This window comes from Lepus europaeus, chromosome 7, assembly GCF_033115175.1.
Source record: "Lepus europaeus isolate LE1 chromosome 7, mLepTim1.pri, whole genome shotgun sequence".
Taxonomy (NCBI): domain Eukaryota; kingdom Metazoa; phylum Chordata; class Mammalia; order Lagomorpha; family Leporidae; genus Lepus; species Lepus europaeus.
The window spans coordinates 66,452,441-66,574,336 of record NC_084833.1 but is presented as its reverse complement, the minus strand read 5'-3'; the positions used below and the strand labels follow the sequence as shown (position 1 = coordinate 66,574,336).

The 121,896-nt window shown below is 41.3% G+C and overlaps 1 protein-coding gene and 3 pseudogenes across 1 annotated transcript; 2 read left to right on the top strand and 2 right to left on the bottom strand.

Moving 5' to 3' along the window:
- The first annotated feature begins 1,132 nt into the window (after positions 1-1,132).
- Positions 1,133-68,728, top strand: LOC133763837 (glycerophosphodiester phosphodiesterase domain-containing protein 4-like). The gene is made up of 17 exons (XM_062197568.1): positions 1,133-1,315; positions 7,031-7,134; positions 12,716-12,809; positions 14,969-15,028; positions 19,628-19,726; positions 19,799-19,892; positions 21,391-21,468; positions 22,239-22,384; positions 22,746-22,828; positions 33,717-33,873; positions 36,808-37,029; positions 37,956-38,110; positions 52,824-52,971; positions 59,218-59,300; positions 60,013-60,065; positions 64,497-64,511; positions 68,337-68,728. The coding sequence occupies exons 1-17, from the start codon at positions 1,133-1,135 to the stop codon at positions 68,726-68,728; spliced, it is 2,166 nt and encodes a 721-aa protein (XP_062053552.1).
- On the top strand, positions 26,296-26,661 carry LOC133764865 (EKC/KEOPS complex subunit GON7-like; annotated as a pseudogene).
- Positions 48,851-50,075, bottom strand: LOC133764864 (large ribosomal subunit protein uL10-like; annotated as a pseudogene).
- A 3,807-nt stretch (positions 68,729-72,535) lies between the features above and the next one.
- On the bottom strand, positions 72,536-72,893 carry LOC133764588 (V-type proton ATPase subunit G 1-like; annotated as a pseudogene).
- Between the last annotated feature and the right edge of the window lie 49,003 nt (positions 72,894-121,896).

The following is a 121,896-nucleotide window of genomic DNA, read 5'->3' as shown; positions in this document are numbered from 1 at the left end:
ACAGAGAGACAGAGAGAAAGGTCTTCCTTTTTCCGTTGGTTCACCCCCAATGGCCGCTGCGGCTGGCGCACCACGCTGACTCGAAGCCAGGAGCCAGGTGCTTCCTCCTGGTCTCCCATGCGGGTGCAGGGCCCAAGCACTTGGGCCATCCTCCACTGCACTCTATAAATCATATCTGAAAACTATTTTTTTATTTCTCCATTTTTTTAGTCACTTAAGGTGGGAAGGTAAGTACAATCCTTGTTGTTCCTTTTGGTTTATTGTGAATGTTCCAATTTAGAGATGAGAAAAGTGAACTTAGAATAGACCAATGGCTGCAGCAGTCAGCAAATTAGCAGGAAGGTAGGAAGAAACACCATTCTTGTTCCCCCAATCCAATATATTATTGATGATTGTAAATGATGTTTAAAAATTTTTTTAATTCATCTATCTTTGATCAGATTTTCTATAGAGACACCAGCATGGTGTCACAGCTAGTTGGGCTGCCACTTGTGCTGCTATTATCCCATATGAGAGTGCTGGCTCGAGTCCTGGCTATTCCGCTGCCAATCCAGCTTCCCGCTCGTGAGCCTGGGAAGGCAGTTGATAATGACCAACTGCTTGGACTCTTCCTCCCACATGACAGACCTAGATGGAATTCCTGGCTCCTGACTTCAACCTAATCAACCTAATTTTTTTTGACAGGCAGAATGGACAGTGAGAGAGAGAGACAGAGAGAAAGGTCTTCCTTTGCCGTTGGTTTACCCTCCAATGGCTGCCGAGGCCGGCGTGCTGTGGCCGGCGCACCGCGCTGATCCGAAGGCAGGAGCCAGGTACTTCTCCTGGTCTCCCATGGGGTGCAGGGCCCAAGCACTTGGGCCATCCTCCACTGCACTCCTGGGCCACAGCAGAGAGCTGGCCTGGAAGAGGAGCAACCGGGACAGAATCTGGCGCCCCAACCGGGACTAGAAACTGGTTTGCCGGTGCCACTAGGTGGAGGATTAGCCTATTGAGCTGCGGTGCCGGCCGAAATAGAAATTTTTAAAAAATTTCTATAGAATACAATAAAGTAGAATGATACAATAGAGTACATTAACAGGAACCATTCTAGATCCTGATTATTTCATTTGTTCTTTCAGCAAAAGGGTGAATCATGCCTAAGAAGGCTAGCAGGATTGAGTCCACAAAAAGAAGAAAATTGGAAAAGGATAGTTCACGGACTGAAAAAATCTTCAACCACAAATCCTATGTCACCTTCCTTACTGGCTGCTACAGTTGCCACTGGAAATTCAGACAGTGGGAAAAAACCAAACTTGGATCGTGTTGCTATTCTCGGGTACAGAGAGATGGGGAGGATCTGTGCCGTGCTTTTTCCAATATTGGGAGCAGAGACGGGTCTTTGGCTCTATGAAGGTTCCTTAGAGTCTCCAGGACTGTAGGTTCTGGGGCTCCAGTTCTTCCATAAAAATACTGCATCAATTCTAGAGCCAAAGTTAAACTTCCTGACATGTAATTGATGTATTCATTTTCTTTTATTCTTTCCTTTTTTCTTACTTTTACATATATGCATTCAGAAAACCTTTTGAAAGGGGTAAGTTTGGGTGCAATTATTTGTTTCTCTGTAGGGATTACAGGAATGCCTGAATCTTTTTTTTTTTTTTAAAGATTTATTTTATTTATTTGAAAGAGTTACAGAGAGAAGTAGAGACACAGAGAGAGGTCTTCCATCCACTGGTTCACTCCCCATATGATCGCAACGGCCAGAGCTTCGCTGACCCGAAGCCAGGAGCCAGGAACTTCCTTCAGGTCTCGCACGTGGGTGCAGAGGCCCGAGGGCTTGGGCCATCTTCTACTGCTGTCCCAGGCCATAGCAGAGAGCTGGATCGGAAGAGGAGCAGCTGGGACTAGAACTGCACCCATATGGGATGCTGGCACTTCAGGCCCAGGCTTTAACCCGCTGCACAGTGCTGGCCCCAATCTTTTTTTTTTTTTTTTTTAAAGATTTATTAATTTTGAAAGAGTCACAAAGAAAGGGGAAGAGAGAGAAAGAGAAAGAGTGATCAATCTTCCATCCACTGTTTTACTCTACAGAGGGCTGTAACAGCTGGAGCTGGGCCAGGCCAAGGCCAGGAGCCAGGAGTTTCTTCCTGGTCTCCCACATGGATGCAGGGGCCCAAGCCTTTGGACCATTTTCCACTGCTTTCCCAGGCACATTAGCAGGGAACTGGATAGGAAGCAGAGCAGCTGGGACTTAAACTGGGGCCAGTATGGGATGTGGGTGTTGCAGTGGCTGTTAACCTTTTACGCTACAGTGACAGTCCTGGATTTCATATTTCTTATGTCTGAAGTGAGAAACCCAAGGAAAAGCTTGGGTAATGGGAGACTGCCCTAGAGTACACAGACATGTTAGACGTGATAGTCTGACCTCATATTTTTCCTGCCCAGATGCTTCTGTCCTATTTGCTGGGGAAAACAAAAGTGTTTCAAGCACAGTTTTTACTCTCAAGAAATTCATAGTCTACAGAGGGAAAAGGCAAGTACAGATAGTCTCAATATAGCAAGAAGCTACAGAATTGTGTGTATGGGCACTTGCTCAGACATAAGAAAGGGGCCAAAGATAATTTTATTTAGGTAAAGAGTGATTAAGAATAGTATAGGTAAAAATAGTGTGGAAGAAATGTTATGAAGAAAGAGTTAAAAGACGTCATAAGTTTATTTTCGATGGAGCAGATGTGAGTACAGAAGTGTTGGGAAATGAAGTTAGAGAGGAAGATGGTCAGATACTGTGTGGTTTTAAGAATTTGATCTCTGCAATAAAGGAAATAAAGAGTCCCTGAAGATTTTTTTTTTTTTTTTTGGCCAGGCTGAGAGTTAGTGAGAGAGAGAGAGATAGAGAGAGAGTTATAGACAGTGAGAGAGAGACAGAGAGAAAGTCTTCCTTCTGTTGGTTCACTCCCCTAATGGCCACCATGGCTGGCGCTGTGCTGATCCGAAACCAGGAGTCAGGTACTTCCTCCCAGTCTCCCATGCGGGTACAGGGACCCAAGCACTTGGGCCATCCTCCTCTGCCCTCCTGGGCCACAGCAGAGAGCTGGAGTCCCTGAAGATTTTAAGATGATATAATATGAGCTCTATTTTGGAATGATATTGTGTGGAGGATATAGTGGAAGGAACAAAACTAATTCAGGGAGATCTCTGCCTTCAAAGAAAAAGCAATAACAGTATTCATGTAAGAGATATTGGTGGCCTGAATTAGAGTAGACAAAGATGGAGACAAGCAGATAGGCTCAATGGATATTTATTATGTAGGGAAGAGATAGTAAGTCACAGGAGAGGTATTAGGACAGGGTATGGGGGGAATAGAGAGACTTCATGGAAAAAAGTGGCATTTGAGCAATGTGTTAAAATAGAACAATTGCTGGACCAGATCCTGGGAATATGGATAGGTCCTAATTCTAGGTCTGCCCTTCTGTCCTTGTTCTGGCTATGTGATAACTCTAAACCTCTCTAAGGTAAGGGATTGAACCAGATAATACTTAAAATCTCTAGGGCCCCTGTCTGCTGAGAGGAAGGAATATAACATATAGTGTAAGTTCTAATAAGATCTTACATCCTGAGGAAAGACAGCCTGGATTCAAATTGTAGCTTCATTACTGTCTCTAAATTTAGAATTCTACCATTGTGGGAACTTGAGTAGGTTACTTAACATCCCAGTGCATCAGATTTTGCATTAAAATAATAGAGATATAATCATTATTGGTGCATAGAGGAGGTAATATATGGGGAACACTTCAAATTGGGCTTGGTACAAGATTAGCACTCAGGTTAGCTGCTGCTGTTAGTTTTTTGAAGTCAGTGTCTTGTGGAAATAACATGTAGAAATGATTGTATAGAGGACTGGCATTGTGGCATAGTGGGCTAAGCCTCTGCCTGCATTGCTGGCATCCCATATGGGCACTAGTTTGTGTCCTGGCTGCTTCTCTTCCGATCCAGCTCTCTGCTATGGACTGGGAAAGCAGTAGAAGATGGTACAAATGCTTGGGCCCCTTTAGCCACGTGAGAAAGCATGGAAGAAGTTCCTGGCTCCTGGCTTTATCAGCCCAGCTCAGAAGTTGCAGCATATGGAGAGTTAACCAGTGGATGGAAGACCTTTATGTCTGTCCCTCTCTTTGTAACTCTACTTCTCAAATAAGAAAAAAAAATGGTATAGGGATTAAGATGATCAGGAGTCCAGACACAGGGAAGCACAGTGATTTGTTATATGAAAAATAAATTTCCAATGTTGAATTTTGGCACAAGTGAATAAATAGTAGAAGTATGATTTGGGAAGAAATACTTTCATCAAATGATAAAGTATCTTTATGTCAAGCTAAAATATTTTAACTTTGTTCTATAAATGAGGAGACTTGAGAAAAATTTTGATTTAAGGTAGCAACAATGAGAATCAGAAAGTAAAAATGAATTTATTTCACAAACATTTTAATGAACACTTTGTATATGCCATGGTAACTGAGACAGCTAAGGCCCCTGGTCCTCCTGCAGCTTACATTTTAGTGTGATGAATTAGGTAATAAATAATAATTGAAGAGAGATGTTTTCAGATAGTAATAAGATCTTTGAAGATAATACTAGAAACTGGATTGGGAGGGTGGTTAGAGACATTTTTGAAAAAGCATTATTTGATGTGTTTCCTTAAGGAAGAGATAGAAACAGTTGTGGATACATCTGGGGTCAGAAGTTTTCCAAGTAGTAGAGCCAGCAAGTACAAAGTTCCTGAGATGGGAACAAATTTGTGTTCTAGAAACAGAGAAAGGCAGTGTGACTGACAGCTAGACGTGTAGTCAGAGTATGGGCCAATCAGGTTGGACCTTGTTTGCCATAAATTTCAATTTGGATAATAATCTACTACAGTAGTAAGCTCCAGGAGGGTTTTGAGCAAGGGAATGACATTATCTGGTGCATCTTTCTAAAAGTCCACAGATGGGTGGGCATTTGGCCTAGCAGGTAAGACACGTCACATAATGGAGTACGTGAGTTCAAGTCCCAGCTCTGCTTCCATCCACCTTCCTGCTAATGTGCATCCATGGAGGTTAGGTCCCTGCCACTCAGGTAGGACCTGGGTTGAGTTCCATGCTCTGGCTTGAGTCTGGTTCCAGTGTTGGATTTTGAGGGCATTTTGGGAGTGAACCAGCAGCTGGAAGATTACTTCCTTCTCTGTCTCTGTCTGTTTCTCTTCATTCTGTACATTTCAAAAAATAATTCCAAAAAAGTCCACACAGATTTTGTGCAGAGAATATGTATGAGGCCTGAGTCAAATCTGAAGCTCTTCATCCTCCTTATACTCCAAGAGTTGTAGTTTAGTTTCTAATACCTGTACCATCTTTCTTTACCTTGTTGAAATGACCTTTCTGTGTTTTACTTTTTTTTATTCTTACTTCTCACAGTAACTTTAGAATTTAGACAGATTTGGTGCCGGCGCCGTGGCTCACTTGGTTAATCCTCTGCTTGCAGCACCGGCATCCCATATCAGTGCCGGGTTCTAGTCCTGGTTGCTCCTCTTCCAGTCTGGCTCTCTGCTGTGGCCCAGGAGGGCAGTGGAGGATGGCCCAAGTCCTTGGGCCCCTGCACTCGCATGGGAGACAAAGAAGAAGCACCTGGCTCCTGGCTTTGGATCAGCGCAGTGCCGGCCGTGGCAGGCATTTGGGGAGTGAACCAATGGAAGAGCTTTCTCTTTGTCTCTCTCTCTCTCACTGTCTATAACTCTACCTGTCAAATAAAAAATAAATAAATAAAAGAATTTAGACAGATTTAACAGATTAAAAACTGTCCCAAAGAGGTAGGATGTCTATTTTTTTTTTTAAAGATTTACTTATTTATTTGAAAGAGTTAAAGAGGAAGGGAGGGAGAGAGGGAAGGAGAGTGAGGGAGAGAAAGAGAGAGAGAGAGAGAGAGAGAGAGAGAGAGAGAGAGAAAGAGAAAGAGAGATCTTCCATCTGCTAGTTCCTTCCCCAAATGGCCACAAGGTCCAGGCTGGTCCAGGCTGAAGCCAGAAGCCAGGAGCTTCATCTGGGGGTCTCCCATGTGGATGCAGGAGCCCAAGTACTTAGACCATCTTCATCTGCTTTCACAGTGCATTAACAGGGAGTTGGATCAGAAGTGGAGCAGCTGGTACTCAAACTGGCTCTCATATGAGATGCCTGCGTTTGCAGGTGACAACTTAACCCAGTATACCACAACACTGTCCTGGAAGGCTTTTAAGGTCCCTCAGATGGCAACCCAAATCTAATTCTGTGGCGTGGCTGTTTTGTGATTTTTCAATGATGAGGATTGCTGTCAAGATTCAGTTTAAATACTTCCTCCATAAAGACCTTCCATCCTGGCTCTGAGCCCTTAGGGATCTGGGTTCTACTTCTGCCCCTGCCACTTTCTGGCTGTGTGATCTGAGCCAATTACTTTACCTCTCCGAGTTTTCTTCTGCAGAAAGAATTAGCAATACCTAACTTACATGGCTCTTACGAGAAATAAATCAACCAAAGTGGCTTGTGAAGTTCCTAGCATTGTACTGGAATAAAATAGATACTAAAAAAAAAGTTTATTCCCTAACTCTGGTTCCTCTTTCCACTAATAATTGTGTAGATAAATGACTAAATGAACTGATGAATGATGAGTGAGTGAATTCATGAATGGAACACCAAACATTTGGTGGATGGCAATTGGGTGGATGTAGCTGATGGTTGTTGAGAGCAAGCTACATTCAAAACACTCTGCTAGATATTGTCAGTATAGAGATTGGCTGTATAAGTTCTTTTTCCTCCAAGTAAAAACAATGTAGTGTCAGATACAAACATGAACAGCTAATTATAGTTCAGTATATTTTAATAAATGGGCATATACAACTTCAGTAGGGGTAAATAAATAGAAAAAGAGTGATCCTACAGTCTGTGGAGGGTAAAGCATGGAGTGTTTCTATCCTGACCTTTGACAGGGTATACAGACATTGCTGAGGTAACATGGATAAATGGAGCTAACATAGAGTTCTTTCTCTTTCCAGACAGAGCAAGTCTTTTTTGTGTTGCTGGTCCTTTCATTTGTCTTATCTGTGATTTTGCTGTTCATGTGGATAGAACTCTCAAATGAATATTTTGGCCTTGACTGGTAAGTTTCTTTTTGTGTTTTCATTTATGTAAGTAAGGACTCTTTGGTCTGATAGCCATGTGAATTTTACCTCAGATTGCAAACTGGTGGCAAGTAGGGAAGGTGGACAACATTGGACTTTTACACAGCTTGTGGGTGAGAGGCTTGACTCGGGCAGAAGCAGAATGCTTAGCACCTTAGCCTGTTTAAACTTTCTCTCTACCTGTGCTTCATCTCACACTTGATCTGTATCACATATAATGACCATTCCTTCTCAGAAAATGATTCTCTGATGTCTGTTCCCTGTCCTGTTTCTCTAATACCTACACCAGTTGGACTTCATGATCTTTGTCCTTGAACTCTGAGTTTTTTGCTTATCTGACAGCCTCTGCTGCTTCCTTCTGTTCTTAGCTGACTTCCTGGCACTCTGAACACAAGGACAGATGTTGTGTCTCAGAACCGTCTCATAGCTGAACTCGTGCTGCTGGACCTTACTGTTTTTCTGACCTCATGCCTTCTAATTTTGCAGCAAATTTTATTCATTATTTGGAATTTGGGGGAGAAGGTTATATTTCAGTATGAGACTTATTATTTTTAAAGATTTATTTATTTCATTTGAAAGGCAGAGTTATAGAGGGAAGGAAGGAGGGGGGAGAGAGGGAGAGAGAGAGATCTTCTGATCTCTGGTTCACTTTCCAAATGACTGCATCTGCCAGAGCAGGGACAGACTGAAGCCAGGAGCTGGGAGCTTCCTCCAGGTCTTCCACATGGTACAGTGGCCCAGCAACTTGAACCATCTCCTCCACTGCCTTCCTAGGTGCATTAGCAGGCAGCTGGATTGGAAGTTGAGCAGCCAGGAATCAAACCAGCACCCATACGGGATGCTGGTGCTGCTGGTGGCAGCTTAACCTGCTACATCACAACGCTGGCCCTGAGACGTATTATTTAAAAAACATTTTTTTTTTTTAAAATTTATTTGAAAGGCAGAGTAACAGAGGAGTGGAGACAGACTGATCAATTTACATCCACTGTTCACTTGCCAAATGGTTGCAACAGCCAAAGCTAGGCCAGGGTGAAGCCAGGAGCCAAGAACTCCATTCAGGTTTCTCAGATAGGTGACAGGATCCCAAGTACTTGAGCCATCCTCTGATTCTTTCCAGGTACATTAGCAGGAAACAGAATCAGAAGCAGAGCAGCAGGTACTGGAATCTTACGTTTCTTTTTCTTTTTTTTTTTTTTTAGTAAAATACAATTGATTTTACCCAATTAGTAAAATTATTGTTATTACAAATGTTAATACCTACTAAGCCACATTTTCAAGTAATAATCAATTGATATATAATTTTCAGCCTCTTTTCTATGTTTTTTTTTTTTTTTTTTTCCTGACAGGCAGAGTTAGTGAGAGAGTGACAGAGAGAAAGGTCTTCCTTGCATTGGTTCACCCCCCAAATGGCCGTCACGGCCAACATGCTGTGCCAATCTGAAGCCAGGAGCCAGGTGCTTCCTCCTGGTCTCCCATGTGGGTGCAGGGCCCAAGCACTTGGGCCATCCTCCACTGCCTTCCCGGGCCACAGCAGAGAGCTAGACTGGAAGAGGAGCAACCGGGACAGAACCGGTGCCCCGACCGGGACTAGAACCCGGAGTACCAGCGCCGCAGGTGGAGGATTAGCCTAGTGAGCCGCGGCACCAGCCTCTATGCTTATTTTATATTATGCTCCTACTACACCTGTTGTTTTGCCTTCCATTTGTACTTAATTATAAACATTTTAAATTATTAAAATTCCTAAAGAACATCATTAAAATGGTTTCAAAATATAACATGAAAATACTATAATACTCTCACTTCGCTATTTTTTTTTAAAGATTGATTTATTTATTTGAAAGTCAGAGTTATACAGAGAGAGAAGGAGAGGCAGAGAAAGAGAGAGGTCTTCCATCCACTAGTTCACTCCCCAGTTAGCTGCAATGGCTGGAGCTGCGCCAATCTGAAGCCAGGAGCCAGGAGCCAGGAGCTTCTTCCTAGTCTCCAATGCAGGTATAGGGACCCAAGTACTTGGGCCATCTTTTACTGCTTTTCCAGACCACAGCAGAGAGCTGGATCAGAAGTGGAGCAGCTAGGAGTCGAACTTGTGTCCATATGAGATGCCAGCACTACAGGCGGCAGCTTTACCGACTACGCCACAGTGCCAGCCCCTCACTTAGCTATTTTTTATTGTTAGACATTACGAGTGCTTCCAGTTTTCTTGCTTTTATAAAATATTCAGAGAAATTTTCGTATTCAAACTAATGTTCTTAGGGTAGATTCCCACAAGTAGCACTGTTGAATCAAGAACAGTGAACACTGTAAAAAGTCATGATGCATATTGCCAAAGTCTTTTCTCTCATCAGTGCTTATGCCATCTTTATCTATGGTCCAGACCTGGGTTATTATAGCACTTGTATTTCAATCCATACAGCCTGTATTTCAAGTTGAAATACAAGATAATATATTTCTTTATAAATTAAAAAATACTTGGCTCTCTAATCTGTACTTGACAAGGTTTGTTTAGATATCTAATATCCAAATTTTTCTGACTCTCCTCATTTGTAAACCCTGGTAATTCCCATAGCACAAATATTGTGGTAGTGCTGAGGAAAACCTCTGGTAATCATTCTACACTGGTCACTTTGTTCATTCTTAACTTCTGTTACAAATGGCCCAGTTAAGCACTGGCCACAAATCCTATTTTGAAATTATTATTCAAGCATACCACAGAAGTGTCTCTTATAGTAGGTTTTTGCATTGATCACAAGCATGGCTCAGGAAATGCTCACCAGTACTTCCAAGAACTGAAATACTGGCCAACTTCTGTAGTTTTCCTTGCAGCACCCTACTTGTGATCCTCCACTTCTGGGCAGTGAACAAGTTGACCACCTGGGTGAGTGACAGTGAAGTCTTCAGTCCTAGTGCAGAATTGCTCTATCTTTTCAAATAACTTACTTTATTCATGTACTTTTACCTTGAAAATAGTAGTTTTATATTAATATTTTCATATTAATTTTGTATGGTGTGTTTTTTTCTGTCTTTAGTATTTTTTTTCTAATCTTTCTGCATCTTATGTTTTAGAGGTTTCTCTTCTAAACAGCATATGGTTGGGTTTTTTGAATGAAGTTTGGTAAATTTGTCATTAAGTCCTAATTAAAAATATCACTCTACTAATGTAACTGTTGATATATTTGAATTTACACACGTAATTTTCCTAATGCTTTTAATAGTTCTGTTAGTTTTATATTCCTTTTTTCCCCTCTTAAGACTTTTTGAAAGATTTATTTATTAAAAAGGCAGAGTGACAGAGGGGAGAGACAGTAAGAGATCTTCGGTCTACTGATTCACTCCCTAAATGGCCCCAAAAGACCGGTCTGGGCCAGGCCAAAACCAGGAGCTAGGAACTCTCCTGATCTCCCATATGAGTGAAAGGGGCCCAAGTACTTGGACCATGTTCTGCCATCTTCCCAGGTGCATTAGCAGGAAGCTAGATGGGAAGAAGACTAGCAGAGTAGCCAGGACTCACTTGGCACTTCAGATATGGAATGCTGGCATCACAAGTGGTGGCTTAACCTGCTGTGCAGCAATGTTGGCCTCTTAAGTACTTTTTATTATTTCATTTTTTGGTTTTAATTTGGAAAGTATACCCATATTTTCTTTATTAAGAATTTATTTTATTTATTTGAAATACAGAGGTACAGAAAGAAAGGGAGAGACTGATAGAGAGGTCTTCCATTTGCTGATTCACTCCCCAAATGGCAGCAATGGCCTGAACTGGGCCAGTCTGAAGCCAGGAGCCAGGAACTTCTCCCTGGACTCTCAAGTGGGTATAGGGGCCCAAGCACTTGGGCCATCCTCTACTGCATTCCAAGCCACATTATTAAGTGAGCTGGATTGGAAGTGGAGCAGCCAGGACTCCAGCTGTGCCCATGTGGGATGCTGGCACTACAGGCAACAGCTTAACCCACTACACTACAATGCTGGCTGCAGTATACCCACATTTTCTTTCTCTCTCTCTTTCTTTTCTCTCTCTCTCTCTTTCTTTCTTTCTTTCTTTCTTTCTTTCTTTCTTTCTTTCTTTCTTTCTTTCTCTCTTTCTCTTTCTCTCTCTCTCTCTTTCTCTCTCTTTCTCTTTCTTTCTCTTTCTCTCTCTTTCTTTCTTTCTCTCTTTCTCTCTTTCTTTTTCTCTTTCTTTCTCTCTTTCTCTCTTTCTTTCTCTCTCTCTTTCTCTCTCTTTCTTTCTTTTTCTTTCTTTCTCTTTCTTTCTCTCTCTTTCTCTCTCTTTCTTTCTTTTTCTTTCTTTCTCTTTCTTTCTCTCTCTTTCTCTCTTTCTCTTTCTTTCTCTCTCTTTCTTTCTTTCTCTCTCTTTCTCTCTTTCTCTCTCTTTCTTTCTTTCTTTCTTTTCTTCCTTTTCTTTTCTTTTCTTCTCTTCTCTTTTCTTTCTTTTCTTTCACAGGCAGAGTTAGACAATGAGAGAGAGAGACAGAGAGAAAGGTCTTCCTTGTGTTGGTTCACCCCCTAAATGGCCGCTGTGGCCAGTGCGCTGCACTGATCCGAAGCCAGGAGCCAGGTGCTTCCTCCTGGTCTCCCATGTGGGTGCAGGGCCCAAGCACCTGGGCCATCCTCCACTGCACTCCCAGGCCACAGCAGAGAGCTGGGCTAGAAGAAGAGCAACCGGGACAGAACCGGCACCCTGACCGGGACTAGAACCCTAGTGCTGGTGCCGCAGACAGAGGATTGGCCTAGTGAGCTGTGGCACCGGCTGTATACCTATATTTTCTATCCTGACCATTCTTGCTGTCTTGTTTTGGTTTGCTCTGGAAATGATAGTATTTAATCTTTATTCTTCAAAGTTTAACATTAGTATTTTATCCTTTTTCTGGATGATACAAGGAATCTTGAAGCACCTTGTCTCTGAAGCTGTATGCCTTTATCATCATATATTTTAATCCTACATAGATTTTCAATCACAGATGACTTTTTTGTATAGATAGTATTTCTTTAGATAGATGTACATATTTGCCTTTTTATTTTTTATAAAGAGTTATTTATTTTGAATGTCAGAATTAGAGAGAGAGAGAGATTTTCCATTTGCTGGTTCATTCCCCAGATGGCTCTCTTCTTATCTCCCTCCATTTTCTTTTCTTTTCTTTTTTAAAGATTTATTTTAATTATTTGAAAGGCAGAGTTAAAAAAAGGGAAAGAGAGACAGAGAGGTCGTTCTTTTGCTTGTTCACTCTCCAAATAACCGCATCGACCAGGGCTGAGCCAGGCTGAAGCCAGGATCCAGGAATGTCTTCCATATCTTAGACATGCGTACAGGGGCCCAAGCATTTGGGCCATCCTCTGCTGCTTTCCCTGGCACATTAGCAAGGGGCTGGATCAGAAGTGGAGCAGCCTGGATGCAGACATGTGTCCATGTGGGATGCTGGCATTGCAAGTGGCGGCTTTACGTACTAGCCACAACACTGGCCCCCCTCCATTTTCTTATGCCTCACCTGTCCTGCTTGTCCCCATCCTAGATGGAGATGCTGCTGATTTCTGCCCTGTTTTAAGGATTGAAACATGTTTTTCCAGGGCCATTTTTCTAGGAACAGGAATCTGGGTCTTCAGTTCCATAATTTTTCTGAGTATACTTGGGACCCTGACTGCCTATACTTCATTGCTGGTGGTGAGTAACACTTCCCATGTGTCTTTCTTGAGTAGCCTCAGGAGGTCCTCCTACTTGGGAATGGTATCTAGTTGGTGTTAGGAAACCTCATGTCCTAAATATCACTCATGTCTAAGCAGTGTTGGGGTTTATGTCAGCTACTTGAATTTTAGGCATAAAGGACTGGGGGTGGGAGGCTAGAGCTATTAGAGGATGTAACTTATAGTTGGGCCCATTGAAAGGGTGGCAGCACATCCCTTCTCCATTCCCCTGTTTCCTAGTCTACTCTGATTCCTCAGAATTGTCATTTTAGACACCCACAGCTTCAAATAAGCAGTCTTTATGGGCCTTATAAATTAGTTTATAAATCCATTCTAATGTACAAATGCTAGTCACCTAGCTCAGAGGCAGAGTATGTTTTGGCAAAAGCCTTTAGGCAATAGTATGACTCTTCCTCTCTTACCTGACATTTATGCCATGTAAGAGAAAGTCTGTGAGAAAAAAATCTCAATAGATGGGTAATGTTGGGCCAAGTTTTTCATTTTTCACCTTTGCTCATACAAAGGAAAGACGTCTTTCTGTGATTTTACAATTCCCTGTCCCCTCTGATACCCAGTATGATGCAGAAGAGCTTGTCCCCCAAATCTATTGGCATTTGCATTTTCAACAGAATTTATTAATGTGAGTATAACATAGTGATAAAGTACTCATTATATAAAAATCAATAAAGCATTCAGTTTCTGTTTTCATGCAGGATATTTTATAGAGATTGGATGAGACAGAAAGTTAAAATTACTGCTTTGATGTTTGGAATTTAGTAATACAAGTAAGTCTATGTCACAGATAGGACATTTTAACTGTCACCAGAGAGACCTAACAAAGTTCTTTTAAAGAGTCTGAGAGAAGAGGTGGCTGCCAACCAAAAGCATTAAAGAAACCTTCTTATTGGAGTGGTATCTGGAAGGAACACTAGATTCAGATAGGGAAATGACAGAGAGGGAACATCATGAAAAAGTCCCCCAAACAGAAAAACATGGAGTTTACTTTGAAGAGGGAAAGGTCAATTCTGTTAACATGTAGGGCATAATGAATAATGGGAGGCACAGCTGAAAAGGAAGGTTTGTGACATATTTTGAAAGGCCAGAAAATAAGAATAAGACATTTGACATAAATTAAGTGTCTGTTTTAGAAAATAATTTTAGAAGTTGGATGTAAAGGGTACTACGGATAGTGAGGACAGTTTGAAACTTTTATTTTTAGTTGGAAAAATGCAAATGCAAATGAAGTATGTGCTCTCAGCCAAAATCTGGTCACTGCATTGTAACACTTTCACCTACAGTCAACTTGAAATGATATTGTTAGCTGATTGAGTGGGGACAAGTGTCCAAGAGAGCAGTACATTTGAACAAATTTTCTATTCTACTCTTTTGGATACAACAGTGAAAAAGGAAGGAAACAGGATTTCTTTTTTTGCAGCTCTGTCATTAGGTGACTGATCTTCAGTTTCTTTTTTTTTCAAATGAGAATGCTGGTAAATTTACTTTATCAGGCTGCAAAAGACCAAATGAAATAATTTTGATAGATAAGTGCCTTACACACATTTGGACCATATCATTAATATTGTAGTCATCTGAGTACTCCTGTTTTCAGTTTCTGTGTCCATGTTGACTTGGTGACTGATTAGATTAATATTCAACTCTAAGATTAATTGAGTATATACCAGTGTTAACAGTTGTAACATCAATGTTGGTTTCTCAAGAAAAAGCTTTTAAATGAATCTTGGAAGGGCTGATTCTTAACTTCTGTTCTCTCAAAAATCCAAGTAATACCAGGTATAAAGTTCATTGCAGGAAAAAGAAATGGACAGAAACTAAAGAAGGGAATCAGTGTGATAAATTGATATAAAATCTCAGAGGAAATAATAATTCTTGTGGGTGCTGGTGAGAGTTACAAATAGAAGGTAATATTTAAACTGGCTTTGCATGGGTAGTGACAAGGAGAGGGATAACTTTTCAGACCAAGAAACAGCATGGTAAACTCCCAGAGGCTGAAAAATAAATGTAGTGCCCAACCATGAAGGAAATTTTGAGCTACAGAACAGTGCTTTGGGCAGCAACTTGGCGATTTCAAAACAATCTCCATTTTTTCTTTTTCTTTCTTTTTTTTTTTTCCTTTTGCAGGTGGTAGGAGTTTTGTTGCTTCGGGAAAGAATCGAACTGTACTTGCACAAGTGTCATAAGGTAGGACATCTGAATCCCCATAGGAGACCTTAGACCAGGACTGACTGTTCCTTGGCACTCAGTTTTGCATACAGAGTCGCCTTTTCTTCTAGTGTTCTTCCAGAGAGAAGATACCTACTGACACAGTTTTAGCTGAATCAGTTACATTTCTAACAGTTGTAATTGACACGCTGAAGGAGATAAACCCAAGCTAAACCCAAAGTTTATTCTTTCTCACTACTCCTTCTGTTAGCCTATTCTTTCCATCCCAATTAAATCTTGGGCAAATTCCTTACTTTGCCAGTACTTTTCAGTTACAAAAACATTCTATTTCAGTTCAGTATAATAAACTAAACTTCACTTTATTGATCTTTAAACTTCCCCCTCCTATATTGGACCTGATCCAAGCCTAGAATCCTGCAGTGGTGGTGAAAACATGATGTATCTTTTACCTCTCCTCCTCCTGAGAGGTAAACAAAGAGAGCAAGTCCCACGAGATGGGATGAGTGGCATCTGGGTTTGATTCCCTCTGGACTAGGTAAATGCACAGTAGTTCCTATCCCCCACTGAGTTTTTCTGTGCAAGTTTTCTGAGACCCTTCTGCTAAAACTTTAATTTCAGCTATGTTAAGTGGAATCAGTGCCTGAATTCCTATACTCGCCTGAAATTTCTCCTTTGAAGCCCCCTGACCCTCCTTTATTTTGGATCTATTTAGAATGACACTATCATGGTTTCTTTCAAAGGGTCTATATCTGATCCCCAGAGAAAGGCAGTTTTGCCATACTATCTGAGTGTATTTCCAGTGTAGCCTCCCTTAATTTTATTCTGCTGTAGACTTGAGCAGTTGAGTGACAGCCTCTTGCTTTTGAATAGACTTTTCAGGCATGGTTTTGATAACATCCTTTGTGTTTTTCCAGATCCAGGAACATGTTAAACAAGTGTAGCCCCCTTGGAACTCTGTTTACTCAAATTGGAAGTACAGACTAGAAATATTAATTTATGAATTCTTAGATTTGAAAATTGAATCAATGAGATCTAGTTATAGAATTCAAAGAAACAAATAGTCTTTATAGATAACACCATTTGTTTTGAAATTGGTGATACCATGATCAATTAATCACTGTGAGAATCTCTATTAGTGAAACTATTCTGATTGCCATACAGGATTGTGCCTGTTACTGAAATCATGTATATGTTGCCTGTTCCAGTTATGTACTGCCTGGCCTGTGCCACAGCAGGATTTCATCATCCCTTTTGAAATCAGCAAGCCTATTTCGGTGGCAGCGTCTCTCAACTTTATGCATGTGTAGAGGATAGTCACTACAGTGCTTTTTAAGGATGCCAACACTTTCCTCACCAGTGTGTTTTTCAATGTCCTTTGAGTACCCCCAAACAACATGATAGGGAGAAGGTTAGCTTACCATTCCACCAACTTTTTTCAATAAATCTCTAGATTATTTGTGCTGTCATCTCAACTTCATTAAGCATAGGCTACCATGGATTATACTTACTATTTGGATTCTAGTATATTGAAACCAGAGTCTCTGATATATATACCTGTATCAAGAAATTTAGCCCGACCTAATGTTATCCTTTCACCTCCTTATCTAGAATTCTTAAGAGATCATTCCCACACATACTCTGTGAAATTTTTGCCAATATAAATTATTTTATAAGTCTTCATCTTTTGAGGAATTCTGGGATCTAGTTATAGTGAGGAGTCTGTATTGGCAATGAAAAGTGATGGAGAGAGAATACGAGAAAAGTTGACATTTCCTGGAAGTGGGCCTTTAGACCAGTAAGGCCCAGGATAATCAGACTCCTGAGGAAAGACTGCTTTCATGGGTTAGGGAGATTCTGTGGGGCTTGGAATTTGTTTTATTTGACTCAGAATAAATCGAGAAAGGAAAAGGTTAGCACTGTACCTATAATCTCTTCCCCTTTTACCTAGGGACGTCCAGAATGATATCACTCAAAATTCCTCATAAACATGTTAATAGCTTGACCTTCTTATAAACACATATAATAATAAATATAATAAAGATAATTATTAGCCAAAGGATAATAGAGTCATAATTTGTGAAAATTTCTAGCAGAATGTGTCTGATTTAGCTAGATTGCTTTATTGTAAATATATATGTTGTGGTAGGAGACATCGCAGGCTACAGTTATATTAATGTAATATAGCATGGGTGATCTGTAACCAGAGTACCTACTACACTTTGCTGACATTCCTCACATTTCAAGTACCAAAACAGATTGGTGCTAATACAGGAAAGGAAAGACTTTTTCATGAATTGCTACATTGGAAGGGTCAGATTTCTCCAGTGGAACATTTTTTCTGCTAGTATCCTTTAAGTCATTCACAGTCTGATGTTGAGTAAGATTTATGATTCATATGATTAGATTTAACAAGTCAACCTTTGTGGTTGTGATGCATTTAATTTACTAATAGTTTATTTAAGATGTTTGCATCTGTCGACATAAGAGAGAGTGGCCTGTGGTTTACTGTTCTTATTGTCCTTGTTGAATTTGGGTAGCTGTGTTCATACGGTGAGTTAGAAAGTATTCATTCTCTCTGTTCTCTGGAAGAGTTTGTGAAAGATTCACAATATCTCTTCCTTAAATATTTGGTAGAATTCACTGTTGAAGCTAGCAAGGAGTTAAGTTGTGAGAGAGTTAGTTGTGTATTCAGTTGCTTTATTTATTTATTTATTTTTAATTTATTTACTTGAAAGTCAGAGTTACACAGAGAGAGGAGAGGCAGAGGCAGAGGCAGAGAGAGAGGTCTTCCATCCTCTGGTTCACTCCCCAATGGGCCACAATGGCCAGAGCTGTGCCAGTCTGAAGCCAGGAGCCAGGAGCTTCCTCCAGGTCTCCCACATGGGTGCAGGGGCCCAAGGTCTTGGGCCATCTTCTACTGCTTTCCCAAGCCATAGCAGAGAGCTGGATTGGAAGTGGAGCAGCTGGGTATCAAACTGGTACCCATATGGGATGCCGGCACTGTAGGCAGTGGCCTAAGCAGGCAGAGTTAGACAGTGAGAGAGAGAGAGACAGAGAGAAAGGTCTTCCTTTTTCCGTTGGTTCATCCACCCAAGTGGCTGCTACACTGGCGCGCTGCGCGGATCCAAAGCCAGGAGCCAGGTGCTTCCTCCTGGTCTCCCATGTGGGTGCAGGGCCCAAGGACCTGGGCCATCCTCCACTGCACTCCCGGGCCACAGCAGAGAGCTAGACTGGAAGAGGAGCAACTGGGACAGAATCCGGCACCCCGACTGGGACTAGAACCCGGGGTGCCGGCGCCTCAGGTGGAGGATTAGCCTAGTGAGCTGCGGCGCCAGCCCCGTCAGTTATTTTAGATATAGAGACTCAGCAAAGGAGTGAACTTTCTACAGAGCAGTATGGATGTAGAAAAACTACATTTGAAAGGGAAGAAGTTAAGAAGGTTATGCCTTATGGTCTCAATGGGTTGTTTTTTTTTTTTTTTAAGTTTTATTTTATTTATTTGAAAGAGTTAGAAAGGTGGAGACAGATAGGTCTTACATCTGCTGATTCCCTCTGCAAATGGCCACAGTGGCCAGAGCTGAGCCGATCTGAAGCCAGGAGCCAGGAGCTTCCTCCAAGTCTCCCACGTGGGTGCAGGGTCCCAAGGACTTTGGCCATCCTCCGCTGCCTTCCCAGGTGCACCAGCAGAGAACCAGACTGGAAGTGGAGCAGCCAGGACTTGAACCTGTGCCCATATGGGATGCCGGTGCTCCAGGCTGGGGCTTTAACCTGCTGCACCACAGCCACAGCCCCTCAGTATTTTTTATACAGTATTGTGACAAGCAGATTTTATTCTTTTATTCAACAGATATTTATCCAACACTTCGTATCAGATATTCTTTAAGGCAGTGATGATACAATCTTAAACAATATAATTATTATATTTACCTTGTGAGATTTACAAGCTGTTACAGAAAAGCTACATGAAAAATGCAGTTGTGGAGCCAGCACTGTGGCATAGTAGGCTGAGCCTCTGCCTGTAGCACGGGCATTCCATGTGGGCACCGGTTTGTGTCCCAGCTGCTCTACTTCCATTCTGGCTCCCTGCTGGTGGACCTGGGAGAGCAGTGGAAGGTGGTCTGGTTCTTGGGCCCCTGTGCCTGCTTGGAGGGCCTAGGGAGGGAGGCTCCTGGCTCCTGGCCTTAGATCACCTCAGCTATGGCTGTTGCAGCTGTCTAGGGAGTGAACCAGCATATGGAAGAACTTTCTCTCTGTCTCTTCCCCTCTCTCTCTGTGACGCTGCCTCTTAAATAAATAAATATAAAAATGCAATTGTAACATATTATTTGCTTACAAATCAAGCCACATGAGGGCTCAGATGTACCTACAGATGATAAATTGGTAATGGCATTAAGACACATAGCTAGATAATTTTCTTCAGCTGTAATGTACAAAAAAGACTTAGGAACAAAGAAGGGAAATAATTGGTTCCATCCTATAATGGGAATTTGCAAAGATGAGTAGATTAAAAGAATTAGATAAGGTCCTTGATATTGTAAAGACACACATGCAATTCCAAAGGGCAGTTCTGATCCAAAATGCATGCCTGGAAGTCAGAAGATCTTTTCTGTTTCTCAGGTCCTGATTGTGCTGGTGATTCTGCTGTACATCTGTTTTATGTTTGTTCTGTTTCAATTCTGGAATGACATGTGGCTCACCTTTGGGCTGTCACTGAAGGTAAACATTCTCCTGTAGCTCTTAGCCTTATCTGTCCAGATTTGTCCAGCCTGACTTTTGGCTTTCTCTTAGATCTTTGCTCCCTACATACACCTGTGCAGCATAACTGTGATGGTTTTCCTTTCCTGGCCTTTGACCTACTATGTTGCCCGTTTGGAAAGAGAAGGTATGTCATGTGGGATGGAAACTTGCCTTTTCCATTCAGCTTTGACTTTAGCTTTCATACTCCACTCAAAAAAGTAGAAGTTTAGTAGCTACCTTCCCATCTTTCTTCGAAATTCATTTAGCTTGTTACTCAGGCATGCTCCTTAAGCTCTCATTCACCACCCAGTGTGGCTTGTCATAGTATTTCCATGACTAAACAGGCCTTCTCCTAAGAGAGATTCTTCTGGAAAAATAAGATGTTTCTCTATATTATTACACGTTTTCTAACTAAGAGTCAATAGGGGGCAGTATAGGCTTTTTTTAAAAGAATATTTATTGGAAAGAGCTATATAAAGAAAGGAAGAGACAGAGAAAGAGAGAGATAGAGAGAGAGAGAGAGAGAGCAAGAGGGAGGTCGGTTGGTCGGTCTTCTATCTGCTGGTTCACTTTCTAGATGGCTCCAATGGCTGGGGATCACCAGACTGAAGCCAGGAGCTTCTTCTGAGTCTCCCATGTGTGTGGCGAGGCCAAGCACTTGAGTCATCCTTCACTGCTTTCCCAGGCCATTAGCAGGGAACTGGATGGGAAATGGAGCAACTGGACATGAACCAAAATTGCAGGCCGTGGCTTTACCAGCTAGGCCACAACACCAGCCCCAGTAGAGGCCACTTTAATTTTTATTTTACTAGAGTGCTGATATAGTTCTTTCAGTTTGTGTTCAAATATTATTTTCAGTTCAATCTAGATCCAGATATGTTTGATTATATGTAATCAACTCAAAGCAGGCTCCTGTGGGTTCCTAGGGACTTACAGCAGAAGCAGAAATATCTGTCTCTGCCATTGGTTTCCTTTCTATTCTTTGTCCTAATATAATGGAAACCAAAGAGATTCAGATCTATACATTAAACTGCTCTGAGAATGGAGTTCTCTCTTATTGTCTTACTGATGAACCAGCAGGGGCTACTTCTCTCTCTCTCTCTCTCTTTTTTTTTTTTTTTTTGACAGGCAGAGTGGATAGTGAGAGAGAGAGACAGAGAGAAAGGTCTTCCTTTTTGCCGTTGGTTTACTCTCCAATGGCCGCTGTGGCCGGCACATCGTGCTGATCTGAAGCCAGGAGCCAGGTGCTTCTCCTGGTCTCCCACGCGGGTACAGGGCCCAAGGACTTGGGCCATCCTCCACTGCCTTCCCAGGCCACAGCAGAGAGCTGGCCTGGAAGAGGGGCAACTGGGACTAGAACCTGATGTGCCGGCGCCGCAAGGCGGAGGATTAGCCTGTTAAGCCACGGCGCCGGCCAAGGGCTACTTCTCTTTGGTCTCAGTCTTTTACAATTGGTTATATAGCAGGTATTTGCATCTTAACTAATGAAGTAATGTAGGTTCAATTAAAGCTGAGAAGATGGTGATGCCCTTGTGTTTTTGCACGTGTGTGTGTTTGTGTGGAGGGTAATTTTTAGAAAATATATCTAGGTTAAGAACTTGCATAGGACAATAATAACTTCTTTTTCACTTTCTTAATTTCAGTTAGAGTAAGAAGATACAGGATGACATACTATGAGAAAGAAAGACTCAAGAGATGTAATATATTCACAAGGTTAAGAGGTTAGAGCTGGAGACCTAGATTTGAAGTCACTGAAGCATAAGTGGTAACTTTAAAATGTACAAATGTGTAAAATCCTCAGAGGTTTAAAATAGTTAATGTGTGGACTGTCCAGTTATAACAGGATTATGGAAAGGCTCTGTATGTAAAAGTGTGGGAAGTGGGGCAGGGGACAGGGAAGGGGGAAAGAGGGAGGGAGCGAAGTAACTGTTATTTATTGAGTGACTATGATAAATCAACACTGTCGTAACAATTCTGTAAAGTTAATGTTAGCAACAAGAGAGCCTCAGAAGAAAATGAAGACCCAGAGAGGTTAAGTCATATCCTTAGGGGTATAATTAGGAAGTAGGAGAACCTAACTGTGAACCCAGATTTCTGTCAGTTAGTGCCCTTCCCACTATACTGTACTAGCCTAAATATAGGAGTATTTTAGGATGATTTTACAGGCTTTCTCAGAAGCAGCCAGGTTCTTCCTCCTGAAAGCATTCCCTTCTTTCTTTCCCTTCCCTTCCCATTCCTTGGTGCTGCTTTGTAAGTTACAGCTCCAATTATCTTGTCATAATAAAGCCTTATATTTGGATAGTCCTGTGCTTTTATATTCAAATTCCTGAACATAGTGGGAATGTGACACCAATAGAAAATAAATTAGCTAAGCCCCTAGAGTTGGTGAAACTCATGGACTGGGATTTACTTCGACCGCTTGTTTGGAATAATTAGTTGTTTGGAATGGTTCTCTTTATTTACACCTACTTCCTTCTCCTAACTTTGTCAGCTCTACAGATGGCTGCCGGATTGCCTTTTCTTCTTATCCTTGTATGTCTTTATTTGATGCCTCTGGGGATTTATTCTCCCTGCATTCAGAAAAAGGAGGATTTGGGACCCAAACCAGTCTTCTTTGCACATAGAGGTGCACCCATGGTAGGTCTGAGCATGATGAAATAGGGTGAGTACAAGTATGTATGGATGAGAAAAGAGGGCCTTGGAACCATAGGAGTCCCTGGAAAGGAAAAAGAATTGTTTTTATAGGAATAAAAAGGTAATATAGAGGATGGGCATGAACCCAAGTCACCTAACTCCCAGTGCATTTCTCTTTATCAAGCCCAGTGACATTGCCTCAAGTGAGCAGAGTCCCAGAATTCTATTGAACAGAGGGGAACACAGACTCTATGGAAAGAGAGCTAACAGAGCTCTTTTATTGTGTAACTCTGTTGCTATTATAAAAGGTATGGTTGGGAGGAAAGATTCTGAGACATGGGGCTGATATATTTTTCTTCCATAGCATGGGCCAGAGAATACCATGATGGCCTTTGAGAAAGCTGTTGAATTTGGGGCCTATGGGCTGGAGACTGATGTGCACTTAAGGTAAGAAAGCAGAGACTGGAGAAGGAGGCAGAAAAGAAGGTCCATGGAAGAGAACCAGTCTGGTCCAAAGGAATTTCTTTGTGTGTACATGCCACACATGTGAGCCACATCTCCCTTACAAACCTCTACATTCTTAATTATAGACTCTGAAAAACAGTCTCCACATGTAATTCAAATTTGTTCCTATTGAAAACCATGTTTACAATTAAACCCTATGTTCTGCCTTAGTAGTTTATTTAGCTAACATTTCCTTGGGATTAAAGACTTAAATCTACGACCCGAAACCATCAAATTATTAGAGAGCATTGGAGAAACCCTGCAAGATATAGGCACAGGCAAAGACTTCCTGGAAAATACTCCAACAGCACAGGCAGTCAAAACCAAAATTAACATTTGGGATTGCATCAAATTGAGAAGTTTCTGTACTTCAAAAGAAACAGTCAGGAAAGTGAAGAGGCAACCAACAGAATGGGAAAAAATATTTGCAAACTATACTACAGATAAAGGATTGATAACCAGAATCTACAAAGAAATCAAGAAAATCCACAACAACAAAACAAACAACCCACTAAAGAGATGGGCCAAAGACCTCAATAGACATTTTTCGAAAGAGGAAATACAAATGGCCAACAGACACATGAAAAAATGTTCAAGATCACTAGCAATCAGAGAAATGCAAATCAAAACCACAATGAGGTTCCATCTCACCCCGGTGAGAATGGCTCACATTCAGAAATCTACCAACAACAGATGCTGGAGAGGATGTGGGGAAAAAGGGACACTAACCCACTGTTGGTGGGAATGCAAACTGGTTAAGCCACTATGGAAGTCTGTCTGGAGATTCCTCAGAAACCTGAACATAACCCTACCATACAACCCAGCCATCCCACTCCTTGGAATTTACCCAAAGGAAATTAATTTGGCTAATAAAAAAGCCATCTGCACGTTAATGTTTATTGCAGCTCAATTCACAATAGCTAAGACCTGGAACCAACCCAAATGCCCATCAACAGTAGACTGGATAAAGAAATTATGGGACATGTACTCCATAGAATACTATACAGCAGTAAGAAACAACGAAACCCAGTCATTTGCAACAAGATGGAGCAATCTGGAAAACATCATGCTGAGTGAATTAAGCCAGACCCAAAGAGAAAAATATCATTTGTTTTCCCTGATCGGTGACAACTGAGCACCAAAGGGGAAACCTGTTAAGTGAAACGGACACTATAAGCAACAATGAACTGATCAGCTCCTGTCCTGACTTTAGATGTACAATGTAATACTTTATCCATTTTAGTATTTGTTGTTATTGTTGTTGTTCTAGTACTATTGGTGGAACCTCATATATTCCAGGCCTCCTTCTGAGTGCTGGAGAGATGCAAACAAGTAAGAAATAGTCCTGCTTAAGAGATATTTCCAGCTAGTGAAGGAGACATAGCATGTTTACTAATAACCACAAAATAAAATTGTCAGATGCAGTGTAACCTCAGGGGAGGAAAAGGCCATCTCCTGATATGTGAAAAGAAGAAAAAAAAAGTATGGTTAAAGTTGTGTTTGTATTGAACCTTGAAAGAAAATACTATTTTACCAAGCACAGATGAGAGAAAGAGCATTCCAAGCAGAGACTAGAGCATATTCAATAGCTTGTTCATTTATACCTAAATGGGAAATAACAAATTTATATATTAGAGAGTAACCTGTTTAGATGCCAAAAGTGTAATGATTTGGTGACAGGGGAGGGCTATTTGAGGAAGAGGTATAGATTGTAAGGCTGATTGAGGTTGGATCATGGAGATGCCTAAATGTGTAAGGAGCAGCTATGATAAGTTTTAGAGGGCAGATTGCCTCATTTTTATAGAAAGATGTGTTTTAGACTCATCTATCAGTCTATGATGAAAAAATTATCAGGGATAGGGGCTGGCGCTGTGAGTTAAAGTCCTGGCCTGAAACGCCAGTGTCCCATATGGGTGTCGGTTCTAGTCCCGGCTGCTCCTCTTTCCATCCAGCCCTGTGCTGTGGCCTGGGAAAGCAGTAGAAGATGGCCCAAATCCTTGGGCTTCTGCACCCATGTGGGAGACCTGGAAGAGGCTCCTGGCTCTAGGCTTCAGATCGGCACAGCTCTGGCCATTGTGGCCATCTGGGGAGTGAACCAGCAGATGGAAGACCTCTTTCTCTGTCTCTACCTCTCGCTGTAACTCTGTCTTTAAAATAAATAAATAAATCTTTAAAAAAATTATCAGGGAGATGGGTAGCAGACAGAAAATAAGACTTGGATCAGAGCAAAATCAGGGACAAAAAGACACACTTTTGCTATAGCATCTGTGTCAGTGTGTGGCTGAGGAAATAGAAAGGCTTCCTCTCTGATGGGTGTTTAAGTGTATGTGATGTGATGTGTACAAGTTCCTTTTGCAGTTTTTCTGGGAGGAAAACAGAAAAGAAAGAGAACATTCTGTTTCATAGAGTTGCCTAGTTTGAATCTGAATTCAAAGCAGGGAAATGTATTGATCAGGTCAGAAGGCTAAAATGTAGATGATAAAGTCAAGATTAGAACTATATTTCCTGACCCCAGCCTGGGATTCTGAATGTTACTCAGCAGTGACAGTGGTGCCAAATAGAATATTTTGAATTGGGATTGAAACTGGTTGTTCTAATAGAGCTCATAGAATCTCTTCATGGAAGTGCCTAGGGATCCTGGGTATACTGTGATAAAAGTATTTAGATACTGCACTCCCAGCATATGATCCTGCACTCCTTGTCCTTTTCTGTTATTTTTGTGACTTCAACCTTGATGTAGATAATCCTTCCAACTCCTTAATTTCTCTTTTAAGTTTGATGTAGTTTCACTTGCCTATTTTTTGCCTTTGTTGGCTGTGCTTTTGGTGATATATCTGAAATTATTATCAAATCTGATGTCATGAAGCTTTTCCCCTATATTTTCCTTTGGAAATGTTGTAGTCTCAGCTCTTATATTTAGGCTTTTGGTATATTTTGAATTGATTTTTTTGTATTGTGTAATGTAAGGTTCCAGCTTTTTTTTTGTCTCTGGATATCCAGTTTTCCCAATACTGTTGGCTGAAGAGAATTTCTTATCTTCATTGAGTGGTCTTGGCACCCTTCTCAAGGATCATCTGACCGTAAACACAAGGGTTTATTTCTCAGACCTGTATTCCATTGATCTGTTTTTGTCCTAACAGTACTACATTGTTTTGATTAATGTATCTTTGAAATTAATAAATGTGAACCTTCCAAGTTGGTTTTCTTTTTAAAAAATTGTTTTGGTTGTTTAAGATTCTTTGATTTCATATGAATAGGGTATCAGTTTTTCTATCAAAAATACTGTAAGCATTTTGATAAACACTATTAAATCTATAGATTTCTCTGGCAAGCATGGATATGCTAACAATCCATGAACACAAGACGTCTTTGCAGACCCTGTGTTGTGGTATTGAAGCTCAGTGACTGCCATGGAGTTACTGGGAGAGTGTGTCAGCAGGAAGGGAAGCCACCCAAGCTGACTTTGGTTGACTCTGACCCTCTCCAAGGCGTGCTGTCAGGTGTGGCCCAGATGTGGGAGCTGGTAACTGAGCTCTGGCCTGCTGGTATAATAGAATGTGCAGGACTGGGTGGTGGTAGCTTGAGACGAGGCTTCGGACAGTGATGATGAAGACAATATAAAAGATGAAAATTACATTGATAGCAGAGCTAGTTCAGGTGGACCATCTGCAAAATTGTCAAATCATCATCTTAACAGTAGCTCTTATGAAATTTTAAAAAAACTGCTATTCCATTCTCATTATTATTTACATTTAAGGAAGACTTTGTGCTCTTAATTCAGAAAGGCATTAATTTTGTTTCCCAGGTCAGTTTTGCCAAAGAGAAAACTGTTTCTACTGAAGAAAGATAAAATAAGTGTTTAGAAATTAAGTTTGATTTCTCAAGTAATAAATAAAATTCAAGCCATGAAAATAAAATAGAATACTTAGTAATGTACAAAATCCTCTAAGTTGGTAACTGAATTTTTATTTTCTCTTTTTAAAATAACCATTAACTTGTGTTATCTAAATATTTTGGCTTCTGCTTCTGTTATGAAAAGTACTTGTCATGATTCATGGGCAGTAACATTTCAAGGAACTGACATGAGTTTTTAGAGTTAGATATCAATGAATTTACCCATCGTAAAGACATCCAGAGATGACAGCACTCAATGAATGTAGACTAATGTTCTGATGCATATTGTATGTTAAGAGAGCCAGACAACATTTTTTTTTTTTTTTGTGCTATGGTCTGTTATATGTACACGTACAAATACAAGGCCTTAAGTAAACAATCTACATTGATGATAACTGGATATTTCTTCTCCTCCTCCTCTCGTCATATTTTGTTTTCACTTAAGAAAGGATTATTGAATCCTTTTAAAAATATATATTATCCCCCCCCCACCCAGTATAGATGTCATTCTATTTATTTTCATAGTGTTTCCTCAGTGTAGAGGTTTTTTCATTTTCTTGGTTAGGTATAATCCTAAGCATTACTCTCTTTTATGCTATTATAAATGGGAGTGTTTTCTTAATTTTCTTTCAGATTGCTCCTTATTAGGATACAGAAGTGAAACTTACTTCACATGTTGATTTTGTATTCTGCAACTTTATTGAATTTGTTTGACAGTTTCTCTGGGGGGAATTTTGAAGTGTTCTACATATAAGATCACTTCATTTGCAAACAGAGATGATTTTACTTACTATTTGCAGATTTGGATTTCTTTTATTTCTGTTTCTTAATTCCACTGACTAGATCTTCAGTACTGTGTTGAACAGAAATGACAAGAGCAGAAATTCTTGCCTTGTTCTTTACCTTAGAGGAAAGACTTTGAGGATTTCACCACTGAGTGTGATGTTAGCTGGGGGGTTTCAAACCTTCCTTTTCTAGATCGAATAATACTCTCAGATTTTGTTTATCCAGTCATCTATTGATGGACATTTGGGTTGCATCTACCATTATCCAGCCTGATAATGCTGCTATGAACATAGGTGTACAAATATCTTTTTGAGTCCCTGCTTTCAATTGTTTTGGCCATATACCCAGAAGAGGAATTGCTGAGTAATAAAGTGATTTATTGTTTAATTATTTGAGGGATGGTCATGATCGACTAATGGAGTTTTAAAACCTTTATGTACAGTCCTTGGCACACTTTTGAATAACTTATACATGAAACCAATGAGAAATACCATAGTGGATTACTTGAACATTGCTTTGGAACATCATCCAGGTTGTATTTTTTTTTTTAAAGATTTATTTATTTGAAAGGCAGAGCTACAGAGAGGCAGAGGCAGAGAGAGAGAATGCTTCACTCCCCAGGTGGCCACAACGCTGGGAGCTGCACCCATCAGAAGCCAGGAGCCAGGAACTTCCTCCAGGTCTCCCATGCAGGTGCAGGGGCCCAAGGACTTGGGCCATCTTCCAGTGCTTTGCCAGGCCACAGCAGAGAGCTGGATGGGAAGTGGAGCAGCCAGGACTAGAACCAGCGTCCAGATGGGATGCTGGCACCACGGGCAGCATTTCTACCCACCATGCCACAGCTCCAACCCAGTTTATAGACTGGTTTCTGGGTAGCACACATGTGGAAAAGACCAGAAGAGCATTGTAGAAAAATAGAAAACTAAATTGGCATTTGAACCCCAGCCCAAAACGTTTACTAAGACATGTTCTGAACCTAAAGTTTTTGACTGTCTGCCATAAATAGAGTTAAATAAGAACCATTGTGGCTGGTGTTGTGGTGTAGCAAGTAAAGCCTCTGCCTTCAATGTCAGCATCTTATATGGGCACCATTTTGAGTCCCGGCTGCTCCACTTCTGATCTGGCTCCCAGCTAATGTACCTGGGAAAGCAGTGGAGGGTGGCCTAAATATTTGGACCCCTATACCCAGAAGAAGTTCCTGTCTCCTAGCTTTGGACCAGTCCACCTCTGGCCATTGTTACCATTTGGGAAGTGAACCAAGCCAATGGAAAATCTCTTTCTCTGTCTTTTCCTCTCTCTCTCTCTCTCTCTCTCTCTGTGTCTGTCTGTCTCTCTGTAACTCTGTGTTTCAAATGAATAAATAAATCTAAAAAAAGAATGATACATCTATATTGCCAAAAATCCTCAGTACACAATCCAAAACCTATGGAAATCATGGAAATCTTTTTTTTTTTTTTTGGATAGGCAGAGTGGATAGAGAGAGAGAGAAAAGTCTTCCTCTTTGCCGCTGGTTCACCCTCCAATGGCTGCTGCGGCCGGCGCATCTTGCTGATCTGAAGCCAGGAGCCAGGTGCTTCTCCTGGTCTCCCATGCGGGTACAGGGCCCAAGGACTTGGGCCATCCTCCACTGCCTTCCCGGGCCATAGCAGAGAGCTAGCCTGGAAGAGGGGCAACCGGGATAGAATCCAGCGCCCCAACCGGGACTAGAACCTGGTGTGCCGGCGCCGCAAGGGGGAGGATTAGCCTGTTAAGCCACGGCGCTGGCCAAACCTATGGAAATCTTAATTTGAATGAGAAAAGATAATTGATAAATGTCAACACCAAGAGAAATAGGTGTTGTAATCATGTGGGAAAGATTTAAAAATAGCTGCCATAAAGTAGCTCCAAAAAGCAATTAAGAAAGCTTATGAAATAAATAAAAAGTAGATAATCTTAGCAAAGGAATAAAGAAGAACTAAATGGAAAGGGAAGTTCTTCAGACAAAATAAATAATGATTGCAAAAATAAACTTTGTACATCATGAAAAAAGAATAAGCAACACAGAGGATAACATAAGTAAACAAAATAGTTCTCAGCACTTAAAAATTGTGACATTATCTGATGTGTATCTCAATATGTTTTGAGATAGGTGTGGTAAAGGAACCTAAAGAGTGTTTATGTTTCTACATTCAACTTGAAGTGGCAGATTGGTAGACTGATAAGTTTGTGTGCAGATGTGGGTATATGTGGACTTCAAAAAGTTCATGGATAAATGGAATTAAAAGATAGTACACATTTTCCATGAAATTTTGAATCCTCTTGGGTGTGTTTTATAATTTCTAGAGCAAGTAAAGCCAACAATTATTCAAAGAGATACATTAAAAAGAAACACACAGGTTAAAAAAAGTTTATGAAGACTAACAAGAAGGTTAGAAAGGAGAAACAGGAATAACATCAAAAGGAGCAAAAATAAAGCTAGTATTAAAATGGCAGATTTAGATCCTAATTTACCAACAAACATATTCAATATAGAAGATGTAATTAAGCAAATTAAAAAACAGACTGGTAGAATTAATTTTAAAACTATGAGCAATCTGTATACTGTCTATAAGAAATACATTTTAAATGATATAGGTAAATTAAAAGAATACAAAGTATATTTTGCAAATACTAATCAAAGAAAGCTTGGAATGTCTATGTTCACATCAGGCAAGATAGACTTGAGAACAAAGGAAATTACCAGTGAAGAAGAGGGGCATTACATAATGATTTTTAGTTTTTAAATGGATAAAGATTTTTTTAAAAGATTTATTTATTTACTTGAAAGTCAGAGTTACACAGAGAGAGACTGAGAGGCTGAGAGGCAGAGAGGCAGAGAGAGAGAGAGTTTCCATCTACTAGTTCATTCTCCAAATGGCGACAATGGCTGGAGCTGGGCTGATTGGAGACCAGGAGCTGGGGGCTTCTTCTGGGTCTCCCAGGTAGCTGAACCAGCATCCATATGGGATGCAGGCACTGCAGGTGGTGTCTTTATCCACTATGCCATAGTGCTGGCCCTATACATAATGATTTTTAGAAAGTTAATTTGTTAAGGAGACACAACAGTTTCAATTTATGAGCCCAATAATAGAGTTTCAAAATAAATGAAGAAAAAATAGATCTGAAAGAAGAAATAGACAAATCCACAACTATAGTTGAGTGCTGTAACATCCCTATCTTAGTGATTGATGTAACCATTAATAGAAATCATCAAAGATAGAGCTGAATAGCATCAGCTATTAAACAGAAAACCATCAAAATAGAGAAGAGCTGAACAACATCAACCAACAGGCTCTAAGTGACATTTCTACAATACCCAACCCATGAACAGCAGAGGACACATTCTTTTCAAGTGTTCACAGAACATATACCAACATAGACTATATGCTGGGCCATAAAACAAACCTTAGCAAATTTAAAAGAATTTAGGTCATACAGAGGAGTTCTGTGCTCACAATGGAATCAAATTAGAAATTAGTGTTAAAGTTAACAAGAAGATATCTAGACATTTGGACAGATGTACTTCTAAATAATCCATGAGTTAAAGAGGAATTTTGTTTTATTCAATATATAATTTGGAAATATTTTCCCATTTAGTAGTTTATCTTCTCATTTTTTGATGCCAGCTGATTTTTGAAAAAATGCAAAGCAGTTAAATGAACTTTATCTCACATCATACACAAAATGTAACTCAAAATCGATCAGTTATCTTAGTATAATTGCTAAAACTAAAACTCTTAGGAGAAAACATAGTCTCATATTTGATAATGAATTCTCAGGTAGGACATCAAATCACAAGCAACAGAAGAAAAAAAAATTGAACTTTTCAAAATTAGATACTTTTGGGACCGGCGCTGTGGCGCAGAGGGTTAAAGCCCTGGCCTGAAGTGCCAGCATCCCATATGGGCGCTGGTTCTAGTCTTTGCTGTTCCATTTCTGACCCAGCTCTCTGCGATGGCCTGGAAGATGGCCCAAGTCCTTGAGCCTCTGTACCCACATGGGAAGCTTGGAAGAAGTTCCTGGCTCTTGACTCAGTTCCAGCCATTAAAGCCATTTGGGGAGTGACCCAGCAGATAGAAGATCTCTTTCTCTGTCTCTACCTCTCTCTGTAACTGTCTTTTAAATAAGTAAATAAATCTTAAAAAGAAAAAATTAGAAACTTTTTTTTTAACCTTTTTTTTTTTTTGATAGGTAGAGTTATAGACAGTGAGAGAAGAAAGGTCTTTCTTCCATTGGTTCACTCCCCAAATGGCTGCTACGGCTGGTGCTGTGCCAATCCGAAGCCAGGAGCCAGGTGCTTCTTCCTGGTCTCCCAAGCGGGTGCAGGGGCCCAAGCACTTGGGCCATCCTCCACTCCCTCCCTGGCTACAGCAGAGAGCTGGACTGGAAGAGGAGCAACCGGGACTAGAACCTGGCACCCATATGAGATGCCAGCGCTACAGGCGAAGGATTAACCAAGTGAGCCATGGCACCGGCCCCAGAAACTTTTGCATATCAAATGATATTGTCAAGATAGCACAAAGATAACTTACATAATGGGAGGAAAAATTGCAAATCACGTGTCTGATCAGGATTTATATCTATCTAAAATATAAATATGTAAACTTCAGCTCCACAACAGAAAGACAACCCAATTTAAAAATGTTCTAAGTTACTGAATGTCTAGATGTTCTGAAAAGAAGACATACAGATTGACAACAAGTACATGAACGAATATGCAGCATCACTAAGCATCAGAAAAATGCAGCTCAAAACCGCAATTAGCACTTCACATCTACTAGTATGGCTGTAATTAAAAAGTGGAATATAAAATGTTGGTGAGAATGTTAAGAAATTGGAAATCTTGTACATTGCTGGTGGTAATGTAAAGTGGTACAACTACTATGAAAAAACAACTGGGTACTTTAAAGAGCTTAACACAGAATTGAATTGCAATTCCAAGTCTAGGTCTACACCTAAAGAATTGAAAACAGGAACTGAAACAGATACTTGTAAGTCCATGTTAGTTGCAGCAGTATTCACAGTAACTAAAAGATAGAAACAACCCAAGTATCCATCACTAGTTGAATGGATTAAAAACATGTGCTATATATCCATGCAATGGGTTATTATTCAAGCATGAATATGAATGAAGTCTGCTACAACATGGATGTTAGAATATGGGAACCTTCAATATGTTACACTAAAGGAAATAAGCCAGACACAAAAGGATAAATAATGTATGACCATAGTTAAATGAAATATCTAGAATAAATACATGAAACAAAAGGCAAATTAGAAATGAATTGGTATTTAGTTATATATTCAAGGGACCTACAAATTCTGTCTTGACATCTACTTATTCTCATTTGTTTCTCCTCATTTCAGAAAGATAGGTGGGTCCCTTTTAGACTCCTCCTCCCTGTACCTATAAAACAATCTGATACTCCCCTATGGGAAGGATGCCTATGTAATGAAAGATTTTATTTCATTTATGTCCTTTATCTCAGCATAATATTATGCTCTCTGCCAACTGACTGAAAATAATTATATGTAGTTCCTTTATTTTGCCGAGTTTTCTAGTTGTTTATGGCAGGAGACTAAGTCATCACCCTTCTTCATGGCCATTATAGATACTCCCTTCATAGATATTTTAATGAAAAGGGAATATTATTCGAGTTTTATAAAAGAGATTCTCTAAAGCCATTAGTAGGACCAGGAACCTTTCTAATGTGGATGGTCTAGGACCAGAAATACTCAGGGCAGATGCCTAGTTGGGAAAAGTGTCAGAAAAACAGATGAATTGTGTAAATGTGTACGTAATATACTTCCTGGGATTCGGGATCCTGCCTTATCCTCAACCCTACTTTCTTATTCTCAAGCCATTACTGTAACCATTGCTTCTTTTATGCCAGAAAACCCCTAAATAAATGTTTACCATTACTAATGTGATTATCATGAAATTTTGATTCCTAGGACTTAAAAATACTGACAAATTGCAAATGACTTGTTCTTAGTGCTTTGCTGTGATTTGAGAGGCAGTAAGGGACCCTTATAGGACTTGTAACCTTGAAGGACTTTCTGGGGATCCTGTCTGTCAGGGTGGCTAAGTTCAGCCTGTCTACCCCTGCCTCTCTTCTTCCTCTGCTTGCAGTATTGATCATGTGCCTTTCCATATGCATGACTTTGACTTGAGAAGAACGACCAATATCAAGGAGGTCCTGCCAGAAGCTGCATTTCAGCATCCTGCTCTCTTCAATTGGACATTCCTGTCAACTCTGAATGCAGGCAGATGGTTTATAGACCCCTGGGTAAGAAACATTCCCCAGTTCCACAAACCTGCATTGAACCCCTCATATGTTCAGGGTCATGTGCTGCTCCTGGAAATAAAGGTCATAAATGAAGACAGGCAAGTGTACACAGTTTCATCCCAGTTTGAAGTAGGACTATGGAATTGGCAGGAGGTCTTTTCTGGTAATGCAATAGATCTGATTTCTTCTTTGTACATTTGCCAAAATGTCTGAAGACAAACTTGTGAACTCTTTTATCCAGGTATTTCATAAAGTTATACAGTGCATCCACATGCATGTGGCATTTTCCTGTATTTTATTTGTAGAACCAGATGTTTGTTTCATTTCTAACTTTGTTATTTCCTAGGGCTTTTTGAAAATGTTCAACCAAGTGTTGTATACAATCTAAACAAGCATTGTCGCTTTCTGGATTATTTTTCTGATTAAATCAGAAAAATATGTGAAAAAGACTTAATTTACTTCAGCTGTTATATCTAACCCCCATAATACTATTTAAAGCTCCTTGGAGTCTAGTTTTAAACTCTATTGGTTAATTGCTATCATTTTTGAATATTTGGTTCTGTTTTGGACTTTCCCATCCTGTTCTTTTAACTGAAGGACCCCAAGTTTGGGAATCCAGTTCGCTCGGGTGGTCGCCCAAAGACCCAAACTCCAGACCGGTAGATGCAAGAGCAAGAGGATTTTTATTAGGTGTTTGCGCAAATGGGCTCCCTATCACCAGAGGCGAAGAGAAGCCCCGAGCAGCAGTTACAAGCAACTTTTAAAGGCAAAAACTACAAGATTAACATATTTTATGGGCTTTGGCTTGATTGGCTAGTTTAAAGGTTACCATGAGTACTCATTGGGTCCTTTAGATGGGGAGTGGCTGCCCTGGGTGGGAGTTACAATTAGTTTCTTTTCTGGAGAAACCGAAACTTTCAGAGAACCTTCTCCGAAACTCTTGGGAAATCGCAATTTACAGAGTGTTAGCTAATCTTCGGGGAGGGACATCTGGCGCTGGTTCCTTGTTCCTGCACATGGGTTTTTGTTTTTTTTTTTAAACCCTAGTTTCTAAAGTTTTACAAGATTCATCCTTAGGCACTAGCAAGCAAAGCTAATGAGTACAGAAGCAAGAAATCTGCAATTAGCTCTTAGCCACACTTGTCACAAAGCACACCAAACACCAGAGTAAGGGTCCCTCGGGTTTTTCATAACATTTTCTTCACTTGAAAGTCTAACAAGTAAGTGAACTAGTTGGTCTGGATCTGGTAGCATCTAAAAATGTCTTGATTTCTAAAATGAATTTTTGTTTTCTTGGCAATTAACAAAACCTTTAATTGTAGCCCTCCACTCAAATACAAATCATATAGACCATGGTTTAATTTAGTTTCTATGATCTGCCCTCTTATCTACCAATTTTATGGGCTATTGTACAAGTGATTATTCCCTTTCTTGAGAAAAATGAGAAAGAATAGGTTTTTTTTGGAGGCTAATGGAAAGAGGTGAGGAAATAATATAAGTGTGAATGAGAATGAAAATGAAGTTGTGTAAAGAAAAAGATTATTTGAGTTTTAAGAAGATAGGAGTAATTGCTTCCTTCTCCTAGAGGTATCCTCAATCACTGTCTTTAACCACAAATGGTCTGAAATTGACAAGTGATAATAAAAGCAGTTGTCCATTATATTTAATATACTAAGAGTATGTATGACAGGCTCTGTGTAAGGTGAAATGCTCATTTCAAAGAATATGTGGCACTTCTGCCATGAGAGAGTTACACTCCAGTAGGATCAGTAGACAGTGAGGGAACTGATGTGAATTGTGTACTTTTCTGTGTACCAGGCATATTCCCAGAATCTGTAAATATCATATGTAATCTTCAAAGTAACCATTGACATAATACATAGATACCCCTTCACTATTTTGTGGTTTGGAAAATTAGATTTTGAGAATTTAAATTGTTTTACCTAGGGTCGATATTTGGCATAGCAGTTAAGATGCCAGTTGGTGTACCTGTTACCCATATTGTAGTGCTTGGGTTTGAGACCCGGCTCTGCCCTTAGTTAGCAGCTTTTTCCTAATGCACACCTTGAAAGCAGCAGGTGATGGCTCGAGAAGTTGGATCTCTGCCATCCTTGTGGAAGACCTGGATTGTATTCCCAACTTCTCGCAGCCTAGCTATAGTCATTAAGGGCATCTGGGGGAGTGAACCAGTAGATGGGAGCTCTGTTTCTTTCTTTCATTCTTTCATTGTTTCTTTCTCTAATAGCAAAATAATAATGTTCTTACCAAGGGTGCACCATAAGAAGTGTATGGAGCCAGAATTTGAACTTTGGTCTATCTAAGACACTTACAAATAACTAGAAAAGGCAGAATGAAACACAATTATAAAAACATGAAAATAGGCAGTTGGGATTTAAAGCCATCAAAGTGTCTTTGGTTCAGGAATATTTAAAGAAAAGTTTCATAAAGGAGGTATCATTTGAATAGGTTGAGAGTAGGATTTTAGAGAGTGGATGTGGCAAGAAAGGCAGTGAAGGGTTGAGCAGGGGTTGAATCTAGCAATTTAAAGCCAACACATGTGTTCTTTTTTTGTTACACAATTCTAGAACAGTGAGAGCTCATGCAAGAAGCCAGCATGACTGAAAAGTTATGTATTACTTCAAGTTATGGGGAAAGAGGCTGGAAAGGAAGGTCAAAAACAGAATGAAGGACTTTCAGTGCAGATACAACAGGTTCTAGATTACAGATAAATGATTCCAAATGCCATAATTACTGATGGAGATCACATTTTATTTCTCTCCATGTCATCTTTTATCTTAGAACTAGTATTTCAGAGGGCCTGGTGAATTGAGTGTTAATGGCACAGTATGTAACTGAGTGTGGGAATATACAGTAAGAGAACTAGAAAATGATTTTGATAGGAACCAATGTATTCTTTGATGTGTTTATTTTTAGCGCAAACCATTTTTCAATATGAAACCTCTATCAGAGGCTGATAAAAACAGAGCAAGAAACCAGTCGATTCCAAAACTAGATGATTTATTGGAACTTGCAAAGAAGGCAAATAAATTTGTGATATTTGATCTTTATGGCCCTCCAGCGAAACATCCTCTCAAACACTCATTTGTTAAGCATGTAACAAAGGTGATCCTTGACTCTAAAATTGAGCCACATCTGGTATGTCTATCTTGGTATTTATAGTAGAGGTTGGGAGGTGGGTACCTTGTCCCAGGAGCATAGTAGTTGTGTTTGACCTACCTTGTAATTCTTGCCTGAGAGCTTTAAGTAACTTACTTCCTATGGAAGTGGTGATTGTTACTTATACAGCTACATGAGATAATCTAAGAGTGAATCAGAGAAATTTATGTCAGTGAGGAAGCACATTGAAGCTATTTGCTATACCAAACCAAGTGAAATACTAGCAACATAGCTAAAAGGTAGTGTGTGTAATAACTACGTGATGTGACCTGCACCATCACCAATGTAGATCTGTTAGAAAGAGTCTAAGCTTTGAAGGCTTGACTTTCCTGAGTGTTATAGAAAGACAACTGGTTCTTAGTTGAGCTGAGATTTACTCCTCATGTTTTTCAGAAGTAATTGTGTTTGAGCAGTTAATTATTCCAAATCACTTAAATTCTCAGAAAATGGGAATACTGTGAGTGAAACAAATATTTGTCTTCTTGCAAGTGGAGCTGTTTCCACAGATGAATCATAATACTGTCCCTGTTGGCGAGAAATGACTTCAGGTGATTTTTAGGAACATCAACCACGGATATTTTGATTACCACCTTTCATCCCATATTTACCAACTCTTTGGTAGTATGAGGTTTTCTGTATACAGTGGGTCCTTGACACTTAATATTAACGTGGATGGAGCAGTCCTAAAAAAACTCAGCTCTAGAACAGCCTTGGTGACAACCCCATTATGAGAGTTCATTAGCTAACATTAGGTCAGGTTGATTTTTTGATCAAGGACTAGAATCTCTTTCTGCTCACAATAGACTACTACCAGTGCTGGAATGGCACTCCATGAATTCTGTATGGGGCCCATTGTACCAAGGCAGGTGATTATTCGCTGCAGGACTTCCTGTTTCTCCTTACAGATTTATTGGTTGTCAACTCATGATAGAAAGTACGTCAGGGAGACAGCACCTGGTTTTCAGCTGGTGGGCCGTTTATACACCATTAAAGAACTTAAGAAAGAAAATATCAGTACAATAAATGTTGACTACAAGAATTTGTTCTACAGAGGGTTTAGGTAAGTGTTTGATTGTAGGTCTCTTGGCATGTGTTGTCTTACTTGCAGAAAATATGTGTTCCAACTAAGCTAAACTTCCCATCTTAGGATTTCTTTCTGTGGTTATCTTGTTGGTATCCTCTGCCAATAAACATTCATCAAGTATGGAATATGCCCTTGGAATATAGATTTCAGTCCCTTCTCCTTTGTGCTATGATGACTTCATTTAACACACTTTTTTATATGCTTAGCATTTGTGTTTTTCTATAAGGTAAACACTAAAAAGTCAGAACTGAAAAACAAAAGCTTATCTTCTCCTGCCAATAACAGATGAAATATAGTAACTCATAAATAGCTTTGTTATCAAGATGGTTCTTGTTAGTATAATTAAGAATATTTCTAAACCATTATTTAAAAACTTAAGGGCTGAGCTTTTAGCTTAATAGTTAAGATATCAGTGTTCCGTATCAGAATGTGTGGCTTCAATGCCTGGCTCCAGCTCCTCACTGCAGTTTATTGTTAATGCAGACCCTGGGAGGCAGTAGTGTTAGTGCAAATGATTTGGTTCCTGCCACGTAAGTCAGAGACTAGCCAATTGTGGGCATTTGGAGAGTAAACCATCTTGTGGGTGCTCACTTTCTCTGTGTCTCTGTCTCCTTTTGTTTCCCTTGCCCCCATTCCTTGGGCTGTCAAATTAATTTAAAAAATTTTAAATCTACTCGATTGAAAATCAAAACAAAATATCCAAGCATGAGAAGAAACTAAAACTATTAATACCATGTTTATAATAAACAACTGAGACAGAGTTTCAGAATTGAAAGCACTTGAGAATAACCTAGTACATTTGCAAACCTGTTATTAATCATTGCTTAATTTGATCCATATCCCCTTACTCTTTGATTTAAGGGTATTTTTTCCCCAGATAATTCTAAATGCTTCAGAGATAAAATCCTTGGAGACACACAAACACACACATACTCATATATATATATATTTCCCTCATATATATATGTATGTAAATCTAAATATATGGTCTGCCAAGGTGTCATAAAAATTCCCCTGCATATCTTTCTTCATCCCAAGGCATGAAACCAGGCTGTTGTATGCACCTCTGTTCCTGTTCCTGCCTTCCCTGTGATTCTGGCTATGGTATGGCGTGGTTGATCATATAATGATGTCTTTTTTCTTCTAGCATTGGAAAATTAGGTATGTTTTACCTTTTCCCATTTAGGAATTTTTCTCATTACTCAGGTACTTTAATTTGAGTATACTTTTACTTCCTTTTATTTATTTATTTTTTCAAATAGAAAACATTCTGTGCTTGTTAGACCACAGGCTCTTATTTCAAATCCTGATCTACACGTCAGCTATATGTGTGACCTTGGACAAGTTTGTGTTCATTTTCTCCTTTGTAAATTAGTTTAACAATGGTACCAGCTAGAAGTGGAATATTAAAAGACTAAACAAGAAAATTCTTACTATGCATGCAGCAAAATGCTGGGCAAACGTAAAATGACAATAAATGTTAGCTGCTGCTTTTACTGTCACCATCCCTCTATGTTGTGCTATGTGTTAATCATTTCCCATGGACAGAAGTATGCTAGTTCACCCAAGTTGATACAGTTAACCAGCGGTAGACCTAGGATTTTTTTTTTTTAAAGATTTATTTATTTTACTTGAAAGTCAGAATTACACAGAGAGAAGGAGAGGCAGAGAGAGAGAGAGAGAGAGAGAGAGAGAGAAAGAGAGAGCGAGAGCTTCTATCTGCTGGCCCACTCTCCAAATGGCCTCAACAATTGGAGCTGCGCCGATCCAAAGTGAGGAGCCAGGAGCTTCCTCCAGGTCTCCCATGTGGGTGCAAGGGCCCAAGGGTCCGGGCCATCCTCTACTGCTTTCCCAGGCCACAGCAGATAGCTGGATTGGAAGTGGAGCATCCGGGACTTGAACTGGTGCCCATATGGGATGCCGGCACTGCCAGGCAGCAGCTTTACCTGTTATACCACAGTCCTGGCCCCGACCTGGGATTTAAATACAGATCTTACAGAATCCAAATTCTTCTCCAGAGGGAAGAAGTTAAAGCAACTTTAAAGTTACTCATTGGCCATAGTTGCAACTGGTATCAGATTTAACAGAGATCCTATTATAAAGTCAGTTAGCTCAGCAAATAGTTACTGAGTAATACTATCTACAGTATACCATGACATTTTTATGTGAAAGGGCAATATAAGCCAGACATCCTCCTCCTCCGGAAGGAAGGCATATTCTCCAGTAGTGAGAGGAAGACTTTTTCTGTATAGCTGTACTGCAGAGCTAGTTGTGGTAAGTTCAACAGGTAGGACTTCCAAATCATTTCACTCAGAGATCTCTAAGTTGGAAGAGTAAGTGGTAATACTGTAAATAGTTCTGTAACAACCAGTATATTTTGTGATTACATCACCTTTCCAGTAAATTCTCTCTGATCAATATTCACTTCCTGGTACATCAGACCAATCACAAGATGCTGTGAACATGCCAGTTTGACTAATGTTTTAAATACCTCATTTTACTAAAAATTATATGAAGACAGAGATGTACTGTTTTATTAATTTTTAAAGATTGATTTATTTGAAAAGCCAAGGGACAGAGAGAAAGAGATCTTCTACCCCCTAATTCACTCCCCAAATGCCCACAGTGGCCAGGACTGGGCCAAGCTGAAGCCAGGAGTCTGGAACTCCAGGTCTCCCATGTGGGCAGCAGGAACTCAAGTACTTGAGCCATCTTCGGCTGCCCTCCCAGGCACATTCTCAGGGAGCTGGATTAGAAGTGGAGCAGCTGTGACTTGAACAAGTACCCTGTTGTGGGATGTGGCCATCACAAGAGGCTGCTGCACCTAATTGTGTATTTTAATTTTTGTTGTCTGTCCCTTTGAGGTCATATTCAAAAAATCATTTCCCAGAGAAATGTCATAGAGCTTTTCTCCTACTTTTTCATCTAGTGAATTCCCTTGGCTACTTACTAGTTTTTTGTGGTTCCATATTAATTTTTTTAAAGATCTATTTATTTATTTGAAAGAGTTATGCAGAGAGAGAAGGAGAGGCAGAGAGAAAGACAGACAGACAGACATATCCTTCATCTGCTGCTTCACTTCCCAGATGGCCTCAATGACCAGAGTTGCTCTGATCCAAAGCCAGGAGCCAGGAGCTTCTTCTGGGTTTCCATACTAGTGCAGAGACTCAAGGACTTGGTCCACAGCAGAGAGCTGGATCGGAAGTGGAACAGCTGGGATTCAAACTGGCGCCCATATGGGATGCTGGCACTGAAGGCAGCAGCTTTACCTATAGCAGCTTTACCACAGTGCCAGCCCCCCGGTTCCATATTAATTTGAAGATTGTTTTCTATCTCTGCGAAAAATTATGGTGGAAATTTGATAGGGATTGTATTTTCCTTATGGATCACGTTGGGTAGTGTTGACATTTTAATAGTATTAAATTTTCCCATCCATGAACATGGGATCTCTTTCTGTTTATTTGTGTCTTATCCTAAGTTCTTTCAGTAGTGTTTTACAGTATTGAGTGTACACATATTTCACCTTGATTAGTATGTTCCTTAGTATTTTATTTTGTTGCTATTGTTCATTGTTAGTGTATGGAAATATTATGGATTTTTGCACATGGATTTTGTATCCTACAGTTCTACTGAATTTATTTCCTTTATCAGATTTTTGGTGGAGTCTTTAGGGTTTTATGTATACAAGATCATGTCATCTGAAGTAGAAATAATCTTACTTCTTTTCTTCTTCAGATACCTTTTACTTCTTTCACTTGCTTAATTGCTCTTACTAGGACTTCCAGTACTATGTTAAAAAGAAATGATGAGAATAGACATACTTGTTGTGTCCCTAATCTTAAAGGAAATGCCTTCAGCTTTTCATCATTGAGTTAACTGTGGGCTCATCATATATAGCCTTTATTGTATTGAGGTACATTTTTTCTACACATTATCTGTTGAGATTATTTTTTTAATCATGAAAAGATGAATTTTGTCAAATAATTTTTCTGTATCTATTTAGATGGTCATATGGTTTTTGTCCTTCAGTCTGTTAAGGTGGTGTGTGCTATATTTATTGATGTGTATATCAATAAATGAACCATTCTTTATCACAGGAATAAATCCCAGTAGATCATAGTAAATGTTCCTTTTAATGTGCTGATGAATTTAGTTTCCTAATAAAACTAATTTGTTGATAATATTTATATTCATTAGGGATATTGGCCTTTCCTTTTCTCATTATGTCTTTGTCTGGCTTTGGTATCAGAGCGATGCTGGCTTTATAAAACAAATTGGGAAGTATTCCCTTCACTTCAGTCTGTTGGAAGAGTTTGAAATGGATTGATATTACATCTTAGATATTTTGTAAGATTCAGCAGTGAATCTGTCAGTCTAGATTTTTCTTGAATGGGAGACATTTTATTACTAATTCAGTCTCCTCACTCATGACTGGTCTACTTTTAGTGTTTTTCAACATTTTTAATTAACGAAATAATTTATTGAGGTAGAATTCTCATAATGTAAAGTTAACCTTCTTTATCCATAATTAAGATTTTATTGGTGTTGAGAATCAGTACACAGACATATCAATTCATACACAATTTTTTTTTTGACAGGCAGAGTGAACAGTGAGAGAGAGAGACAGAGAGAAAGGTCTTCCTTTTTCTGTTGGTTCACACCACCCCCCCAATGGCCGCTGTGGCCGGTGCACCATGCTTATCCGAAGCCAGGAGCCAGGTGCTTATCCTGGTCTCCCATGGGGTGCAGGGCCCAAGCACTTGGGCCATCCTCCACTGCACTCCCGGGCCACAGCAGAGAGCTGGCCTGGAAGAGGGGCAACCGGGACAGGATCGGTGCCCCAACCAGGACTAGAACCCGGTGTGCTGGTGCCGTAAGGCGGAGGATTAGCCTAGTGAGCCGCGGCGCCAGCCCAGAGACATATTTTAAATATAAAGATGCAAAGTAACAGAAAGATAAAGGATAAAAACGTAATACACAAACACAGAAATACACAGAAATTGAAACAGTAATAAAGGCCCTCCCAACAAAGAAAAGCCCAGGACCAGATGGATTCACTGCTGAGTTCTACCAGACATTTAGAGAAGAACTAACTCCAATTCTTCTCAAACTATTCAGAACAATCGAAAAAGAGGGAATCCTCCCAAATTCTTTCTATGAAGCCAGCATCACCTTAATTCCTAAGCCAGAAAAAGATGCAGCATTGAAAGAGAATTACAGACCAATATCCCTGAGGAACATAGATGCAAAAATACTCAATAAAATTATGGCCAATAGAATGCAACAACACATCAGAAAGATCATCCACCCAGACCAAGTGGGATTTATCCCTGGTATGCAAGGATGGTTCAACGTTCGCAAAACAATCAACGTAATACACTACATTAACAGACTGCAGAAGAAAAACTATATGATTCTCTCAATAGATGCAGAGAAAGCATTTGATAAAATACAACACCCTTTCATGATGAAAACTCTAAGCAAACTGGGTATGGAAGGAACATTCCTCAATACAATCAAAGCAATATATGAAAAGCCCACGGCCAACATCCTATTGAATGGGGAAAAGCTGGAAGCATTTCCGCTGAGATCTGGTACCAGACAGGGATGCCCACTCTCACCATTGCTATTCAATATAGTTCTGGAAGTTTTAGCCAGAGCTATTAGGCAAGAAAAAGAAATTAAAGGGATACAAATTGGGTAGGAAGAACTCAAACTATCCCTCTTTGCAGAAGATATGATTCTTTATTTAGGGGACCCAAAGAACTCTACTAAGAGACTACTGGAACTCATCGAAGAGTTTGGCAAAGTAGCAGGATATAAAATCAATGCACAAAAATCAACAGCCTTTGTATACACAGGCAATGCCACAGCTGAGGAAGAACTTCTAAGATCAATCCCATTCACAATAGCTACAAAAACAATCAAATACCTTGGAATAAACTTAACCAAGGACATTAAAGATCTCTACGATGAAAACTACAAAACCTTACAGAAAGAAATAGAAGATAATACCAAAAAATGGAGAAATCTTCCATGCTCATGGACTGGAAGAATCAATATCATCAAAATGTCTATTCTCCCAAAAGCAATTTATACATTCAATGCAATACCAATCAAGATACCGAAGACCTTCTTCTCAGATCTGGAAAAAATGATGCTGAAATTCATATGGAGACACAGAAGACCTCGAATAGCCAAAGCAATCTTGTACAACAAAAACAAAGCCGGAGGCATCACAATACCTGATTTCAGGACATACTACAGGGCAGTTGTTATCAAAACAGCATGGTACTGGTACAGAAACAGATGGATAGACCAATGGAACAGAATAGAATCACCAGAAATCAATCCAAACATCTACAGCCAACTTATATTTGACCAAAGATCCAAAACTAATCCCTGGAATAAGGACAGCCTATTCAATAAATGGTGCTGGGAAAATTGGATTTCCACGTGCAGAAGCTTGAAGCAAGACCCCTACCTTTCACCTTACACAAAAATTCACTCAACGTGGATTAAAGACTTAAATCTACGACCCGAAACCATCAAATTATTAGAGAGCATTGGAGAAACCCTGCAAGATATAGGTATAGGCAACGACTTCTTGGAAAAGACCCCAGGAGCACAGGCAGTCAAAACCAAAATTAACATTTGGGATTGCATCAAATTGAGAAGTTTCTGTACTTCAAAAGAAACACTCAGGAAAGTGAAGAGGCAACCGACAGAATGGGAAAAAAATTTGCAAACTATACTACAGATAAAGGGTTGATAACCAGAATCTACAAAGAAATCAAGAAAATCCACAACAACAGAACAAACAACCCACTAAAGAGATGGGCCAAGGACCTCAATAGACATTTTTCGAAAGAGGAAATCCAAATGGCCAACAGACACATGAAAAGATGTTCAAGATCATTAGCAATCAGAGAAATGCAAATCAAAACCACAATGAGGCTTCACCTCACCCCTGTGAGAATGGCTCACATTCCGAAATCTACCAACAATAGATGCTGGAGAGGATGTGGGGAAAAAGGGACACTAACCCGCTGTTGGTGGGAATGCAAACTGGTTAAGCCACTATGGAAGTCTGTCTGGAGATTCATCAGAAACCTGAACATAACCCTACCATACAACCCAGCCATCCCACTCCTTGGAATTTACCCAAAGGAAATTAAATTGGCTAATAAAAAAGCCATCTGCACATTAATGTTTATTGCAGCTCAATTCACAATAGCTAAGACCTGGAACCAACCCAAATGCCCATCAACAGTAGACTGGATAAAGAAATTATGGGACATGTACTCCATAGAATACTATACAGCAGTAAGGAACAATGAAACCCAGTCATTTGCAACAAGATGGAGCAATCCGGAAAACATCATGCTGAGTGAATTAAGCCAGTCCCAAAGAGACAAATATCATTTGTTTTCCCTGATCGGCGACAACTGAGCACCAAAGGGAAAACCTGTTGAAGTGAAATGGACACTATAAGAAACAATGACCTGATCAGTTTTGTCCTGACTCTAGATGTACAATGTAATACTTTATCCTTTTTAGTATTTGTTGTTGTTGTTGTTGTAGTACTAGTGGTTGAACTCTGTAATTGGCACACGGTTATTCTTAGGTGTTTAAATTTTAACTGAAAAGTGATCCCTGTTAAATTTCAGAGTGGAAAAAGAGAGGGAGGAGATGTACAATTTGGGACATGCACAATCAGACTTGCCCCAAATGATGGAGTTAGAAATGTGCCAGGGGATTCCAATACAATCCCATCAAGGTGGCATGTACCAATGCCATCTCACTAGTCCAAGTGATCAATTTCAGTTCACATTCGATGGCTCAGATAGGTCTAAGAATCAAAGGGATCACACAAACAAGACAAGTGTCTGCTAATACTAACTGAAAGAATCAAAAAGGGAGAGAAAGATCCAACATGGGAAGCGGGATACACAGCAGACTCATAGAATGGCAGATGTCCTAAACAACACTCTGGCCTCAGAATCAGCCCTTAAGGCATTCAGATCTGGCTGAAGAGCCCATGAGAGTATTGTAGGCATGGAAAGCCAAGATACCATGGGAAAAAAAAAAAGACCTAAATGAAAGATCTCTGTGAGTGAGATCCCAGTGGAAAGAACGGGGCCATCAAAGAAGGAGGTACCTTTCTCTGAAGGGAGGAGAGAACTTCCACTTTGACTATGACCCTATGGGAATAAGATCAAAGTCAGCGAACTCTAAAGGCTTCCATAGCCCTGGCAACTCATGACTAGAGCCTAGGGAGATTACTGACGCCATGAACAGGAGTGTCAAATTGTTAAGTCAGCAACAGAAGTCACTGTGTACTTACATCCCATGTGGGAACTGTCCTTAATGTGTTGTCTAATGTGTAGTGATGCTATAACTAGTACTGAAACAGTATTTTTACACTTTGTGTTTCTGCGTGGGTACAAACTGATGTGATCTTTACTAATTATATACTGAATCGATCTTCTGTATATAAAGATAATTGGAAATGAAAAAAAAAACCTGGTGTTAAATTGGAAATGGCATAGAAAATTAATTAATTTTTAAAAAAATATTATGCAGGATCTCTGTCTTTAATGTGCTGTACAGTCTTATTTAATGCTATAACTAGTACTCCAACAGTATTTCTTTTTTTTTTCACTTTGTATTGCTATATGGGGGCAAACTGTTGAAATCGTTACCTAATATATACTAAACTGATCTTCTGTATATAAAGATAATTGAAAATGAATCTTGATGTGATTGGATGGGGAGAGGGAGCGGGAAAGGGGAGGGTTGTGGGTGGGAGGGAAGTTTTGGGAGGGGGAAGCCATTGTAACCCATAAGCTGTACTTTGGAAATTTATATTCATTAAATAAAAGTTTAATTAAAAAAATATGTCTCTGGTAACCAGAAGATTATTGGCTCTTGCTTTTACATCTAGTTGTACAATCTCTGCTTTTTAATTGGAATATTTGGTCCATTAATATTTTGTTTACTTAATATATTTGGATTTATATCACTGTCATACTCTTTTCTCTGTACTGTATTTGTTATTTTTTGTAATTCTTTTCCAATACTGGCTTTTTATTTCCTTAAGTTATTTTTTAGTGTTTTCTGTAGGGATTATGAAAAGCATCCTTAACTGGTGACAATTTGCCTTGAGCTAATCCTATCCAACCATATAAAATAAAAGATATTCAAACTTTAAGGTAGTATAATTCCTTGTACTAACTACTACCCTTTGTGCTATTGTTGTCATATACTTTACTTCTATTTATAGCATAAGCATCCCAGTATATTTCTATTATATTTATTTGAAAATCAATAGTATTTTTAAAAATTTAACTTTTCATTTTGAATAGGTGCAGATTAACATATAAGAACCATATGTAAAGATTCTGTGTACCTCCAATGTTTACATCTTGTAAAACTATATTACAGTATCACAACCAAGACATTAACATTGATGTAATTCACTGATCTTATTTAAATTTACTTACATTCATTTGTGTGTGTGTTTTTGTGTGTGTATTCAAATACAAGTGTATAGTTCTCTGTAATTTTGTCACATGTGTATGTTTGTAGATCTAACACCACATGCAGATCATTTCCACCACAAGTATTCCTTTGATAAGCACATTCACTTTTCTTCTATCCCTTTGCCTCTGCCTCAAACTCTGATCACTGGCAATTGCTAATTTGTTCTCTATTTCTATAATTTTGTTATTTCAAAAGCAAATGGACTCTTAGATTATGCAACCTTTTGGAATTGGCTTTTTTCATTCAGCATAATTTCTTTGCCATGCATGCAAGTTGTGTTTAACTTTTCAATAGTTTGTTCCTTTAGGTTGCTGATTGGTATTGCATGGTTTGAAGATTCCAAAGTTTGTTTCATCATTATGGACATCTGATTGTTCCCATTTATGAGCTATTATAAAAAAACCTGGGGGCTGATAGGTTAAGCTGCTGCCTGAGACACCCATATGTCCCATATGAGTACTGATTTAGGTCCTAGCTGTTCCACTTCTGACTCAGTTCCCTGCTAATGTTCCTGGGAAAGCAGCAGCAGAAGGCCCTGCCATCCGTGTTGGACACCTAGGTGGAGTTCCAGGCTCCTGGCTATGGCCTCACCCAGCCCCGGGTCTTGTGGCCATTTAGGGAGTGAGTAGGTAGATGGAAAAGCTCCGTTTCTCCCTCTCTGTATACCTCTGCCTTTCAAATAAATAAATAAAAAGAAGTAAAAAATAAAATCTTTAAAGAAAAACATAGCTGTTGTAAACATTGGTATACAGGGTTTTATGTATACAAAATATTTTCTTTCTCTGGGATAGATAAATAAATGTGTAAGAGTGCAATTACTAAAGCATTAGTAATTACACAGAGAGGTACAGAGAGTTAGAGAGGTAGAGACAGAGGTCTTTCATCCACTGAATCGTTCCCCAAATGGCCGCAATGGCTGTAGCTGAGCTGATGTGGAACCAGAAGCCAGGGGCTTCTTCTGGGTCTCCCATGTGGGTGCAGGGGCTTAAGCACTTAGGCCATCCTCTGCTGCTTTCCTGGGCACATTAGCAGGGAGTTGGATCAGAAGTGGAGCAGCCAGGACTCAAACCGGCTCCCGTATGGGATGCTGGCACTGCAGGCTGGGGCTTTAACCCTTTGTGTCACAGTGTCAGCCCCAGAAGTAAGTCTGAGTTGGTTACTTTTGGGAAATTAGTCAAAGAGACCAAATCTTATATTCTCATCCAACTCCTGTGACTCTTCCTTGGTCTCAGCCTTCGCTGGGACTACAGCAGCTGCAGGAGCAGCACAGCTCCAGCCATTACAATCATCTGGGGAGCGAACCAGCAGATGGAAGACCTCTCACTGCCTCTGCTTCTGCCTCTCTGTAATTCTGCCTTTTAAATAAGTAAATAATGAAGAAAAAAAAAAAAAAGCCAGGACCCACTTGTACCTATTGATGGTAGTCTGGGGTACTGATGCAATAATTGGATAACCAGTCTGCAGACGAACACTGGAAAAATTACAGACAGTCTCCAGAAAGTGAGAATACAGAGTTTCCTGTGCGATTTCCTGGACTTCAGGGTTATAGGTGCTGCCGCTCTTGAACACCTGCTGGATGATCAGCCCAGAGGAGAAGGGGGAGATGTTTAGCATATTCATCAGTGTGGCCTTGCTGGCTCCTACTTTGTCTTCAATCTTTCTTTTTCTTTTTAAAGATTTATTTATTTGAGAGGTAAAGTTATAGACAAAGGGAGAGACAGAGGGAAAGGCCTTTCATCTGCTGGTTCACTCCCCAAATGGCCTCAATGGCTAGAACGGGCCGATACAAAGCCAGGAGCCAGAGGCTTCTTCCAGGTATCACATTCAGGTGCAGGAGCCCAAGCACTTGAGATATCTTCTACTGCTTTTCCAGACCATCAGCAGGGAACTGAATCTGAAGAGGAGCAGCCAGGGCACAACCAGTGCCCATATGGAATGACAGCGCCACAGTACATCACAGTGCCAGCCTCTGTCTCCAGTCTTTATCAGCATCACTCAGGATTTCAGTAGTACTCTGGAGATTTTAGTGTGATGCCCAAAGCCTGGAAAAAGGAGGTCTTACTGGATCCTGGTGTTCTGAACTGGCACAGTGACCTCATGGGGGAAGTTGAAAAAGCACAAGTGCCAGCTGGCAACTTACTGGCCAGTACCATATCCCTGATCTTAGTGAGGTCCACATTCTCCTGGATATGAGGCAGGAGCTTCTCTGAGCTGGCTCCAGATACTGTCAGATAGCCTTACATGTCTTCAGTACTGTAGCCTTCCCTCTGAGGGACATGCATCTGCTCAGAGCCCCAAATTTTTGCTTCTGCAGTGAGGCATCATTTGGATCTTCATCCAGAAGATGGATGGTGTTAACGCAGTAGTTACAATTCCAGATCACCCTGTTTCCCATGGGCATCACAGTGGTGCATCAGAGATTACCATGCAGAGTTTAAAGATGTTAGTCTCATGAGGATGCCTTGCAAGTGTATTATTTTGTACTTTAGTTATTCTGATAAGTATATAATGTTACTGTAACTTGTTTTCCTTCTCTAATAGCTAATGGTAATGAACATATTAGCATGCATTTATTTGCCAGTGGTATATCCTCTTCATTGAAATATCTCTTCATATCTTCTGTTATTGGATCTTTTCTTCTATTGTTGAGTTTTGAAGGTTATTTATAAATTCTAAATTCGAGTGCTTGATGGATACATGGTTTGCTGATATTTTCTCTGTATATAGCTTTTTTATAGCATCTTTTAAAAAAGATTTTGATTAATTGAAAGAATTACAGATAATAATATCAGCTAGAGTGATTCCCTCTTTTATTCTTTTGCACGATAGTTTTAGTGATTTTGGGGCTGTATCTTCTTGATAAATTATATAATTAAAAATTATTTTGAGAGAGATTGATATAATAAGAGTTCCAATCTATTGGATCACTCCATTTATGCCCACAGTAGCCAGAGTTGTGCCCTGATGAAGCCAGAAGCCAGGAACCCATTCTAAGTTTCCAGCATGGGCGGGAGTAACCCAGTTTTCTGGTTCATCAGCAGTGTCTCCCAGAAGCTGCATTAGCAGGAGGCTGAAGTCAGGAACAGGGACTATGCATTGAAACCTAGCAATCCAATATGAGACATGGATATATTCACCAGCACCTTAACTAGCATCTCAAACACAAGGCTAGTTGCCTGCTTGCATCTAAATTTTAGAATTAGCTGGACTAATTTTACAAAAAACTTGCTGAGACTTATATAAGACATTAAACTTTCAGAGCATTTTGGGGACAACTGACAGTTTTACTATATTGAGTTTTCAATCCATGAACACATATCTACCCATTTATTTATATTGTCTTTGGTTACTTTCTTTTTTTTAAATTTTTTGACAGGCAGAGTGGACAGTGAGATAGAGAGACAGAGAGAAAGGTCTTCCTTTGCTGTTGGTTCACCCTCCAATGGCTGCCGAGGCCAGTGCGCTGCAGCCAGTGCACTGCGTTGATCCGAAGGCAGGAGCCAGGTGCTTATCCTGGTCTCCCATGCGGGTGCAGGGCCCAAGCGCTTGGGCCATCCTCCACTGCACTGCCGGGCCATAGCAGAGAGCTGGCCTAGAAGAGGGGCTACCGGGACAGAACTGGTGCCCCAACTGGGACTAGAACCCAGTGTGCCGGCGCCACAAGGCGGAGGATTAGCCTATTGAGCCGCAGCACCAGCCTTGGTTACTTTTGAGAGAATTTTGTGATTTGTAGTATTCAGATACTGTACTTGTTTGCTTCAGCTTATATGTGAGTATTTAGTTTTCTTTGGCGTGATTGTTAATGATATTTTAAAATTTAGTTTTTCTATTTCTTATTAATACATAGAATGGTGGTTTTAAAAAATTATTTATTGGCGAGTGCTGCAGCTCACTAGGCTAATTCTCTGCCTGCAGCACCGGCACCCCGGGTTCTAGTCCCGGTCGGGGCGCCAGATTCTGTCCCGGTTGCTCCTGTTCCAGTCCAGCTCTCTGCTGAAGCCCAGGAGGGCAGTGGAGGATGGCCCAAGTCCTTGGGCCCTGCACCCGCATGGGAGACCAGGAGGAAGCACCTGGCTCCTGGCTTCAGACCAGCGTAGCGCGCCAGCCGCAATGCGCCGGCCACAGCAGCCACTTGGCGGGGTGAACCAATGGAAAAGGAAGACCTTTCTCTCTGTCTCTCTCTCTCACTGTCTAACTCTGCCTGTCCAAAAAAAAAATTATTTGTTTTATTTATTTGAAAGGAAAAGTCTGTGCTCCCATCCACTGGTTCACTCCCTGTATACCTGCAAAGGCCAGAGCTGGGCCACGCCAAAGCTGGAAGCTGGGGACTCAATCCAGGTCTCTCAGTGGGTGTAAGGGGCCCACCTATTTGAGCCATCACCTGTTGTCTCCCAAGGTACAAATTAGCAGGAAGCTATTTTTGAAAGTAGAGCTGGAACTTGAAGCCAGGTACTCTTATATGGAATGTAGGCATTCCAATTGGTGTCTTAACAGCTATGCTGAACACCTGTCCTGTGATTGGTTTTTGTGTTTTGGTTTCAAAAGATAAAAAGAAGTAGCTTTTACTATTGTTCCTAATTTCTATTTTTTAAATTTATCTTTAGGTGAGCTCTAAAATTGTTGTAGAGACAATTCTAACATACTGGGTAACTAATTGCCAGCACTTCCTGCAAAGGAGGTGGAATTATTATTTTACAGTTTATGTATTGAGAATAAATATTTGCCAAGCGAAGATAGAGCACAGTTGGAATTCAAACCCAGGCTTGTACACAGCAGTTTACAATATGCTGTGCCATATTTATGTTAAAATAAAAACTCTGAAGGGCATTTACATGGCACTTAGATGGTATGTTTTCTGAGAAATTGATTTTTTCCCCATTTTTAATTTTTTTTCTAGCCTTCCTTAGGACATGTAGTTTACCAGAACATCACTATTACTACAAGAACAGAAAGACTAGATCCAGTTCTTTATTTCACTGCAACATGAGCCCATGCTGTCACATGGTATCCTAAGTTGCCCCTGGACCAGCTGCTTCTGGTGATATAGGCAGTAGCCTTTCACAAAGATGGTGGTTGTTCCACCTTCTAGGTAATGAGAACAAGGCTGGGTCTAAACCCTCTGTGGGTTCTCTTTTTGTTCCAGAGATTATAAAGCAGCTAACATCAACATCAACTTATACCTGGTCAACGAGCCTTGGCTCTTCTCACTGGCCTGGTGCTCCAGGATTGACTCGGTGACCACAGACAACATTCCGCTCCTGAGTCAGCTTGATTCCCCTCACTTCTTCATGGTGAGCTGCTTGCCCAGAGTGTTCTTCCAAGCCTGGTACAGAAGAAATTTGTGTCCCCATCCCATCCCTGTGTTGTTGACTGTGCAGACCCTTGGGAGCTACTTAATAGCAGGGATTTCTATGAGTATTGAGATGTGGCATTCTCCATTCCCTCAACCAGATCCTCCTGTTACTTTTGGGGTAGACATGGGTATTGACTGAACGTTTAAAGTGTGCTTTACATGTGTTATTTAATATTTTTAAAGATTTATTTATTTGAAAGAGTTACACAGAGAGAGAAGGAGAGGCAGAGAGAGAGGGATGGGAGAGGGGGATGGAGGGAGGGAGGGAGAGGGGTCTTCCATCGGCTGGTTTAGTCACTAGTTGGCCACAATGGCCGGAGCTGCACCGATCCGTAGCCAGGAGCCAGGAGCCTCCTCCAGGTCTCCCACGTGGGTGCAGGGCCCAAGGACTTGGGCCATCTTCCATGCTTTCCCAGGCCATAGGAGAGAGCTGGATTGAAAGAGGAGCAGCCAGGTCTCAAACTGACGTCCATATGGAACGCCGGCACTGCAGGCATTGGCTTTACCCACTATGCCACAGTGCTGACCTCACATTTTTTTAATTTCACACTCTAAATTAGCCACTATTATTACTTCATGTAGAAACTGAAGCTCTACAGTGTTTTCCATGTCATCTCATGATGTAGGGATTCAGAGTGAAGTCTGCCTCCAGAGATTGGTCACTGCAGCCCCAGCTTCCTAGAGGTGTGGCAACAATGGGCAAGGGCATGGGATGTGGGAAGAAACCAAAAGTGCTTGTTTTTATAGTGAAAATGGTGTGTCCTTCACAAAATGCCTTTGAGGAAGGGAGCACCAGTGTCAAATTGCCTATCCTGGTTTCCCATCACAGCCAGATACTCACTGCCAGAGGCTTGGGGACCTGAAAACCAGATTATAATCCATCTAAATCCTAGTGCTTATTACCTGTGGGGGAGCTAATGAGTTACTGCTACAGACTGTTTTTCTTATCTATGTGGCGAATAGGTTGACTGAATGGGACACAATGGCGTACAGCAGAAAACTGTTCACTTTTTTTTTTTTTTTTGACAGGCAGAGTGGACAGTGAGAGAGAGACAGAGAGAAAGGTCTTCCTTTTGCCGTTGGTTCACCCTCCAATGGCCGCCGCGGTAGCGCGCTGTGGCCGGCGCACCGCGCTGTTCCGATGGCAGGAGCCAGGTGCTTCTCCTGGTCTCCCATGGGGTGCAGGGCCCAAGCACTTGGGCCATCCTCCACTGCACTCCCTGGCCACAGCAGAGAGCTGGCCTGGAAGAGGGGCAACCGGGACAGGATCGGTGCCCCGACCGGGACTAGAACCTGGTGTGCCGGCGCCGCAAGGCGGAGGATTAGCCTGTTGAGCCACGGCGCTGGCCGAAAACTGTTCACTTTTGCTCCATTGTTTCCCTAGAACTGGTCTGTGAGCTAGGCCTTTCAGCCCCTAATGAAATCTCACTCAGTTCCCATAACCTTTCCACTCACTCTTGGATGATTTTTAGGAGTTCACTTTTTGTCATTAAAAAAGCCCCATTTCACATTTAAAGTGACCAGTCAAGAGGAATCACTGCAACTCCAAACTATCTTGTACGTTAAAGCTTTAGGCACAGAACCATAAGTGGGGAGGGCCTCAGATTCCCTTTCCATATCTCCACCCCCACTTGACTCTGTTTCTGACCTAATCAATATCAGGACTGGGGAGAGAGGATCAAGGACAAGGGCATAGTCTTATAGGGCCAAGACTCCATTAAGGCTCTGAGGTGGAAATGTGGAATCACTGACCCATTGCTTCTCTGGTGACTTGACCAACATTCTGGAGATGACTGAGAGTAACCATATATGATTGGTCTCTCAGTGCAGGAACCCATCCTTTAAGGTTCACCTACCTGTCCCCATACAACTTCATGTGTATGTGTGTCTTCTTCTGCTAGTGTACTCCTCAAATAGCTACAATGCCCAGGGCCAGGCCAGACCCAAGCCGGGAGCCAGGAATTCCATCTGGGTCTCCCATGTTGCTGGCAGGGCCCAAGCTCTGAGGCCATCTTCTGCTGTTTTCCCAAGTATATTATCAGGGAGGTGAAATTGGAAGTAGAGCAGCTAGAACTTGAACTGGCCCTCATGTAGGATGCCTGTGTTGCAGTTGGTGGCTTAACCCACTGTGCCACAACATGACCCCTTCATTGTGTGTGTATGTGTTTTAAGATTTATTTGAAAAGTAGAGTTAACAAAGAAGAGGGGATGAGGGTGGGGGAGATAGAGGTCTTCTGTTTGTTGGTTTAATCTCCAAATGGCCTCAATAGCCAGGACTGGGCCAGGTGGGAGCCAGGAGCCAGGAGTTTATTCTGGGTCTCCTACGTGGTACAGGGGCCTAAGCACTCAGTGCATCTTCTGCTGCTTTCTGAGGCACATTAGCAGGAAGCAGGATTGGAAGTGGAAGAGCTGGGACTTGAACCAGCGCCCATATGGGATGTCAGCATTTCAAGCAGCAGCTTTACCTGCTACACTATGACCCCAGCCCCTCCCATGATTTTGATTTGCATTTATCTGATGGCATTTTTCTATACAGTTCTTGGCCATTTGTATTTCTTTTAAGAACTGTCTATTCAGATCCTTTGCCATTTCTTAGTATAGGATCCCGTCATTTAAGGTTCACCTACCTGTCTGCAAACAACTCTCCTTTACGTGTATACTATAGTTTTCTAATATTTTTCTAAATTAGTTACAAAGGTAAACTTCTTCATAGTTCAATTATTTCAGAAATGTATAATTTGGAAAGCAACACACTCTTCCATAACCATTATCTTCCTTTATCATTTTCAAAGTTGTCCCTTTGGAAGATAGATATTTTCTTAAATTATGGTACTGTTTCTTCAGGCATTTTTTTCATTTTGGTATTTGAATTCATAATGTTTCATGGGATTCAGTGTTCAAAAAGTGTGAAAGGATTAAAAAAAAAAAGATTTCCACATTTGGCCTGGGCATTTTTTCTAAAGGACCCAGTGTATTGTTCCTAGCTTGTTGTATGTCATTTTGTTCAAGAATATGGAGTCCACAATGTGGAGTTAGAGCATGCAACTTAGACCTTGGCTCTACCACTTGCTGTGTGTGAAATGGAAACATTAGTTAAACTCTCTGTGCCTCTGTTTTTTTTTTTTTTTTTTCTGTAAGTTGGGAACAATAATTGTGCAGTAGAAGCACTTCTATTCAACAGTATCTGGTCTGATCATTAGTCTGCTAATATCGAAAGTTAAAATGAGGGCTAAGAAAAAATGACATGTATACTCTATAAGTTAGCTTTTAATGCCTAATTAAAACCATCTAAAACTCAGTGTCTTAAACAAATACTTACTGTCTCCTATTGTGTATGACGGCTAGTTGGTTCTTCTGGCCTGAGCCTGCTTGACTGCACCAGATGGTCCAGGATGGCTTCATTCATTTTTCTAGAGTCTCACCAGGAACGACTTAGGTTTCTCTTCATGTGGCTGCATGCCTTTAAGGAGGCTAGCTGGAGTATTTCCCATGACGCAGATAGGTTATTAGCTGCAACAGAGGGCAGAGCCGCAAAACACAAAAACTTTTCAATGTTCCCCCAGGGTTATGTTTGCTACTGTTCTGTTAGCTGAAGAAAATCATGTAATCAGGTCCAGATTTAAGATGAGAGAGGGAAACACATTTTACTCTTTGTTGGAGAGGTGCAGCTAAGTTGCATTGCATAGTGGCCTGCAAATAGGATTGGAAGGAGTAGTGTGGGTTTTTTTTTTTTTTTTAAGATTTATTTATTTATTTATTTGAGAGGCAGAATTATAGACAGGAGGAGAGACAGAGAGAAAGGTCTTCCATCTGCTAGTTCATTCCCCAAATGGCCGCAACTGCTGAAGCTGAGCAGATCTGAAGCCAGGAACTTCTTCTGGATCTCCCATGTGGGAGCAGGGTGCTCAAGCACTTGGGCCATCTTCTGCTTTCCCAGGTCATATCAGAGAGCTGGATTGGAAGCGGAGCAGCCATATGGGAATGCAGGCACAGCAGGTGGTGGCTTTGCCCGCTATGCTACAATGCCAGCCCCTGTGGTGTTGGTTTTTTAAAACAGTGTACCACACACTTACTTCATGCATTTTAATTTAAAATTCATTCACCTTTGACACAGACATCTTTTCTTTGAAGATACTTCAGTTGACTAGATTCTGTTTTTTAATTTACTTAATTTTTATTATTTTTTAAATTTTATTTAGTTTGAAAGGCAGAGTTAGAGAGAGGGAGAAGGAGAGAAAGAGAGAGAGATCAATCTTTCATCCACTGGTTCACTCACCAAATGGCCACAGTGGCCAGGGCTGGACCAGGCTGAAGCCAGAAGCCAGGAGCTTCTTCTGAGTCTCCCACATAGGTGCAATTGTCCAAGTATTTGGGCCATCATCTGCTGTTCTGCCAGGTGCATTAGCAGGGAGCTGGATCAGAAGTGGAACAGCTGGGTCTCGAACTGGTGCCCATATAGGATGCCATTACTGCAGGCTGTGGCTTTACCCACTGCACAACAGCACTGGCTTCTTTTGCTTACTTGACCATCCAAATAAACCAGCTATGATTTCTAAATTTTGTTTCTTTTTTTAACTTTATTTGAAAGAGTTAGAGGGAGAGACCCAGCAAGAGAGAGAAAGATTTTCTACTTACTGATTCACTCCCCAGATGGCCACATTGGCCAGGACTAAGTCAGGCTGAAGCTGGGAGCTTCTTCTGGGTCTCCCACATAGGTGGCAGGGGTGCAAGCACTTGGGCTATCTTCTGCTGTTTTTCCCAGGCTGTCAGCATGGATCTGGATCAGAAGTGGAGCAGCCGGGCCTCAAACTGGTGTCTCTATGGGATGCTGGAATTGCAGGGGCAGCCCCACCTGCAGTGCCACACGCTGGCCCCTAATTTTTGTTTCTATAAAGCAGAATAAGAATTTAAAATCCTTGGGAGAGAGAATCTGAATGAGGAATCTACCTTGAATTTTATATTCCTCCTGTCCCCACACCTAATCCACCTGCAGTTTTTTAAATGATCTGTGTTCATTGAGTCTTTGAAAACATTTGACTTAGTTTTCTTGAAAATGGCATAGTTTTTTAGTTTCACTCAGATTTAAGCAACATTTAATGATGTTGCATAATTACAATAACAAATACAGTTAACCCAATTTAAAGAACAAGTACAACTGATTCCTAGTGAATATTCAGATCACTAGGAATGGTGCCCTGGATTAATCCACAGCCAAAGCATCAGTCAGTGTGTTTCTCAGAGAGCATCCAGAGTCTTGATTTACTAGAATTTGTTTCGGAGCTTCTGTTGTACCTGGCTAGTAGGAGTGTTGTGAAGATTAAATGTGAAAATGCCCCTGAAGTACTTAGAACACTTGCCTAGCTCCTGGTAAGTGCCCAGTGATTGTCAGTTGTTATCATTGTTATGATCATTCGTGTTACTTTTATTTAGCCCAAGGAAAGATCTTGGAATAGGGAAGCATGAAAAGGACATAAAGTGCCTGCCCCAGTGGTAACATCAAGTGAAATTGAGGGGGAGGAGTTGAAGTGGGAAGAGAGGGTCAAACCAGGGAATTAGAAAACTCATATGAGCAGATCCAGAAAGTGGAGCCCTGGAAAATGAATGATTTGTGCCAGGGGCTTAGGGGAGGAGAGATGTAGGTAAGGGAGAATTATACTTTAACATACTTCTTTGAAGCATGACGATTTGACAGTGGTTCCCCAGAGCTGGTTCACAGACTAGTTGCTTCAGCATCACCAGGGGAGCATGTTAAAAATTCTGATTCCTTTGGTCTGTCCTCAGCCCCAGGAATGTGTGTTACTAAAAGCTGCCCTAGTAGATTTGACTACGCAGCCAAGTTTGGGAAGCCATACAAGGAAAACATAGAGGTACTAGAAATCCAGAAACCTGGGGTTTGCGTGTTGGGTCCTCAGTGGACTTGCTGAGTCTGGGACTCCCTCAGACGTGTGTATTGAGAATAAGGAGTGGTGTTAGAGCCCCTGCGTGTGTGAGAGGTAACTGGTAGGAGAGCTGCAGGTGCTCTCCATGTGTGAGACTGCCACCTCAGTCAAGGCTCCTTCACCTGGTCTCTCCTCCCCTCCTGTCCTCCAGCTCTGATAGCAGAGCAAGGGACTGAGCCCATATGAAGTAAAATCCCCTTCCAACTTTAAAGTTCTTTACCTGTGGTTGGTTTCATGTTTTGCAGACACCAGGATACTATATGTTCATGTGGCTTCTCTTGGATGTTATTTCTGCAGCTTTCATTGTTGGCATATTTTGTTTTCACTGGTAAGTATACACTGGTAATTTTAAGTGACTTTTTTCCAAAATAAGAGTAATAAACGTTTTCTTATAGAATGTTGAGAAAAAAAAAACTGAGATACACTTTTCTGGTAATCCCACAGGGGAAGATGGGGTTCCAATTATAAGCTACCTGTCTCATGCCTCTTTTGCCTTCCCAAGGTGTTATTCTCAGGGAAAGGACTCTCACTAAAGCTTAGTTAAATCTATTAGTATAGAATTAATGTGATCAGTTAGTTGAAAGAGGGCAGGGCCTGAAGTTTGTCCCGAAGAAATGCATTCATCTTCTTGCCTGCCATGAACTGTAAAGGAGGATGATTTGCGAAAAACAAGTTCAGAAACCAGGGGTTTGGTTCCTGTTTTGTCCCTTTCTTGCTGATGACCCTGAGAAAATCATTACCAGTTTCTGGGCCATAGTCTTTTTATCTGTCCAGGAAGACAGGACAGTACTATGGAATTGCACGTTTCAAGGTGGAAGAGGAAAGGAACATCCTGGAAGAATAATGTCAGTTAGTGGAAAGCTTGGGTCATTAGGCCCCGTCATTACTCGATGTGTGACTTATCCTTAAAGGGGAGAAGCACAAACCCTCTTTCCAGGAGAGAGTCTGATTGGATAATGTTTCTTTTTTGGCCACTACCTTGGATTATTATCTTTTATAAAAGAGGTATGTGAATTAATGGATGGTCTGCTTCCTTCCAGGCGGAGAGAAATGAGAAAAGAGAAAGTTCAAGAAAGCACTAGCACTCCATCAGGTAAAGTCAAAGGTGTAGTCTGTTCCTTTCTGTCCATCCCTACCAGGGTACTTCTAGGAGACAGGGTGGTATCTGCATTTCATGTCTCTCACAAGAGCTGAGAATGTCTGGGAAGTTGTTGGGAGAATGAAGACCAGGGAGAAGTTAAAAGATACTGTCAGCCCCTTATGTAAATGTAGTTTCCACATTGGAGGATTCAACCAACCTCAGGTTGAAAATATTTGGGAAAAAATGGTTAAGTTGCTGGTGATGTATCTTAAGCAGTTAGACTTCCAGTGGTTATATGAACATGCACAGACTGTTTTCTTATCATTAGTCATACATTGCTTAAAAATAGGGATACATTCTGAGAAATACATCATTAGGCAGTTTTTGTTGTGTGAACATCATAGAGTGTACTTACCCAAAGCTAGGTGGTATAGAGTGTGTGTGTGTGTACATCATAGTCTATTGCTGTTAGGGGCATGATGAATAAAATAATGTGAGATTACATCAAGCATGAGAGAAAATGATGGAATCAAGACAGTAGGGGCAGGCATTTGGTGGAGTAGTTAAGTCACCACTTGGAATGCTTATGTCTGGTTTGAGTTCTGCCTGCTTCTCTTCTGATCAAGCTTCCTGCTACATTCTGGGAAGGCAGCAGATTATAGCTCAAGTACTTGCATCATTGCCACCTGCATGAGAGATGCAGGTGGAGTTTCTGGCTCCTGGCTTTGATCTTGTCCAGCCTTAGCTGTTGCAAGCGTTTGGGGAGTGAACCAGTGGGTGAAACATCTCCCTTCTCCCCTACTCTCTCTGTCCTTCTGTCCCTCCTTCCCCTTCTTTCTCTCTCCCTTCCCATATCCACTTCTCTTCTGTTCAAATAAAACATAGACATAGTAATTACAAGATGTATGAGGCTGCTGCCAGTGTAACACAACATACCATTTTATAGCTTTTTTAAAATTTTTACTTATTTTTTAAAAGATTTATTTTATTTATTTGAAAGACAAAGTTACAGAGAGAAGGAAAGAGAGAGAGAGAGAGAATCTTCCATCACTGGTTCACTCCCCAGATAGCTGCAATGGCCGGAGCTGCACCAATCTGAAGCTAGGAGCCAGGAGCTTCTTCCGGGTTTCCTACGTGGGTGCAGGGGCCCAAGTACTTGGGCCATCTTTTACTGCTTTCCCAGGTCATAGCAGAGAGCTAGATCGCTGCTATGGGACTGGAGCACCCACAGATTTCAGTATTTGTAGATTTTGGTATCCTAGACTCCCACAGATGTGGAAGGCTGACTGTATGGGTTGGGCACAGCTTCTGGATGACCCTTTGATCAGCCTTCAGACCTGGGACTTCATCATCCAAGCAGAGAGATCCCTTGGAAGATTACAAGCACGGGTGTTTATTTGTTCACTTCTTCACACAACTATTCATCACAGTTATGTAGTACCCACTGTATTCCAGGTATACAGTAGGAGTTGTAGGTAACTGAAAGCTATCCAAGAGAGAGGAGGACTGACCTGCAGGAGCAGCGAGGAAGCAGGCAAAAGTAGCATTGACATCAGTGGGCCAGGCTCCTCAGTGCATGACAGAATAAGTACCATGGCCATTAGGGCTGACGGTGCTTTATGGGGCTTCAGTTATTGGGGACATATGTTGAAGAGTGAAGAAGAAACCTGCTTAAGTCCAGGAATGCTGGGCTAGAAACTAGTCTCTGCATATATGCCATCAGGAGGTGGCTGGTGAGTTTAAAACAAGGGAGTGACATAGACAGATTTCTCTGTAAAGGGAAGGACATTTTTTTATTCAATTAAATAACTCAAGGTTAAGGAAGTGTGATAGATCCAGCAAGAGAAAGTAAAGCTGGAGTTCATTTCTTAGAATGTTCTGGGGAGAATCACACAGTGAGTGACTAGTTTGGGAGCTCAGGCCAGTGTCAGAGAGAAAACTAATCAGGAGACAGAAGACTGTACAGAATGGGTTATGATTCCCTTCCACGGCTCTGGAACTTTAAGTAAAGTTGGTACAGTCACAAAACCATGAGTTAATGGAGTTTCTTGTGTACAATGGTGAGGAGCCTAAAATTCTATATACCTGGTGGCAAGAGTTGAAATGATACACCACTTAGGGCTGCAGGAATGGATCCACAGGGACCTTGGAAAAATATGCTAGGAAATTTGAATAAATCAAATGAGGGTCAGTGGTCTTTCATATGCTATGAAATACAAGGTTTAAGCCCAGTTTACTCCAATCTATAAGTGGCAGGGAGATCTCAGATTTTAATTGAGTTAAGTAAAGATGCTGTACTTTGTATATAAAGAAGTTTGAAGGCTGTATTCCTTCCACCTTATTTTTTATTATCAGTAGTTGTATCAGTAAGTTAGGGCTGTTATAACAAAGTGCCACAGATTGGGTACCTTAAAAAATAGAAATTTATGTTCTCACAGTTCTAGAGTGCTGACAGATTTGATTCTTTATGAGGGCTTTCTCAGTAGCTTGTAGACAGTTGTGTTCTTGCTATGCCCTCACATGACCTTTTTCTTGTGTGTTCTTGAGGAGAGAGATCTCTGCTGTCTCTTCCTCTTCTTATAAGGACACCTTTCCAATTGGATTAGGGCCCCACCCTGTTGACCTCATTTAGCCTTACTTGTCTCTTAAATTAAGGGTTAGGGCATTTAAATTAAGGGTAGGGTTTCTACATATGAATTAGGGGGTAACTCACCTTGTAACAATAATTTATTCAAGAAATGACTAGAACATGGACATAGCAAGGAAAGCTTGGATGGGAAAGGAATTTTGAAGGAAAATTTAAAGAACTGAATAAATTTGGATGAAGGAGGTGGCTCTATACCTTAAACAGTATTCCATTAATTTGATCCCACCACCTACAAGGTTGAAATGGTTACAAGAATGTAAGGGGTATGTTGGAAATAAATTTTAAAACTTCCCCAATTTTTTTAAAGGTTTAAATATTGTTTGAAAGACAGAGTTACACAGAGAGGGAGAGACATAGAGAAAGACAACTTCCATTTGGTGGTTCACTCCCCAAATGGCTGCACCTGCCAATGCTGGGCCAGGCCCAAAGCAAGAGACAAGCTTCTTCTAGGTCTCCTAGGTGGGTGGCAGAGGCCCAGGCACATGGGCCATCTCTTTCTTTTGCTGACACACTATCAGTGAGCTAGATTGGAAGTAGAGCAGTGGAAACACAAACTGGTGTCCATATGGGATGCCCATGGAGTAGGGGGTTAAGTTGTCACCTGCAAAGTTGACATCCCATATTAGCTTCAGTTTGTGTTCTGAATACACCACGTCCAATCCAGCTGTCTGCTAATGTGCCTCAGAAAGCAGCAGAAGATGACTTAATTGCTTGGACCTCTGTCACCTACTTGGGATACCAGGATGAAGCTCCTGGCTTTGGCCTGGCACAGCTTTGGCCATTGCAGCCATTTGGGGAGTAAACCAATGATGGAAGATCTGTCCGTCTCTCCATCTCTCTCCGTAACTCTCAAATAGATCAATAAATATATCTTTTAAAAAATTATTCTTGGCCGGCGCCATGGCTTAACAGACTAATCCTCCGCCTTGTGGCGCCGGCACACCGGGTTCTAGTCCCAGTTTGGGCGCCGGATTCTATCCCGGTTGCCCCTCTTCCAGGCCAGCTCTCTGCTATGGCCTGGGAGTGCAGTGGAGGATGGCCCAAGTGCTTGGGCCCTGCACCCGCATGGGAGACCAGGAGAAGCACCTGGCTCCAAGCTTCAGATCAGCGCTATGCACCGGCCGCAGCGGCCATTGGAGGGTAAACCAACGGCAAAAAGGAAGACCCCTCTCTCTCTCTCTCTCTCTCTCTCTCTCTCTCTCTCACTATCTACTCTGCCTGTCCAAAAAAAAAAAAATTATTCTTAGTTACTTGTTACTGAAAACAGTTTTGCTTGACCTAAGCAGAGAGAAAATACATTGAAAGGCTATTTGGGTACCTCCAAGAGATACCTAGAAAGGTACAAGAGCAAGTTTAGCATCAGGGAAGGGAAAAGAAAGACTGGGCAGATCCCTGTACCACAACAAAAGCCACAGCCAGATCCACTTTGAGGAGAATGGAGCCTCTAAATTTAAACAGTGCCACATCTTGTCTCACCATCACCTCCAGAATGGCCATGTACTCTTGTACCTGCTAATGCCATGACTTCCAGCAGAAGACATTCATTGCTTCTCTAGCTCAAGAATGCATTTTTCAGAAGTTATTTAATTATTTTAAAAGATTTATCTATGTACTTATTCACTGGAAAGGCAAAATGATAGAGGCAGATAGATCTTTTATCAACTGGTTCACTTGTCAAATGCTTGGAACAGTCATTGCTGGGCCAAGCTGAAGCCATGAGCCAGGAATGCCAGGTGGGTCTACCACATTGTTGGCAGGGACCCAAGTACTTGGGCCATCTTCCACGGCTTTTTTAGACACATCAGCAGGAAGTTGGATCAGAAGCAGAGCCGGGACTCAAACCAACACTCCAGTATATGATGAGGGTGTCCCAAGTGTTGGTTAACCAGTTTTACCACAATGCTTTCCCTCTTTTCAGCAATTTAAAGGAGCCAACCCGTTGTCTTCTTTCTTTGTAGTTTCTTATAAAAAATCTTCAATTTTCATCTCTTTCTTTTTGTTATATGTCTTTTTCCTCTGCTCTTAATATTTTTTTCTTATTAATTTTCAGTAATTTGATTGTGCTTTATGTTGGTGTGTATTTGAATGTATGTGTGGATATCTGTGTCCTGCCTGGAGTTCACCGAAATTCTTAGATTTCTCAGAGTAAAATTTTCATCCAATTAGACAAATTTTCAGTCCTTATTTCTTAAAGTGTTTTTTTTTCACCTCCCTCTTCATTTTGGAGATTCTAATTACATAGATGTTAGAGAATATTTTCCTATAGGTTTATGAGACTCTGTTCATTTTAATTTTTAGCCTATTTTTGGATATGTAGTCTTATTGTGTGTATTGGTTTTTTATTGCTGTGTAAAAAATTAACCTCAAACCTATTGGCTTAAAACAATACAAGTTTATTATTCCATAGGCAAAGGTGAGATGGTCCTCTGTTTAGTCTTATCAGGCTAAAATCAAGGTGTCTGTTTGGGCTGCAACCTCATTGAGGATTAGGATTCTCTTCCAATCTCACTAATTGTTACTGAAATGAAGTTCCTTGTAGTTGTAGGACTGAAGTCATCTCTGTTTTCTTGATGTTTGTGACAGGGTTTGGTTCTGAGCTTCTAGAAGTTGTTCTAAGCTCCTAATCACTTGGATGTCTTACAACATGGCAGTTTACTTTTTCCATACCAATTAATAGAATATCTCCCCAGTCTGCTGTGATGTAGTGTTACACAATGTCATATAACCATGGAAGCAATTGTCCTGCCACTTTTGTCATGCAACATAGACTAATCAAGGAAGACATAGTCTAGCATGTTCACCTTCCTCACCCTACTCAAGGGAAGGAGCTTATTTATGAGACATAAACCAGAGGTTAAGAATCATGGAGGCTATTCCATACTTTGTCTTCAACTTCACTGGTATTTTTTCTATAATATATAATCTGTTAATTTTAACAGGTCAGATTTTCATTTCAGATACTATATAAGTATGTTTTATCTCTACAGGTTACATTTGGTTCCTTGTTAATACTTCCCCTTTGCTCACTGCTTTCATGTTTTCTTTAAATATCTGAACAGTTATAATTGTTTTAATATCCTTGTTTGACAATTCAATCATCTCTTTTATTTCTGGGTTTGCTATTAATTGATGCTTTTTCTAGATATAAACCTGTTTCTTAGCATGTGTAGTATCTATCATTTTTTAAAACCATAGTACCATAAAGTATTTACTGATTAATTTAAAAATACTTTTGGGGGTGGGAATTTGGTACAGTGGTTAAGCTGCTGTTTGGGATGCTCACATACTGTATCAGAGTGTCTGGGTTTGGGTCTTGGCTTTTCTCTCCATTGCATGGAGGCATCTGGTAATGGCTGCCACCCATGTGGGAGAACCAAATTTAGTTCCTGACTCCTGGCTCAGCTGTGGCTGTTGTAGACAATTGGGTAAAGAAACAGCAGATGAGTGATTTCTGTCTCTCTGTCTCCTTTCTTTTATCTGTCTCTCCACTTTCTGTCTGTGTACCTTTTAAATCAATCAAATAGACTTTACTCTAAAACAAACATAAAATAAAACAACAGTAAAAAGTGTAGAAATATATTACTTATACAAATCTCTTTACTTTCTGGATTAATAGATGATAAAAATCCTCAAATCTACTCTTGAATTCAAGCTGTTGCAGTATCACCTGTCATGTGGTATCTGCAAAATTCCACTATACATTGATGAGAGGATCCAATTGAAAGCAATAAATAACATTTTAATAGTATTAAGATAAATTTGGTTTTATAGGACCCTCCTCCAAAAGGTCTCAGAGACTTTATTGGTTCCTAAGTGATACTTTCAAAATAACTGACCTAAATTTCACATTTATTGGCAAAATGCCATATATAGTGTCCTCTTTTTCTTTAGAACATTCATTATTTTGGGTGATTGAATATCCATGAATAATTTCTTGCTTTAATTTTTTAAACTATTGATCAGTCTCATGAGAGGCTTTTCAGTTTTATTGGTTTTTGATAAAATACACAATTATAAATATTCAAGAAGCTAAAGGAACTTCAAATAGAATCAGCTCAAAGAAGCCAACACCACTATATGTTAAAATAAAACTTTTGAAAGGAAAAGAGATGTAATAGATAAAAGACAAAAACTATAAGGCATATAAAAAACAAATTGCAAAGTGATAGACATCCTTCCTTATTACTAATTATTATAAATGTAAATGGATTAAACTCTCCAAACAAAAGGTGAAGCTTTGCAGAATGGATTAAGAAAACATGACAACTGTATGCTTCCTCCAAGAGATTTGGTTTAAATTCTAAGATACAAATGGATTGAATAGTGAAAGGAAGGGAAAATACATTCTATGGAAATAATAAGCAGGGGCCCGGCACCGTGGCTCACTTGGCTAATCCTCTGCCTGCGGTGCCGGCATCCCATATGGGTGCTGGGTTCTAGTCCCAGTTGCTTCTCTTCCAGTCCTGCTCTCTGCTGTGGCCCGGGAGGGCAGTGGAGGATGGCCCAGGTGCTTGGGCCCCTGCACCCACATGGGAGACCAGAAGGAAGCGCCTGGCTCCTGGCTTTGGATCGGCGTGGTGCTGGCCATAGTGGCCATTTGGCAGGTGAACCAACAGAAGGAAGACCTTTCTCTCTCTCTCACTCTCTGTAACTCTACCTGTCAAATAAATAAAAAATCTTAAAAAAAAAAGAAATAGTAAGCAAAAGAAAGCAATGATTGTTATACTAACACAGACAAAATAGACTTTAATTTTAAAATTCTTCATAAAGAAAAACATATGATTGATCTTTGAAGCTACAAAACTCTACTGAGAAAGACTCAAATAATTGGAGTAATATATCATGTTCATGAACATAATGTCATAAAGATATTAGTTGTTGACAAAAAATAAAGCTTGTGTGTAGCAGCTGTTTTTTTCAGATTGAATTATACTCATTATATTATTTGAATTATATTCAAAATAATTTTGAATTCTGACCTTACATCTCTGGGTTCTCATTTTCTTCTAGATTTTGCCCCATAGTTACTCACCATATTATTAACTCTTACATAATTTTACAATGTTTTCTTGTTTTTGTACATCATCTAGTTTTTAAAATTTCCATTTGATGAGATTGGTCTCAATTTCCTAGCTCTGTTATTAGAAGTCTCTACTGTCTTTTTTTCCCTATAAGTCAGACAAAAACTATTTAGCACTTAGTGTGAGAAACACTTCTGAGGGTTGCTTGCAGTGGCAAGCTAGACAAAGTTTCTATCCTCAAGAAACTCCCATTCTAATTGAGGCTGTGTTCCTTTTTCTCTTGAAACTTATTTGTAACCAACCAGCGGTTATGTAAGCCTTTGCCTTTTGAGGGCTTCTATGGTGAACTATAGCCTCACACCAGAGTGTTAAGCCCAAGCCCTAAACTCAACTGGAAGACCTTAATAAAGTTTGCACTAAGACTGAGAATAGAGGGGAGAGCTTGGAGAAAAGAACTTAGCAAGGTGAGTGATAATCTGTCATTTGAGCGATGACTTGGATTTAAGACATGACTGGCAGAGGCAGTAACATTTGAGGATTTGTGTTTCTGTCTTTTCTATCCCACAGATGTTCATAGCATAAACCTCCCAAAGGAAAAAACTGATATTGGAGAAGCTCCACACTTATCTGTAGAACCTCCTTCCAGAGTTATGGAAAGCCCTTGGACTCTATCAGCCCTCCACCCAGCTTTAAACGAGGATGTAAATAAATACCCAGGAACTTTCCATTCTTCATTAGCCCCCAGGAAAAAACCGGTGCTTGTCAAGAATACTGTCACTCCACTAATACCTGCCAAGTTTGATGTTCAATCAGTGGTGCCTAGTGGGGTCTCTGAACACACCCAAGCATCTATCCGGGAGCCTACCAGCAATACTGACCTCCAAAGCACATTGTCCACATTGAAGGTGGATGAATCAGTGCCCCCCATAGAGATTCCCATTGCTGAAGCCTCCAGTGAATCCTTTGTAACGCTATATTCTACCTCGTCCAATGGATCCTTCACCTAGGACATGTCAAAGAAGAATTAACCACACCTTACCCTCTCTTCCCCTTTCTCTCTGAGCCCAAGTGGAGAGGATGGCCAAAAAAGACATGCATAAGTGCTGTTGAGGCTCAGGAGAACCATGCTAGTCATACCTTTTCATTAAAATGTGTTGCAAAGGCATAGGCAGAAGGGAAATGGTTCTGTGTGGTATAGGACCTGGAGCTAGTTGCTCTGTGGGTACTGCAGGGTTTGTCCGATTGTAATACTTCTGTAGTATCCGCTGATAAATTAGTGACTGTTGAACATCCTCATGCCAATAAAGGCAAATTCCTGGGAAGTCAATAGGTATATGTAGTTTTTGGTGTCTTCTCTGATCACTCAGTCTGATGAAAACAGGGGATGAGTACAATAGTTATGCCCTCCTAAGTGTCAGAAAATGAAAAGTTTCATGGGCACAAGTTGGGGTCAAAAATTTCATTCCACACACGCGTTTTCTTTTTTTTTTTAGAAAGCTTTTATTTAATAAATATCAACTTCATAAGTACAGCTTTTGGATTATAGTGGTTTTCCCCCCAAACCTCTAACCCCCACTTCCATCCCACCTCCTACTCCCTCCCTCATCCCATTCTTCATTAAGATTCATTTTAATTAACTTTATTTACAGAAGCTCAACTCTATACTAAGTAAAGATTTCAACAGTTTGCACCCACACAGACACAAAGTATAAAGTACTGTTTGAAGACATGTTTTACTGTTAATTCTCATAGTACAACTCATTAAAGACAGAGGTCCTACCTGGGGAGCAAGAACACAGTGACTTCTATTGTTGATTTAACAATTGACACTCCTTAACTATGACGTCAGTGATCACCCCAGGCTCTTGTCATGAGCTGCCAAGGGTATGGAAGCCTTTTGAGTCCACAAATTAACGTTATTTAGACAGGGCCATAATCAAAGTAGAAGTTCTCCCTTCAGAGAAAGATAACCCCTTCTTTGATGGCCCCTTCTTTCCACTAGGATCTCACAGAAATCTTTGATGTAGGTCATTTTTTGCCACAGTGTCTTGGCTTTCCATGCCTGAAATGCTCTCATAGGCTTTTTAGCCCGATTCGAATTCCTTAGCAGCTGATTCTGAGGCCAGAGTGCTGTTTAAGACATTTGTCATTCTATGAGTCTGCTGCTGTGTGGCCTGCTTCCCATGTTGGATCATTCTCTCCTTTTTAATTCTATATTATTATTAGCAGACACTTATTCCTATCTTTATAATCAATTATGCACTTAAAACAAAAACTTCAACTAGTAAGATGGATTTGGTACCTGTCAACATAATGGGATTTGGAGTCCCATGGCAAGTTTTTAGCTTTACCCTTAGGGGTAAGTCAGTGGGAACGTGTGCCAAACTGTACATATCCTCCCTCTCTTATTCCTACTCTTATTTTTAACAGGGATCAGTTTTCAATTGATTTAAATACCTAAGAAAAATTATGTGTTAAGTAAAGAGTTAAACCAATGATATTAAGTAGAAAAGTAAAATATTAAAAAGAATAAAATAGTAAGATGTTCCTTGACAGGACAAGGGCTGATCAAGTCACTGCTTCTCATAGTGTCAGTTTCACTTCTACAGGTTTCCTTGTAGGTGCTCAGTGAGTTGTCACATATCAGGGAGAACTATGATATTTGTCCCTTTGGGACTGGCTTATTTCAATCAGCGTGATGTTTTCCAGATTTCTCCATTTTGTTGCAAATGACCTAATTCCATTTTTTACCACTGTGTAGTATTCCATAGAATATGTATTCCATAATTTCTTTATTCAGTCTTCTGTTGATGGCCATTTAGGATGATTCCATTTTAGCTATTATGAATTGAGCTACAATAAACATGGAGGTGCAAATAGCCTTTTTATTTGCTGATTTAATTTACCTTGGGTAAATACCGAGGAGTGGGATGGCTAGGTCGTGTGGTAGGAATATAATCAGATTTCTGAGGTGTCTCCAAACTGTCTTCCATAGTGGCTTTACCATTTTGCATTCCCACCAACAGGGAGTTAGTGTGCCTTTATCCCCACATCCTTGTCAGCTTTTGTTGTTTATTGATTTCTGTATGAAAGCCATTCTAACCAGAGTGAGGTGAAACCTCATTGTGGTTTTGATTTGCATTTCCCTGACGGCTACTGATCCTGAACATTTATTCATGAATCTGTTGGCTGTTTGGTTTTCCTCTTTTGAAAAAGGTCTGTTTAGGTCCTTGGCCCATCTCTTAAGTGGTCGTTGCTGTGGAGTATCTTGATCTCTTTGTAGATTCTGATTATTAATCCTTTATTAGTTGCATAGTTGGCAAATAATTTCTCCCATTCTGTCAGTTGCCTCTTCACTTTTCTGACTGTTTCTTTTGCAGTACAGAAAATTCTCTATTTGATGTAATCCCTTTTGTTAATTTTGGCTTTGGTTTCCTGTGCCTCTGGGGTCTTTTCCAAGAAGTCTTTGCCTGTGCCAGTATCTTTCAGGGTTTCTCTGATGTTCTCTAATAATTTGATAGTGTCAGGTCATAGATTTAGATCTTTAATGCATGTTGAGTTGATTTTTGTGTAAGGTGTAAGTTAGGGGTCTTGCTTCATACTTCTTCATGTGGAAATCCAGTTTATCCAGCACTATTTGTTGAATAGACTGTCCTTGCTCCAGGAATTGGTTTTAGCTCCTTGATCAAATGTAAGTTGGTTGTAAATGTTTGGTTTCATTTCTCGTGTTTCTATTCTTTTCTGTTGGTCTATCCATCTGTTTCTGTACCAGTACCATGCTGTTTTGATAACAACTGCCCTGTAGTATGTCCTGAAATCTGGTATTGTGATGCCTCCGGCTTTGTTTTTGTTGTACAAAATTGCTTTAGCTATTTGAGGTCTCCTGTGCCTCCATATGAATTTCAGCATCATTTTTCAGATCTGAGAGAATGTCTTTGCTATTTTCATTAGTATTGCATTGAATCAGTAAATTGCTTTTGGAAAAATGGACATTTTGATGATATTGATTCTTCTAATCCATGAACATATTTCCATTTTTAATATATTCTATTTCTTTCTTTAATGTTTTGTAATTCTCATTGTAGAGTTCTTTGAATCCTTGCTTACATTTATTCCAAGGTATTTGATTTTTTTTGTAGCTATTGTGAATGGGATTAATTTTAGAAGTTCTTCCTCAGCCTTGGCATTGTCTGTGTATACAAATGCTGTTGATTTTTGTGTATTTTTTGAAAGAACACATGACAAAGTCTTTACTTTTAAATGGTTATCAGTACACCAAGTAATAGTATGTAATAAGTTCTTAAATTTTATCATCTAGTAATTTTGATTAAGAAGCTAAAATCAGCCCAAACAATTATACAAGTAATTCATTGCTTTTGCCTGTAGAATAGACATTAAGGCTGGCTGCAGCTTCACACAAGTTACAAGAAACTATTTACTACTTTTTCATAGTTAAAGCTCCTGACCTTCAAGAAAGCATAGATGAAAAATTGTTAAATCCATTTCTTTCTTCAAAGAATTGTGTTTTTTCTACTAGATCTAAGATAGAAAAAATCAACACTGACATATGTGTTGCTTGGTCTAAAACACACGACATACTTACTAAATATCTCTAAGAAATACAAAATGAAAAGATGAACTCTTTGGATAAGTTCTAAGTATGTACAAAGAAGCTAATGAGTGAAGGTCCTCCTATGAAACACACAGAAGTAATTTAATGCCTCGTCATGAGGGTAGAGTGTGAGCTTTGCTGAAGCTTCATGCTCCACAAGAGCATCTAAAACGCCTAGCCATGGAACAAATGCAGCTTTCTTCTATCCATTTATGTGGTAATTTTCATGGATTTCTGGCTGGATGCCACAGACAAAGGCCAAGAGGTTATCCAAGACTCCATCCCTGTTCTGCTGGAAGTAGGTCTGCAGGATGGTCATCTTCTCCTGGGTCTCCTTCCCTACTTCACTGCTGCAACTGCCATGGGATCCCAGCACCACAGCTTCCTTGGACTTGAACTCCTTCTCCGTCTGTAGGCGGTACTGTTTCAATTTCGTCCTGTGCTGCTGCTTTGGCCTGCTTCAGCCTCTGATTCTTTCACTTGTGGGACTCTAATACCTTCTCTGCCACCCTCTTCTCGGCCTGCAGCAGCCACTGGATCTCCAGCAACTGGCTGGCCATGGCAACCGGCACTCTCAATATTTATGTATCGACTTATATCCTGCTACTTTACCAAATTCTTCTATGAGTTCCAATAGTCTCTTAGTGGAGTTCTTTGGATCCCCTAAATAAACAATCATGTCATCTGCAAATAGGGATAGTTTGAATTCTTCCTTCCCATTTTGTATCCTTTTGATGTCCTTTTCTTGCCTAGTGGGTGTGGCTAAAATTTCCAGCACTACATTGAATTGCAATGGTGGGAGTGGGTATCCTGGTATGGTACTGGATCTCAATGGGAATACTTCCAACCTTGCCCCACTTAATATAAAGTTGGCTGTGGGTTTGTCATAAATGGCCTTGATTGTGTTGAGGAATGTTCTTTCTATGCCCAATTTGCTTAGAGTTTTCATCAAGAAAGGGTGTTATATTTTATCAAATGCTTTCCCTGTATCTATTGAGATAATCATATGGTTTTTGTTCAGCAGTTTGTTAATGTGGTGTATCACATTGATTGATTTGCGAACATTGAACCATCCCTGATACCAGGGATAAATCCCACTTGCTCTAGGTGGATGGTCTTTCTGATGTGTTGTTCGATTCTATTGGCTAGAATTTTGTTGAGGATTTTTGTGTCTATGTTCATCAGAGAAATTGGTCTGTAATTCTTTTTCTCTGTTGTATCTTTTTCAGGTTTAGGAATTAAGGTGATGCTGGCTTCATAGAAAGAATTTGGGAGGATTCCCTCCCTTTCAGTTGCTTTGAATAGCTTGAGAGGAATTGGAGTTAGTTCTTCTTTAAATGTCTGGTAGAATTCAGCAGTGAATCCATCTGGTCCCGGGCTTTTCTTTGTTGGGAGGGCCTTTATTACTGTTTCAATTTCCATCTTGGTTATTGGTCTGTTTAGATATTCTGTGTCCTCATGGATCACTTTAGGTAGGTTGTATGTGTCCAGGAATCTGTCCATTTCTGTAGATTTCCCATTTTGTGGCATACAACTCTTTATAGTAATTTCTGACGACTCTTTATTTCTGTGGTGTCTGTTGTCACATTTCCTTTTTCATCTCTAATTTTATTTATTTGGACCTTCTCTCTCCTCTTTTTTGTTAGTTGGGCCAATGGTGTGTCAATTTTTTTTTTAATTTTTTCAAAAAACCAGCTCTTTGTTTTGCTGATCTTTTGTATTTTTAATTCAATTTTGTTGATTTCTTCTCTAATTTTAATTATTTCTTTTCTCCTATTAGTTTTGTGTTTGGTTTGCTGTTGTTTTTCTAGATCTTTGAAATGCATTGATAGTTCATTTATTTGGTACGTTTCCAATTTCTTGTTGTATCTCCTGTTGCTATAAACTTTCTTCTTAACCCTGCTTTTGCTGTATCCCATAAGTTTTTTTTTCCTCACAGGCAGGGTTAGACAGAGAGAGAGAGAGAGAGAGAGAGAGAGAGAGAGAGAGAAAGGTCTTCCTTCTGTTGGTTCACCCCCAAATGGCTGCTACGGCCGGTGTACTGCGCCGATCCGAAGCCAGGAGCCAGGTGATTCCTCCTGGTCTCCCATGAGGGTGCAGGGCCATCCTCCACTGCCTTCCCAGGCCACAGCAGAGAGCTGGACTAGAAGAGGAGCATCCAGGACAGAACCCAGCACCCCAACTGGGACTAGAACCCCGGGGTGCCGGCACTGCAGGCAGAGGATTATCCTAGTGAGCCGCAGCAACGGCCATCCCATAAGTTTTGGTACGTTGTCTTGTCATTTGTTTCCAGAAAGTTTTTGATTTCTCTTTTGATTTATTCTATGACCCACTTTTCATTCAGGAGCATGTTGTTCAGTCTCCATGTTTGCATATGCTCTAGAGATTCCTGAGTTGCTGATTTCCAGCTGCATTCCATTGTGGTCCAAGAAGATGCATAGTATGATTTTGATATTTTTGAATTTACTGAAACTTGCTTTATGGCATAGTATGTGATCAATTGTTGCGGTTGATTTCTCCACAATGTTGCAGTGGGTTCGTTTCTGAGAGGAGCAGCGTGGTGGGGGCAAGAGGCGCGGAGTCAACACACAGACCCCAGGAGTCGGGTGAAAGCAGGCTTGAGGCGAGCAGCCCGCAGACTCGCTCATTTATTACAGTTGGTACAACAGCTTATATAGCCAAGACCAGCCAATCTGGTCAAGGGGCGGTCTATACTCTAACCAATCACAGCCTGTTGCCAGGCAGTTTCCACAGCCATCCAATCACAGCCTGTCGCCAGGCAGTTTCAAATCCATTCAATCACAGCCTGTTGCCAGGCAGTTTCCAGAGCCATCCAATCACAGCCTGTCGCCAGGCAGTTTCCAGAGCCAGGTGGATTTCAAAGCCATTCCTGACTAACTGACGCTCGCTTGCCAGTGGCCACCTTGGCATGGCCTTCTCATTCCACTACAATCAATTCTAGAGAAAATTCCATGCACTACTGAGAAGAATGTGTATTCTTCAACTGTAGGATGAAAAGTTCTGTAGATACCTGTTAGGTCCCTTTGGTCTATAGTGTCTATTCAGTCTGCTGTTTCCTTGTTGATTTTCTGTCTAGTTGATCTGTCCATTGCTGAAATTGGAGTATTGAAGTCCCCCAAACCTATTGTATAGGAGTATAAGTCTCCCTTTAAATCCCTTAACATATCTTTTAAATAGCCTGGTGCCCTGTAATTAGGTACATATATGTTTATAATAGTTACATCTTACTTTTGATTTGATCCCTTTTTCATCATATAGTGCCCTTCTTTGTATCTTTCTCTTTTTTTTAAAGTCAGAGTTACACAGAGAAGGAGAGGCAGAGAGAGAGAGAGAGAGAGAGAAAGGTCTTCCATCCACTGATTCACTCCCTAATTGGCCACAGCAGCTGGAGCTGGGCCGATCTGAAACCAGGAGCATGGAGCTCCCTCCAGGTCTCCCACATGGGTGCTGGGGCCCAAGGACTTGGGCCATCTTCCACTGCTTTCCCAGGCCATAGCAGAGAGCTGGATTGGAAGTGGAGCAGCCAAGAACTGAACCAGAGCCTATGTGGAATGCCAGCACTGCAGGCAGTGACTTTACCTGCTATGCCACAGTACCAGCACCCTTTCTTTGTCTCTTAATAGTTTTTGTGTTAAAGTCTATTTTGTCTGATATTAAGATTGCTCTCTTTTGGTTTCTGTTGGCATGGAATATCTTTTTCCATTCTTTCACTTTTGGTCTGCGTGCATCTTTGTTGGTTAGATGTGTTTCTTGTAGGCAGCAAATAGATGGGTTTTGTTTTTTAATCCGTTCAGTCAGTCTGTGCCTTTTAACTGGACGAGTTGAGGCTATTTACATTCAGTGTGACTATTGATAAGTAATGACTTTGCCCTGCCATTTTTCCAAAGATATTCCTAATTTATACTTTGAACTTCCTTTGATCTTTTACTGAGAGATTTTCTTCCTTTACTTTCTTTAGTATTGAGACCATGTTTCTTGTTTCTGTGTGCAACACATTTTTAAGAATATTTTGACCACTTCCTTTGATTTCTGTTTGTTATGGAAAGTCTTTATTTCACCTTCATTCACAAATGAGAGCTTTGCAGGGCATAATATTCTGGAATGACAGTTTTTTTTTTTTCCTTAGGACTTGGACTATATCTTGCCTTCTCTCCTAGCCTGTAGGGTTTCTGATGAGAAGTTTGTTGTTAGTCTAATTGGAGATATCCTGAAAGTAATCTGGTGTTTCTTTCTTGCATATTTTAGAATCTTCTCTTTTGTTTCACTGTGGTGAGTTTGATTACAATGTGTCGTGGCAAGGATCTTTTCTGGTCATGCCTACTTGGAGTTCTGTATGCTTCCTGGTCTTGTACGTCCCTTTCTTTCTCCAAACCTGGGAAGATTTTTGCTAGTATTTCACTAAAAAGGCCTTCTAATTCTTTCTCTCTCTCCATACCTTCAGAAACTCTTAGAACGCAAATTTTTTTTTATAGTATCCTGGAGATCCCCAACAGTGTTTTTTAGTTTTCTAATTTCCTCTTCTTGTCTTTGGTTTGACTGTATACTTTTCTGTGCTTTGTCTTCTAAGTCTGATATTTTCTCTTCTGCCTCCCAATTCTGTTTTTAAGGCTGTCTACTGCAATTTTTTTTGTTATATTGAATTCTTTATTTTATTTCGATTTCTCTTTATTTTATGTTCTATTGAATTCTTCATTTCATTTTGATTCCTCTTTAATATCTCAGTTTCATGAGAGAAATTTTCTTTCATGTCCTTCATGGATTTCAATAGTTCATGTGTTTGCTTTTGATTACTTCTATGTAATCATATGATCAATTTTTCTAGTTCCCTTTCTTGCATTTCTTCTCTCTCATCATCTTCACAATCTAGTATTGAAGTGTTGTGTTCTTTTGCGAGTGTCATGTTGTCTTCCTTATTCTTGTGCGTTTGTTGTTCGGCATTTGTGGAGATACCCATTGGTTTCTTCTTCTTTTTGTTTTTGTGTCAGCTTTTATCATTGTACTATGACTCTGTATATAAGTAGAATGTCTCTTTCAGTGAATTTCTAGAGGCCTGTAGTGAGTGTGGCCAGAGAGCTCTGTTTAGTTATCCAGTGTTAAGGGTGTTCCTAAGGACACACCCAGGTTTGGCGTGGTAAATCTTCTATTTTTTTAATCAGAAGGGAGTTATATTTAGCTCAGTTGGGCTCTTCTCAATGGAGACCAGTGCCTAAGTGCTAGCCCCAGTGTGTATAATTTTCATCCACTCTGTCCCAAGGACCACACAAAGGATATGTGTAGTCCTCAGTTTAAGTTCAGATTCCCCGGCAATGTCTCTCACCAGGTAACCAGGAACTGCACACTTGTGGTGTTTCCCACTGAGACTACTCAAATTCCCAACCACATCGTGATTCCTTCCACACACCCTCAGTTTTTTTTCACAGTCCCAGTTCAGAAGCATCACACAGTCACAAGCTCCTATCCCCCATTTTTACTCCCAAGAGTCAGGACTCTCCACTCAGCTGACTGCCAGGTGCAGACATGAGCTGGTGCAGCTGTTAATACGTCCTAAATGGCACCTGCTTTATTGGCTTGTCACAATACACATTTGTAAAGTGATTGGAGAGAGAGAAACATGTCTGCACCGTCTTTTTTTTTTTTTTTCTCCTTTAGTTTGGCTGGTACACTTTCCCCCACAGGGCTTCAAGCCTTGTTCCCTCTAGGCTCTTCCTGCCGCTTTTTTGCCAGCGGCTTGGGCTGTTGCAGGCTGTTTCCAGTGCTGGTGCGTAGGCTCTTGGCTGTTAGAGCCCCAAGCTGTGAGCTTCAACACCCTTCACATAGGTCCACTGTATCCCTCTAATTTTAATAGAGATTCCTCTGCCATTTTTTTCCCTAACTCTTCCCTGAGACTCTACTATCTTTACTTTTTTAAAAACTATCTTCTCCTGGGCTAGAGCAGTAAGCTCCCTCCCTACTCCGTCATCTTGGAACTCCCTCTACCCCACACACACACATCTTCTGATCTCATGTACAGTGGGATATTTCTGAATACCTTGTGGTTTGCAGATTCCTCAGTGGACGTAAACCCATGCCACCCAATAGTCCTTGGCCCTGAAAGAAAATCAGAGCTCTAGCACACGTCTGGATGACTCTCAATCTGGAGGATTCCAAAGAAGGAAGGCCCAAGGTCTACAAAGTGAGATAAATAGTGCAAAGAGCTAAAACTGTAATATTGTAAAATATGTTATTAAATACAAGCATAAGCTCTACAGCCCATTCTCTCTTTTTTGTTGTTGTTGTTTTTAAAGATTTATCTATTTGAAGGCAGAGTTATATAGAGAGAAATCTCCCAGCCACTAGTTTACACTTGCTAGGCTGAAGCCAGAAGCCTGGAATTTCATCTGCATCTCCCATGTGGGTGGCAAGGTCCCAGATACCCAAGCTATTTTCCACTGCTCTCCCAGGCACATTAGGAAGCTGTGTGGGAAGTGGAGCAGCCCAGTGGGAGCTCATATGGGATGCTTGTGTTGCCGATTGGCAGCTTTAAGTCGGCTGCAACACAATGCCAGCCCAAGCCTGTCCTCTTGACATTAAGAACAAGAAGTTGCCATTTATATCAAATAAGATTCAGTCTATTGTAGGAGACTAAATAAGTATAAATATTTGTCAGTATAAATGTTTATTCAAGGCATTATACAGACCATGATTAACTGGTTCTATAGGATGTTTTATGAACTAATCTAGACATAATGTTTGCTCTCACTTATATGTGAAGTCTGAATTAGTCCAATTCAAGATCCAAGAGTAGAATGATGATTACCAAGGTCTAGAGGGAGGAAAAAATAGGAGGTGCTGGTTAGAGGGTTATGCAAATAAATGAGTTCTAAAGATCTAATGTACAGCAATCCGACTGAAGATAACAATAGTATATACTTGAAATTTGCCAAGAGGGTGAACTTAAGTGTTCCCACCACAAACAATGGTAACTCTAAAGTATGTAGTGTAGGCTGGCACCATGGCTAACTAGCTAATCCTCTGCCTGCAGCACCGGTACTCCGGGTTCTAGTCCCGGTTGGGGTGCCAGTTCTGTCCCGGTTGCTCCTCTTCCAGTCCAGCTCTCTGCTGTGGCCCGGGAAGGCAGTGGAGGATGGCCCAAGTGCTTGGGTCCTGCACCTACAAGGGAGACCAGGAGGAAGCACCTGGCTCCTGGCTTCTGATCGGCGCAGCGCACTGGCCGTAGCAGCCATTTGGGGGTGAACCAATGAAAGGAAGATCTTTGTCTTTCTCTCTCTCTCTCTCTCTCTCTCTCTTACTGTCTAACTCTGTCCAAAAAAAAAAAAAAGTATGTGGTGTGATGGATGTGTCAATTTCTTGATGGTGGTAACTATTTCCAGGTGTATGGGATATGAAAACAGTCAAATTGGACACCTTAAATAGACAGTTTGGTTTTCATTTATACCTCAGTAAAGCTGGGGGTATTGTTAATATACCCATTAACAGTAACTTCATTCCCATCTTGTCATAGCCTTTGGAAACAAGCATTCTACTTTATCTCTCTCTGAATTTGACTATTCTTAAGTGCCTCATCTGAGTAAAATCATGTAGTATTTGCCCTTTTGGGACTGGCTTATTACACTTAGCATAATGTCCTCAAGGTTCATCCCTGTTACAGCATGTGTCAGAATTTACTTCCTTAAAAATATGGCAAATAAAAATAGTTCACTTTATGTGTGTATGTACCCCATTTTGTTTATCCATTCACCTATCAGTGGACTCTTGGATTACCTCTGCCTGTTGGCTGTCGTGAATAGTGCTGGGAAGTGGAGCAGTCAGTTCTTGAATAGTTCTTCAACATGAAATGGCAGCATCACAGGTGGCAGCTGCATCACGCCAACCCCAGCTTTATTCTTTGTATACCTTGCAAGTTAATCTTTGTTTTTTTCTTCATTTTTCATTCAGTTCTATCAATTTTTTGTTTTTGTTTATATGTTTCTGTTTCATGTCTTTACATAAGTTTTTTGTGTATTCTCTGAGATTTTTCATTTTTACTTTAAGGTACTGTTTTAAATATTTAATCACTTAGATTTATTCATTTGAAAGGCAGAGTTACAGAGTGAGGGAGACAGAGAGCTTCCATCTGCTGGTTCACTCTCCAAATGGCTGCAATGGCTGCAATGGCTGGAGGTGGGCCAATCCAAAGCCAGGAACCAGGTGCTTCCTCTGGGTCTCCCACGTGGATGCAGGGGCACAAGTTCTTGTGCCATCCTCTGTTGCTCTCTCAGGCTAACTAGCAGGAAGCTGGATTGGAAGTGGAGCAGCCAGATCTTGACCTGGAGCACATATGGGATGCTGGCGCCGCAAGCAGCAACTATACCTGCTACGCCACAGTGCCGGCCCCTGCAATCACTTGAAAAAAAATTTTTTTAACTACTTCATGTTGGAGTGTGTTACAATTTTTGTTTGCCGCATAGCGTAATATTTTTTTTGGAGTATGCATTTTGATGTATAGAAGTTTTGATTTTAATTTCTGTCGGTCCTCAGGGGCCCTGTAAAAATACTTCAGTGTAATTTTTGTTTATATTTTGAATTTCATGGGTCAACTATTAGCAGTAGCACTGTAATTCTATACTGTGCTCGAAAGAAGAGGAAATACTAGACACTTTCAGTTGTCTTAGTTTGCGGCTCCTTCTCATTTCTTCTGTTTATTTAATATACTGTGACTTTTATAAAGGGGACCAATTTCTCTTTATTTTTCTATCCTAGCTTATTGCAAGGACATCCTTTTTTTAAAAAAAGATTTATTTATTTGAAATACAGAGTTACAGAAAAAAACAGAGAGAGAGGTCTTCTATCTACTGGTTCACTCCTCAGATGGCCACAATGGCCATCCGAAGGCAGGAGCCAGGAGCTTCTCTGGGTCTCCCACATGGGTGCAGGGACCGAAGGACTTGGACCATCTTCCACTACTTTCCCAGGCCATAGCAGAGAGCTAGATTGGAACAGGAGCAGCCAGCACTAGAACCGGTGCCCATATGGGATGCTGGCACTTTGCTGCCACAGTCCCAGCCCCTGAAATAACATCCTTAAATGTCAGGTATGTTTCTACTTCTCTTCAGAAACTGCCTACAGCCTCCACTTTGTGATGTAGCTTCCTATCTTTCCATCCAAAGTATCTTCCAAGATTTCCTTCCAGTGCCCTGAACTTTGAAACCCCTTGCTGCCAGAATTCAGTATGCTGTCAGTATTTCCGTTCAGTATGGGGCCCCTCCTTTATTGGCATCATAGATGCCATGCTATAAGAAAACTCCTTGCATTTCCCACTTTTTTTTTTCACAATTCTGTGTAGTTTTCTCTTATCAGAAAGAACTCCAGTACCAGCTCTGCTGCTTTCTGGGATTTAGATCCATGTTTTTGCTGAACTTGAGGTTTGTCCTCTTTGCTATTACTTTGTCTAAAGAGGTGTTTCTAGGTGTTTTTTGTGTCCTCTCTCTGCATTGGGAGAATGCATGAAGATGCAAAACTAACCAGTATTATCTTGTAGAAATTCTTATTTGGTGATTAATTATACCTCCTCTATCACTAGATTTTTTTTTGAATTACCAGATGGTATCTTCTTAACCACCTGCTTCCTGGAAAATAAACTCAATTACAAGGGATTAGTCACCATGAATCTTTTCTCTCTTCTCCTCCTACTATATTATATCTACATTGACAGGATTGATAATATTTGTATGACAGCTCTTTTTGTGCTAGTACCTTGTCTTTCAAATCCAGGATTCAAAGAATGCTTTGCTGTACTTTTTCCACATCCTTTTTTTAAATTTGAAATACAAAGATGTAGCTGTCATTCACTGTTTTACTCTCCAGATGCCCACAGTAACTGGGATGGGGGCTGGCACTGTGACACACAGTACGTTGAGCTGCTGTGTGCACATCAGAGTGCTGGTTCAAGTTCTGGCTGCTGCACCCCAGCTCCCCCTAATGTGCCTGGGAAAATTGCAGAAGATGGGCCAAGTATTTGAGCCCTTGCTTCCCATGTGGGAGCTTGGACTCCTGGCTTCTGTCTTGATCAGCCTGGGCTGTTGTGGCCGTTTGGGGGTGAACCAGCAGATGAAGATCTCTGTCCCCCTCCCTCCTCTCTGTAATTAGCCTTTTCAAATTAAGAGCTACAGAAATGGAGAGGCAGAGAGATCTTCCATCTGCTGGTTCACTCCCCAGATGGCCATAATGGCCAGGCCTGGGCTAGGCTGAAGTCGAGAGCCAGGAACTTCATCTGGTTCTCCCACATGCATGGCAGTATCTCAAAGACTTGGCCAGTCTTCCACTATTTTCCCAGGACATTAGTAGAGTAGGGAGCTATATTGGAAATGGAACAGCTAGGACTCAAACTGGTGCCTGTATGGGATACTGGCATCTTAGGCAGCAGCTTTACCCTCTATGCCACAATGCCAGCCCCATCAGATAAACCAATTTTTATTAAAAAAAAAAACATAAAAAACAAAAGAAAAGAACCAGAGCTGAGTTGGGCCAAACCCAGGAGCCAGGAACTCAGTCTAGGTCTCCCACATGATTAGGGACCCAACTACTTGATTTATCACTTGTTAAGTCCCAGAGTACATATTACCAGGAAGCTGAAATATAGAGGTGAAGCCAGGGCTTGAATCCAGACACTCTGATTTGAAATGCAGGTATCTAAAGCAGCATCTTAACTACTAAGTCAAATACTCGCCTCTCTGCTTGGCTGATGCTCATCCTTTAATACTGTTTGCAAAGAGGGCTCATGCAAACAATGCACCCTAGTTCTTAGTATTCAAAAGTCTATTGTTTCTTTTAATTTTTAAAATATTTATTTGAAATTCAGAGTTACAGAGATAGAGGGAGAGACCAAGGTAGAGAGAGAGAGAGAGAGAGAGAGAGAGAGAGGTCTTCCATCCTCTGGTGCACTCCCTAAGTGACTGCATCGGCCAAAACCAGAAGCCAAGAGCTTCTTCTGAGTCTTCCATGTGGGCGACATGGCTCCAAGCTCTTGGCCATCCTCTACTGCTTTTCCCAGGCCATTAGCAGGGAGCAGCTGGGACTTGAATGGGAACTCATATCAGCAGCAGCTTTACCCACTACGCCACAACACCAGCTTCCTTAATGTTTATTTTCATCTACTTGAAATGCTGTGACAGAGAGAGAGACAAATTAATATTGAAGTTTGACATGGTCACTTTTTCTCTTGGTCTCCGTGGGCCTTTACAATCTCTAGTTCACATCCTCTTCAATTCTGCTTAGATGTGTAATTGAAATCTCAAATATGTCACGCTGAATCATCTGAATTCTGATCTGCTCCAGCTTGTCTTATCTGCCTCTCTTTACTCAGTGGCAGTTTTATTTGTTCTTCTGGCCAGAAGTCTGTGATCATCCCAGGATCTTCTCTTGGCCATGCCACATCCAACTCATAGGCAGATTCTGTTGGCTGCATTTGTAAAGTACATCCATACTCAGTTCCTTCTCACCATCTCCACTGTTACCACTTGGATAGAGGTATCATAATCTCCTCCACTTCCCTCCGCCCTCAAGTCTATTTTTAGCACAGCAGCCAAAGGGATCCACTTAAAACAGGTGGGAAACGTCAGGCCCAGGGGGTCGAATAGGCCAAGAAGACATTTCATCTGGCCGAACTAGAACAACTGCAGGCAGTACTCAAAATTTAATAAACTTATAGCAGGCCAATTTTAAGTTGTTGTTTTAATATCACCTGGGTATTATGTTAAAAATAGCCAGGTAGCCCTTGGCAGAAAAGTTTCCCTACCCTGACTTAAAGTCTAAGTTAAATTGTATCACTTCTCACTCCTTGTTCCTAACTTCTAGTGCCTCCCTGTTTCACTTGGAGTAAAAATCAAAATTCCAGCAGTGGCCTAGAATGCCCTACACAATCTTTTCTCTTCACCGTGCTTAAGTCTCCTTGGCCTCTTTTCCTCTCAGCCATCAATATGGTGTTGCCTCAGGGTATTTGTGCTTGCAACAGACTTCCTGGAATCTTGCCTCAGGTATCTAAAATGGTTAATTCCCTCAGCTACTTCAAGTCTTGGCACAAATAACATTTGAGAAAGGCTTGCTCAGACCATCCTACTTATAATTGCAAACACATTCTCACCTCTACCTCTGTCCTCCTCTAGTAAGAATGTATGCTTCAGGATGGAAGGGATTTGGGTTGTTGTTCACTCTTGTATTGTCATGCCTAAAATCATGCCTAGCATATATATGAAATTAGTAAACATCTTGAATGAATTCTCAGAACAATTAAAATAGCTTTATTGAGGAATACTTAATATACAATAAACTATATGAAGTATAACAGTAAGTCTTGAGTTAGGTTATGAAACCATTACCATAGCCAAGACAATAAATGGTTTCATCACCATCAAGACTCCTCTTGCCCTTCCCTATGCTTCACATCCCTTGGCACCACTGACCTGCTTCTCTTCTGTGGATGAGATTCTATTTCCTGGAATTGTATATAAATGCAATCAACAGTATATACTAGCTTTTATCTGGCTGCTTTCACCAAGCAATTATATTGAGATTATTCCATGTTGTCTGGATTGTAATTTTTATTGCTAAGTACTATTCCATTTTGCTACTGTTTGGATGTGATTTTTTTTTTTTAAATTTTTGACAGGCAGAGTGGACAGTGAGAGAGAGACAGAGAGAAAGGTCTTCCTTTTGCCGTTGGTTCACCCTCCAATGGCTGCCACGGTAGTGCGCTGCGGCCGGCGCACCGCGCTGATCTGATGGCAGGAGCCAGGTGCTTATCCTGGTCTCCCATGGGGTGCAGGGCCCAAGGACTTGGGCCATCCTCCACTGCACTCCCTGGCCACAGCAGAGAGCTGGCCTGGAAGAGGGGCAACCGGGACAGGGTCGGTGCCCCGACCGGGACTAGAACCTGGTGTGCCGGCGCCGCAAGGCGGAGGATTAGCCTAGTGAGCCGCGGTGCCTGCTGGATGTGATTTGTCCCTAAAAGGTTCATGTGCGGGGAGGTTGGTTCTCAGTGTGGTGGTGTTGGCACTTCTTAAAGGCAGTCAAACCTTTAAGAAGTGGAGCCTAGCAGGAGGTGGTTAGGTCACTGGGGATACTGCCCTTGGAAGGGATTAATGTGATTCTCTTGAGATTCCAGTTGCTGCAAGAGTGGTAGTAAAAAGAGCACATTGACTCCTGAATCTTTCTGGCATTCTGTCTTAGCACAGTCTACACCTATTCCCACCATTGTGATGTTCTCCACCAAGAGCCCCTCACCAGAAGCCAAACAAAATGGGGCTGTTTGAAATTGAACTTTCAGAGGCTGGCGCTGTGGTGTAGTGGGTAAAGCCGCCGCCTACAGTGTCGACATCTCATATGGGTGCAGCTCGAGTCCTGGCTGCTCCACTTCCAATCCAGCTCTCTGCTAAGGCCTGGGAAAACAGTAGAAGATGGCCCAAGTCCTTGGGCCCCTGTGCCCCAGTGTCCATGTGGGAGACCTGGAAGAAGCTCCTGGCTTCAGATTGATGCAGCTCTGGCCATTGTGGCCATCTTGGGTGTGAACCAGCCCATGGAAGACCTCTCTCTCTCTCTGCCTCTGCCTCTCTCTAACTGTGCCTTTGAAATAAATAAATAAATCTTTAAAAACAAGAAATTGAACTTTTAGCCTTCTAAAAACATGGCTAAAATAAACCTCTTTTCCCCATAAAATACCTGGCCTCAGGTATTTTGTGGTAACCACAGAGAACAGATTAATACATGTATAGATATACCATAATTTGCCTAATCACATGCTTATAGGCATTTGAGCTATTTCCAGTTTTAGATTATATTACGATCACTGTTCCGATCACTGTGAACATTTGTGTATATTATACATAGCTCTTTAGGGAATGTGCCTTCATTTTTTAAAAATTAAATGCCTAGAAATAGAGTATAGAAATTGCTTGATTTCACAAGTAGTCTTACCACTTCATGTTTCTGTCAGAAGTGTATGAGCATTATGCTTTGATCATCCTTACCAACACTTGGTTTTGTCTTTTTTGTTGTTGTCTTAACCATGCAAATGCACAAGGAGTAGAATTAATTTTAGTTGCATTTCCCTGATGTTTGATAATGTTGAGCTTTTGTTCCTTTGCTTACTTGCTATCTACAAATATTTTTGTCAAAGTATCTCATCAGATTTTTGTTTTCTTTTTAATGAATCTACCTCATTGTTGAGACATATCTTTATGTAAGTCCTTTATCAGTGCTATGATTTGAATATAGTTTATTGTCTCTGAAACTCATATTTAATCCACATTAAGAGGGACTAAAAGGGTGGGAACTTTGAATCCAACTCTGGTGTTAAAAAGTGGGGCATTTGGGAGGTGATGAAGATGAGAGAAGGTCATCAAAGTGGAGCCCCCATGATTGAATCCCAGTGGCTTTATAAGAAAGAGACAAGAGGATACACGTGTGTTCCCAGCTTTTCGCCCTGTGAGGCCCTGCCTTGCCTCAGGACTTTGCCAGCAAGAAGCCCATCACCTGATGCAGCCCTTGACCTCGGACCTCTAAGCTGTGAGCCAAGGGAAAAAAAGCCCTTTTTCTTTGTAACTTACCCAGGCTGCAGTATCATGTTATTAACTACAGAAAGTGGACTAAGACAGATAGACATATGTACTACAAATAATTTTACCTTGTCTGTGGCTCATATTCTCATTTCTCTAAAAATATATTTTGAAAGCAGAATTTTAAAATTTAGATTAAATGCAATTTGTGAATCTTTTATAAATCATGGTTTTGGTGTCATTTCCAAAATCTTGCTTCCAGTAACACATATTTTCTCTTATATTTTTTCCTAGAGGTTTTTTAGGTTTGGGTTTCATATTTAGGTCTATGATCCACTTTGAGTTAATTTTTGTATAAGGTATGGTTTAAAGTTTTAAAACTTTTCAGCATGTTGATATTCCATTGTTCTAGTACTGTGTGTTAAAAGCTATCCTGTCTCCATTGAACTACGTTTATACTTTTATTGCCTTTCCATTTGAATCTATTTATCTACGTTATTCTTTTCTATTGATCTGTGTATGTATCTTTTTTTAATTTAATGAATACAAACTTCATGCATTTCTTAAAGAGTACAACTTTAGGAATATAATGATTCTTCCCACCATGCCTGCCCTCCCACACCTCACCTCCCTCTCCTATTCCATCTTATTTTATACTAAGATTCTTTTTCAGTTAACTTTATGCACTGAAGATTAAATCTATAGTAAGTAAAGAATTCATCAATTTGTATGATAAAAGAAAAAAGTAAAAGAAAAATATAAAAAGAAGAAAGAAACTGTTTCTCAACTGTTGAGACAAGGGCTGTTCAAAGTCATTGCATCTTGGATTTCATTTCACTTTTTTTTTGAGAAACTTAATTAACTTTAAAGAACCCAAGAGTGATACATCTTTTGCAAGCACTTAGACATAACTGTAGCTATGAGACATAAAGAGTATTCTTCACTTAATACATTAAGAGAAAGTAAGTCTTTGGGAACAAGTTTTGTCATTAATCAACGAAGCACCTAAGAAAACAAGCAATGGCGTTGGGTACTTTGGCCTAACTAAAATTTATGATGTATATCTTCCACTTAATACACTAAGATGGAATAAATATTTGAAAACAAGTTTTATTGCTAACTCTCCTAATACAACTCTTTGAGTGCAGAGGTTCTGCATGAGAGGTTCGTACACAGTGAGTTCTATTGTTAATTTTACAATTAACACTCTTATGTATGACCTCAGTGATCACCTGGGCCTCTTGATATGAGCTGCCTAGGCTATGGAAGCCTATTGAATCCACAAACTCCATCAGTATTTAGACAAGGCCACCAGCAAAGTAGATCTCATTTATTCAGAGAAAAGTACATCCTTCTATGATGACCACTTCTTTCCACTGGGATCCTTAGAGGTCCTTCATGTAGGACACTGTTTGCCACAGTGTCTTGGCTTTCCATGCCTGAAATGCTCTCATGGGCTTTTCAACCAGACGAGAATGCCTTAAGGGCTGATTTTAAAGTCAGAGTGCTACTTAAAGTGATTGTTATTCTATGAATCTGTTCATAGATTGTTATTCATGAATCTGTATGGGCTGCTTACCATGTTGGAGCCCTTGCTCCTTTTAAATGCTATTATTTTTACTGAATACTTAATCCTATTTATATGACAATTTTAAACAATCCTATCCATATTATCACTTTAACACTTAAAATGCTATTTTTAGCCCCCAGATTAAAAAGATTTGGAGTTTGTAGGAATGTATACAGAATTATACAGCTTTACAGTTAGAAACTTTATACACTTCCTAATTACAACTTTAGGAACATATTGATTCTTCTCATTGTGCCCACCCTCCCGTCCACAGTCCCACCCCTCTTCTTCCTCCTTCTCTTATTCCCACTCTTATATTTTATTAGGATCTATTTTCAATTAACTTTATACACATATAATTAACTCTGTGTTAAGCAAAGGGTTCAACAAATACTAAGAGAGAAAAAAGAAAAAAAAAAAAACTGTTCCTCAACAGTTGAGACAAGGGTTGTTCAGAGTCTTTGCTTCTCAAAGTGTCAATTTCACTTCTAAGATTGCCTTTTAGGTGTTCTACCAGTTATCACTGATCAGGGAAATATGGTATTTGTCCCTTTGGGACTGGCTTGTTTCACTAAGTGTGTTTTTTTTTCCAGATGCACCATTTTGTTGCAGATGATCAGATTTCATTTTTTACCACTGTATAATATTCCATGATGTACATATCCCATAATTTCTTTATCCAGTCTTCAGTTGACAGGCATTTGGGTTGATTCCATGTCTTAGCTATTGTGAATTAAGCTGCAATAAACATGGGGGTACTGTTGACTCTTTCATACGTTGATTTCATTTCCCTTGGGTAAATTCCAGGAATATGATGGCTGGATCATGTGGTAGATCTATATTCAGATTTCTGAGTTATCTCCATACTGTATTCCATAGTGGCTTTCCCAGTTTACATTCCTATCAACAGTGGGTGAGGGTACTTTTTTACCTACTTCCTCACCAGCATTTGTTTGATGATTTCTGTATGAAAGCCATTCTAACAGAGGTGAGGTGAAACATTGTGGTTTTGATTTGCATTTCACTGACAGCTAGTGATCCTGAGCATTTTTTCATATATTTGTTTGCCATTTGGATTTCCTCTTTTGAAAAAATGTCTGTTTAAGTCCTTGGCCCATTTCTTCATTGGGCTGTTTGTTTGTTGTGGAGTTTCTTGATCTCTTTATATATTCTGGTTATTAATCCTTTATCAGTTGCATGTTTTGCAAATAATTTCTCCCATTCTGTTGGTTGCCTCTTCATTTTGCTGATTGTTTCTTTTGTGGTACAGAAGCTTCTGACCTTGATGTAATCCCATTTGTCAATTTTTGCACTTTGGCATGCCTCTGGGTCATTTTCAAGAACTCTTTGCCTATGCCAATGTCTTACAGGGTTTCCCCTGTGTTATCTAATAATTTGATTGTATCTGGTTATAGATTTAGATATTTAATACATTTTGAGAGAATTTTTGTGTAAGGTATAAGCTAGGGGTCCTGCTTCATGCTTCTGCCTGTGGCAATCCAGTTTCCCCAGCATCATTTATTGTAGAGACTGTCTTTGCTTCAGGGATTGATTTTAGCTCTTTGGTCAAAGATAAGTTGATTTTAGATGCTGGATTGATTTCTGGTATTTCTATTCTGTTCTATTGGCCTGTCCATCTGTTTTTGTACCAGTAATCTGTGTATGTATCTTTATTCTAATATTATATTGTCTTGATTACTGTAGCTGTATAATAAATATTGAAATCAGATAGTGTTAGTTCTCCAACTTTGTTCTTCTTTTAGCTTTTCTAGATCCTTTGCATTTCCATATGAGTTTTAGAATTAGTCTGTCAATTTCTATTAAAAAAAAAGAATCCTAGGGCTTTGTTCATGATTGCACTGAACCTACACATAAACTTAGGGAGAATTAACACCTTCACATTTAGTTTCACAGTGCATGAGTACAGTACAGTAGTCCCTTGTAGCTGTGGAATTTCTGGAGCTGCCCCAGATACCAAAATCCATGGCTGTTCAAGCTGCTTATAAAAAATGATGCAATAAGGGTCAGGCTTATGGTGTTGTGGGTTAAGCTACAGTTTATAATACTAGCATCCCATCTGGACACCAGTTCATGTCATGGCTACTCCACTTCTATCCAGCTCCCTGCTAAAGTGCATGAAAGCAGCAAAGGATGGCCCAATTATTTGAGGCCCTGGCACCCATGAAGGAGACCCAGATGGAATTCTAGGCTCCTGGTTTTGTGCTGGCCCAGCCTGGCTGTTGTGGCCATTTAGGGGGTAGACCAATGAGTAGAAGATCTGTTTCTGTGTCTCCCCCTATCTCTATAACTGCCTTTAAATAAATCTTTTTTTTAAATATGCAGTATTCATATAACATATAGTCTTCCCTTATCTATGTTAAATCATCTCAATTATAATACCTAATACAACATAAGTGTTATGTAAAAGTTATTGTAATGTTTAGGGACTAATGATGCGGGGAGAGCATCTGTACATGTTCAGTACAGATGCAGTTTAAAAAATATATATTCAGTCCACAGTTGGTTTAATCTGCATTGCAAAACCCACAGCTATGGAGGACAATTGTATCTCTTCATTTACTTTTTATTTTTATTTATTTTAAAAAAGATTTACTTATTTATTTGAAAGGCAGAGTTACAGAGAGGCAGAGGCAGAGAGAGATATGTTCCATCTGCTACACAGTGGCCATGGTTTGGCTGATCCAAAGCAAGGAGCCAGGAGCTTCTTCCAGGTCTCTTACATGGGTGCCAGGTACTCAAGGACTTGGGCCATATTCTGTCTGCTGCTTTCCCAAGCACATCAGCAGGGAGCTAGATGGAGAGTGGAGCAACCAGGTTTCAAACCGGCACCCATATGGGATGCTGGCATTGCAGGCAGTGGCTTTACCTGCTGTGCTACAGCACTGGCTCCTATTGCTTCGTTTACTTATGCCTTTCTTTAGTTCTTGTTAGCAAGGTTTTGTGCTTTGCACTGTATATGCATATATCTTATACAACTTTTATCAGATTACCCCTAAATATTTCACGTTCAACTATCATAAATGGTATTTTCAGGGGAAGGTGCTGTGGTGTAGCAGGTAAAGCCGCTGCTTGCAGTGCTGGCATCCCATATGGACGCCAGTTCTAGTCCCGGCTGCTCTACTTCCGATCCATCTCTCTGCTATGGCCTGGAAAATCAGTAGAAGATGGTCCAAGTCCTTGGGCCCCTGCCCTCATGTGGGAGACTAGGAAGAAGCTCCTGGATCCTGGCTTCAGATTGGCGCAGTCCTGGCCGCTGCTTGCAGTGCTGGCATCCCATATGGGTGCCAGTTCTAGTCCTGGCTGCTCCACTTCCGATCTCCAGCTCTCTGCTATGGCCTGGGAAGGCAGTAGAAGATGGGCCAAGTCCTTGGGCCCCTGCACCCACGTGGGAGACTAGGAAGAAGTTCCTGGCTCTTGGCTTAAGATCAGCACAGCTCTGGCCATTGCAGCCATTTGGGGAGTGGCCAGCAGAAAGAAGACCTGTCTCTTTGTGCCTCTCCTTCTCTCTGTGTAACTCTTACTTTCAAATCAATAAATAAATCTTTAAAACTAAAAAATATAATTGTTTTCCTTTATATGTAACTTAATATTTGACAATTTGACTAGAATATGCCTTGGAGGATATCTTTTTTGGTTGACTCTGCTTGAGGTTCTTTGAGCTTCTTGTATCTGGATGTCCATGTCTCTTTCAAACCTGGGAAGTTTTGAACTATTATTTCATTTAGCAGGTTCTCAATGCATTTTTCCTTTTCTTCTCCTTTGGGAATACCTATAATATAAATATTTGATCATTTAATGGAATCTCATATTTCAGGTAGATTTTCCTCATTCTTTTAAGTTCTTTTTTGTCTGATTGGGTTATTTCTAAAGTTTTGTTCTTGAGGTCAGAAATTCTTTGCTCCACTTGGTCTATCTTCTATTAAAGATTTAAATCTTATTTTTTATTTCCCTGATTGAAGATTCCATCTCCAAAAATTATTTGGTTCTTTTTATTCAGTTCTATCTCCTTAGTAATATTTTCTTTCTTTTTTTTTTAATTTTAATTTTTATTTTTTGAGAGGCAGAGTGGATAGTGAGAGAAAGAGAGACAGAGAGAAAGGTCTTCCTTTGCCGTTGGTTCACCCTCCAATGGCCGCTGCGGCCGGCGCACCGCGCTGATCCGATGGCAGGAGCCAGGTGCTTCTCCTGGTCTCCCATGGGGTGCAGGGCCCAAGCACTTGGGCCATCCTCCACTGCACTCCTGGGCCACAGCAGAGAGCTGGACTGAAAGAGGGGCAACCGGGACAGAATCCATCGCCCCAACCGGGACTAGAACCCGGTGTGCTGGCGCCGCAAGGCGGAGGATTAGCCTGTTGAGCCGCAGCGTTGGCCTTAGTAATATTTTCATTCATATCACTCATTGATTTCCTCATCCTTTAATCTAACTGTATTCTCTGACTTCTTACTGAGTTTCCTTACAGTTATTATTTTGGATTCTGTATCTGTTATTTCATAGATTTTCTTCAGTTCAGTATCTAACTCTGGAGGACTGCTGTGTTATTTTGGAGGTGCCATGCTACCTTGCTTCTTATCTAGTGTGTCCCTCTGTTAACATCTGTGCATCTGGTATAATCAACCCTTCTTTATGGAGCAGGTCTTACTGGGAAAGAGCTTATGGTTTAACTGGAATGCAGGATATCACTTGGCATATTGATTTGACTTTAGTTCTAGGTGAGCCCAGGAGTGTAGCCTCCGAGTGATTTGATTTTTTGGGTCTTAACTAATGTCAGTTGTGTTTATAAGTGACAGTGGTCTAGTCCGCTGCAGTTCATAGGGATAGAAGTGAGGCTTTGAGGTGAATATGGGTGTCCTAGGATGTGCGTCTCTGGTCCATAGAGTCCTTTTTCAGTCTCCCTAGTGATTATGATAGCCAGGGCCTTGTTAGTGGTGCTGAGGGATACAAAATTGGCTGTCTCCTTGTCCCAGTGGCAAGCCTGATGCCAGGGCTTGTGTACCAATTGCTGTTTCTGTAGGTCTGGATAATACAGGCGGACCTTTCTTCAGGTCCTGCTAGGACAGTCCAACTGGTATTGTGGCTTGTAACACCAACAGCCCTAGTCCTGGGACTATGGGATGTGACCTGAATTCCGTATCTGTTATTTCATAGGTTTCCTTCAGTTCACTATCTAACTGCTGTGTTATTTTGGAGGTGTCATGCTACCTTGCTACCTGTTCCAGTCCTACAGGGTAACTACAAGGTATATAGGAGATTTTTCTCTGGAAGGCATGATTCCAGAGAGGTGGAATGCAGGTAGGTTCTTCCAGAGGTCCACCAGATAGATTCCTGTGGCACTGAGAAATTTAGAACTAATTGTTACAGCCGTGGTGTTGCAGGGTAGAGTGGGGTCATTGTCCAGATTTCCCAGGGTGGGATCAGGCTTTTTTATGGGGTGCTTCTGGTGTTAGCCCCTAGAAGGTAAGGTGAATCCCCTTGGCTCACATAGTGTGTGTGAGCAAAGCTCTAGGGCTAACTCCCCAAAAATCCCACAGTTGCAGGATGCAGGGGATCTGTCCTTTACCCCTCACATTGCTTAGGGTCTGACTCTTATTCTGGTAGGAGCAGAATAGAGGCATATTGCACGTGTTTTCACTGCTGAGTAGGGCATGCTCTGCAGAGGTGGGAGTGGGAAAAGAAGAAAGGCAGCTTCCCTCCTCCATGTCCGGCAGCTGCTCAGACCCCAGTCAGCTCCCGAGGTTGATGTAAGTCAGTGGGTGACTGTAATTCCCTCTCAGCTAAAACCATGAGTAGCAGGGCATGTATCAGTTTCTTCCCATCTTGATGTGGTAAAATGGCAGGCGAGAATTCTACCAATGCGAGTGATGTGGTAGAAGCTCACAGCTGGCTGCAGCAGTGTCTGTCTTCTCTCTTGTCCCACAGACTCTTCATTGTTTTTTTTTTTTTTTTTACTTATTCACCAAAGATTTCATCAGTCAAACCCCTGGAAACACAGTCCTTCTTTTGTATTTTTTTTCTATCCTATAACAGCTGCAATTAGGGTGGTCAGCCATCTTAGATTTGTTTTTTCATAGTATACTTTTAAAATTCCTCATATGCTTAAATTAAATATCAGATCGGGCCTTTGGGAAAGTGATTACGTCATGAGCCCTCTACCCTCAAGGGTGGGATGAATGTTCTTACAAAAAGTTGAAGGGGGGAGGGGATTAAGATGGTAGAGTAGGGAGGGAGCTTGCTGCTCTGGTCTAGGAGAAGATAGTTTGAAAAAAGTGGAAAGACTGCAGTCTCAGGGAAGAGATAGGGAGAAAACAGCAGAGGAAACTACGCAAATTGGAGGGACACAGCGGAGGGCGAGAACATGCACAATTCAGGATCCAGCAGCTGAGAGCCTCAGCACCAGCTTTGGAGAGTGAGATGCGTCCAGACTGCAGCTGCCCAAGCCACTGGTGATAAAGCTGCGGGAAGAGCCTGGTGTGAGTCTCACTTGGAACCCTGCAGGGAACAATGTACCTGCCAACGTAGAGGAAAAAATGGGACACCTTTCTTTTTTTTTTTAAGATTTATTTATTTATTTTTTGAAAGTCAGAGTTACACAGAGAGAGAAGGAGAGGCAGAAAGAGAGAGAGAGAGAGAGAGAGAGAGAGAGAGAGAGAGAGAGAGATCTTCCATCCGCTGGTTCACTCCCCATTTGACTGCAACAACCAGAGCTGGGCTGATCCGGAGCCAGGAGCCAGGAGATTCTTCTGGGTCTCCCACACAGGTACAAGGGCCCAAGGACTTGGGCCATCTTCTACTGCTTTCCCAGGCCAAAGCAGAGAGCAGCCAGGACTCGAATTGGTGCCCATATGGGATGCTAGCACTGGAGGTGGTGACTTTACCCACTACGCCACAGTGCCGGTCCCAAGGGACACCTTTCTTGCACCTTGCATCGGCATCCTGTAAATAGCCGAAAGAGGGAAGGTGCCATTTTGGACATAAATAACAGCTGCATCAGCTTGTGTCCACATGCCCAGCAACTATCCAAGCAGACACCTGAGACTGTCTGGGAGAATTAACTGGGAGCTGGGTGCTTATGATTGTGGGAGTCTTGTGTGCTGGGACTGTGAAAACACTGTGGCTGTGTATGAGGGTGCGGGGTATGGCTGGGCCTTTGGGCAGTCACTGTGGGCAACTCCACTGTGGGCAACTCCCAGACTCCTCAGGCAGTGCCCTTCCCTCCCTCTTTCCTCCCCCACAGACACAGGCCCCTTGTTCCTGCTCCTGCCTGCATGTTCTCTCTGTCGTCGGAGCCTGGAGCCTTGCTCTCTGGGCACAGAGGGGTCCCCTCTCCTGCCTGCTTGGGCCTGGGGAAGAGCTTCCTGGCCAAGGTCCCCTCTTCCAAAGGAGGAGCAGGGATCTGGGTTTACTTTTGGTTTTTTTGTTTGTTTGTTTTGTTTCTGTTTTGGGTGTACCCTTGGGGCCAGGTTGGAGGGGAAGGTGAGGGCTCCGGGTAGTGCTATGATGTGGCACTGGATATTGAGTAATAAATTTGCTGTGGTTTGTAAAAAAAAAAAAAAAAAAAGAAAAGAAAGAAATTGTCTCCTGAGGGTCATTGTTGTGGGATCCGTACTCACACTAAGGACTACACAGATCATTTGTGTGGTTCTTTTGGCAGTGTGAACAAATATTACACCCACTTAGGCTAGTGACCAAGCATTGGTTTCCTTGGAGGAGAGGAGGCGAGTGTGAGAATACCCCGACAGACAGAGCAGATTAATCCTCCAATCTGATTTAAAAAAAATTAACATACCCAATTTGGGTGTCATCTTGGACACCCTCAACCTGGAGCACTGAATAGAGCTCCCTGACCATACCCAGCACATGCCTCAGGGTATTCACTGAAAGAGCAGACACTCCACTAATCCACAGAGGCACAGTCCAAAGATAAAAGCCATCACAGAGAGGAAAAAACACAAGATCTGCAAAAATGCCCAAAAATAAACTCAGCAACTCAAGAAACAAGAATAAGGAAGACGACATGACACTTCCAAAGGAACACAACACATTTAAATACTACAATGTGAAAAGAGATCAAAGAAATGCTAGAAACAGAATTTTTAAAAAATGATCATAGGATTACTTAAAAGTAATCAGAAGCAAATCCACAGATTAAAGAAATCCATATATAACATGAATGAACATTTTTCCCATGGATTTGAGATTTTAAAGAGAAATCAAAATGCAGTATTGGAAATGAAAAATTCAGTAGATCAAATACAAAATGTGGAGGGGCCAGGGCTGTGGTAAAGTTGATGCCTGAAGTGCTGGCATTTCATATGGGCACCAGTTCAAGTCCTGGCTGCTCCACTTCTGATACAGCTCTCTGCTATGGCCTGTGAAAGCAGTAGAATATGGCCCAAGTGCTTGGGTCCCTGTATCTGCATGGGAGACCTGGAAGAAGCTCCTGGCTTCAGATCAGTGCAGCTCTGGCTGTTGCAGCCATGTAGGGAGTGAATCAGTAGATCAAAAACTCTGTATCTCTCTCTTTCTGCCTCTCAGTAAGTTTGCCTTTCAAATCAATCAATCAATCAATCAATAAGGTGGAAAGCCTTAACAAGAGACTCAGTGAGGCAGAAGAAAGAATATCTGAGTTAGAAGACAATTATCTGGAATTTTACAGTCAGACTAAAAAAGAAGAAATTAGAAAACTAAAAAAAAAAAAAAAGTTGGAGATTTATGGGATACTATCAAAAAACCCAACATACAGGTCTTAGAAGTTCCTGAAGGCATGGAAAGAGAGAATGGATTAGAAGACTTTTTTAGTGAAATAATTCTATAGAAATCTTCCCTAATTTGGAGAAAGAGAGAGACATCCAAGTATAGGAAGCGCATAGAACTCCTAATAGAAGTGGCCAGAAAAGATCTCATGACTCATTGTAGTCAAACAACAGAAAAAGAGTCATGGAAAATCCATGGACTCAGGGCACCTTCCAGCCATCTTGAATCAGAAGAACCCTCAGTTACCCAAACTGCCTTCATTTCACAGCAGTCCACAAAGAGGAGACCTACAAACCTCCAAGACTCCCCCAACAGAAACAGTATTCTAACAGGGCTTGTCAAGCAAAAAATCAAACCCCCAGTGTTCCCCAAGGAGGAGGTCAGACCACCTCTGCCCCCTAAGGGGCACATCATTATATCAAAGCTTGCCAAGAAGGACATCAAAACATCAGTGACCCCGAAGCGGGTTCTGAAACAACCAGTACCCCCACCAAGGAAGACAGTGTACTACTGGTGTCTCCCAAGGAGAATGTCAAACCACCAAATTTCCTGCCCATGGGAGTCACCATTAAATAGAACCCTCATGGAACGACACTGACCCGCTTTACTTCAAAGTCCTTAGGACACCATGGCTGAATCATCCTCCCAGGATGCCTCATTTAGCGTGTTCTCTTTCTCTTACAGGATGAATTTAGAGAAAATTTAACCACAGCTAGTCCCCTTCTTCCTCTCTCTGTGGCCAAGTGTAGTGATGCTGGGGGGTGGCCAAGAAAGGCATGCAGGGGCTGGTACTGTGGTGTAGCAGGTAAGCCACTGCCTGCAATGCCAGCATCCCATGTGGGTACCAGTTTGTGTCCTGGCTGCTCCACTTCCAATCCAGCTCTCTGTTATGGCCTGGGAAAGCAGCAGAAGATGGCCAAGTCCTTGGGCCCCTGCACCCATGTGGTAGACCCAGAAGAAACTCCTGGCTTCAGATCAGCCTAGCTCCAGCCACTGCAGCCATTTGGGGAGTGAACCAATGATGGAAGACCTCTTTCCCTCTCTCCCTCTGCCTCTGCCTTTCAAAAAAATAAAATCTTTAAGGAAAAAAGACATGCAGAAGGGCCACTGAGGCTCTCGAGAGATCACTTGACCCAGCCTTTCTCCAAGAATGCATCTCAAGGGGACTAGTAATGGGAACAGCGTTCTGTGTGGGCTTGCACATGGAGCTGGTTGCTGTCTGGGTGTTATAGGGTTTGTCTGATCCTACCTTCCATAGTATCTCCTGCCCACTGTGATCACTCCTAAGTCAGGGGATAAGAGGTGGTATGGGCATGAGTCAGGGGCAAAGATCTCCTTCCACACCTGTTTTCTGATCTAATGTGCAGTGGGATGTGTCCTAATAGCTTCTGGTTTGCTGACTCCCCATTGGAATGATGGGCACAATCCTGGATTGACCTAATAGCCTTTGGTCTGCAGGGAAACCCAAAGTTCAGAGCAGTGAGCTGAGTTCCACTGTGTGATCTTCACCCATGTACAGTGCTTCTCTGGGCCTGAGCATCCCCATCTGTACAAAGCTGGTATGGGGCAGACCACCTTCCTTCAGACTCGATTTGGCCTGGACTTAAATGGAGCCTTGAAAACACTGGTGGGACAGGTGGGTGCCTCGGAGGCCACATTATCATTGCAGAAAGTGAGGTTTCATTTACACACACCAGCCCCTCCCTCTGCTACACTGGCAGGTGGGGAGATAAGGAAGAGCAGGTGGGTGGGAATGACACAGACGTGATTGTGTGAAGGCAGACAGGCCCTGGACACTGGTACTGCAGTGTCAGAGAGCAGCCCCCTCAAGAGGCTTCTGCACTGTCACTTCTCCAGGCACTCAGTGCAGCCACAGCCGGGAAGATGCTTCACCCCCAGACACTGCGCCCTGTCTGAAGCCTGTACCCCAGACAGCTGTTGTCCCATCCTGATCACAAGCAACATTTTACAGGCACCCACCAGATACAAGGATTTAACCCAAGACGGCAGTGGTCTTGAACATGTCTTGATGAGCCGAGGGGAAGTTTCTAACAGGATGGAAGAGCTGCTCTGGCTCCACTGGCCCCAGGTAAGGCCCAGAAACGGATTTCTCCCCATCCCAGCCCATGCATGCTCTGCTCCCTGGCTCCCAGCCTGATGACCAGCATTTGCCCCTAACCTGCTCTGCTCCCAGATGGCCCCTTTAAGACAGCTTCAAGTGTACCTTGGGCTCGATCACCCCAGCCCCCAAACTCAGACCAGGTAGGCCTGGCAGGGACAGACTGAGAAAGCAGTTGGAGAGGACACCCTGCGACGGGGCACCGTCCTGACCCACACCCCCTTTTCCCCCTCTGCCAGAAAAGACAAGGTAGGGCCAGAGGATGAAACACATGCTTTATGCCCTGGGGTGATCAGAGACTCAAGGTCGGACCCAGCACTCACACTACAGTGTATAAAGTAGACTGTCTCCCTCACCCAGCTGAGAGCCCCGGTCTCGGGTTTTCTGTGCTGTCCCTGTTGGGTTGGGTGCTTCCCATTCCAGAGAGCTAAGCTCTCCTCCCGATTCCTCTGTGCCAACAGGCTGCAGAAAGTCCGAAGGGGGTTGCATGGTAGCATTGGTCTGAGACAAAACAGAGGCATCCAGGAGCGCAGGCTCTTACAGCTGGCAAGGCCACACAGCACGCTGGGACTCAAGTTAACCCAGGTACCCATCATCCAAAAGCCCTACATCTTCTTCCAGGTACCCACCTACCTCTCTCTCCCTTCCATAGGCAAACTTCTCAAAGGCCTCCTGTCCTAGGTATGTAACAAGGTCATCCCCTCATCTTCTTGTTGCATTTGTTCACTATTTCCTGACTGTCTGTGTGCCCTTGATCCATCCATCACCCTACAACCAGAATGGTATTCTGGCCATTGTTCAAAATCCTCCAGGGCTTGCCATCAAGTAGAGACCTAACACCCATCAGCTGGCCACCTGTCCACTCACTCACCCACACCCTATGCCCAGCCACACGCATGCCCCTCAAGCTGACCTCAAGTCTGTTCCATACCTCTTACTACCTGGATTTGTCCTCTCTGGGAAGAATGCTTCCTCATGGTCTCTTCTCAGTGTGCTCAACCCAGAACTCCTACCCCACTGAATTTCCAGGCCCAGAACCAGAGCAGAGGATGTGTGGTGGACTGAAGGCAGAGATGCAGCCTCTGAAGTGCTAGTGCTGCCTGTAGGCCCCTGGAGCCTTTGGACAATCTTGTCTACTATTCGAAAGGGAAATGAAGGGGGGTCACCTCTGGGTTCCTGATTTCTGGCACAGGACAGCCATGAAGCATGGAGACAATGTGGATGTACAGGGAGTTAGAAGCTCCTAATTCTGTCCCACACGGCAAGGAAGCCTTCTCGGGAGGGCCTTTAATTCCGTGCCTTTAAGATGTCCATGGTGGGGGCATTTATGTGGGAGGGTACCACCTGCTGGGCAACCTGGTATATGTTACACTACTCTGAGCCCCTCCCTCTGTGATCTATTAGGTGAGGACAGTCATGGTCCCCTGCAAGGGTTATTTCCAGGTGACTTGATGGCAGCGTGGCAGCTGAGGGACCAAAGCATAGCTGGAGAGTACTCGTCCGTAGGCAGCAGGGCAAGGAAGGCAGGAGCAGCCATCAGCGTGGCGGCCGGCTCTGCCGTTCCCCGCAGCAGGCGTGGTGGGGCACAGCTGTCCTCTCCAGCATGTCTGAGACCACTCAGGAGGCAGCAGGGTGGGGCCGGGTGGGGGCTGGCTGAGCCCTGCTGAGAAAGCAGAAATGAGAAAAGCATCCAGGAGTGGTTGGGACCAGTAGGGACTCTGCCTCTTGGCTTGCTTCTGTGGCTGAGTATTAATTCTGTCATGAAATAGAAGCAGTGAAGGTAATCTTTTGCTTCCTGTTTTCAAGGGCTCTTTACAGCGTTGCCATGAAAGAAAAATGAGCCAAGGACTGCAGCACCCAGCACAGCAAACCTTCCAGAATACTGGCTGCAGCTGTTGGGATTGCTGTGCCAGGCATCGCCACGAGGATGCAGGGACCACCAGGGGGCACTGCTACACCCTCTTCCCTAGGGGAAGGAGGGATGATCTTCACTGGCTCCCCAGTTTTGAGACTTTTGGACCAGGATAATTTCTCTGACAATCTGTGCATTGATGATGACCTTGGGTGATATTCTTATTAGTCTTAGCCTGTTTCCTTACCTGAAAATATGATCAGGATTTTCACTTTGCAGGGTTGTTGTTAGGTTTTACTGAGATAATTTAAGTAGAGTACCTAGCACAGAGCCTAGCACACAGTAGGCACTCAATAAACAATAGTGGGTGGTAGGGTGGTTGATTTTTGCTATTGTTTTTGCCACTACCATTGTCATTCTTGTCTGTGCCAGGTACTTATCAAATACTATGTTTACGACTTTTGTTGTTACCTTTCTTTATTACTTAAATTTTTACTTTATGTATGGGTGACATATTGGCCACTATCCGACTTAGTACTCAAAATAATCCTTAGGGGAGGGGGAACCACAGTTTAGATTATCTTCATGTACTTAAGAACAGATTAAGGCTCAGAGAGCTTGTGATTGGTCAAAGGCAGTGATTGACAGTCAAACTAGAGCTTAGTTCCTCAGAGTTCAAGTCCAGTTGTTTTTGTGTTATAGGAGCGCTGTGCTTACCCTGATTATAGGTGAAGGACATTTAGCCTGGGCCATAGGTAGTAACTACAGACAAAACTCCCGGTATTCTTTTTTTTTTTTTTTTTTTGACAGGCAGAGTGGATAGTGAGAGAGAGAGACAGAGAGAAAGGTCTTCCTTTTTTGCCGTTGGTTCACCCTCCAATGGCCGCTGCAGCTGGTGCATCGCGCTGATCCGAAGCCAGGAGCCAGGTGTTTCTCCTGGTCTCCCATGCGGGTGCAGGGCCCAAGGACTTGGGCCATCCTCCACTGCACTCCCAGGCCATAGCAGAGAGCTGGCCTGGAAGAGGGGCAACCGGGATAGAATCCGGCACCCCAACCGGGACTAGAACCCGGTGTGCCGGCGCCACAAGGCGGAGGATTAGCCTGTTAAGCCACGGCGCTGGCCAAAACTCCCGGTATTCTGCCCCAGCCTCCTTGTTATCCTTTAACTGCCTCTCTTCTCCTCTGCTGCCATAAGCACTGTTCCAACATCCATTGTGGCCTAAGGAGCTGCAAAGGTATTCTTCCAGCTCCAATTTTTAAAATGAGTTATAAGTAATTACTAAACTCACTATCTTTAGACCTTTTATACACTAGGAAAAGCTAATCCTCAATTGTAACAGCCAGAACGGAAGCTGACCTAATGGGAAGCTCACCCCAAATCAATTTTTCCTCCTTTGTCGTGGAAGTGGTTATAATGTTTAAAAGAGTAATTTCTGTTCCTAATGATCAGCTGAATTCGCTGAAGATGGCCAGAAATTGAGTTGAGAAAATAGTAGATTCCAGAGTTTTTCCCATAAAAACTTGGATCATTTCTTTCTTATACTTCTTGATGCTTCTGGAAAGACAGATTAGTTCTATTAGATGTTATGACCTTGTCCACTACATAAGAAAAAAGGAAAATATCTCTAGAGATGAACATTTAGACTACAATTTAAAGTATATTCCTATGAGATGCAATGCCCTATTGCTGATTTTTTGTGGTTTAAAACCAAAGTACTTATCAGCCCACTGACTTTTCTCTTTCCTCCTTCCCTTCCACTGTACATAGTTGAGCACCTGCTAGTACCAGGGATTCTGGACTTTCAATCAGGCTCTCAAACTTTCAGATACATATATGCACATACAGATGCTTACACAAACACTCACACTCCCAGCTAATCTTTATACAAGACAGCATGTTGTAAGTCTCTTAAGAGAACTATAAACATGATCTTTATAGAGTCTTAAAGTCGGGAAAGGGCATATTTGCTTTGAGAATGAGATTTCCTTTAGGGTGATAGAAAAGCTTGAGTAGCTTTTGAATGGGTATAAATGATGTAGGATGTTTCAGTTCTGAACAAGGGTAGGGAAAACAGTGTATGAAGAAACACAGTGGGAGGTGAGGAAAGTTCAAATCATGAGAACGTGGAATGTTGGGCCGAGGAACTTCTGTAAGTAACCAGAAGCCATTTGTTTTTCAACAGGGAAAGAGTTATCACATATGTAGTATGGGGAAAATTGATTTGTCTATGTGTACAGGATAAGTTAAATGAAATAAAATAACATTTGAACATTCTAATCTTGACTTTGCTATTGAGTAGCTGTGTTTGCCGGTCACATATTCTCCCTCAATCCCAATTTCCTTACATGTTGAGAGGTTAATAGTACTTAACACAAAAGGTATCTCTGAGGATCAAGTGAAATAACAAATTTGAGAATGCTTTATATAGTACCTGCTACATAGGAGAAATGAATGTTGTGCTTGGAAACTAAAATATACCTTATATTCATATTATATGGAAATTTGTTTTATTTCTATAGACAAAATCTTTTCAAGATTTTTTTTTGAAAGATTTATTTACTTGAAAGGCAGAGTTACAGATAGAAAGAGAGGGAGAGACAGAGAGGTCTTCCATCTGCTGATTTACTCCTCAAATGCTCACAATGGCTGGGGCTGGGCCAGGCTGAAGCCAGGATTCAGGAGCTTCTTCTGGGTCTCCCACGTGGGTGAAGAGGCTCAAGCAGTTGAGCCAACTTCCACTGCTTTCCCCAGGCACATATGTAGGGAGCTGGATCAGAAGTGGAGCACCCGGACTAGAACTGGCACCCATATCCGATGCCTGCCCTGCAGGCGGTAGCTTAACCGGCTATGCCACAGCTCTAGCCCCAAGATCCTTTTTCATACACAAACATAGGGATTTCACCTGCTTTGTCAAAAGTATTTTTTCTGTATCAAAATTTTGTCCTTAAATTCTGATATGTATACCTAGGGGCTCATGAAAACATGAGTTTCTGATTCAGTAGGTTTCAGATGGAGCTGGAGATTATTTATTTCGAGTGAGTTTCCAGATAATGTTGATGTTTCTGGTCTGGGGACCTCACTTTGAGAACCAACTGCCCATGTTGATAAATTGGGAATTACCTAAGAGCTAAGACTATATAGTATTTATCTTTGTTTCCTTAGTGCTTAAGGTTCTGGTGCTTAGTGGGTACTCAGCAAATGTTAAATGTCTCTGGTTGCACATTCGTTGTACTCTGATTTCAGGTGGCCATTAAGTAGATGAACCTGCAGCAGCAGCCAAAGAAAGAGCTGATTATTAATGAGATCCTGGTTGTGAGGGAAAACAAGAACCCAAATATTGTGAACTACTTGGACAGGTATGTAACGGTGGGTCCTGTCAGGAGGATAGAGCATTAGGGGATGATGGGTAGCAGAGCTGTCAGAGGAGGTGAAAATACCAGCATTCAAGACTGCCTCCATTTAAGAGTCTTGTGATGCCAAGCTCCCTGAATCCAGCCCTGTATAAGGCCGGGCACTTCAGATTGCTTTAAAATCCTTCCTGGGCTAAGCTGATCCCTACATTGTAGATTATTATAGTTGATCCTGATACTGTTTTTTTCTACCTCGGGAGCCCTTCAGTTGATCTACCTGAGTCTAATATCCAGGTCCTTAACTTATTCTTCATCCCAAACCAGTTGTCTGTGTTCTCTTAGTAGATATTTCATTTGGATTTGACCACAGTGGAGAAAGTGGGATTCTTCTTCCCTTTCCTATCCTCAACACAAAATTTTAAAGTATTTATTATTTATTTGAAAGGCAGCAAGGGAGGGAAAGAGAGAAGGTTGGAGGGTGACAAAGAGAGAGAGAGAGAATCTTCCATCACTGATTCACTCCCCAAATGGGCACAACAGCCAGAGCTGAGCAAGGTGAAAGGCAGGAGCTGAGAACTCATCCTGGTCTCCCACAGGAGTGGCAGGAACCTGAGTACTTGGGCCCTCTTCAACTGTTTTCCTAGACATTAGCAAGGAGCTGTATCAGAAGCGGGACCTGAACTGGCTCTCATATGGGATACTGGCCTTGTAAGTGGCACTGTAACCCACTGAGTCACAATGTCTTCCCTAACTCAACATAATTTAATGATTTCATTCTTGTTTTGTTTTTGTTTTTTATTTTTTGGATGTTTGTTTCATTGTTGACTCCTAGTAAGTTTGTGATCAAATAAAATGATCTTGTTTTACATAAGCTTGCATAAACTGGAAATGTAGAATGTTTTGGCTGTCTTCATTAAATCTTGTTTTTATTATTACAACCTGTGATTCCAGTCTGCCAAAATTGTTTCTTCCGTGTAGTCACAGTGGTTGTAGCTAACCTTTCTGTTGTACTTTACTCTGTACCAGCTTTCATGAATCATATCTCATTGTGAGGTAGGGTTTATTTATATTTTACAGATGAGGAAACTGAGGTTCACATATGTTAATTACTTGTCCAAAACCAGTAAGTCAGTAAGTAGCAAACCAGTGTCTTGAGTTTCAATATTCCTAGCACCAACATCCATATTCTTTCTGCCATAGCATGCTCTTCTTTCTATCCCTAAAACAAAAATTAAGCTTCTTGCTCAGATTTCAGAGAGGTCATAGGTGGAGGTGATTTTGAAAGTCACCTCTAATTTCTTTTCTACTTAGATTGCATTACTAGCCACCTTTCCCTGTTATTGGCAGATTTCCTAAGTGTGCTTTTCTGGTTCTACATCTAAATGCTAGTACATTTCAGGGTTTTGTTGTTGTTGTTTTGTTTTATTTAAGGAAAGGAATTTTGACTTTTCCAGCATACGATGTTAGTAGCTATAAAGAATAAAGCCTTTGTTTTTGAGATGTTGTGCCTCCACAATGGAGGTACTGTGTGGCCCTGAAGAATCCTCTGAAGGTTATTACTCAGCTCCCTAACAATTTTTAGAACTTATTACATAGAGAATATAGCTTTGAAAAACTACTGATGATGATAGGGGAAGTAGGCTTTGGTCTAGGCAAGTTAAAATGAAAGCTGTCAAGTGCGCAGCCTGTGTTGTAAGATAGTGAGTGCCTATCAATGGAAGCATCTAAACAGTAAAATGCAGGGCCACGTTGTTGAAGTAATGAAATGTTCCAGCAGAGAGATTAAAAGACTTTAAGATTTTATTGTTGATCATACTTTAACTGATATTTCTAGAAGTTTGTACTATTGGAATGAGAAGTAAATAAGACTAAGTGTTTGCCTCAAATTGCTCCTGATCCAATATAGGACAAAATATGCCTCCACAGGAACACAGAAAAGGGTGCTCAAAACCTTAGCATTTATTGAGGGTGTTGCAAATGAGGGTCTGTGATTCTTGTGAAATATCCCAGAAAACTCCATCTATCCTTATTTAGTCTTTTCCAAATGGTGATAATTGGGAAGTCTACCTTTGATTTTTTTTTAAAGGGGATTTTTTAAGGCACATGGGCTGAATGTATAATCATACAGTGTTAAAAATAACATAAATCTGATTTGCATTATCTTAGCTTTGACAGTGACATGTCAGGCCCAGGATATAAGGCTTTTCTTTGTCAGCACCAACAAGTAGTCACTTGGACCCTTATATTTCTTTCCCAAGTCAATTGAAACTGACAGAGTCTTCTTAATGTATGGGTGAAAGACCATAAATGTGCATTGTTTGTCAGGGAAAGAACAGTGGGATACTTTTTATTAAATCGTGGACTCTCTTGGTCCAGATCTTCATTAGGGCTGCTATAACAGCATTCCAAAGACTGGGTAGCTGAAAACAGCATGTGTTTAGTTATCATGGTTCTGGAAGATGGACAATCCACAGGATCAGTGTCCCAACAGATTTGTTATCTGGTGATAGGCCAATTTCTGGTGCATAGACGGTACTTTCTTGGTGTGTCCTCATGTGGTGGAAGGGGCACGGCAGTCTGTGGCCTCTTTTACAACAGCTCAACCCTGGTCTAGTCGTCTCCAAAAGGCCCCATCTCCTAAGACAATCACATCAGTGATTAGATTTTTGACATGTGAATTTTGGAGGACACAAACTTTCAGATCATAGCAGTCCAAATACCCATAGTCTTCTCTCTCATAAGAGATTATTGAAGAAAGATATAGTTAACCATGGTCATTCTCCATTGGTATTAAAAATTAAAAAACAGTCCGGCGCCATGGCTCACTAGGCTAATCCTCCGCCTGCGGTGCTGGCACCCCAGGTTCTAGTCCCTGTCAGGGCGCCGGATTCTGTCCCAGTTGCTCCTCTTCCAGTCCAGCTCTCTGCTGTGGCCTGGGAGTGCAGTGGAGGATGGCCCAAGTGCTTGGGTCCTGCACCCCATGGGAGACCAGGAGAAGCACCTGGCTCCTGGCTTTGGATCAGCGTGATGTGCCAGCTGCAGTGCGTCGGCCTTGGCGGCCATTGGAGGGTGAACCAACGGCAAAGGAAGACCTTTCTCTCTGTCTCTCTCTCTTACTATCCATTCTGCTTGTCAAAAACAAACAAATAAAAAACCTTTCCGTTACAAAGAATCCTGAGTTTTATGGAAAGAGTACTCGATGAGTGGTCAGGAGAATAGAATTCAAATCTTACCCTTTGTTTAAAGCCATTTGTTAAGTCTCTCAATGGTCTGCTTATCTGCACAGCAGCAGCTCCAGGCTCAGGGTGAAGATTTGATGACTTGCCACACAGATCAAGCCAACCCGAAAAATATCTTTGTTTCCACACTCCACCTCCAATCTACTTTATTGATCCAAGGCTAACAGAAGCCTGTAGGGCTCTGGGATAGTCTGGTTTTTGTTTGCTGTTCTCTAAGTGAGAAAAAACTGACCAGACAGGCCAAGTGATCTTTTCATTTATCACATAACAGGGCTAAGTGATCAACCCCCTCACATCAGCGCATAATCTCTCCAGAGATACATTACTGAACAACAGCCTGGGCTTACCAGAAGAGGTTAGAATCATGAACCTCAAAGTGGAGGTCATTGCCAGCATAATGACTATGTGTACAACACTTTACAGCTTTTAAAGCAATTTTATAACCATTACTTTATTTAATATTCACAGTTATCTGTTATTTTACTCATTGATTTTTCGCTATCTGCTGTGCTAAACTCTGTGGATAGTTTTTAACAAAAACCAACATTTGATCTCATGGATTGCAGATCCAGTAGAGCTCTCGGAAGTTTAGAAGGCTCTCTTATGTTGGTAACATGGACTCTGACCCCAGCCTTGTCAAATGTTTGAGTGCTCCCTGCTTGGCTGCTTCTTGACTGTGGGAATCCTGCTGGTCCTTTTAATTTTAGAAAGGATTCCTTTGTGCTCTGGTGAAATATAAGTTTATTGTATCTTTAACCTAGTCATCTTAGTTCTGGCCTTTGGGGCTCCACAGAGCACGTATACTTGTTTTCTCCAGGAACCCTCAACTCCTCCAGAGCTGACTGAGATGCGGTTTTCTAAAAGATTTATTATTTATTCTGAAAATTAGAGTTAGTGTGAGAGATTGAGAGAGAGATTGATTCCCTCTGCTGGTTTACTGCCCAAATGGCCACAGCCAGGAGCCGGAACTCCATCCGGATCTCCCACGTGGGTGCCAGAGTGCTTGGGCCATTTTCCATTGATTTTCCCAGGCCATTAGCAGGGAGCTAGAGCAGAAGTGGAGCAGCCAAAACAGGAACTGGTTCACATTGTAGGCATTGGCTTTATCTGCTACATCACAGCGCTGGCTTCCCAGATACAGTTTTATGCTGTGAATATGCTTTGGTTTCAGAACTCAAAGCTACGGCTCAGTGTACTCTATCTCTTTATTTGTATTCCCACTGTTACCTTGTGGGTGATGAGCTGGGTTGTCATGGAATACTTGGCTGGAGGCTCCTTGACAGATGGCCTAATGGAAACCTGTATGGATGAAGTCCAGGTTGCAGCTGTGTGCCGGTAAGGTAAGGCCAAGAGCCAGGCAACCTTGCACAGGAAGTGGTCTTTATATCACTGTCTCATGAAGTTCCACACCAGTGAGAAGTCATCCTTGCTCTGTGAAGTGGGAGAAATTAGTACTGGCAATCCCTCCATTCCTGTATTAAGTCTGTATTTTACAGTTAATTTTTTTCCTTAAAAATAACTTTTTTCCTTAAAGATAACTTTGCTTGTTGTAAAAAATGAGAAGTTTCCAGAAAGTATATATGTTAAAAATCACACATAATTTCCATCATTAAAGTTAGCTGCTATAAACATTATGATGTTTTTCTTTATTTATATGAATATATATTTAATCTACCTTTCTGGCTGCCTTTGTGCTATGAAGGAAATAAAAACAGTAAGAGAATAGTCAGAGTGTTTTAAACAGGGCGGTCTGGGGAGGTTTCACTGTAGATTTGAGTAAGCATCTGAGTGATATACAAAGGGCAAGCCAGCGAAAATCTAGCATAAAATATTTTCAGGCAAAAAGTATAGAAAACCAAGACAAAAAAGATACCCTCTTGTCTCCTCATTGTTATTAAATATCTAGAGTCTAATATGCTGGTGTCTGAGAAAAACTAAGGTACTTCAGAAGACCTCCATGAGAAGCAGTGTCCTCAGTGGACAGCCATATTTTCATATTTCCATTAGGGCAAGAAGATAGAATTCTGAGAAATCAATGATATTGCATGTTTTACTGATGAGACTAGACCTTTCTGATGACTCAGTCATAGAAAAGTTAGGAAATTAAGGAAAGAATTGAAGATTAGTTGATTTTAAAATTTAATGGGAATGAGTATAATAATGTGATTAGGATTTGATATACAAGATCTGGAGGCATACAGATAGTTGTGTATGTAATCAGTGTTAGGAAAAGCAATATGAAATCAATACTGGCCTAAAAAATATGTTCACCTTAGCATTAATAACTTTGAAATCTAGAATGTACCAAGTCAGCTAATGGAATTAATACCAAGTGAAGATTCTAAGGAGTGTTCACTTTTTTCTTTGTTCTATCACTAATAAAGTATTTATCAACTTTTTTTCCCCATTAAGGGGCCTTATTAGACATTTTTTTTCTAATTACATTGTCCTTGTGAGATTTTAATTCTACATGTATATTGTATTTCTGTTTATTTACTGTGGCCCTTTGGAGGGCCATTAACCATTGCAATATCTATGATTTTTATCATCACTGATAAAAAATACATACATATGTGTACTTGGAAAAGTAATTTTGCCTCAAATTATTCATATGTAAAATAGAAACTTCAACATTTACATGGTATATGTGCTATATGGATCAAAAACACTTGGTAAACATTTAATTGTTATATAAATAGGTGATGCTACTATTACTAAGTTCTTTTTTTTTTTTTTTTGACAGGCAGAGTGGACAGAGAGAGAGAGACAGAGAGAAAGGTCTTCCCTTTGCCGTTGGTTCACCCTCCAATGGCCGCCGCGGTAGCGCGCTGCGGCCGGCGCACCACGCTGATCCGATGGCAGGAGCTAGGTGCTTCTCCTGGTCTCCCATGGGGTGCAGGACCCAAGCACTTGGGCCATCCTCCACTGCACTCCCTGGCCACAGCAGAGAGCTGGCCTGGAAGAGGGGCAACCGGGACAGGATCGGTGCCCCAACCGGGACTAGAACCCGGGGTGCCGGCGCCGCAAGGTGGAGGATTAGCCTAGTGAGCCGCGGCGCCGGCTACTAAGTTCTAATAGAGGTCATCTTCTCTTTTTAAAAGAGATACAGTTCATATACTATGTAGTTCATCCATTTGAAGTATACAATTCACTAATTCTTAGTATATATAGATAGAATTATACAACCATGCTCATAATGAATTTTAGATCATTTTTATCACCCAGAGGATACTCTATACCCATTAACAGTATCTTCCCATGTCCCTCTTGCCTTACTTTCTCAGCGCTATGTAATAACTAATTTGTCTTCTGTCTCTGTATTTTGCCTGTTCTGGACATTTCATATAATACGTGTTCTTTTGTGACTGACTTCCTTCACTTGGCATAATGTGTGGGCTTTTTTTGCATAATGTTTTGAAGATTCATTCATGTCAGAGAATCTATCAGTACTTTACTCTTTTTTATTATAAAATAATATTCCATTTTGCTTATCTGTTTGTGTTATTTCTATTTTTTTGGCTATTAAAGAAAAATGCTACTAAGAACATCCATATACCAGATTTTGTGTGGATGTGTGTTGTCATTTCTCTTGGGTATATACCTACAAGTAGAGTTGTTGGTCAAGGGTCAACTCTAACTTTAACATTTTGAGAAACTGCCAGTCTCCTAATTAGGCTTACCATTTTACGTTCTTATCAGCAATGTATGAAGGTTCTAATTTCTTCAGATTATTCTTTTGATCATAATTTTTGACAACCAGAGACTGGGGTCTCCAGTCTCCTAAAAAGAAATCTTATGTTTTCAGGGAAAGGACAATTGGCAATTTGGTTTCATCCTAATTTAACCATTGGTATGTTTTCTTTCTTTCTTTTTTTAAAATTTATTTGACAGGTAGAGTTATAGACAGTGAGAGAGAGAGACAGAGAGAAAGGTCTTCCTTCTGTTGGCTCACTCCGCCAAATGGCCACCACGGCTGGCGCTGCGCCGATCCGAAGCCAGGAGCCAAGTGCTTCTTCCTGGTCTCCTGTGCGGGTGCAGGGGCCCAAGCACTTGGGCCATCCTCCACTGCTTTCCCAGGCCACAGCAGAGAGCTGGACTAGAAGAGGAGCATTGGTATGTTTTCAAAAGCTATAGTATTAAGTTAGGATCCTTTGAGCACTATTTTCCTATTTGGTTGCATCTTTAGTATTTTTTAATTGGCAGAAGCATCTAAGAACTTAGTTTTGGGTTAATGGATTCAGACTGTTGGATTTAGTAGAAACGCTAAGGTTATCTCCTATCATCCCACATTTTGCAGATGGGAATTAAAGTGATTTGTCCAGAATGGTATGGCTGTTTAGGTAGCACAGAACCAGGCATTTGGATTGGACCGTTCTGTCCCTTTGTCGCTCATTGTGCCTGATAAGCGCAGGAAGTTTCCAAGTTTCCTCTCCTTCTCCTATTTCGTTTACCAGTTTAAACCATTCCTGCAACTTGAGGAAAAAAATACCTTTTCTGAAATGACTTGCAAATGTTTACCTTAAGATTTATAAGTTCATTTGCCTACTGGACATTTGTCATAGGTATGTCAAAGTAAGCATTCCAAAATAGTTTATTCTCCTTGCTAAAATAAGATTATCCTATCAACTCAGTGCTTCTAATGCCACTTCCCTTTGTCTACTTTGCCAGTCATGACTCCTATTTTTTATTTTCCTCCTTTCTTTTCCAGTGATTTTTCTTGGATCTTCGTTTATTAAGAATCTAACGTTCAGGGCCAGTGTTGTGGTGCAGTGGGTTGAAGCCCCAGCCTACAGTGCCAGCATCCCACATGGGTGCTGGTTCAAGTTCCATCTGCTCGACTTCCAATCCAGCTCCCTGCTAATGCACTTGGGAAAGCAGCAGAGATGGCCAAGTCCTTGGGTCCCTTCACCCACGTGAGTGAGCTGGAAGAAGCTCCTGGCTTCTTGCTTTGGATCGGCTCAGCACCGATCATTGTGGCCATTTGGGGAGTGAATCAGTGGATGGAAGATCTCTCTGTCTCTACCTGTCTCTGTAACTCTGTCTTTCAGATAAATAAAATAAATCTTTCTAAAAATAATCTGATGTTCTATAAAAATAAAAGAAAAAGCAAATAAAAACAAATTGGGGTATCTCTTTGTTAAAAAAAAGTAGTAGAAGGAAAAAGGTGGTGTGATGTAAAAGGATGCATGGCTAGCAGATGGAAGACTTATCTCTAGACCTGGTGTAGCCACTGATATGGGACAAGTCCTTTTATTCGTTGGTGCCTTACTTCCCTTATCTTAAAATGAGGAGCTTAAATGGTTTGATTTTCTCTCAGGTCTTCTGTATTACATGTCCTTTCTTTCTCCCTCTACCCACACCACTTAAATAGTGTCTACAGGCTCTGGAGTTTCTGCATCCGTACCAGGTCATACACAGAGACATCAAGAGGGATAATATTCTACTGGGAATGGATGGCTCTGTCAAGCTAAGTAAGTAGGACTCTTAAGAGTAGTAAAACTTCCCTCCCTTTGGGATCTGTTTCATATGGGATGGTAGCTAGATTAGGGCCATGAGCTAGAAACCCCCTCTTCCCCAGGTAACCCTGTCAGCCAAACAGCCCCCTTCCCAGAATGTGTCTCCTTTCACCTGAGACCCGAGGTGGGAGGTGCCATATAGCCATTCCCCTTCCAACCTTATAAAAGAGGCACACAACTGGGAGGGGCTCTGGTTTTCTTTCGTCAGAGACCAGGAGGAGAGGAGGCACTGAAGGTGCCTTTTCTCTACTTCCCTCCCCCACCTCTTTTCTCTTCCCAGCCCACTCCACTCCTCAACAGTGAGTGTGTGTGTGTGTTTACTTTTTCACCTTTTAAGTAAACGTTACCACTTTGTGCATTCCCCTATGTGCCTGTACCTAGAGTGCTTCTCCAGCTAGAAGGCAAGGACCTGGATTAAAATTAAATTCTACCTCTCCCACTTCCATACTAACTATAACACTTATCAAAATGCTTTTATTAATTCATGGGATATGCATACTTTTTATAGTGCTCAATAATATTGTAAAGTACATTTTTGTTATTTTTTCATTCATTTATACAGTTAGACAAAAAAAGGATTGGTGAATTCCTGCTCTGTTCTAGGTCCAGTGATGGACACTGAGGTTGCATTTTGCCTCCCTTCAGGGAATTCTAAGCCTAGTATAAGAGACGTGTAATGGATAATTAGAAAAAAGTTTTATGTAACTTATTTTATTCAGTTATTTGTGGGTGGCAAGGGCCCAGATCTTTCCCCAGGCACATTATCCAGGAACTGGATCTGAATTGGAGTAGCCAGGACTTGAACCCATGCCCATGTGACATGCAGGTCTTGCAGGTGGTAGCTTAGCCCACTGTGCTGCAGTGCCAGTCCCAAAGATTTATTTTTCTTATTTGAAAGACAGAGTGACAGAGAGAGGAAGAGACAGAAAAAGACATCTTCCATCTGCTGGTTCACTCCCCAGATGGTTGCAACAGCCAGGTAGGGCTAAGCCAGGTTGAAGCTTAGGAGCCTAGAATTCCATCTAGGTCTCCTACATGGGGGGCAGGGGCCCAGGTACTTTGGCCATCTTCTGCTGCTGCTTTTCCAGGTGCATCTGCAGGGATGGTGATTGGTCTGGAAATGGCACTCTGATAGGGATGTTGGCCTGGCAGGCAGTAGCTTAAGGCACTATGCCACAACACTGGCCAGGCTATTCTTTATGGCTTTAAATCTGGATGTCTCTTTTCTGCATTAACAAGGCACTGCTGAACTTAAAGTATAAATGCTCAAAGGAACAGAATACTAGAAGTCACTCACTTGTTTATTCAGTGATTATTTGAGTTTCTGTTGTATGTAGAAAACTGTTCTAATGATTATGTGGCAACTGATGGTAAGTGCTGTGAACAAAAACAGTAAGGAAGTTGAGAGCATAATGGAGGAAAGTGGGAGAGATATACTATTGTTTTTGGAGCAAAGAGGGAAGTTCTCTTTTATAAGTTATTTCAACAGAAACCTAAATGAAGTAACTAAAGGAGTAAACCATGAGATCAATCTCAAGCAAAAGTTTTCTAAGTAACAAGTATACAAAGGACTTGATTTGAAAATATGTTGTAGTCTAAGGAAAGCATCCCAGGGAGGCCAGTGTCCTTGAAATGAGTGAGAAGACTAGAGAGTGATACATAAAGAGAACTAGCAGTTAAGGACCTACTAGGTCATTGTGAGAACTTGGCTTCTATTCTGCAGAGTTGAGATGCTGCTGGAGGTTTTTGATCTGAGCAGTAACGTGATCTGATTTATGTTTTAATTGGATCATTGAGCTGCTTTTGTGGAAAACAGACAGTGAGATAAGAGTAGAAGACAATGCATAGGAAATACCTGTACTGGATGGGAGGTTGAAACAAATGAGAAAATAAAAGCAGTCAGAATAATGTTCATATTTTCCCACAAACAAAGTTATCAATCTACTTGAATCTGTGTTGCCATTCTCTGCATTCCCTCACCTTTTAGGGTGGATAAATCATCTGTGCTCTAATCTAATGAGTGCTGTTTACTTCAGACTTGATCCATTCTCTCTCATCCATTTAGGGATGTGATTTTGCAGTCATCACTTCTCTCTTGTACATAACCATTTTCTATCTCTCTACTGTATTATTCCCATTGGAATACAAGATTATCTTTTTTTTTTAAGAAAAAAAAAACCTCTTTCCATACCTTTTCAAGATATTGCACCAATTCTGTTATCCTTTGGAGCAGAAATTCCTTTAAAAGAAAATAAATGTTCTCACATGTTGTCTCCATTTCCTCTTTGCCTACTCTAATGAGTTTAATTAGGCTTTCTTCTCCATCACTCTACCAGTAACTGTCAATTGCATTTGTAACCTCTGTAAAGCAAATCCAATGTTCATTTCTCAGACTTGTTTGAACCTTTTGGTCATATTAGACACAGTAACCATCCTCCTTTGGCCTCCAAGACACACTTCTCTCAGTTTTCTCATCCTAGGAAGGCTGCTGCTAGTTTTGCTCTCTCCTCCAACCTGTGAACAATGGAATAACTCCCATCTCAGTACTCAGAAGTCTTCTTTCCCTAACTACACTTACTTCCTAGGTAAGTGATCTCATCTACTGCCAATTTTAAATGCCTATTATATACTATCTACTAATGCATTTCTATTTACAGTCCTGACCTCTCATCCTTGATCTCCAGACTCCTGTGCCCAGTTCTACTTAACCTCTACACTTGAATGTCTAATAAGCATTTCTTTCTTTTTTTAAAGATTTATTTATTTATTTGAAAGTCAGAGTTACACAGAGAGAGGAGAGGCAGAGAGAGAGAGAGAGAGAGAGAGAGAGGTCTTCCATCCGATGGTTCACTCCCCAGATGGCTGCAACAGCCAGGAGCTTCTTCTGGGTGCAGGAGCCCAAGGACTTGGGCCATCTTCTACTGCTTTCCCAGGACATAGCAGAGAGCTGGATCAGAAGTGGAGTAGCCGGGTCTCGAACTGGCGCCCATATGGGATGCCGGCGCTTCATGCCAGGGCATTAACCTACTGCACCACAGCACTGGCCCCTAATAAGCATTTCAAATGAACACATTTAAAACCAATTTGCTATAACCCCTCTTACACTCTTCACCATGTCAATAAATGATAACTGATTTTTTTCTGCAGCAATTTGGACCCCAACCCTGCAGCGGTTGTTGAGTCCCATTTCTCTGATACCCCATTCATCATGTCAGCTATTCCTTTAAGACATTTCCTGAGTCCGACCGCTGCTCACTTCCACTCTTACCAATGTCGTCTAAGTCACCACTCTCACTGAACTGCTACAACAGTCTCCCAGAGTCCGTTTTCCATAAAAACTGCCAAAATGGCCTAATGAAAACGTAAGTCAAATAATGTTACTCCTCTGCTCAACATGCTGCAGTGACGTCCCAACTCTGCTGAATAAAAGCCAGGTTCTCACAATGGCCTGCTAGGTCTTCACCTGCTCACGTCACTCTTTGAAATCTCAAACTAAAACTACCTTTTGTAGTTTCTTTCCCTTTGATCTCAGCTTTACCGACTCCACCTACAACACAGATGATGGCCATGGAATGTGATGGAAATAAGACTGGGATTATGAACAGTGTGATCCTGTGTGTTTCTGAACCCTGCCTGTGAAACAGGAGTGATAATTCTTGTCCTGTCTACTACCCAGAGTTACATGGTCATTAAATGACACAGTGCTATCTAAGTACTTTCTGAATTGAAGTGCTGAGTGCTCATAAAGGCTTAGTATTACTAGGTTTTTCTTTCCCTCTCCCAGGAGACACTTATGTTAGCAAGCCAGGGAGGCAACAGTGAGACAGTTTGTTGCTTCACCAGTTTTGATAGCCTTCTGCTGGAAGAGGTCAATTCCTGGATGACTGATGTGAAGGCACCAGGAATGATTTCTGCCAGCAATTGGACAGATGCTTAACTGACCAGGTGAAATGAATAAATCCTCTAGATCTGCAGTTAATAACAATAATAAATCCTTAGGCCTGTAGCACACTTTATAAGTTTACAGAGTGCTTTGCAATGACACTACCTCGTTTTGTTTTTCAAATCTGTGAAATACAAATGAGGAAATTACAGGTTCTGTGGCATGCATATGGTCACATGGCCTTTAAATGTCAAATCTTTCTTTCCAGATCACCACATCTGCCTCTTTGTATTCTAGAGGATATAGAAGCTGACTGTATTTCTGGAGGGCATGTATAGGGACCAGAAGAGAACCTAGCTTGAGCCCAAGATGATTCTCCATTTGTACTTTCAGGCATTGTACCTCGTTTCCACCAGTGGAATCCCAGAGCTTCAGAACCCAGAAAAGCTGACAGCTATTTTCTAGGACTTTGGTTTTATATTCTTTATTTTTAAATAAGATTTATTTTTATTTATATGAAAGGCAGAGTTCCAGAAAGAGAGAGAGAGAAAATGAGAATGTCTTCTATCTGATGGTTCATTCCACCAAATGGCCACAATAGCTAGGTCTGGGTGAGGCTGAAGCCAGGAGCCAGGAACTCCATCCTGGCTCCAGCATGGGTGGCAGAAGCAACTACTTGGGCCATGCTCTGCTGTCTTCCCAGGTGCATTAGTAGAAAGCTGCATTGGAAAGTAGAGCAGCTGGGTTTGGAACCAGCACTCCAATTTGGGAACCTGGCTTCACAGGCAAGAGTTTAACCTGATGTGCCACAATGCCAGCCCCAGAAATAATGTTTAGCAGCTATCTGGGCATCTTATTGCTCCATCAAATTGATGTATAAAGTTAACCATTGTGGAGTGGGTGTTTAGCCTAGCACTTCAGATGCTTACATCCCAAATTGTAGCCCCTTGATTTGGTCCCCAGCTTTAGCCCCTGACTTCAGCTTCCTGCTAATGCAGGCCCTGGGAAACAGCAGTGGAGCGCAAGTAATCAGGTTCTAGACACTCATGTGGGAGACGTGGATTGCGTTCCTGCCTCCTGGGTTTAGCCTGGCCTAGCCCTGGATATTGCTAACGTTTGGGCAGTGCACCAGCAGATGGGAAATCTTTCTCCTTTAGTCTGTTTCCCTGTCTCTCTGCTCCTCAAACATACTTTTAAAAAATTAAAATTAACCATCATCCTCATCCTCAATTCCAGAAAAAAAAGAAACTCTTGGCAGAGACCAACTGACCTAACAGCTCTTACAATGCTAAGTGGCAAGAGGTCAAAAATAATGAGATTGATGACTCCAATATTGTTTCATGGTGGGGAAAAAGAGCACAAAAGTTCCTCCATGCACTTACTGACAAGACAAGTAGCAGTTGGACTGAGTGAGTATGTAGGAGATGGACACAATCCTGGATGATGGTATAGCTTGCCCAGAAGGAGGGAGTGATAAGAATCCACAGATTGTACCTCCTCACTTTGAGATTTCAATGGTAAACTAAGTCTGTGATTGCCATCTGGGATCAGTTGTCTGATTAGTTAGGTGTTAAAGACAGAAACAGTGGTTGCCCTGAGGACTTTGGAACATACAGTTTAGGCTTTGTAGGGGTGACTGTTAATTACTGAGATATCTACACATCCACTTAGACTGTGGAATATTCTTAACACCCAGGAAGCTTAACAGAGCACATTCCCATGCCTTTTACTGCCTGCAGGAGAACTCTGAAGCTCTCTACTCATTGACAGTTGCTGTTGGTCTAATTATGTGTGGCCTGAATAAATTTGTCCCCTGTATATTAGCTTTCCATTTCTAAGCAACAAATTACCACACACTTTGTGCTACAACCAACACAAATTATCTCCGTTCCTAAAGGTCGAAAGTCTGGTCATGGCATGGCTGGATTTTCTGCTCAGGGTCACTTCAGGCTGAAATCAAAGGTATTGGTTGGGATTGTGGTTTCTGTGGGGCTTGGAATCCTCTTCCAGGTTCACTGGTTATTGGCAGAATTTATTTCCATGTGTTTGTAAGACTGACATCTTCATTTTCATGCTGACAGCCAAGGTCCACTCTCTGTTCCTAGAGGCTGCCTATAAGTTTCTTGCCAAAGGGTCCCCATAAACAATTCACAGGATGCGTGTTCACTTTCTTCTAGGTCAACAGAGCACATCTCTGACTTCTACTTCTGCAATCAGCCAGAGAAAACACCAGTTTTGGAGAGCTCTGCCTTTGGATCAGGTTCACCTAGATAACCTCCCTATTTCAATATCAACTGCTTTGGACACTTAATTACGTCTGCAAAATTCCTTTACCACAGTATCTGGGTTACTGCCTGATTGAATAACTGAGAAGAGGCAAATGTATGTGAAGGGCTGGCAATCTTGGAAAGCCCTCTTAGAATTCTGTGCAACATACCCTGCAAAGGTCTCTCTAGACCCAGGAATTGATGCCTTGGGGAGGTAACTAGTGTAGCTCAACTGCAGTGCAGGGACCTGGCTGTGGTTTGAATATGTCCCCCACAGTTCCTGTGTTGGAAACTTAAATCCCAGTGCAACAGTGTTGAGAGGTGAGACCATTAAGAGGTAACTGGGGGCTGGTGTAGTGGCATAGCAGGTGAAGCTGATGCCTCTGCTGCCAGCATCCCATGTGAGCACAGGTTTGAGAACTAGCCGCTTTACTTCTAATCCAGCTCCCCGCTAATGTACTGGGAAAGCAGTGGAAAATGCCCTAAGTCTGGACTGCTGCATCTACCTGGGAGACCTGGATGCAGCTCCTGGCTCCTGGCCTCGGCCTGGCCTAACCCCAGGTGTTACAGCCATTTGGGGTGTTGACTCTTTGTCATCTTGATTTAAATGTTGGTAGTGTTCTAAGTATCATCAACTTAACTGTAAATGGCTGGTCACATATCGGGACAGGCTATTAATAACACAAAGGCCTATGAATAGCCTGAGTATTAAAATTATTGGTCATGCCAGAGCCAGTAGAAGGGTTGTTAGCCAAAAACGGGTTTTTATACCAATTTTTATTGGCCTCTCTTTGTTTTTTTTTTTTTTTCTTTTTTAGGCAGTTTCCGTCTAAGGATAAGCTATTTTTAATTATTTCTGAGTGGTTGGCATAAAAACTGCAAGTCTCCCCTAATGTTGGGTATAATCCTTCCTGTTTTAGAATAGGAGGTGTAGACTCCTACTATTTTGGAGAACTTCAGCCAGAGTCTAGAGAGGATTCTAATTTAGATACAGACTTTTATAATTCTGAGAGGTCAAAATCAACATGTTTCCTTCAAGTTTTAAAGTTTTGATGGCTGGTAATCAGGGCCGACGTCCCCTCAGCTATGGAGCCAGCTATTTCCAGCCCAACCAGAAGGGGAACTAGTACTGGAGCTGCTCACCTCTCTTGGTGGAGAAACCCCCAAGTGTTCTCTCCCACCTTCACCTGAGGCAATACATGTACAAGTATACATAGTTTTGTTTGATTAGACTTAATTAGTTCCACCTGAGAGAGGCAAGGAGTAATTCCCAGGGTACAAGCAAACCAGGTTCCCTCTGGTGGTACAAGATAATTTTGATCTCCTTGGCTGGAGGGGTTCAAGGACATGGGGATTGACTACATGAATCCCGATAGGGAGAGTGTTGGACTTGAAACCCTCTAATTAATAGGCAGATGTCTTTACCCTGTAGATAGCCAAGGGTGAGTTTTGGTAATTTTCCCATTGGCAAAGGTTTTGTTGGTGGGCTTGACTAGTGGTGACGTTTCCAATGTCAGAAGAATTAGTGCCCACAGAAACTTTAGTTCCTACCCCCACATAGTAGGGGGGGTGTCTGGTTTAGACAGCACCAACAATCCTGGGTGGTATTAGGATTAGTTTCATTTAGGAAGGTAAAGTCAGAAATTAGCATGTCCAGTAGAGGACAGTGTGAGACGTCTGACCCCATTTGATCTATCAGCCCCTCGATAACAAATGTTAGAGGCGATGTTGAAGGAGGGGTCGGAGAGCACCTAGGTGGAGGTCGGGGAATTTGAGGGGGTCTTGTGGGTAGCAATTGCGGTCTCCCTCCCTGGACCAGTAAGGTTAGGAGGACTTTTTTGGAGTGTGTTTTTGGGTGGTAAACTCTATGCTGGGTCATAGCCAGAGACATACAGTCTTTTTTTTTTTTTTTTTTTTGACAGGCAGAGTGGACAGTGAGAGAGAGAGAGAGAGACAGAGAGAAAGGTCTTCCTTTTGCCGTTGGTTCACCCTCCAATGGCCTCCGCGGCTGGCGCGCTGCGGCCGGCGCACCACACTGATCCGAAGACAAGAGCCAGGTGCTTCTCCTGGTCTCCCATGGGGTGCAGGGCCCAAGGACTTGGGCCATCCTCCACTGCACTCCCTGACCACAGCAGAGAGCTGGCCTGGAAGAGGGGCAACCAGGACAGAATCTGGTGCCCCGACCGGGACTAGAACCCAGTGTGCCGGTGCCGCAAGGCGGAGGATTAGCCTATTGAGCCGCGGCGCCGGCCCTCCCTGACCATTTTTAACCTGTATGATAATGGGATTGCAGGAAGCTGTGGTGCAGGTCCCTTGTTTGGTGCCCCAGGTAAGGTGGATGAGGTGATCTCTCCCCTTATTTGTAACTTAATTTGCTATAGTTTTACAACCCGTTAGCACAGTGGTATTGGTTTGTCCCTTCACAGTCAGGAGGCCCCTGGGGG

Bases quoted from the DNA above. Each gene is read 5' to 3' on its own strand.
- LOC133763837 (XM_062197568.1), top strand. From the start codon at position 1,133: ATGCCTAAGAAGGCTAGCAGGATTGAGTCCACAAAAAGAAGAAAATTG. The intron at 12,810-14,968 runs GTGAGTAACACT...TTCCTTTTGCAG, and splicing joins CCTATACTTCATTGCTGGTG to GTGGTAGGAGTTTTGTTGCT. The intron at 15,029-19,627 runs GTAGGACATCTG...TCTGTTTCTCAG, and splicing joins ACTTGCACAAGTGTCATAAG to GTCCTGATTGTGCTGGTGAT.